This window comes from Hypanus sabinus, chromosome 7 (assembly GCF_030144855.1).
Source record: "Hypanus sabinus isolate sHypSab1 chromosome 7, sHypSab1.hap1, whole genome shotgun sequence".
NCBI lineage: Eukaryota > Metazoa > Chordata > Chondrichthyes > Myliobatiformes > Dasyatidae > Hypanus > Hypanus sabinus.
In genome coordinates this window covers 61,565,479-61,687,415 of record NC_082712.1, presented here as the reverse complement: position 1 = coordinate 61,687,415, position 121,937 = coordinate 61,565,479, and the positions used below count along the sequence as shown (strand labels likewise).

Below are 121,937 nucleotides of genomic sequence, written 5' to 3'. Positions count from 1 at the left end.
ATAAAACTGTGACTGGGTATTATTACATTAACATTTCATAGTTCAGAAAACCTGCTAGTCCAGCACTACCAAAATCCCAAGGATTATCAGAGACTTACCATACATGCAGCAGCTATGCGTTGTTGGTAAGTGCCAAGATCTGCAAAAGAAAGATGATGAGAAAAAATATAAAAAATTACTTCTGTGATATAAAAATCAAAACAGTTGATTACATAAGACATATGCAATCATGAAGAAGGCACACCAGCAATTCTACTTCTGTTTTGAACTTGAAGAGGTTTGGTATATCATCAAAGACGCTTACAAAATTCTACAGAAGCACGAGTGGATAGTATTCTGATTAGTTACATCACAGCTTGATATGGAAGTTCCAATGCACAAGATTGCAACAGTCTGCAGAGACTTGTGGACTCAGCAGCTCCATCATGAGCACAAAGGTCCCAACCATTGAATCCATCTTCAAGAGGCAATGCCACAAAAAGGGAGCATCCATCATTATGGAACGTCGCCATCCGGGACATGCCCTCTTCTCATTACTACCACTGAAGAGAAGGTAAAGGAACCTAAAGGCACACACTCAATGATTCAGGAACTTCTTCAAGTTCAAGTTTATTGTCATCTGACGTAATAGGCTATATAAGCCTTCCAGTTTGCTCCATCATCAAATGAGGTCATGGTTCAGACAACCCTTACCTGCCTGATCACCATAACCCTTAATTCCTTTATAATCCAAACATGGAGTCATGGAGTCATAAACCACTACAGCACAGAAATTGACCCACCTAGTCCATGCATAACTTTTATCCTCCCTGGTCCCATAGACCTGCACCATCTATACCCCTCCCATCCATGTACTTATCCAAATTTCTCTTAAATGTTGAAATCAAACCCACATCCACCACTTGTGTCGGCATTTATTTCTTTAAGCTCTAAATTATTTAGTCTCGATAGATATCTAGGGTAGAGGAACCAAAGATTTCATTACTCTCTGAGAGAAGAAATTCCTTCTCATCTGCCTCTTTAATAGCATCACTTTTACAAAGAGCATGCCTGCTTTTCCTTTTTCTAAGCCCACCAAGCAAAACAAACTTATCTTCCTTATTAAGTCTTTTATTAGAGATCTACAGAGAGTCCCGACCCAATATACTAAGTCTTCTCTCATGAGTCAAGTCCTTCATCAACTTAATAACTGACCTGTTAAGTACTTACTACACCACCACTATGGACACCAAAGTAGTCGACAGCTTTCCAAACAGGTACTTGTAAAAGCCCTATGTCTAACTACAGTATATACTTACTTTTAATAACATTTAGCATTCTTTTTGTTTCCAGAATTATTTGCTATGCTGCTGGCTAATTTTCTGTACTTCCCGTAAAAAGATACTCCTTCATGCTAATATTTAGTAATCTCGCAGATGCTGGAATCTGGAGCAAATTCAACACAAACTGCTGGAGGAACTCAGTGGGTCAGGTAGTATTTGTGAAGGCAAATAGTGAGTTGATGCTTCAGGTCATAAACCTGCATCAGGACTGAGTGTTGAGAGGTGAAATGGCCAGCATAAAGAGGAGAGGAGAGACAGGGACAGGTAGGCAGCCTTTACGAAGGGTCTCGGCATGAAGCATTGACTTTTTATTTCCCTCCATAGGTTCTGCCTGTCTGGCCACCTGCCCATCACTTCTCTCTGGTGCCCCTCCTCTTTCCCCTTTTCCCAAGGTCCACTCTCTTCTATCAGATTCCCTCTTCTTCAGCCTTTTTACCTCTTCCACCTATCAATTGTGCCTGTTGATAGATGGAACCGGGTGGGGGAAGGGTTGATGGACAACTGGATTCTACTGGGCCAGGGAAAGTGGAGATAGCAGGTGATAAGTAGTGATAACAGATAGCTGTAGATGCAGGAATGTGATAAGTAAGGAAGGTGACGAGCAGAACTAGATAAGGGGGTGGGAAATGATGAGCAGATGGAGCCAGTTGAGGAAGCGAAAGGGAAATGGGTAATGGGGGGGGGGTGTTGGTGTATGAAAAGCAAATGGGGGGGAGTGGTGGGCTGCCTAAACCAATGAGTTCCTCAAACAGGATGTTTTTGCTTTAGTAATCACACACTATTTAACTAATAGTTCACTTTTCCATTCTTTCCTTTTCTTTCTAAATCTTTTTATTAATATTAGTAATATGGACAGAATACAGATGATATATTGATAAAGAAATTACCAACATACACATTCCATTACATATGAAAAAAAACATACATAATAGTTACAATATAAATGAGTTTACCAAGACATAAGCCATAAGATATATGTATGGACATAGTAAATCTAAATATTTCATAATGTATAATATAAAAAAAACAGAAAAAAGAAAGAAAAAAAAAACAAAAAAAAATTTATATAATGCAAAACTAACTAATCTAATCTAATAACTATAACTAATAAGTAATATAAAAGAAAGAAAAACAAACAAAAGAGAAGGAGAAAAAAAAAGTGGGCTGTTTATAATATCTCACAAAAATAAGTATTCATCAATGCCGTCACTTCCGGTCCTCTCAAAATACATAAGCTAAAAGCTAGGAAATCAAATGTACTTGGCACAGGGTCATATTACTGTATTTAATTGGTTCTCTCAAACTATGTTATGTTTAAATTTAGAAAAAATTAGAAGTGGTACTTTTGAGACTTCTATTAAATTTGAAAAGTTATGGAGACCATTTATTCAACATTTTCATATGATGTAATATGACCCTGTTCCATTCTTTCCATTAATTTGAAATCCTAGCTTTACCCCAATTTATGCTCCATCTGACATCTTTCTGCCCACTCACTTAACCTGTCCATATCACTTTGCAGATTGCTTGAGTCCACCTCACAACTAACTTTTCTCTGTCTTTGTACCATAAGAAAAGTTAGCAACACCACACTTGGAAATTGTAGATGAATTTGGGGGGTGGAGTGGTTGGAGTTGTAGAATTGCTTTTCCATTCAGAGGCTAATGAAGGTTTGTGGCTCACTACCTTAAAGGGTGATGTGGACAGAAACCCTTAATACACTTAAAAACAACTTAGAGATATGAAAATCTTGACCTATAGGAAAGTGGAATTAGGGGAATAGTGTTTTTTTAAGCCAAGTGGTCTACATGTGCATCATGCAGATTTCTATGGTATCCCCCACCTTGACAAGCCTGGTTCTGACCTCTAAATCCCTTCACTTGTGCTATAAAATCATGATGGGTCATTGATAAAGTGGATGGTCAGTCTTTTTCCCAGGGCAGGAGAGTCTAAAATGAGAATGCACAGGTTTATGGTAAGAGGGGAAAGACTTAAAAGGGATCTCAGGGGAAACATCTTCACACAGGTGGTGGTGGATACAAGGTATGAGCTGCTAGAGGAAGTGGTAGAGGCAGGAACAGATAGGAATAATTTAGAGCGGTATGGACCAAATGTGGCAAAATGGGACTTGCTCAAGTAGACATCTTGGTCAGCACGGACGAGTTGGGCCTGTTTCTGTACTGTATTACTCTATGACACTAAAATATTCCTTTAAAAAAAGCCCATTGACCAAAATGCCACCAGGAATAGCTCACTTGATATGTGATTGGAGTCCTGAGGCAATTGCCATTTGGTCAGTCAAGTCAAGATTGTTTAATGTCATTTCCAGGTACGCAAGTGTAAAGGAGAATGAAATAATTGTTACTCCAGATCTGATGCAGCACAAACAAAATTACACTAAGATAAAGGACACAATAATAAAAAAACAATAAATATTAATACATGAAATAGCTTATATACATTGATTAATTGGATGTTAATAAAGTGGCACGAGGCACTGGGGTGTCTGCATATAAGGTGACTGACAGGAATTGATAAAGTACTGGTGGTGGGGGTGCGTGGTGTGGTAGGATGGTGGGGGGGGGGTGGTGTGGTGAGGTAAGGTGGTAATCAGCCTTACTGCTTGGGGAAAGTAACTATTTTTGAGTCTGGTGGACCTGGTGTGGATGCTCCCTGACTACCTAGAGAGCACGACAGAATAGTGGTAAAGTTGCTTAAGTATTTGAAACCTCAGTACCACAACAACCTGCCCACGAAGCTGTGGCAGAGACAGAGTTACCAACCTCCTCTCTTTCAGATTAGTTGCCATCTGCCCCTGATCATTTTAACAGCCTGATAGTCCAGGATTCAGTCCTCATGCTTTTTTTCTGGGATGTATACCAAAATAGGTATCAGTTAGAATTAGTCAAAGAAGCCCTAGTTAGGGTCCACCTGAAAAGAGTTTTTTTAAGCTGGAAGAGATGTCCTTGCAAATTTAAAGCAAGAATCCCAGAATATTGAATCTTGAATACAGTATGTGCCGTGAAACACTGAGGCGAGATATACAAAAGACTTATTGGAATGTCCTACCATCTAAGACCAATATCTAATTCTTTGTAATATACAATATTAAAAAGTCTAGAATACGTTTTGTGTAATTTACCAAAAGTTTTACTGTTTTTGAAATGGTGCCGGCTGAAATTTGTGTGAATGATTATTGTGTATGGTTGTATATACTTCTATGAAATTAAGTATTTTGATCGTAATTCACAATAGAGAATTGTATAACTACAGTTTTTGGAACACGATAAACTTTAAAGAAAGAAGATCGCGCGGAAATACGATTCGCAGCAGCTTCTCCCTATTACGTTTGAACACTTCATCCAATATCCCAGAGTTCAACGGCAGGCACTTACTCCGAGTGAGAATCATTGACAGAGCTGGACCGGCTGGACTCTGGAGTAAGGAAGATGAATGCTGGAGCACAGAAAGCGATTGCGGTAATCCGCAAGTTGGAGAACAAGGTTGGTGAATGCTTATGCCACGTTCGATTTTGCCGGTTCCGTGAGTTAAAATGTGGTAGTGAGTTTTCAGCGATTACATCGCAGTTCGTGTAGAATTGGCAGAGTACAGAAGGGAAACGCGTCTGTGACTGGTGCAGTTACCGGTATTGGATGTAATGCAGACCCCGGGGATGGTGTGTGGCCCGCATTCGACCCCAGTGACTGCAACACGTGGACCGGCTGTGCCGCAGCCCCGCATGTACTGTAATACCCCCCAGCCCCTCTCACAGGTACCGGGCTGGTGTAGAGCTGAGAAGGAGTGCAACTCGCATCCCTTCCCATGGCCAGATTTCACCCCCTCCCGTGGGTCAGGGTGCCCGCACTCCCCGGCTCAACTTGCTGCATCACCCGGGCTGCAGGCCGCAGGAGACCGAGGTGCCTGTGCTGGCCAGTCCGCCCCCCGCCTCCGGAACCTCACACAAAAACGCTAGAGAAACTCGACAAATCAGGCACGATGGGCAATAAAGAGTCAGCTTTTCGGGCCGAGTGATTTCCCTCCGTAGAGGCTTCCTGAGTTCCTCCGGTACTCGTGTGTGAGAAGCTGAAGGTTTCCAGCACCTGCAAGACCTGTCTGTGGTTTGCTAGATCCGCGCCTCGGGCGCCTGTCTCCACCATTCCGCGCTCGCCGAGAAGTGTGTGTGCAGAGAGAGAAAAAAATTCAAAATCTCCACCTGGGCCATGAGTTAAAGTGTATTTTTATTCCTTGGTGCGGGTGAGTTGAGCGCAGTGATTAGCGCGGAGTGAACAAAATGTCTCCTCTGTATTGGGCGGATCCGCTAACTGGGCCGACTAACTAAATGGCCGCCCGGCCGCCTCTGGCTGGCAGCCACTTCCCCCCGACCCGCCGCTGCCTCACACTCGTTGCCGAGGCAAGTAAATATCATCTGCAACCACGGCTTGCGGAGTGTCCCGGAGCGGTTTACAATTAAAATCCATTTTATTTTGAAGCGAAGTTATTATGGGGACAATTGGAACAGTCATGAAACAGCACCCCCACGTCAATCTTTACCACCTACACCAATCCCATTTGCCTTTATTAGGATATTATCCTAAGCCTTGTTTGTCTAAATACCTCATGAACATCTCACACAAATATACCACGGTGACCAGCTTTTCCTTTTTATTGTTGATTAGAGTTTTCCCCAGACACTCCCAATCTAGTGCCTATTACATCTTTTTTGTGTACTGGAGAGCAAATGGTGCGAGAAGGCAGCTCTGGTACTGCAGATGTTGGCCCTTGATTGATACTAAAGCCTTGAATAAAAAATAAACCCACGGTTTTCCGAAAAATATACAAAATGCTGGAGTCAGATTTAATACCATTGGCATATATTGTGAAATTTGTAACGCTGCAACAGAACATTGCAATACATAATAAAATAATTGCTATAAATATATATCTTTTTTAAAGTTAAATTAAATAATAGTCCAAAATAAGGGGGAAAATGTGAAAGAGTGTTCATGGGTTTAGTGTCTATTCAGTAATCTGATGGCAGAGGGGAAGTAGCTATTCTTGAAGTGTGCCTTCAGAATCTAATACTTCCTCCCTGAAGATGAAGAGTTGAGAGAATGAGAAGAGGTCATGTCCTGGGAGATCGGGGTCCTTAATGATGGATGTGGCCTTTTTGAGACCATCACTTTTTGAAGGTGTCCTGGTTGCTGGGGAGGCTAGTGTCCATGATGGAGCTGTGAGTTTACAACTTTATGCAGTTTATTTTGATCCTGTGCAGTGCCCCCACCTCATACCAAACAGTGATGCAGCCAGTTAGAATCCTCTCCATGGCACATCTGTAGAAATTTGTCAGTGACTTTGGATACATTTCCTCAAACTCCTAAAGGCACGGTTCTGCTTTTTTTTTATAATTGCATCAATATGTTGGGCCCAGGATAGATCCTCAACCCAGGAACATGAGAGTACTCACCTTTTCCACTTCTGATCTCGATGAAGACTGGTGTTTTTTCCTTTGTCTTACCTTTTCTGAAGTCCATAACCAATTCTTTGGTCTTACTGATGCTGCTATGCAAGCTTGTTGCTGCTACACCCTCAACCAGCTGATCTATCTCATTCCTATACGCCTTCTCGTCACCACCTGAAATTCTGTCAACAATAGTTGTGTCGTCAGCAAATTTAGGACAGTTTTTGAGTTGTGCTTAACCACAGCCATGGGTGTTGAGAGAATAGAGCACACATCCTTGAGGTGCGCCAATGTTGATTGTCAGCGAGGTGGTAATGTTATTTCCAATCTGCACAGAATGTGGTCTTCTGGTGAGGAAGTCAAGGATCCAGTGGCAGAGGGTGGTACAGAGGCCCATGTTTTGGAGCTTTTTGATCAAGATTCAAGATTCAAAAACTTTATTGTCATTCTAACCATACATCAGCTCTGCAGGGCAGAATGAGACAGCGTTTCCCAGGAGCAGTGCAATCATTACATAACAAACACAACAGGAAATAATAAACATAACAATAAATAGTAAAACACAACAGCCACATGTCAGTTAAAAACAAATTATAAGTGTCCAGTGCAAGTTAAAAGTGTCCAAAGCAGAGTCAGGTAGAGTAGCTGTTTAGCAGTCTGACCACCTGTGGGAGGAAGCTGTTTAGTAGCCTTGTGGTTTTAGTTTTGATGCTCCTGTAATGTTTACCTGATGGCAGAAGAACAAACAGTTCATGGAGAGGGTGTGAGGGGTCTTTAATGATGTCCCGTGTCTTCTGGAGGCATCGACTCTGAAAGAGGTCTTGGACAGAAGGTAGGGAGACCCCAATAACCACCTCTGCTCCCCTAACCACCCTCTGCAAGGCTTTTTTGTCGGCAGCAATGCAGCTGGAGTACCAGGTTGTGATGCAAAAGGTCAGCACACTCTCAACCATGCCTCTGTAGAATGTAGTTAAGATGTTAGTGGGGAGTGATGCTGGTTTAAGCTTCCTCAAAAAGTGCAATCTCTGCTGGGCTCGTTTCACAATCCCAGTGGTGTTCCTGGACCAGGTGAGATTGTCCAAGATCTGCACCCCAAGGAACTTGATGTTTTCCACTCTCTCCACTGTGGAGCCGCTGATGCTGAGGGGTATGTGCTCAGGCTGAGACCATCTGAAATTGACGATCATCTCCTTGGTTTTGGTGACATTAAGCATCAAGTTGTTGTCACTGCACCAGCTCTCTAGGTGTTTAACCTCCTCCCTGTACATTGTTTCATCATTTTTGCTGATGAGCCCCACCACTGTGGTATCATCAGCAAATTTAATGATCAGGTTCTCCTTGAACCTGGCTGCACAGTCATGTGTTAACAGTGTAAACAGCAATGGACTAAGCACACAGCCTTGTGGGGATCCAGTGCTCAGTGTGATGGAGTCAGAGATGTTCCTGCCAACCCAGACCGACTGTGGTCTCTCTGTCAAGAAATCCAGAATCCAGCGACACATGGCAGTGTTAAGGCCAAGCAGCGACAGTTTCTCCACGAGTCTCTGCGGGATGATGGTATTGAACGCTGAACAGAAATCAATGTACAGGATTCTGGCATAAGTGTCTTTGTTGTCCAAGTGAGAGAGAACTGTGTGTAGTGTGGTGGATATTGTGTCCTCTGTAGAGCGTTTTGGACGATAAGCAAACTGTAGAGGATCCAGCGATGAGGGGAGGCTGGCTGTGATATGAGGCTTGACAAGCCGTTCAAAACATTACATCACGATGGGGGTCAGGGCGACGGGACGGTAATCATTCAGACAGGCTACAACTGATTTCTTTACTACAGGGATGATTGTGGAGGTTTTGAAGCATCTGGGGACAATAGCTTGACTAAGGGAGATGTTGAAAATGTCCGTCAGGACATCTGCTAATACATTGGCACATTCCTTGAGCACACGTCCAGGGATGTTGTCGGGACCTCCCGCTTTTCGTGGGTTAACCTTGGCAAGGGTCCTCGGTGTTTGCTCTGAATCAATGATTGGAGCCGGCTGGTCAGATGGTAAGAGGGGACTGGCTCTCCCCCTTGCTGTAGTGCTTGATGCTTCGAAGCGTGCAAAGAATTTGTTAAGCCTGTTAGGAAGAGAGGCGTCGCTGTCATCAGTTTTCAGCCTGATCTTGTAGTCAGTCAGAGCTTTAATTCCCTGCCACATCTGTCTGGTGTCACCTGTGTCCAGAAGTGTCCATGTATTTTGCCCGCGTAGGCCCTTTTCGCTTTCCTGATCCCGAGTGAAAGCGCAGTCCTGGCTGAGCGAAGCGCACTCCTGTCCCCCGACCTGTAGGCTGTGTCACGGGCCTTCAGTAGTGAACACACCTCTGTTGTCATCCATGGCTTTTGATTACCAAGTGTGGTGAGGGTTTTCATCACAGTGACATCCTCCGTGCATTTGGCTATGTAGCTGATTACTGCCTCCGCATACTCTTCAATGTCTATATGGTCATCGTAGGAGGCTGCTGTTTTGAATATGTCCCAGTCTGTGTGCAAAAAACAGTCCTGTGGTGCTGAGGCTGCTCCTTTTGGCCAGACCCTTATCTGTCTTTTCTCTGCTCTCACAATTTTAAGCAATGGTTTATATGCTGGTGTTAACATGACAGATATGTGGTCAGAGTGGCCAAGATGGGGGAGGGGTGCTGCTTTGTATGCCTGTGGTGTGTTTGTATAAACCAAGTCCAGTGTGTTGTCTCCCCTGTTCTCAGAACAGTCAGAATGGTTCTGTTGAACACTGAGCTGCAGTCAATAAACAGCAGCCTGATGTAGGGATTAGCATTGTCCAGATGAACCAAGGCCGTTTGAGAGCCGATGACAAAGCACCCACTGTGGATCTATTGTGGCAAACTGCAGTGGGTCCAGGTCTTCGCTCAAGCAGGAGTTGATTCTAGCCGTAACCAACCTCTCAAAACACTTCAGCACCTCAGCAGGCAATGCATTTATGAAAAGGGATAAATAGTTGACATTTCACACCAAGACCCTTCATCAGGATTGGAAAGGAAGGAGGACAAAGCCGGAATAAGAAGATGGGGGAGAGGAAGGAATACAAGCTAGAAGTTGATAGGTGATGCCTGGTGAGGGGGAAGGTAGGTGGATGGAGGGGTAAATGAAGTGAGAAACTAAGGTGGAGAGCTGAAGAAGAAGGAACCCTATAGGAGAGGAGAGTGGACCGAGGGGGTGTGTGAAAGGCAGTGGAAGAGAAGCTGTAAGAAGGGAAGCGGAATGGGGAATTTATTGGAAGTTGGAGAAATCAGTGTTCATGCCATAAGGTTGGAGCCTAGCCAGACGTAATATGAGGTGTTACTCCTCTAACCTGAGTGTGTCTTCCTCGTGGCAGTAGAGGAGGCCACAGACCGACATGTCAGAGTTAGGAAAATCATTTATAAAATGGATTAAAACCTTAAGTATTAATCCTCAAGCTATAGTAGTTACAAATGGTCAGATTTCAACACCATTCCGCTTAACAAGGTCAACTAGACAAGGTTGCCCATTATCACCTGCCCTATTTGTATTGGCGATAGAACCATTAGCTGAAATAATTAGAACAGATTCAGATATTATGGGCTTTAGAGTTAACCAAGAAGAATATAAGATTAATTTATTTGCTGATGATGTTCTGATTTATTTAACAAACCCATTGCAATCGCTGCAAAAACTATCTTTTAGATTGGAAGAATATGGGAAAATATCGGGGTATAAAGTAAACTGGGATAAAAGTGAAATTTTACCCCTTACCAAAGGAGATTATAGTCAATGTTGATTAGTAACTCAATTTCGATGGACAATAAATGGAATAAAATATTTAGGTATAAGAGTCAATAATGATGTAAAGAATTTATTTAAACAAAACTATTTGCCATTATTAAAAAAATAAAAAGATTGTGGGAGTTTGTGCATTCTTTCCACTTGATATATTAATTCCATAAAAGGAGGGATTAATAAATCTTTAAATTTTTATAAAATTCAGGCGGAAAACCGTCTTCTCCTGGGGATTTATTACTCTGAAGTGATCCTAAAGCTTCTTCAACCTCTTTTAATGTAAAGGGCATATCTAATCCTTTCTGTTCTTCCAAATTTAATTTTGGAAGAGTTATTTGTGATAAAAATTTATCTATCTCAGCAATCTTATTTTGTGATTCTGATTGATATAATTCAGTATAATATTTTTTTAAAGTTTCATTAATTTCTAAAGGTTTATAAGTAATCTTATTTGCACTTGTTCTAATTGCATTTATTGTTTTAGAAGCCTGTTCTGTTTTCAACTGCCAAACAGGAATTTTGTGTGATCTTTCACCTAATTCATAATATCTCTGTTTAGTTCTCATAATTACCTTTTCTGTTCGATCTGTCTGGAGTGTATTGTAATTTTTTATTAACAAGTTGTCTTCGTTTTTCTTCTGTCATTTATCTTTGGGATTCTTTTTCTAATTTTGTAATATCTTTTTCTAATTGGTCTATTTCTGCCATATATTGAGTGAGTTGAGGAGATGAATGGGCAGAGGTAGCCATTCTTACACTGGTAGGATAAGTGCCAGGAGGGTGATTAGTGGGGAGGGGCAAATGGACAAGGAAATCACAAAGAGAGCGATCCCTGTGGAAAGTGGAGAATGGGCGGGGAAGACAGTGGTGTGTTTGGTGGTAGGATCCCTTTGAAGATGACAGCAATAGCAGAGCAGACGTGATGGGTGCAGAGGCTGTCAGGGCAGGAGCTAACCAACAAAGCTACATTGGTAATTCAAATCAAATCAAAGTACATGTATGTATGTCATCATACACTGACCTGTGATTCACTTTCACATGGGCATTCACTGTAGAGCAAAGAAATGCAATAGAATCAATGAAAAACTACACACAATGACTGAAAAGCAACCAACATGCAAACGAGGACATTGTACAAGTACAAAGTAAAATCAGATAAATAATGAATAGTCTAATCATACTGAGAAGGTGAGTTGTAAGGTCCTTGAAAGTGAGTCCGTAGGTTCTGGAATCAGTTCAGTGTTGAGGTGAGTGAAGTTATTCACACTGGTTCAGGAGCCTGTTGGTTCTAGAGTAAACACTGTTATTGAATCTGGTGGTGAAGCACCTGCGGCACCTGTACTTCCTGATGGCAGCAGTGAGAAGGGAACATGGCCTGGATGGTATGGGTCTTGATGATGAATGCTGCTTTATTGTGGCAGTGCTCCTCGTTGATTCAGTGCTTTTCCTCGCAGTTGGACTATTGACTATAGAGAGAAACAAAAAAAAATCAACATTTCAGAAGGCCATAAAGGTGTCTGACCAATTGCACAATAGCATATTGGAATAAACACAAGAGATTCTGCAGATGCTGGAAATCCAGAGCAAAATGCTAGTGGAAATCAGGTCAGGAGGTATCTATGGAGGTGAAATAACGGGTTAATGTTTCAGGCCTGGGAAGGAAGGAGGAGGAAGTCTGAATAAGAAGGTTGGGGGGAGGACAAGGAGGACCTGCAGGCAGCTGATAGATGTGACCAGATAAGGGAGAAGATGGGTGGGTGGGATGAAGTGAGAAGCTGGGAAGTGATGGGTGGAAGAGGTAAAGGGCTGAAGAATGAATCTAGTAGAGGGCAGTGGATCATAAAAGAAAGGGAAGGAGGGTGGGCACCAAAGGGAGGTGATAGGCAAGTGAGGAGAAGAAAAAGGGTAAAAGGGGAGCCAGAATGGGGAATGATGAAAGAGAGAAGGGGGAGTGGGTGGAAATTACTGGACGTTAGAGAAATAGATGTTCAGCACATCGATTGCGGGATGCCAGGGGAGAAATTATCAAGTCCCCAGCACTGGTAATTTGGTAATAGTGCCATCATTACCCATTATATGGATATTGGAATACTGGAGGGTGTACCATTATTTAAGAAGGGCTGCAAGGACAAATTGGGGAACTATAGGCTTGTAAGCCGGACATCAATGGTAATGGAAAGGATTCTGAGGGGCCAGATCTAGATGCATTGGAAAGACGAGGACTAATCAGGGATAGTTAGCATAGCATTGGGTATGGGAAATCGTGCCCACAAATTTGATTTGAGTTTTATGAAGAGGTGATCAAGAGGGCTGGTAAGTGCAAGACAATAGATATTGTCTACATGGACTTTAGCAAAGTTTTTGACAATGTCCAATGTAGGGGACTTGACCAGAAGGCAAAACACAAGGGATCTAGAGAAAGGTTGGTGGTAGTGGAGGGTTGCTATTTTTTAAGAGACTGGGTTTCGACCCTTCATAAGTACTCTTAAGAGGGCAGAAGCCCAAATGGATGATGGTTCCCAGTCTTGTGTTTTATGATTTGTTACTATTACATTTAAAGTCTTTGGATTAGATTGCACCATCTCCCTATCAAATTTATCGTGAGCTGCAACAGCACAAAGATATTAGCAATTCACGAGAATATCATTCCCTGGGACAGCTCAGTAGACCTAGATGGTTGAAAATCAAAAGAAAATTGCAGGTGCTGTAAATATAAAATAAAAACAATGCTGAAAATACACAGAAGTCAATGTTTTGGAGACTTTATCATTAGTGAAAAGAAGATAAAAGCCTAAAGCTGCAGGGAAGTTCAGGCGAGAAGGATGTCTGATACAATGATCACAGTGATGAGATATAAACGCATCATCTGGTCAATGAGTCAAATCTTGGGCAAAGAACGTAGAAGTTACAAAATGCAGGAGAATATTTCAAGCAGGGGATGTCCTTTCCAAGGGGCAGGGGGAATTAGCCAAGGTGATATGACAGATAGGTGACTGATGAAGTCTGAGAATTGACTATATCTGAGGTTACAGATTTCAACATTGAGTCTAGAAGCTGCAACACAACCAGAGTTATGTTCCTCCGGATTGTATTTGGCCTTTACTAGTCTTGGGATCAAAGATGACTTGATTCCTCTTCATTTCTGAGGTGTCTGTTGAAACCACTGGGGAAAACTGAAGATTTTGCTATAAGCAGCCAGGGGCCACTGAGGGAGCTTGTGAGATGATGCACTATTTCTGCCATGTAGGCCAAGCTTCATTATACTTCTGTTGTAATCAACAGCCAAGAATTCCCTAAAGGTAGTGATGACACTTCTATTCCAAGTAGATTTAGAAGTCCCCTTTAAGGGTCCTGTAGTTCTGTTTTATTGTCAGGGGCAATATTTTATATAAGGTAGAGGACTTTTTTATTTTGCTGATGTGGAGTATACCATCCACCCTCTTGCATGCTGCAGTTATTAAGCCACTGATGAATTCTGTAAGCCGCTACATACAAAGTTGTTAACTGCTTATTGTAGCTTATCTGCGGTGCTTCTGAGTGGAGTTCGTTTAGGTTAAATAGCTTCCTGTTAGTTTCACTTTGGCAGGAAGCTTACTGTAGGTGGGATAGATTAGGTTACTATTTTTTTAAAGAGTTGGATTGGCCTTGGCTCAATCTTGTTCACACTGAGATCATGGCTGGTGTTAAGCTAAACAGACTTCTTTTATGGACAGCCAAACTTGAGCAGGATTCTGCCCAGCAATTCCACTTTGACTAAGTTAGAGGCTTTAGAGACCAAAAATACATGTACTTATAGCTTTAGTGCTACACTCCACGTTCCTCTTGGAGTCGTCATGTGACATTCATGTTCGCACTGTGTTTTAGGAAGCACTTTTTCCATTGAGAAGAGATGTTTGTGGAGGTCTGGTGATGAATTTCCTTGAAACAGGCAGCAGTTGGATTAATCTTGTCTTGAATTAGGTGATGATTAACAACATTCCTGTGCTCCCCTGGCATTCCCAAATGTGGGTGCTAGGACTAGTTTTGTGACAGAAGTTCCTCTCCACCAAAGTTTAGAAACTCAGCAGGGTGCCATCAGCCCCTGAAGAACTTCTTTAGTTGACCATTGAATTTGTATCAAAAGTACACTGAGTAGTTTGTTGTGGGATTGTATCGAGAATGCTCTGAACAATCAGATCTTTATACCATTCCTTCCTGTAAATGCTGGCTGCCTTCAGTTTAAGTTCACTTGTTCTTGGCTATCAATTGGGCGAAGCCTGTATCTAAGCCATAGATGGTCTTGATAGCTCCCGAAAAACCCTTGTATGTCATGAATCTTCAGACCTTCTTTATTTCTACTTGCCATTTCTTCTTTAGATCATGGATTTTTTTTGTTAGCCTTTGGCTTTTTGAAGATGGAGCTGCTTCTGCTACACTGAGCCATGGTGGAATTTCCAGCACTTTGTAATTAATTAGTTCCCGGGGTGTGTCAATGTTCCATATGCTTTTTTTTTGCTGAACTCCATCCTATCACCACATAAATTTCTGGTTAATTAAATGTCGTTGAAATTGGTCATCAACATATTTAGTTAGTTGGTCACGGTTCATTGCACTGAATGGTAAAGTTAACTTGCCAACTTTTGAATTACTTAATAAATATTGCAATAAAGCAATGAGAAGCCTCAGTGTACAGTGAGACACAGATCAGTGTTTGGCAAGAACATAATGATAAAAGTAGGCTATTCAGTTGTTCAAAGGAAATGTATTATCAAAGTAAATGTATGCCACCATATACAAACTTGAGATTCATTTTCTTGCACGCATACTCAATAAATCTATAATAACTATAGTATTGCTGCCTTAATCTGTCATTCAGTTTCATGATTAATTAGCTTTCCTCACGAATCTTGTGGGTTCCTTTTCAGAGCTGGAAAAATCATTTGACCTGCTGTGGTTTTGTTCAACAATTGAACATTTCTTGTGTTAAAAGATAGATATTTATAAGCTACTGAACCAAGAAATGTCTGTTTTCCCTAAATAACCAACAAGAGTTTCCTCTGCATTCTGCAGCTTCCCAAAATGATACAGGTTTGTTAGTTAATTAGCAGTTGTAAGTTGCCCTTGAGTGAAGGTGACTGTTAGAATCTTCAGGTGGAGGAGTGGAAATGTGGAAAGAAACTTGGTTGGAGTAGGATCAGTTTTTTTTAGTTTGGTTGATGGTAAGACAAACTTGGTGACCAGAGGAGTCTGTATTATATCTCTCGCTGACTCCCACAATTTCCAAAGAAACCCTCTTTTAAAACTGTGTTAAAGATGAGTGGATGTTGGATACATTTTCTGAGAATTGCTTTTTTGTGAATTTTATTTAAACGACTTAGATCTTTTTTCATGCAGCATTGATAGGAGTTTCTGTATGTATGCAAAACAGCAACTACACTCAAAGCATTAGTTAAATATTGATGGGTGGTTTGAGCTTTTTAATGAAATCATCTGACCTAGCAACTGCCAGTGAGTTGTTTGATAATAAATCCCTTTGAGTTCTAATCATGTGCTTTGTATTAAAATGCCAATTATTCTACAGTTCATCAGGTGATAGCTTTACCTTTCTTTTTCTATAACCTTGGGAATTTTGATAGGATGTGTGGAAGCAATAATTTTCCTTTACAGGTTACTTTCATTCTTGATAGGCTGAAATAATTAAGTTATTTGCTCTTCCCCGCCCCCCCCCCCCCCCCCCGATAGATGCTGCCTGAACCTACCGAGTACTTCTTGCTTTACCCATATTTATTTTAGATTTCCAATACTTGCGGTTTTATGATTTATTTTGTATGATCTGTTGTAAATGTATTAGAATCAGGTTTAATATCACTGACATATGTCATAAGATTGTCCATGGTGTCCATGTAGCAGCAGTACAATGCAATACATAATAGAAATAAAAGGAATTACAGTAAGTATATAACAAATAGTTAAATAAGTAGTGCAAAAATAGAGATTAAAAATAGTGAGGTAGTGTTCATGGGTTCAATGTCCATTCAGAAATTGGATGTCAGAGGGGGAGGAACTGTTCGTGAATCCTTGAGTGTGTGCCTTCAGAATTCTGTACCTCCTTCCTGAAGGTAGCACTGAGAAACAGGGCAAGTCCTGAGCAATGTGTGTGGATGCTGCCTTTCAGGCATCACTTTTTGAAGGTGGATATTTTATATACCGGTAAACTAGAAACTTGCTATTAGCTTTCAGTGTACACTGTACTTCCATCTTCTGCGAGTTACAAATGTTAACCCTTTGATTAAATGCATTCAGAAATTTTGTTTAGTGAAGCTGCCGTACACTTAGACATAAATTATCATTTTCAGGATTTTGCATTTACACCTCCCTGCAGACTGATGTTTATGCCGCGTATTCCTTGATCACCTTTTTGTCATTTAATCTCTCTTGCCTTCCCCTGCATGGGATCATTTGGTCTTTTCAGCCTTTCTCTTCTTTCTATGCCAATTTAATGCTTGTTTTATGTCAGTTTTAACCATTTATAGTTATGGTAAAAGATTGTCAACCTTAAAAATTTGCCTTATCTACCATCATGTCCCTGACCAGCTTAGGATTCCTTTTTTCTTATTTTAGCATTCCAACATCCAGAGGTTTTTGTGCTTAAGTGTATTTCAGAATATGTTTGTGCATGTTATAAAGCACTGTTGTCATTTGATTTATCAAAGTTATCTTTTTATTGTTTAAAGCAAGAATTCCTAACCTTTTTTTATGCCATGGACCAATACCATTAAGCAAGGGGTCCTTGGACCCAGGATTGGAACCCCTGATTTAAAGCAAGTCAAGTTTATTGTCATTTGATTGGTTGTGTTGGAAGAGCCTGCTTGGAGCAGCACTGCTGGCATGCAATATCAAATAAGCAGGGTTCACAAGAAAAAACATAAATTATACAATGTTTTTTTTTCAAAAATATCGAAGCCCAATTTAGTGCAAAGCAATCATAGCGTTGCCCAACTGTATTGGTTATGGTGGTGCTGGCTGGTTCAAGGTCCAACTAGTTAAAGGAAAGCAGATGTTCTTGAACCTAGTGGTGTGGACTTAAGACCAGTATTTCTTGTCCAGTAGTATCTGTGATAGTATGGTCACAATGGTGAGGATCTTTGTTGATCGAGGTCTTCTTGAGGCAATCTTCCAGTGCATACGGCCAGTGGAGGCGAGTCCACTACTCTGCAGCTGCTTGTGTTGCTATACATTGCTATTTCCATCCACACCATACTATATACCATGGATTCCAGTTCATTAAGCCATCGATTCATTGAGTAAGCCCTTATTCTGCCATCATATTTGACCTACAATAATGAACCACTTCATGCTTATCTGGGTTGAAGTCCATCTGCCACTTCTCAGCCCAGTTTTGCATCCTATCAATGTCCTGCTGTAACCTCTGACAGCCCTCCACACTGTCCACAACACCCCCAACCTTTATGTCATCAGAAAACTTTCTAACCCATCTCTCCACTTCTTCATCCAGGTCATTAATTAAAAAATTACTAGAGAAGGGGTCCCAGAACAGATCCCTGAGGCACACTACTGGTTACTGACCTCCATGCAGTATATGACCCGTCTACAACTACTCTTTGCCTTCTGTGGGCAAGCCAGTTCTGGATCCACAAAGCAATGTCACCTTGGATCCCATGCCTTCTTACTTTCTCAATAAGCCTTGCATGAGGTACCTTATCAAATGCCTTGCTGAAATCTATATACACTACATCTACTGCTCTTACTTCATCAATGTGTTTAGTCACCTCCTCAAAAAATTCAGTCAGGTTCGTAACGCACGAACTGCCCTTGACAAAGCCACGCTGGCTCTTCCTAATCATATTATACCACTCCAAATGTTTGTAAATCCTGCCTCTCAGGATCTTCTCCATCAGCTTACCAACCACTGAAGTAAGATTCACTGGTCTATAATTTGCTGGGCTATCTCTACTCCCCTTCTTGAATAAGGGAACAACATCCGCAATCCTCCAATCCTCCAGAACCTCTCCTGTCCCCATTGATGATGGAAAGATCATCACCAGAGGCTCAGCAATCTCCTCCCTCACCTCCCACTGTAGCCTGGGGTACATTTCATCCGGTCCCGGCGACTTATCCAACTTGATGCTTTCCAAAAGCCCCAGCACAACCTCTTAATATCTACATGCTCAAGTTTTTTCAGTCTGCTGCAAGTCAACGCTACAATCACCAAGATCCTTTTCCATAGTGAATACTGAAGTAAAGTATTCATTAAGTACTTCTGCTATTTCCTCCGGTTCCATACACACTTTCCCACTGTCACACTTGATAGGTCCTATTCTTTCACATCTTATCCTCTTGCTCTCCTCATACTTGTAGAATGCCTTGGGGTTTTCCTTAATCCTGTCTGCCAAGGCCTTCTCATGGCACCTTCTGGCTTTCCTAATTTCCTTTTTAAGCTCCTTCCTAGTAGCCTTATAATCTTCTAGATCTCTAACATTACCTAGCTCTCTGAACCTTTCATAAACTTTTCTTTTCTTCTTGACTAGATTTACTATATCCTTTGTACACCACAGTTCCTGTGCCCTACCGTAACTTCCCTGTCTCATTGGAACGTACCTATGCAGAACTCCACACAAATATCCCCTGGACATTTGCCACATTCCTTCTGTACCTTTCCCTGAGAACATCTGTTCCGAATTTAAGTTTCCGTTCCTGCCTGATAGCCTCATAATTCCCCTTACTCCAATTAAACACTTTTCTAACTTGTTTGTTCCTATCTCTCTTCAATGCTATTGTAAAGGAAATAGAATTATAATCACTATCTCCAGGTTCATTTTGCAATACCAAATTAAGTACAGTCTATCCTCTTGTAGGCTTATCTGCATATTGTGTCAAGAATCCTTCCTGATCACACCTAACAAACTCCACCCCAACTAAACCACTCGCTCTAGGGAGATGCCCGTCGATATTTGAGAAATTAAAATCTCCCATCACGACAACTCTTATTATTACACCTTTCCAGGATTCATTTCCCTGTCTGCTCCTCGATATCCCGGTTACTATTGAGCAGCCTACAAAAACACCCAGTAGAGTTATTGACCCCTTCCTGTTCCTAACCTCCACCCAGAGATACTCCATAGACAATCCCTCCATGATGTCCACCTTTTCTGCAGCTGTGACACTATCTCTGATCACACCCACCTCTTTTTGCCTCCCTCCCTGTCCATTCTGAAACATCTAAAACCTGGCATTTGAAGTAACCATTCCTGTCCCTGAGCCATTCAAGTCTCTGTAACGGCCACCACATCATTGCTCCAACAACTGACCCATGCTCTAAGCTGATCCGTTTTGTTCACAACACTCCTTGCATTAAAATAGACACATCTCAAACGGTCCATCTCAGCGGGTCCCTTCTCCATCACCTGCCTATCCTCCCTCTCACACTGTCTCCAAGCTTTCTCTATCTGTGAGCCAACCGCCTCTTCCCCAGTCTGTCCCCCAACAATTGTAATTTAAACTCTCCCCGGTCGCCTTAGCAAACCTCCCCGCCAGGATTTTGGTCCCCCTGTGATTCAAGTGCAACCCACCCTTTTTGTACAGGTCACACCTGCTCCAGGAGGTCCCAATGATCCAGAAATCTGAATCCCTGCCCCCTGCTCCAATCCCTCAGCCATGCATATATCTTCTACCTCATTCTATTCCTATACTCAGTGTCACGTGGCACAGGCAGTAATCCCGAGATTACTAACTTTGTGGTCCTGTGTCTCAACTTCCTTCCTAACTCCCTGTAGTCTTTTTTTTTCAGGATCTCTTCCATTTTCCTACCTATTTTATTGGTACCAATATGTACCATGACCTCTGGCTGTTCTCCTTCCCACTTCAGGATATCGTGGACATGATCTGAAACATCCCAGACCCTGGCACCTGGGAGGCAAACTACCATCCGAGTTTCTTTCCTGCATGCACAGAATCGCCGGTCTGACCCCCTAACTACAGAGTCCCCTATCACTACTGCCTTTCTCTTTCTTTCCCCATCCTTCTGAGCCACAGGGCCGGACCCTGTGCCAGAGGCACGGCCACTACTGCTTCCCCCAGGTAGGCTGTGTTCCCCCCCACCATCCCCCAACAGTACTCAAACAGGAGTACTTACTGTCAAGGGGTACAGCCACAGGGGTACTCTCTAATACCTGACTCTTCCCCTTCCCCCTCCTAACTGTGACCCACTTGTCTGTCTCCCGTGGCCCCAGAGTGACCACCTGTCTGTAACTCCTTTCTATCATCTGCTCACTCTCCCTGACCAAATGAAGGTCATCGAGCTGCAACTCCAGTTCCTTAATGTGGTCCCTTAGGAGCTGCAGCTCAACACACCGGGTGCAGATATGGCCGTCTGGGATGCTGGAAGATTCCAGGACTTCCCGCATCTGACACTGAGCAAAGAAAACCGGCCTCACACAAATACTACTTTCGTTTCGCAATTAACACAGGTAAACCTACCTTGCCTCGTCCCGTTACCGCCTAAGCCCGTTGAGCCAAAGCCCTCTCACTCTGCAGCCCGCTGGACATGGCAGTCTTCTTTTTAAACTTTTCCCGCTCTACTGGCTGTTGTCACGTGCCTGCGCAGTCTTGCCTCTCTTTACCCCAAGTAGTAAAATGCCTTCACTCCAGAAATCCTTAGCCGTTCCTTTCACAGCCACCTTGCTTTGAATCTTGTTCAGTTACAGTTACAGGATAATTCCTTTGTCAATAACTATTTGTGACTAATACAGTTTTATTGTACTGTTGTAGTATTGATGGTGTTCTAATTTATTCTGTATTTCATTTCAGTACTTCACCTTTTTTAAACTATTTCCATGAAAATTCGTTTGCTGCACTGTCCTATGTTCTTTTCTGTTATAACTTGATAGGTTCCTATATGTAATGGCCCAGTAAATATTTAAAATCAGTCCTAAAGTAGTACAATGTGTTATGGGTTGAATGTTACTAAATTAGTAATGTTGTGCTTTTCAGAAAGATTTTGAAATGATACTGAAGGAGTCGGGAAGCAAGCTGGTCGTTATTGACTTCTCTGCAACATGGTGTGGGCCTTGTAAAATGATTAAGTCGTGCTTCCAAGTAAGTATTAATAGAATTATACTGTTCCCAGAAAGCCTTATGGATGCTACACAGAGAGCTCTTTTTCACAGTTGGCAGCTGGTCTGGAATCAGTAGACTTTTGGATAGCCATTCATGAGAAGGACATGGGGTGGTTAGCGCAGGCCATGATCTCACTGAATGATAGTACAGGCTTGATTATTTGAATGACTTACTTGTGATGCTATTTCTTGTTTTCCCTCTCTCAGTCCAATACATTTGAAGTTGTAGCCAAGTTTGCATGCATTTAAAGTAATTCAAGGTAAATAGGTTATAACGTCCGCTTGAAATAGTTTCGGCCCAGCCTATCTTCAGAATCAGGTTTATTATCACTGTCTCATGATGTAAAATTTGTTGTTCTGCAGCAACAGTACAATGCAGAAACTCTTTATAAAATTATGAAGTAAAAAGGAATACTGAGGTCATGTTTACGCATTGATCAGAAATCTGATGATGAAGTTGTTCCTGAATCATTGAGCATGGACTGTCAGAGTCCTGCATCCGCATCCTGATGGTAGTAATGAGAAGAGGGCATATCCCAGACAATGAAGGTTCTTAACGATGGATGTTCCCTTCTTGAGGCACCCCCTCTTGAAGATGTCCTTGATAGTGGAGTTGTTTCTGTGGTGGGCCTAACTGAGTCTACAAACTTCTGTAGTGTCTTGTGATCCTATGCATTGAAACCACCATACCAGTGTTATGAGGGATGAACAGCTCTGATGGGCAGAAGGGTGCAGAATTGCCTATGTTCCCCCCCCCCCCCCCCCGGGAGAATCACGAACCGTTACTGTTGCTATGCTGCTAATGAGATGGAGAGATGTAAGGGAAAACATGCTGGAACTGGAATTTCTGCTAGAGATAAAGCAAGGGGAGAGAGACTTGTTCATTCACCATATTATGACTTCTGAAAGACTGATGGCTTCTGAGAGGGTTGTTTATCTTGTACCATTCTGTTCATTAAAATTCATCAATGGACAGCCAGAGTGGGCTGGATTGATGGACAAAGCCATTCAAAATTGATTGACAACTGAGACCCCATGAGTAGGGATAAAAGTGAGGTCTGGGGAGACACCCCTCAGACACACCAGGAGACACACTAGTGAGCACTGCTTGAGTGTTGGAACCCACGAGAAGGTGTGGGGCATCGGGGACCGAACAAAGGATCAGTCAGTTTAACTCTCAGTGTTACAGCAGGGCCGGTGGGGGCTTGTGTGTGTGTCCACTCATGCCAGAGTGACGAGTCCACCACAGAAAAACAGTCTAGCTGAAGGACAGAGGGGTCATACCTGAATGGCCACAACAGAATGACGGATCAAGAACATAAAGGAAGGTTTGCCTGCCTGTAGCTGTTACTGCTTGCTCGCGTGCTCTCTCTCTCTCTCTCTCTCTCCAACGATTACAACACAACAACCAACATCTACCTCAGCACGTATGAACTAAACTGAACTTTATACTTACATATGACAATTCATTATCCCCTAGACAGTGATAGAGCTTGTTTATTATTGATTATTATATTACCCACATTTTTAGGTTTATTATTACTAATGTGTATTATCTATAAATTTGCATTATTGATATTGATTTGTATATTTTTACTAATAAACACTTTTGAAAATAGTACCACCAGACTCTAACGGATTCTTCTTTCTCTGCTGGTTAGACACCCAGTTACGGGGTACGTAACACCAGGCTGTGATGCATCCAGTCAGAGTGCTCTCCATTGTACATCTATAGATAGTTGTAAGAGTCTTTGGTAACATACCAAATCTCCTCAAATTTCCAGAGATGTAGAGCCGCTGGTGCGCTTTCTTCTTGATTTCATCAGTGTGTTGAGTCCCAGGATGGATCCTCAGAGATGTTTTCAACCTAGGAACTTAAGCTGCTCACCCTTTCCACTGCTGACCCCCTTAATGAAGATTGGTGGATGTTCTCCAAAGTCCTGTTCCTGAAGTGCACAATCAGTTCTTTGGTCTCACTGACATTGAGTGCAAGGTTTATGACACCACTCAACCAACCAATCTGCCTTGTTTTGTCTCCATCTGAAATTTTACCAATAACCATGCAAATTTATAAATGGCATTTGAGCTATGCTCAGCCATACAGTCATGATTGTAGAGAGAGCAAAGGAGTGGGCTAAACACACAATGTTCAGGAGTATCTGTGTTAATTATTAGGATATTGTTGCTGATCTATACTGACTGTGGACTCCCAATAAAGGAATTTGAGAATCCAGTTGTAGGTTTAGAAGCTTGTTGATTAATACCGATGGTATTAAACAAAAAGCAGTAATTAATGTGTTTTTTGCTGCTGATTAGATACTGCAAAGTCAGTGAAATTGAATCTGCTGTAGACCTGTTGCTGTGGTAGGCTAATTTGGTCCTTGCTGAGGCAGGAGATAATTATAGCCACAACCAAACTTTTGAAACACTTCGTTATGGTAGATATGAATGCAGCCAGTTAATGGTCATTGAGGCACCAGTATGATTCCTAACCTCTTGAAGCAGATGGGAACCTCAGACTGATTGCTTTGGGAAATATTTTTTAAAATGTACGTACATTCGGAAGAAATATTTAGAGTGGTAGGTGCTTGGAACAGGCAGCAAGTAATAGTGGAAACTTACAATATTGGGGTAAGAGACTGAGATAGACAATAAATATGAAGGGATATAAATTGTATACGGGCCAAAGAGTTTAGCTCGACGTGTGTCAGAGGTCAGCTCCTGTGTTGTAATGTTCCATGACATTCTTCAAACATTTTAAGTGTGCAGTAAGTGGATAATACAGACTAAAAATTAAGTGTCAAGAATGAAATAATGGGGAAATTATTAGGGAAAAGAACATATTGTGATTTACTTCCATTCAGTGGTAATAAGGTTCATCTGCATATAAACACTTTGAAAGCTTGAATCACGTAACTTCTAAAGATCTTGCGCAACAAAAATCCATCCTGAGCAGACCCGTTCTTCCCATTCAGCATTAATTTCACTTCCACTGATTATTGTTTCTGTGTACCTTTTTGCAAAATGCCTAATAGTTATGGGAGTTAGGAGGCAGGGGGTGGTGTTGGAGGGAAGGTTAGAGATTATTTTATCTTCACATTCATATACACCTCCTCTACACATTTGCAGCTAACTAAAAATATTTTATTTCTCCAGAAACTGGCAGAAGACAATACAGACGTAATTTTCTGTGAAGTAGACGTGGATGATGCAGCTGTAAGTCAGAATACTTCAGACTGAATATTTCAGTAATGTTAAATATATGAATAGTACATTGAGAAAGTTCACTGGCGTTGTGGTACAGAAGTCTACATAACATCGTCTGATATCCTATACCAAAGGAGGTGTAAAGGTTCCTCAAATCTGCCTTGATTCCAGTCATTAGCAGAACAGTTGCAGGTTCAATGACCAACATTACCAACACCTGAAACATCGAATTGTGCTCTGCACCAAAACCCTTGTGCTCATATCATTCATAGTAAATTAACCTTGCAGTCCCTGCATTAGAGTGCCATTGATGTTCTACAATGTGGGATCTGATGCATTCACGTAATCACAGAACCATTCACTGTAAACTTTACACTGATTGGATTGCATTGAGCTCTGTGAAATTTAACTTGTGGTTTGTTATTTCCAGGATATTGCTGAACAATGTAGCATAAACTGTATGCCAACATTCCACTTCTACAAGAATGGAGAAAAGGTAATTCAGGTTTTGTTGGGGACAGGGTAGATAAAGTTACTATAATTGTTACCCTGGTTCTGCTCATAACTTGAGCACCAAAATGTAAATGGATGTTTGTGTAACTGAGATGGGGAGTAACTAACTGGCAAACCAGGCCTTCTGTTCATCCTGAACTAATTTACATAGAAACATAGAAAACCTACTGCACAATACAGGCCCTTTGGCCCACAAAATTGTGCCAAACATGTCCCTATCTTAGAAATTACTAGACTTCCCTATAGCCCTCTATTTTTCTAAGCTCCATGTACCTATCCAAAAGTCTCATAAAAGCCCCTAGCGTATCCACATCCACCACCGTTGCTGGCAGCCCATTCCACACACTCACCACTCTCTGAGTAAAACACTTACTCCGACATCTCCTCTGTGCCTACTCCCACGCACCTTAAACATGTCCTCTTGTAGCAACCATTTCAGCCCTGGGAAAAAGCCTCTGACTATCCACACAATCAATGCCTCTCATCATCTTATACACTTCTATCAGGTCACCTCTCATCCTCCGTCGCTCCAAGGAGAAAAGGCCGAGTTCACTCAACCTGTCTTCATAAGGCATGCTCCCCAATCCAGGCAACATCCTTGTAAATCTCCTCTGCACCCTTTCTATGGCTTCCACATCCTTCCTGTAGTGAGGCAATCAGAACTGAGCACAGTACTCCAAGTGGGGTCTGACCAGGGTCCTATAGAGCTGCAACATTACCCCTCTGCTCCTAAATTCAATTCCACAATTGATGAAGGCCAATACACCATATGCCTTCTTAGCCACAGAGTCAACCTACGCAGCTGCTTTGAGCATCCTATGGACTCAGACCCCAAGATCCCTCTGATCCTCCACACTGCCAAGAGACTTACCATTAATACTATATTCTGCCATCATATTTGACCTACCAAAATGAACCACTTCACATTTATCTGGGTTCAACTCCATCTGCCACTTCTCAGCCCAGTTTTGCATCCAATCAATGTCCCACTGTAACATCTGACAGCCTTCCACACTATCCACAACACCTCCAACCTTAGTGTCATCTGCAAACTTACTAACCCATCCCTCCACTTCCTCATCCAGGTCATTTATAAAAATCACAGAGTAAGGTTCCCAGAACAGATCCCTGAGGCATACCACTGGTCACCAACCTCCATGCAGAATATGAACCACCTGCAACCACTCTTTGCCTTCTGTGGGCAAGCCAGTTCTGGATCCACAGGGCAATGTCCCCTTGGATCCCATGCCTCCTTACTTTCTCAATAAGCCTTTATGGGGTAGCTTATCAAATGCCTTGCTGAAATCCATATACACTACATCTACTGCTCTTCCTTCATCAATGTGTTTAGTCACATCCTTAAAAAATTCAATCAGGCTCGTAAGGCATGACCTGCCCTTGACAAAGCCATGCTGACTAATCATATTATACCTCTCCAAATGTTCATAAATCCTTCATCTCTGGATCTTCTCCATCAACTTACCAACCACTGAAGTAAGACTCACTGATCTATAATTTCCTGGGCTATCTCTACTCCCTTTCTTGAATAAGGAAAGTGCAACATCTGCAACCCTCCAATCCTCCAGAACCTTTCCCATCCCCATTGATGATGCAAAGGTAATCGCCAGAGGCTCAGCAATCTCTTCCCTTGCCTCCCACAGTAGCCTGGGTTACATCTCATCCAGTCCCAGAGACTTATCCAACTTGATGCTTTCCAAAATCTCCAGCACATCCTCTTTCTTAATATCTACATGCTCAAGCTTTTCAATTTCCTGCAAGTCTGCACTACAATCACCAAGATCCTTTTCCATAGTGAATACTAAAGCAAAGTATTCATTAAGGACCGCTGCTATTTCCTCTGGTTCCATACACACTTTCCCACTGTCTTACTTGATAGGTCCTATTCTTGCTGTTCACATACTTGTAGAATGCCTTGGGGTTTTCCTTAATCTTGCCCGCTAGGGCCTTCTCATGGCCCCTTCTGACTCTCCTAATTTCCTTTTTAAGCTCCTTCCTGTTCGCCTTATAATCTTCTAGATCCCTAACATTGCCTAACTCTCTAAACCTTTTAAAAGCTTTTCTTCTTGACTAGATATATTACAGCCTTTGTACACCATGGTTCCTGTACCCTACCATAACTTTCCTGTCTCATTGGAACGTACATATGCAGAACTTCACGCAAATATCCCCTGAACATTTGCCACATTTCTTCTGTACTTTTCCCTGAGAACATCTTTTCCAAATTTAAGCTTCCGTTCCTGCCTGATAGCCTCATAATTCCCCTTACTCCAATTAAACACTTTCATAAAGAAGATAGAATTGCGATCGCTATCTCCAAAATGCTCTCCCACTGAGAGATCTGACACCTGACCAGGTTCATTTCCCAATACCAAATCAAGTATAGTCTCTCCTCTGTAGGCTTATCTACATATTGTGTCAAGAAATCTTCCTGACCACACCTAACAAACTCAACCCCCATCTAAACCTCTTGTTCTAGGGAGATGCCCATTGATATTTGGGAAAATAAAATTTCCCATCACGACAAATCTGTTATTATACACCTTTCCAAAATCTGTTTCCCTATCCACTCCTCAATATCCCTGTTACTATTGGGCGGCTTACAAAAAACACCCAACAGAGTTATTGACCCCTTCTTGTTCCTAACCTCCACCCACAGAGACTCCATAGACAATCCCTCCATGACGTCCACGTTTTCTGCAGCCATGACACTATCTCTGATCGATAGTGCCACACCCCAACCTCTTTTGCGCCCCCCCCCCCCCCCCCCCAGCCCCAGGTCCTTTCTGAAACATCTTAAACCCAGCACTTGAAGTAACCATTCCTGTCCCAGAGCCATCCAAGTCTCTGTAATGGCCACCACATCATATCTTCAAGTACTGATCCACACTCTATAAGTTCATCACTTTGTTCACAACACTCCTTGCGTTAAAATAGACATATCTCAAACGGTCCATCTCAGCGGGTCCCTTCTCCATCACCTGCCTATCCTCCCTCTCACACTGTCTCCAAGCTTTCTCTATCTGTGAGCCAACTGCCTCTTCCCCAGTCTGTTCAGTTTGGTTCCCACCCCCCAACAATTGTAGTTTAAACTCTCCCTAGTAGCCTTAGCAAACCTCCTCGTCAGGATATTGGTCCCCTTGGAATTCAAGTGCAACCTGTCCTTTTTGTACAGGTCACACCTGCCCCAAAAGAGGTCCCAATGAATCAGAAATCTGTATCCCTGCCCCCTGTTCCAATCCCTCAGTCACGCATTTATTCTGCACCTCATTCTATTCCTATACTCACTGTCACGTGGCACAGGCAGTAATCCCAAGATTACTACCCTTGCAGTCCTGCTTCTCAGCTTCCTTCCTAACTCCCTGTAGTCTGTTTTCAGGACCTCTTCCCTTTTCCTACCTATGTCATTGGTACCAATATGTACCACGACCTGTTCTCCCAACCACTGCAGGATATCTTGGACGTGATCTGAAACATCCTGGAGCCAGGCACCTGGGAGGCAAACTACCATCTGAGTTTCTCTGACGCCCTGACCATAGAGTTCCCTATCACTACTGCTTTCTTCTTCCTTTCCCTACCTTTCTGAGCCACAGGGCCAGACTCTGTGCCAGAGGCATGGCCACTGTTACTTCCCCCAGGTAGACTGTCTCCCCCTCCTGCCCCCAATAGTACTCAAACAGGAGTACTTATTATCAAGGGGTACAGCCACAGGGGTACCCTCTAGTATCTGACTCTTCCCCTTCTCTCTCCTGACTGTGATCCACTTGTCTGTCTCCCGTGGCCCCTGTGTGACCACCTGCCTATAACTCATTTCTATCATCTCCTCGCTCTCCCTGACCAGGCAAAGGTCATCAAGCTGCATCTTCAGTTCCCTAACTCGGTCCCTTAGGAGTTGCAGCTCGACACACTGAGTGCAAGTAATGCTATCTGGGAGGCTGGGAGACTCCAGGTTCTTCCACATCTGACACCGAGCACAGAAAATGGGCCTCACACACATACTACTTCCTCTCTGCAATTAACACAGTCAGCCTATCTCACCTTGTTTCTACCTAAGCCCATTGGGCCAAAGCCCTACCACTCTGCTACCCACTCACATCGCTGCCGGCCGGATATGGCGGTCTTCTTTTTAAGCTTTTCCCACACTACTGGCCGACATCACATGCCTACAAGGTCTTGCCTTTCTTTTATCCCGAGTAGTAAAACTGCCTTTGCTCCGGAAATCCTTAGCCGTTCATCTGCAGCCTTCTTGCTCCGAATCAAAATCATTTGTTCCCCTTTTCTTAGCTGTCCCGTAACTTCCCACTGCACGGAAATGCTGATGGAGTAGCTGGAAACAAGCCCTCCAAGTCATTGTCCTCCTCCATTTATGACAGCCCTTGCCTACATTGGGTATATCTGGTGGAAAGGTGTTGGGTAAATTTCCGAAGTTTCCTCAGTAGGCTCCACTCCGTCTAACAGGGTTTCCATAAGCTTTAGCAAGGTGACTTTGTCTCTGTAAACTGAGCCAGAAACTTTAAGTGTCTTTCACTGACCCTATTCATACTGTTGATTAACAACTATTTAAATTACATTTCTGCAGCAAACTTAACACAAAATTTAGAGGCAGCAGACCCTTGAATGCAAATTAGTTCTGACAAATGTCTCTGAATGTCTACAGTAAAGTATATAAATGCATATTTAATGTTTGTTTTTAACTTTTGTTTCTTTAGTTGTTCGATTTTTCTGGAGCAAATGAATCAACTTTGGAAGAAAAAGTTAAAGAGCTGCAGTAGTGGTCATTAATCCAGTAAATAAAAGTCAATAATCTGTTTAACGTGCCTGCAATGTCAAGATGTTTCAATTAAGTTTCTAAGTATAAAAATCCACTTCTGCTTTCCAAAATCTGGTTACAGGCTTTGCTTTAACATATATGGTCATCTAATCTGATACAAAAAGTTCCGAATGTACAGTATATTATCAACATCAATTGTTAGCCCTACTATTTGAGTGCTGAAGGAATGATGTGACAGCCTAGCACTGGTATTTACTCATGGTTTTAAATTGAAACCGTGTAACTTGTTTTTGAGCAGAAGTATAGCATGTTGTACTTTAAATATGCTTAGATTTCCAATTGGGATAAACTTGATTAGCACTCTGGAAGAAACCAGGCTCTTGTAAACAGATCAATTAAGTGTAGACTTGAGGAAAGATTTTGAAGCATGAATTAGTCCAGAGATATATGGCAAACATATAATAGTGGTGATATGTTATACTGTGCATCTGAAGTTCTGTTTTATTGACTTACATGGAGCCAGGTTTAGAATGTGGAACAGCAGACCCTATGATATTTAAGTGCCTTGTATATTCAATGCAAGGCAAATTCCTTTTCAACTTGCTCACATATTTTAGGAATTCCTTTTTTGTTCTACAATTTGACAAGTCGTGGGTCCACATTCTTGCAAATTACAACTGGTCTTTGTGCATTTTCTCCCGCAGCTCTTATTTCAGCTAATTTCTATTTAATGTAGAAGTCACCTGAAGGATAGTTCACTGCAAGAGTAAATTTATTTGGAAGTTGGATTGCATAGCTGCAGCTTTTATCAACGTTTTAACAAAAAATAAATTTATTGCTAGTTATTGTTTCTACATTAAACCATTTCTCTGTGCAACAATTGGTATTTCGTTTTATCACTACAAATAATTTACCCACTCTTGAGTTCTTGCATAAACTAGTGTTTGATGTACCTCTTCATGTGCAAAATCTACATATCTGTTCAAATTGACTTCTGAATATTGAAGATTGGAATAAACAATGACTGTAACAAATGGATAAAATAAGCAGATTTGTAATTTGCTTTCTGCTTCATTCTGCTGTGGGTAGCTTTGTGTTTGTAGACAATCTATTTAAGGATGCAAGCCTCATCTGAGAATAAATGTTGAATAAATATTTTTAATAATTGAGTGAGACTTTTGGCCATTTGAGGTCCCATTATGTCATTACCATTTTCACTTAAGCCTGTGCCTTCTAACTGTAGCCTGCCTATTGGTAAGTATTTTAAGCTTTTGTTAAATTTGCCCACCACACCTAATGTGTTTTATTAAACAGAAGCTAGTTTTTTTTTCTCTTGAGCTTAGATTATTGTTGCAGCTGTAAGTGTCTCATGGTGTTGTTATTTCTTCAGTTTTTTAGTTTCCTCCCATGATTTGATTGTTGGTAATCTCTCAAATTCCACCCAAACATTCTTGTGACATGGAAAAGTAAGCAGTCAACGTTTCAGCCTGAGACCCTTCCATCAGTCCAGAAGAAGGGTCTTGGCCCAAAACATTGACTGTTCACTCTTTTCCATAGATGCTACCTGGCCTGATGAGTTCCTCCAGCATTTTGTGTGTGGTTGTAGTGACTGTCTGGTTTTGTCAAAGCTCCTTGGGTGTTTGTACCATGTTAAAGATATAACATTAATGCAAGCTAGATGTGAGAGTCAGATGAAACCATTTTAGCCACTGCAGAGCAGAATTGGACTCATTGGATAATTGTGGATGAAGGGGAGATGCTTGCTACTGAGATCAGATTTGTTCATTTCCCAACCACATCCTATATTTAAATGTGACCGATTCTGACCAAGTGGATATTTGACATTCAGAAACAGTGAAGTTACTAAACAGTTTGTTTTGGCTGATCAGACTAACTAATTCCCACAGGTAATAAGTAGAAAGTAAGAATGTATTTCACTGCTTGATCAATTTACAGGAAGCAAAGATCTACCTTGTACTATGGTAGAAGCAAATATTAAACTTTTGGAGGAGATTGAATTTTCACCTGTCATGGAAAAATACATCACTGATTATAAAATTAGCCCTTTTGGGTCAGTGAGTATTTAACAGTTGATTTTGCAAGGCGGCCTTGATAATGGGTCACATGGACCATTGGCCACCAATCCTTGGACCATGCAGTGGTTGCCATGACACCTGAAATCCCAGCATTTCAGTGTGGCTAAATGCATTATAGGGGCTGCCCCACCATAAAGAGACTGCCGCGGTGACATAGTGTCTTTGATTCATGTGGTGTTTATCATTTTTGTACTGTGCACGCCATATTTCATAGCTGGAAGACTACAGGATCAAGCTGCCTCCATGCAGCACAAAAAAAGCTAAAGAAACGCAGCAAAGCAGGCAGCATCGATGGAAGGGAATAAATAGTTGATGTTTCAAGCCAAAACTTTTCACTAGGACTTACAAAGGATTGGGGGCAAAAGCCAGAATTAAGATTGGGGGGGGTGCAGAAGGTGTACAAACTGGAAAGTGCTGCTGAGGCCAGGAGAGGGAGGGAGGGTGGTTGGCTGTGAAGGAGGGGGGAGAAGAAACAAAAAGCTAGAAGAGGAACAGGGCTGAAGTTAAGCCTAATAAAGGGGACAGTGGACCATGGAAGAAAGGCAAGGAGGAGAGGAACCAGGAGGAGGTGATGGTAGGCAAGGAGAAGTTAAAGGGTAACTAGAATGGAGACTGGAAAAAGAGTGGAGGAAGTAATTACCAGAATTTGGAGATATTGTAATCTCTAGAATGCCAATGAGATGCCTTTTGGAGCTGCTTATGAGCCCATGAGAGGATCTGCTATTCTGGACTGGGTGTTTCCCAATGAATCAGAATTGATTAGAGACCTTAAGGTAAAGGAACCCTTGGGGGGAAGCAGTAATCATCTGATGGCCATCACCCTGCAATTTGAGAAGGAGCCGACATCAAATGTATCTATTAGAGTGGAGCAAAAGGTATTACAGAGGCATGAGAGGAGCTAGCCAAAATTGATGGAAGGGAACACTAGCAGTGATGATGGCAGAGCAGCAATGGCTGTGATTACTGGAAGCAGTTTGGATGGCGCAGGATACATTCTTCCCAAAGTGGAATAAGTATTCCAAAGGCAAAATGACAGCCATGGCTAACAAAAGGAGTCAAAACCAACATAAAAGCCAAAGAGGGCATATAATGGAACAAAAATTAATGAGAAATTAGAGGATTGGGAAGCTTTTAAAATGCAACAGAAGGCAACCAAAAAAGTCATTAAGAAGGAAAAGATGGAATTCAAAGGTAAGCTAGCTAACAATATTAAAGAGGATATCAAAAGTTTCTTCAGATACATAAAGTATAAAAGTGAGGCAAGAGTGGATATCGGACCTACGGAAAATAATACTGCAAAGGTAGAAGTGGGGAACAAGGAGATGATGGATGAGCTGTTTGCAAGTCTAGTGTAAGACACTGGCAGTATGCCAGAATGTTGGGATGGGGGCAGAAGGGTGTAAAGTTGCCATTACTAGGCAGAATGTTCTTGGGAAATTGAAGGGTCTGAAGGTAGATAAGTCGCCTGGAGCAGATGGTGTACACCCCAGGGTTCTGAAGGAGGTTGATGAGGAGATTGTGAAGACATTAGTAAAGATCTTTCAAGAATCAATTGATTCTGGCATGGTTGTGAATGGAAAATTGTAAAAGTCATTCCACCCTTCAAGAAGGGAGAGAGGCGGAAGAAAGTAAACTTATGGGCCAGTTAGTCTGACCTCAGTGTTGGAGTTGATTGTTAAGGATGTGGTTTCAGGGCACTTGGAAGCTCGTGATAAAATAGGCTTTAGTCAGAATGGTTTCTTCAAGGGAAAATCTTGCCTGGCAAATCTGTTGGAATTCTTTGAGGAAATAACAAGCAGGACAGACAAAGGAGAATCACTGGAAGTTGTGTACTTGGATTTTCAAAAGCCTATTGACAAGGTGCCACACATGAGGCTGCTTAACAAGCCGAGCACTCATGGTATTGCAGTAAAGATACTAGCATGGATAAAGCAGCGGCTGATTGGCAGGATCAAAGGGGAATAAAAAGAGCCTTTTCTGATTGGCTGCTGGTGACCAATGGTTTTCCACAGTTCTTTGTTGAGACTGTTTCTTTTTACATTATATGTCAATGATTTAGATGACAACTTTGTGGCCAGGTTTGAGGATGATATGAAGACAGGCGGAGGTGCATGTAGTTTTGAGGAAGTAGAGATTGGAGAATTTCTATCTGCCACTTCTTTGCCCATTTTCCTTAAATATGTGTCAGGATGTGTATGGTCATGCACTTGGGTAGAAGAAATTAAAGGGTAGACTATTTTCTAAATGGACAGAAAATTCAAAATCAGAAGTGCAAATAGACTTTGGAGTCCTTGTACAGGATTCTCTAAAGGTTGCTTTGCAGGTAGAGTCGGTGGTGACAGAGGCAAATGTGATGTAGCGCTCATATTGAGATGTCTAGAATATAATTGCAAGGATGTAATGTTGAGGTTTAATAAGGCACTAGTAAGACCTCACTTGGCATATTGAGAGCATTTTGGGCCTCTTATCTAAAAGGATATGCTGATGTTGAAGATGGCTCAAAGGAGGTTCACAAAATTGATTCTGGGATTGAAAAGCTTGTCATATGAAGTGTTTGGCTCTGGACCTATACTCACTAGAATATAGAAGAATGAGGGGTGATCTCATTGAAACCTATAGAATGTTGAAAGGCAAACGAGAGAATTTGCAGATGCCATACACAAAATGCTGGAGGAACTCAGCAGGCTAGGCAGCATCTATGGAAAAAATTACAGTTGATGTTTTGGGCTGAGACCCTTTGGCAGGACCACTATACTATCCTACCACGAAACACAATGTTGAAAGGCTGCGATAGAGAAGACGTTTTCTTTGGGGGAGTTACCAGAGGGCACATCCTCAAAATAGAGGAGTGTCCTAGCAGAACAATGTGTTGCTACTCCAATCTGCGTTTGGCCTCATGGCAGTGGAGGCCATGGACAGGCATGTTTGACTAAGGCAGTCCAGTTGAAATGGTTAGCCACTGTGAGTTCCTGCCTTTTGTGGTGGGTAGACTGAAGGAGCTTGACAAAGCGGTCCCCAGTCTGTATCAGCTCTCACTAATGTAGAGAAGGCTGCACTAGGGGTTCGAGATATAACAGATGACTATGATAGACTCAACAGTAAAGCTTCTGGTTTGGATGGTTTGAGGCCTTGAATGGTAAGGGGCAGGTGTCACACTTGCAGGGTTAAATGCCAGGAAGGAATCTATGGGGAAGGTTGAGTGGACAAGGGAGTTTTGTACAGAGTGACCCCTCTGGAAAGAATATGATCATGGTGGGGAGAGGAGTGGAGAGATGTGTTTAGTGGTAGGAACCCACTGGACATGGCATAAGTTATAGAGAATGATATAGGATATAAAGGTTTGTGGGGAGGTAAGTAAGGACAGGGAGAACCCTTCCCTGTTATGGCAGCAGGAGAATAGGGTGTAGGCTGAAGTGCAAGAATTTAGGGAGATGCGGATGAGGGCTGCATTGATGATGGTGGAAGAGAACTGTTCTTTGAAAAAGAACACTTCAAATGTTCCAGAATGCAAGGTCAACTTCAGAACAGATGTGTAGATGGAAGAACTGAGAGAAGGAAACTAATGTTGCAAGTGGCAGGGTGGAAAGACGTGTAGTAGTTCCTTCACTTACATTTCCTACTTATCAGGGCCCCAAACAATATTTCCAGATGGGGAAACACTTTACCTGCAAGTTCGTTGCAGTTCGCGTAGTCTGCTTTATGCTGGTACGAACCAAGGTAGAATGAGGGCCACTTTGTTTAACACCTTTGCACGGTCTGGAATGCTGATCCATTTCAATTCTACAAGTTTGTAATTCCCATTCTGACATAGACCGTAAGATATTTGAACACAATTAGGCACACTTGAGCCATCAAGTCTACTCCACAGTTTCATCATGACTGATCTAATTATCCTCTCAGTCCCAGTCTCCTGCCTTCTCCCTGTATCCCTTCATGTCCTGACCAGTCAAGAATCTGTCTACATCTGTCTTAAGTGCATATAAAGACTTGGCCTCCACAGTTGCATGTGGCAATGAATTCCACAGATTCACCTACAGTATGTCCTTGCATTTATATTCTAGTCCTCTTGAAATGAGTGCTAACATTGCATTTCCCTTCCTTGCCACAGACTCAACCTGCAAATCAACTTTTAGGAAACACTGCACATGGACTCATTAGTCCCTTTATGCCTATGTTTTGTTGTATTTTCTCTCCATTTAGAAAATAGACAGCCTTTTCATTTCTTCTACCAAAGTGCATGGCCGTACACTTACCGACACTGTAATCCATCTGCCATTTCTTTGCCCAATCTCCTAATGTGTATAAATCCTTCTGTAGCCTTTCTACTTCCTCAAAACTTCCTGCTCTTCCACCTATCTTCATATCGTCTTTAAATTTTGCAACAAAGCCATTAATTCCATCACCCAAATCATTGACATCAAAAAGAATCAGTCCCAACACAGACTGTTGTGGAACACCATTAGTCACCAGCAGCCAGCCAGAAAAGGCTCCCTTTATTCCCACTCTTTGCATCCAGCCAATCAGCCACTGCTTTATCCATGATAGAATATTTCCGGTAATTCCATGGGTTTGTAGCTTATTAAGCAGCCTCAGGTGTGGTACTTTTGTCAATGAGCTTCTGAAAATCCAAGTATATGACAACAACCAATTCTCCTGCTTGTTATTTCTTCAAAGAAGTCCAACAGATTTGTCTTCCCCTGGAGGAAACCATGCTGACTATGGCCTATTTTATCATGTACCTCCAAGTACCCTGAAACCACATCCTTAACAATCGATTCCAACACTGAGGTCAGACTAACTGGCACATAGGTTCCTTTCTTCTGCCTCTCTCCCTGAAGGATGGTGTGACATTACAATTTTCCATTCTTCCACAACCATGCCAGAATTAACTGATTCTTAAAAGATCAATACTAATGCCTCAACGATCTCTTCACCCACCTCTTTCAGAACTCTGGGGTGTATACTATCTGTTCCAGGTGACTATCTACCTTGAGGCCAAACTGGGCTTTTAGGAGCAACACCCCATATTCTATCTAGGTATGGATGAAGATTTCCGTGGCAAATGGCAATTTCTCCTTCCTTTTTCCATTCTGGTTGCCCTGTTTCCCCTTTCTCTTCTCACCTGTCCATCAACTCCCTCTGGATCCCCTTCTCCATGGTCCAATCTCCTCTCCTGTCAGATCCCTTTTCCTTCAGCCCTTTACCTCTTCCACCTATCCCTTCCAAGCTTCTCACTTCATCCCCCATCCTCCCACCTACATTCCCCCTCACATCATCTGCCAGCTTGTACTCCTACCTCTCCTGCCTCCTTATTTGGGTTTCTGTCCCCATCCTTTGCAGTGCAGCTGAAGGACCCTCAGCTTGAAATATCTATTGTTTATCTCACCACCCCCACTTCACCCCACATAGGTTCTGCATGACTTGCTGAGTTCCTCCAACAGTTTATGTGTGTTGTTTAAGATGCCCAGTATTTGCAGAATCCTTAGTGTTTATGAGATAGCTCTGAGGAGTTGTTGGAATAGCCCAAACTAACGCCAGAACAGATCTTGTGTAGGGACTTAATCTAGGTGTCCCTGTATAAACAGTTGGATTATATGTCCCTTTTTAATGCTGGGAATAGTGCCTCAAATGTTCAATTTGTAGCATTAACCGGGTGTGGATTGGATCTCAAGATGGGTACTCATGATAGTAACTTGTGCTTTTAACAGCATTTATACACAACAGAAGTTGCTGTTTTTACATGGACACAATTGGTGGATTTCCTGTTACTGTGAAATTTTGAGACATTCTTTGTGTAATCCATGGTGTCGTCATCTTATATGTAAATTAGAAAGATGGCTGTTGGAATTATTACCAGAGATAGCCCAACTCGACCAAGTTACTCTGCAGCAGACTCGCACCTGAGTGCTGAGCTTTTTCTTGTTTGAAGCTTGAACTGACACTCTGCTTTGGGCCTGTTCCAACAGTAAAATGCGAATTGAGATTTAGGAATTTAGAAGCAAAATAAAATTACATATTAATTCTTCCCCCGCTTCACCTAGGCTCCCTGCTCCCTGAGTTACTGAATAACTTCTGTCAAGTAAGTGACAGATTTTGGTTTGAAATGGTCATTCTCTATCTACACAATGATATTCATTATTAACCCTCTCATGTTCTACATCATGAGCATCTTTGGAGGTCACTATTGACCAAAAAAAAAAGAACCAGCCACACACTTGCTGTGGTTATAAGCAAATCAGTAGGTATGAATCCTGGAGTGAATGACTGGTCTCCTGCTAGTCATCTGCAGTACGTTTTATAAAGTGCACTGTAGTTCCACACTTCAGCTTTTCCAACTATTCCTTCCAAGTCAGTGACAAGTGTGACAACGATGCAATTAAGGAATGCCAGCATTAATGAGTGTGTCCCCTTCCATCTGGCCTTCATTATTGGAGATCACAAAACTCCTTACTCAACAACCTGTTCAAGGGAGATCTAACATAATGTGGTTGACTGCAGATCAACCCCTTGCTCTGCAACTCTTGTCCATAACTTCCAGTCTCCAGTCAATTAGACTGCCCATTGTACCCCCACACTTGCCTTCCTGTTTGGGGGTGCTAATTTGTTCCAAAAGGCATCTGTCTTCATCTAGTTGATGCCAACTTTCACCTTGTATTCCTTTTTACCACTTTGCCACTCCCACCTTTCAAGCTACCTCAGGCCTTGCCAAACAGGGAAAAGCCCGAGGGCTCTTTGGTTTCTACTGAACAGAGGATCAAACAGTCCCCCCTCTACCACCACCCTCCTTTCTCTGACTGAATTTCTTCTCACGTTAAACAGCTTTTCTCACTTGCTTCCTCTGAAACCACAGCTGAGGTAACCAACATGAAATTAAGTTCTTCCTGTCTTTCAGTGGGAGCTTTTGAACAGTCCTTGTTTCAGTTCAACTTGGCCATTTCCTGGTTGCTCATACATATTTCTGAAGTTTTAATGCTATATTTGCCACTGTTTTCATCTGTTCACATGGTCTGCCTCTGACCTTTGTCTCTCTTGACCTTTCTAACAATATATCCCCTGAATATAACTCGCTGAAGGTGGCAACATATGTAGATATGGTGGTAAAGAGGTATATGCCATGCTTCCCTTCATATTGCAGTTGCATAAAACTTTGTTAGGCCACTTTTGGAGTGTCATGAGAAATTCCGGTCACCATATCGCAGGAAGGATGTTGGAGACTTTGGAGAGAGTACAGAAGAGGTTCACCCGGATGTTGCCTGGATAAAGGAGTATTAGTAAAATGAGAGGTTGTGTAGAGTTGGACTGTTTTCTCTAGATAACTAGAGACAGAGAGGAAACCTGAAAAATGTATGTAAAATTATGAGAGGCATAAATGGCTTAGATAGACATTTTCCCAGGTTGAAAATGCTAGAGTGAATAGTTTTAACGTGAGGTGGAGGGGGGTGGATTTTTCAGGCAAGTTTTTTTTTAAAGAGAAGATAGGTGCCTGAAACATGCTGGCAGCCAAGTGGTGTAAGCAAATATGAGTCCTGGGCACAGGCAGGAATGGAAAGGTACTGACCAAGTACAGACAGGTGGGAGTAGTTTGGATTGTCATCATGGTCAACATAAATATTGTGGACTGAAAAGCCTATTCCTGTGCTGTATCATGTTCCAAAAAATGCTCGGGCTTTCTCTACCACAATGTGTGACCTCCCATTTTGCTGCTTTACAGTATATTCCTCCTGCCAAGCTCTAGCTTGTTCATTTAACTGTCTACATTCACTTGATGCCTCTCTGCATCCTTCTCATAGGCTGTAGTTCCACTTATCTTAGAATTAGGAGTAAGTGTGCATGTACTTCAATATATTTCCTAGTCCAAATTATTTGAAATTGCTGGGACACCATATGTTGCATGCTCCCAACTTAAAAATGACCTGCCTGTGCATAACTCTCCAAATGCACGTAGTCTGGTTTTGTTCATTAAATATCATGCAACAGTGTATCAAAGGCCCTTATGGAAGTCCAAATACACATCAACTGGCTCACTCTCTTCTATGGTGTTGCTTACAGTCTCAAAATATGCAAAACATTATTTCCCCTTCCATAATTTCATCCTGACTTTAGTCATCTTGTTATTGTTCCAACATTTATAGAGTCATGACATGGAAATAGGTCTATCAGCCCATCTGGTCCACACTGACCACAATATCCTCCCAGCTAGTCCCCGTTGCCTGTATTCAGCCCAAGCCTCTCTCCTCCATGTACCCATCCAAATGCCTCTTAAACACTGTACCTTCCTCAAATACTTCATCTGCCAGCACATTGCAAGTACTCACCGCTCTATGTGAAGAAGTTATCTTTTGGCTCTCTTTTCAATTTTCTGATTCTTATCTTTATTTTAGACCCTACAATCCTTGGGAAAAGACTTTAACAGTCTACCTAATCCATAACCCGCAAAGATTTTATAAACTTTAATGAGGCCACCCCCTTATTCTCCTCCAAGGAATAAAGGTTCAGCACGGCCAGTCCCTCAGACTCGTTAGTCCAGGCAATGTCCTCGTATCCCATTTGCACTCTCACCAGCATGACAAAGTCTTTTCTTAACAGGGTAACCAAGACTTCACTCCCACCAGTGTTCATAACTACTCCTGGACTTCTCCCACCACTGTTAACAGGTTCTCCACTATTAAGTTTGCTGCTCTCTCCCTGTACTGTGATCCAGATCAATATAGATGGCTGATGGTGTCATATTGCAGGACAGCTGGTCAGTATAGGATATAGAGGTGCTGGCTTGTTCTTGCCCATGTTTACCTGCTCCTGCCCCACAAGTATTCTGACAACAAACTACATACTGAATGAGGTAACCTGTTTCCATCCAAGGGGTCAGTGTGGACATGGTGGAGGATTAGAAATACCTGGGGATACAAATTGACAATAAACTGGGCTGGTCAAAGTACACTGAGGCTGTCTACAAGAAGGGTCAGAGCCATCTCTATTTCCTGAGGAGACTGAGGTCCCTTAACATCTGCCGGATGATGCTGAGGATGTTCTACGAGTCTGTGGTGGCCAGTGCTATCATGTTTGCTGTTGTGTGCTGGGGCAGCAGGCTGAAGGTAGCAGACACCAACAGAATCAACAAACTCATTCGTAAGGCCAGTGATGTTGTGGGGGTGGAACCGGACTCTCTGACAGTGGTGTCTGAAAAGAGGATGCTGTCCAAGTTGCCTGCCATCTTGGACAATGTCTCCCATCCACTCCATAATGTACTGGTTAGGCACAGGAGTACATTCAGCCAGAGACTCATTCCACCGAGATGAAACACTGGATGTCATAGGAAATCATTCCTGCCTGTGGCCATCAAACTTTACAACTCCTCCCTCAGAGTGTCAGACACCCTGAGTCAATAGGCTGGTCCTGGGCTTATTTCCACTTAGCATGATCAACTTATTATTATTTAATTATTTATGGTTTTATATTGCTATATTTCTACACTATCCTTGGTTGGTGTGACTGTTTCCCTCGGGATCAATAAAGTATGTCTGTCTGTCTGTAAACCTGGAGATCATCAGCAAAGATGTGGAGGCATTAGCCAATGTCATGGGATGGTGAAACAAATTCGCAAGTAAAAGGCAGTAAAAGTAGAAGGTTAAGTAATTCTGGAAAGCAAGAAGCACACTCTATAGACCTGAACAGAGGGCATGCTTAAAACCAAGTGTATGCTGACCCATCAAACACAACAGAGGAAATTAGTTTGGTTGTATGCAATTCCATGCAGTGAATCCAACAAGAACCAAGCTCCATATTCACTAAAACAATTCATTGTTGACTTGGGTTTCAGCCATTTCAGTGTGCATCAGAGGTCAGACTGGAAGAACTTCATGGAGTTACAGAGCAAATTTGGGAGATGCCAACAGTGTGACTTCTATATTTCAATAGCAATATGCATTTATGGATGGCTTGAAAGGTGCTACATGAATGCACATAATCATGTACACACAAAACAATAACATAAGAGCAGAGTTAGGCCATTTTGTCCATTGAGTCTACTCTGCCATTTCATCATAGCTGATACAATTTGCCTCTCAGCCCAAATCTCCAGCCTTCTCCCCATATCCCTTTTTCCCTGACCAATCAATCATCTATCAACCTCTGCATTAAATATACACAAAGACTTGACCTCCACAGCTGCCTGTGGCAAAGAATTCCACAGATTCACCACTCTCTGGACAAAGAAATTTCTCCTCATGTCCGTTCTAAAAGGGCACCTCTCTATTTTGAGGCTGAAGCCTCTGATCTTAGACTCTCCCACTAAGAATCAGTCAGTGGAACACTATACACTTCCTGACTCTGTATTCCATATGATATTTCTTTGCCCATTCTCCTAATCTGTCTAAGTCTTTCTGTAGCTTCTCTACTTCCTCAAAGCTACCTGACCCTCCACCTATCTTCATACCTTCTGCAAACTTTGCAACAAAGCCATCAGTTAGATCATCCAAAGAACTGGTCCCAACACAAACCCCTGTGGAACACCATTAGTAACTGGTAGCCAGTCAAGTAAGTCTTCCTTTATTCGCACTCTTTGGCTCCTGCCAATCAGCTGGTTTACCAGATTATCATCTAGATCATTAATAGAGATGACAAACATCAACAGATCCAGCGCCAATCCCTGTGGCACACTACTAATCACAGGCCTCCAGTCAGACAGGTAACCATAAACTACTACTCTCTGGCTTCTCCTGCAAAACCAATGTCTAATCCAATTTACTACCTCACCTTGAATGCCAAGTCACTGAACCTTCTTGACCAACCTCACTACAACCCAGATGTAGTGGTCCATGTAGGGACCAACGATGTAGGTAAGGTGAGTGAGGGGGTCCTGCTTAGAGAGTTCAGGGAGTTAGGAGTGAAGCTGAAAGGCAGGACCTCCAGGGTGACAATCTCGGGATTGCTATCTGTGCCATGTGTGAGTGAGGCGAAGAATAGAATGATTATGCACATTAATACGAGGCTGAGAGCATGGTGCAGGAAGGAAGGGTTCAGGTTTTTGGATAATTGGTCTTTGTTCCAGGGACATTGGGATCTGTTTCGAAGGGACGGTCTACATCTGAACCGGAGGGGTACTAACATTCTTGCAGGAGTGTTTGCCAGTGCTGCTCGGGGGGGGGGGGGGTTTAAACTAGATGTGCAGGGGGCAGGGATCCAGATCCAGAGGGTTGGTCAGAAGGAGCATGGGGTTAAATGTGTAGAAGGGTGATCTTGAGAAGGTCATCAAAATTCAGGGTGCAATTAGCCCGATGGAAGTTCAAGGAGCTGGGTTAGGTACAGTAGACAGTGTTTTAAGCAAAGAGAGGAGGAATGGGCTCAGAATTCTATACTTGAATGCGCGTGTCAGAAATAAGACAGATGAGCTTGAAGCTCAGATGAAAATGGGGAACTACGATATTGTTGGGATAACGGAGACATGGCTGCAAGGGGATCAGGCCTGGGAATTGAGTGTACCAGGGTATACGTGCTATCATAGAGACAGAAATATGGGAAGAGGGGGTGGGGTGACCCTGTTGGTGAGGAATGAGATTCAGTCCTTAGCAAGAGGTGACTTGGGAACAGGGGAAGTAGAGTCTGTGTGGATTGAGCTGAGGAACAGTAAGGGTAAAAAGACCCTAATGGGTGTTGTGTACAGGCCCCCAAACAGTAGCGTGGATATTGGGTACAAGTCGATTAGGGACTTAACATTGGCATGTGCTAAAGGTAATGCAGTCGTTATGGGAGATTTCAACATGCAGGTGAACTGGGAGAATCAGGTAGGTGCTGGACCCCAGGATAGGGAGTTTGTGGAGTGTCTAAGGGATGTATTTTTGGAACAGCTTGTGCTTGAGCCAACCAGGAACGAGGCTATTTTGGACTTGGTGATGTGTAATGAACAGGAATTGATAAGTGATCTTGAAGTAAAGGAGCCATTAGGAAGTAGTGATCATAACATGATAAGTTTTTAACTATAATTTGAGAGGGATAAGGTCAGATCAGAGGTGTCAGTGTTGCAATTAAATAAAGGAGACTAAGGAGCCATGAGGGAAGAGCTGGCCAAAGTTAAATGGGCGGATGCCCTGGCAGGAAAGACACTGGATCAGCAGTGGCAGATATTCTTCGGCATAATACAAAAGATGCAAAAGCAGTTCATTCCAATGAGAAGGAAGGATTCAAAGAGGGGGAAGGGGCCACAGTGGTTGACAAAGGAAGTCAGAGATTGTATAGCATTAAAGAAAAAGAAGTATGACAGCGCTAAGATGAGTGGGAATACAGATGATTGGGAAAGTTTTAAGGAACAGCAGATCTTAACTAAAAAAGCAATACGGAGAGAAAAAATCAGGTATGAACTCAGTCTAGCCAGGAATATAAAAGGGGATAACAAAAGCTTTTTTAGCTATGTGAAGAGAAAGAAGATAGTTAAGAACAATATTGGCCCCTTGAAGAATGAATTGGGAGAAATTGTTATGGGAAACAGGGAAATGGCAACAGAATTTAATGCGTACTTTAGATCTGTCTTCACCAGGGAGGACACAAGCAATCTCCCAGATGTATGGATGGGCCAGGGTCATAAGATATCAGAGGAATTGAGACAGATTGACATTAGGAAAGAAACTGTGATGAGTAGACTGGTAGGACTGAAGGCTGATAAATCCCCGGGTCCAGATGGTCTGCATCCAAGGGTTCTAAAAGAGGTGGCTCAGGAAATTGCGGATGCATTGGTAATCATTTTCCAATGTTCCTTAGATTCAGGATCAGTTCCTGAAGATTGGAGAGTGGCTAATGTTATCCCACTTTTCAAGAAGGGAGGGAAGGAGAAAACGGAGAACTATCGCCCTGTTAGCCTAACGTCAGTCGTGGGGAAGATGCTTGAGTCCATTATTAAGGACGAAATAGTGGCACATCTTGATGGCAGAAATAGGATTAGGCCGAGCCAGCATGGATTTACCAAGGGCAAATCATGCTTGACTAACCTGTTGGAGTTTTTTGAGGGTGTAACAAGGATGTTGGACGAGGGTAAGCCAGTAGATGTTGTGAACCTAGATTTTCAGAAGGCATTCGATAAGGTGCCACATAGGAGATTGGTGAGTAAAATCAGAGGTCATGGCATTGGGGGCAGGGTTTCAACATGGATAGAAAACTGGTTGGCAGATAGAAAGCAAAGGGTAGCAGTGAATGGGTGTTTCTCGGACTGGCTGGAGGTGACTAGTGGGGTACCACAGGGCTCTGTATTGGGACCACAGCTCTTTACGACTTATGTCAATGATTTAGATGAGGGCATTGAAAACTATATCAGCAAGTTTGCTGATGATACTAAACTGGGTGGCAGTGTGACATGCGAAGAGGACGTTAGGAGAATACAGGAAGACTTGGATAGGCTGGGTGAGTGGGCAGATACTTGGCAGATGTCATTCAATGTGAATAAATGTGAAGTTATCCACTTTGGAAGCTGGAACAAGAGGGCAGAGTATTGTCTGAACGGTGTCGAGTTAGGTAAGGGAGAAATGCAAAGAGACCTAGGAGTCCTAGTTCACCAGTCAATGAAGGTGAATGAGCAAGTGCAACAGGCAGTGAAGAGGGCAAATGGAATGTTGGCCTTTGTTACAAGGGGAATTGAGTACAAGAGCAAGGATGTCCTTTTGCATTTGTACAGGGCCCTGGTGAGACCACACCTGGAATATTGTGTACAGTTTTGGTCTCCAGGTTTAAGGAAGGACATTCTGGCAATTGAGGAAGTGCAGCGTAGATTCACTACGTTGATTCCTGGGATGGCAGGGCTGTCTTACGCAGAGAGATTGGAGAGATTGGGCTTGTACATGCTGGAATTGAGGAGATTGAGAGAGGATCTGATTGAAACGTTTAAGGTAATTAAAGGATTTGATAGGATTGAGGCAGGAAATATGTTCCAGATGTTGGGAGAGTCCAGTACCAGAGGGCATGGATTGAGAATAAGAGGTCAGTTATTTAAAACAGAGTTGAGGAAGAGCTTCTTCTCCCAGAGAGTTGTGGAGGTGTGGAATGCACTGCCTCGGAAGACGGTGGAGGCCAATTCTCTGGATGCTTTCAAGAAGGAGCTAGATAGATATCTGATGGATAGGGGAATCAAGGGATATGGGGACAAGCCAGGGACTGGGTATTGATAGTGAATGATCAGCCATGATCTCAGAATGGCGGTGCAGACTCGAGGGGCCGAATGGTCTACTTCTGCACCTATTCTCTATTGTCTACTACCTCACCTTGAATGCCAAGTCACTGAACCTTCTTGACCAACCTCTCACTTGGAACTATGTCAAAGGCCATGTAGAGAATATCAACTGCCTTGCCTTCATCAACCTTCCTGGTAACTTGTTTGAAAACTCTATAAGATTGGTTAGACATGACCTAGCATACACAGAGCCATGTTGACTATACCTAATCAGTCCATGCTTATCCAAATATTCATCTATCCAGTCATCAGATTACCTTCCAATACTTTTTCACTACTGATGCCAGGCATTTTCAGTCTTATCCTTAGAGCCTTTCTTAAACAATGGAAAAACATTAGCTACCCTCATCTGTGGCTGAGGATGTTTTAAATATCTCTGGTAGGGCCCGTATAATTTCTGCACTTGCCTCCCACAGGGCCTTGGGAATTTTCCAACCTTCATTTGCCTCCACAGCAAACACCTCCTCCTCTGTAATCAGTGTACGGTCCTCTGTGATCTGAACTGGGTCCATGACCTCACTACTGCTTTGCCTCACTTCTGTACACGCTGTGTCCATCTCCTGAGTAAATACAAATGCAATGTATCTTTTTTAGATCTCCCCCATCTCCTTTGGCTCCTTGCATAGATTACTATTCTGATTTTCCAGAGGACCAATTTTGTTCCTTGCTGTTTTTTTGTTCTTAATATATCTGTAGAAATCCTTGGGGTTCTCCTTCACCTTGTCTGCTATAGCAACCTCATGACTACTTTTAGACCTCCTGATTTCCTTCTTCAATGTTTTGCATACTCCTGAAGTACTTCACTTGTTCCTACCTGCTATGGGCCACCTTTTTCTTAACTAGGGCCTCAATATTTCTCAAAAACTAAGGTTCCCTAATACTGCTATCTTTGCCTTTTATTCTGACAGGAACATGAAAACATTGTACTCTCAAAATTTCGCTTTTGGAGCCTCCTACTTAGCAAGTACACCTTTGCCAGAATGCAACCTGTCCCAATCCACTCTTCCCTGATCCTTTCAGACACCTTCAGAATAGGTGTTCCTCTAAAATTGAATCTCAACCCGAGGACCAGACCTATCCTTTTCTGCAATTACCTTGAAAGTAAAGGCAGTATCATCATTAGAAGCAAAATGTTCCCCTACACAAATGTCTGTCACCTGCCCAGTCTCATTCCCTAATAGCACATTCAGTATCACACTCACTCTATTCAGGACTTCTATGTACTGATTAAGGATGCTTTCCTGAACACATGTGACAAACTCCTTCCTATCCAGCCCTTTTACAGTATGGGAGTCCCAGTCAATATGTGGAAAGTTGAAATCGCCTACTATGACAGACTTGTGCTTCTTGCAACAGTCTGCGATCTCTCTACACGTTTGCTCCTCTACATCCTGTGGACTATTGAGGTGATCTATAATAACAATGTCACACCTTCCTTTTTCTGCAGTTTTTCCCATTAAGCTTCACTAGAGGAACTTTCCAGTCGTCTTCAATCGGCAAAATGGAGTCAAACATCGGCTCACATCCTTCTCACCACGAGATTCGCACGTGCTGCCTCTGCCTCGCGGAATCCTCTCAGTGTATGCAAAGCACTGCAACACCCAAACGGCAGATCACAGGTCCCAATAGTTCCAGAATCACAATCAAGATGAAAAGCAAATGTAAAAGACATAATAATAATAATAATATTGTTATTACTAGTACTACTGTTTTTGTACTGTTCCTGAACCTGGTGTTGTGAGTCCTGAGGCTCCTGTACCTTCTTCCTGATGGCAGCAGTGAGAAGAGAGCATGACCTGGATGGATGCTGCTTTCTGGTAACAACACTTCATGTAGACCTGCTTAATTATGGGAAGAGTTTTATCTGTGATGGACAGGACCATATCCACTACTTTTCGTAGGATTTTTCGTTCAAAGACATTGGTGTTTCCATGCCAGGCTGTGATGCAGCCAGTCAATACACTCTCTAATAGATATTTATAGAAGTTTGTCAAAGTTTTGGAAGTCATGCCAAATCTTCACAAACTCCTAAGACATTAGAGGCACTGCCGTGTTTTCTTCACAATTGCACTTACTTACCGGGTCTAGGACAAGTCTTCGGAAATGATAACACTGAGGAATTTAAAGTTGCCTGTCCTCTCCAACTCTGATCCCAAAATGAGGACTAGCTCATGGACCTCTGGTTTCCTCTTCTTGAAGCCAAAAGCAGCTCCTTGGTCTTACTGACATTGAGTAAGCGGTTGTCGTTATGGCACCACTCGGCCAGATTTGCAATTTCCCTCCTATATGCTGATTCATCACCATCTTTGATTTGGCCTATGACAGTGGTGTCATCAGCAAGCTTAAATGTTGTACTAGAGCTGTGCTTAGCCACACAGTCATAAATGTAAAGCGAGTAGAGCAGGGGTCTAAACACAGCCTTGTGGTGCACGTGTGCTGATGGAACTGCCAATACAAACTGACTGATGTCTTTGCAATGTCTTTTGCAATGCAAAACATTTCACGTCATATGAGATAGTGAAATAAACCCGATCCTGTAGTACAATCCCTCTCCTGCCTTACATTTAATATTTATTTCGCATATGGCCTTGCACCTATTCTGTAACTGTAATTTTATTCCGTTTTCCATTTACCGGTACTGATATGATGACTGAACGGTGTGGATAGCATTCAAAACAGTCTCCCACTGTTCCTGGGTACACATGACAATAATTTACCAGCAATGAAACATCGCTAACTGCTTTTCTAGCGAAGACTGCTATCATCATCGGCGGTGTGTAGATTTGGGCAGGGCACCTGTAAAGTTACATAGCTCACAAATGTCTTCAAATATTGTGTGCCTGCGTCGTCAGCGATGTTTCCGGTTTTCCGTGCAGATCTCAAAGTAACCACACGGCAGCGAAGGGAACAGCGACTTCACTCTTTTCAGATGCTGCCTGGCCTGCTGAGTTCCTCCAGCATTTTGTGTGTTGCTCGGATTTCCAGCATCTGCAGATTTCCTCGTGTTTGAAATAAGTAAATAGAAAATCCGGGCTCTCTGTTTTCACCCACGGATATTACTGAGCCTTGTTGTGTTGCCGCCACCTAGGGTGTGTGGTAAGAGGGCACGGGAGGGTTCAAATTCAAGAGTACGAGAGTGATACAACATATGACAGGATTGGAATATTAATTCAGAAAGGTATTTCACGCAGCGCCCCAGTGGCTTTCAACATTTGAACGTTGTTTATTTGACTATTCTTTAAAATACCGCAGTTTTGAAGATTACCAAGATACAGTGAGAATTGAGACTGCATGATATTAAAATTAAATCTGATGATTAAAACAATTGATACGGCATTATGTGAACGCCAACTTCCTGCCATGCATAGATTAAAATGTAATTAAGGATAATATTTTTAAAAATCTGAAAATATTTGAGGTTAACAGTAAATCGTGACTGGGTAACTCGATTAGTTCACTTTTACGACATTCACAGAGCAAAACACAAAGGTTGGCGGAGCTTGTTCTAACTCTCAATAAATTCTCCTTTGGTTCTTCCCATTTTCTCCAGATCAAGGGCGTAGCCATGGGCACTCGCATGGGCCCCAGCTATGCCTGCCTCTTTGTGGGTTATGTGGAACAGTCTATGCTCCAAATCTATACTGGCAGCACTCCCCAACTTTTCCTCCGCTACATCGATGACTACATAGGTGCTGCTTCCTGCACCCATGCTGAGCTCGTCAATTTCATCAACTTTGCCTCTAACTTTCACCCAGCCCTTAAATTCACTTGGTCCATCTCGGACACTTCTCTCCCCGTGATCTCTCGGTCTCCATCTCTGGAGACAGACTATCCACTGACATCTTCTACAAACCCACTGACTCCCAGAACAATCTTGACTATACCTCTTCCCACCCTGCCCAATGCAAAAATGCCATTTCCTATTCCCAGTTCCTCCGTCTCCGCCGCATCTGCTCCCAGAATGAGGCTTTCCGTTCCAGGACGTCTCAAATGTCCTCTTTCTTTCAGGATTGGGGTTTTCCTTCTGGCATCATCAAAGATGCCCTCAGCCGCATCTCCTCTACTTCCCGCACTTCAGCCCTTAACCCATCCTCCCGTCACCACAACAGGGACAGGGTTCTCCTTGTCTTCACCTACCACCCCACCAGCTTCCGGATCCAGCATATTATCCTCCGCAACTTCCGCCACCTTCAACAGAACCCCACCACCAAGCACATCTTTCCCTCCCTACCCCTCTCAGCTTTTCGCAGGGATCGTTCCCTCCGCGACTACCTGGTCCACACGTCCCTCCCCACAGAACTCCCACCTGGCACTTATCCCTGCAAGCGCAAATGCTACACCTGTCCCCACACCTCCCCCCTTACCACCATTCCGGGCCCCAGACAGTCCTTCCAGGTGGGGCAACACTTCACCTGTGAGTCTGCTGGAGCATCTATTGCATCTGGTGCTCCCGGTGCGGCCTCCTCTACATCGGTGAGACCCGATGCAGATTGGGGGACCGCTCCATCCGTCACAATAGACAGGACCTCCCGGTTGCCACCCACTTCAACTCTGCTTCACATTCCCATTCAGATATGTCCATACATGGCCTCCTCTACTGCCATGACGAGGCCAAACTCAGGTTGGAAGAGCAACACCTCATATACCGACTGGGTAGCCTCCAGCCTGGTGGCATGAACATTGAATTCTCCAACTTCCGGCAATTTCTTCCCCCTCCCCCTCCCCCTCCCCCCATCCTAGGTCCCTCTCTGCCTCTCTCCCCTTTCAACTTTCTGCTTCATTTCTACAGTTCTTTCATGCTTATCCCCTCCCCCTCCCCCCTTTATCTTCCCTCTGATTGGTTTTCCACCTGGCGCCTTTAGCCCTTCCCCCTCCCCTATCTCTATTACTGGGCTTCGGCCCTCTCTCCCACCCCACCCCCCATTCGTGATGAAGGGTCTCGGCCCGAAACGTTGGCTACTCTTTTCTCACGGATGCTGCCTGACCTGCTGAGTTCTTCCAGCGTTGTGTACGTGTTCACAGAGCAAGTTAGGCACATTGAAGCACAAGCGATTAAACTCCTAATTTTGAAGAAAAAGACAAACATTTCCTGGAACTATACCAGTTTTTACAATAAACTTTGAGATTGAATCGGGTATTCTAGTTTAATTAGTTTATTGAACCTTTAAGGATGAGTAGTTTTAAACATACCTGGGGAGGGATGGTTGCATGGAAGGGAAAAGCACACAAAATACTGGAGAACTCTGTAATCCAGGCAGCATCTATGGAAGGGAAGAAACAATCGACATCAGGGCCTTCATCATATCGGCCCGAAACGTTAACTGTTTCTTCCCCCCAAAGGTGTCTGACAATTTAGTTTTAATTGACCCCCAATTAGTGCTTCCGAAGTGAATTCAACGGGGGATGTAGAAAATACAACGGTTCTTTTGCGGAAAGTCTGGGGTAACGTAACCGGGAAAGTTGTACACAATTCTCAATCACTGACGTTGTGTGGGCGTTTCGCTTTAAGAGGCTGGTCTGGCGTGATGACGTTTTACATAAAGAGTTTTAGCGCGGTTTTGTGTTTAGAATCTGAATCAGGTTTATTATCACCGGCATGTGTCGTGAAAGTTGTTAACTTAGCGGCAGCAGTTCAATGCAATATATAATAATATAGAAAATATGAAATAAGTATTTCAATTACAGTAAGTATATTAGATAGTTAAATTAAAAATAGTGCAAAAACAGAAAAAATAGAAGTGAGATAGTCTCATGGGTCCAATGTCCATTTAGGACTTGGGTGGCAGAGGGAAAGAAACTATCCTGAATCGCTGAGTGTGCGCCTTTAGGCTTCTGTACCTTCTTCCTGACAGTAACCCTGGCTGATGGGATCCTTAATGATGGACGCCGCTTTTCTGAGGCACCGCTCCTTGAAGATGTCTTGGATAACACGGAGGTTAGTGCCCAAGATGGAGCTGAGTAATTTTACAACTTCCAGTAGTTTCTTTTGATCCTGTGCGGTAACACCCCCTCCCAGACCAGACAACGATGCAGAATGCTCTCCCTTGAAGTTTTCGAGTGTCTCAGGTGACAAGCCAATTCCCCACAAATTCCTAATGAAATATAACTTGCCTTCTTTATAGGTACATCGATATGTTTGGACCAGGATGGATCCTCAGAGATTTTGATACCCAGGAACTTGAAATTGCGCACTCTCTCCATTTCTGACCCCTCTAAAAAGATTGGTTTGTGTTCCACAATCAACTCTTTGGTCTTACTGACATTGAGTACACGGTTGTTACTGCGACACCACTCAACTAGCTAGTATATCTCGCTCCTGTACACCCACACGTCTCCATCTGAGATTTTGGAGTTCAATAAAACATGTTCTGGTAGTGGTTCCCAACGGGGGCGGTTACGTGTCCCAAGGAAATAGAAATCGTCGGCGGTGGTCATTCAAGATTCTTGGTGGGGGGGGGGGGGTGGTAAGCGGCACCCTAACTTGAGGAATGAGATCTAACCAACCGTTTCTAGAGCAGGCATTTCCAAAATAGACGAATGAGGCATTGGAACACAGCAAGAACCATCGCCCTGCAGGTGGTGAGCACGGTGTCTGAAACTCGGCAATCTTACCCGGCCTTACCAACCAAGCGGATGTTATAGGGGATGCAGAAATTAGCAACCAGGGTGCCCAACAGTTCCCCTTGGCTCGCGGCACGGAACGAGTTCGTGCAATTTAGCATTTGGTCAGTCAAATACACACTCTCAACTTTCTCTACAGATCTAGGGGAAACTGGTTACGCAATGAAACAGCGCTGGGCGAACCCAAACGGTGAAATAGAGCCAATCGGTGAACCTGCCGACCCTGAGGATTCCTTTCCAGGTGTTGGAAGCGACCTCGGCTTCATCTCTGCGGTCAAGAGCCATCTTTGGGGCTGTTGATACTTTACGTGGTTTGTCAATGGCGCTAACTGGCATCGTATAAAGGTAGCTTGCCGAACACCAGCTCAATCCCGACTAACAGTATCTAAGTCCGTGTCAAAGTACTTTGCATTGTTGTGATCGTCTTCATCTTCGCCTCGCCAATCCCTTGCGTGCCATTACCATCGTTCCATCCGTGTCAACTCGCTGCCGTCGGCAACATCCGATAGGCATTCCCACTTAGTGATTTTGTTTTAATTTTAATTTAGCCCTGTTGATGACGGATAAATACATATGGTGCGATCTCTCCGAGTCTAAAGGCGGCAAAACCTTGAATTGTAATCTTGCTAAGAAACAGAAACTACAGGAAGTGTGTCAATACAATGTTACATACACGGAGTATGGTTTAATTCCATTTCCATCAGGTCAGTGACGCTCCACGTGTCTGATTTGTAATACAGTACTGTACTGTCTAAGGAAGCGGGAACACTTCGGTAAAAGACACGCTGAAAAGACTACATATTGTGTTACTCAGTTCCAGAAGATGAAAGAAGCATTTGAAAAGTGTTGTACACTCAAGCCACTCGCCAAGAAAGCTAAAAATGACCTGGGTAGTGGTCTCATTGCTTCTTAAAACATTTCCGAAATGATAGCAAAATGCGGAAAATCTCATATAATTGGTGAAAGTTTAATAATTCCTGCTATATCAGAAGTACTCACCACTGTTCTCAAAATAGAAACCAGTATTTCAAAATCAATTATTTTGAGTAATAACTCTGTAATTTGTCGTATTGATGGAATGAGTGAAGAACTAGAGTACAAAGCTACAAAAACAAAATTTAGGATACAACTGAGTCAACTGTGTGAGATAATGAGGCATTGTAATGACATATGTATGGTTTACCAAAAATGGAAACGATTATAAAGAGATTATTTTTTGTAAAAAAAAAATTAAAATATCAACAGAGAATGAATCTACAATAATTTTAAAATATATATTGAGGATAAAGGTATTCCGATTAGGAACATGATTTCTTGTGCAACAGATGGAGCACCATATATGATAGGTCGCCATGCTGGCTTAGTGCATTTGTGAAGAAAGGAGTTCCAAGTCTGTTTGCAATCCATTGTGTTATTCATCGTCAACCAACAACTTCAACTGGCGACTTTTTTTTCAAGCATGAATCTTGTAATATCTGCTATCCACAAAATAAAGCTCATCCATTAAATAGCAGAATATTTAATCAGTTCTGCCAAGATAACATGAAAAGTTTGAATGCTTGCTTCTTCACAATGAAGTATGTGGCTGCAAAAGGGTACTGTTTTTTGACATCTTTTTTGATCTTTTTGACACGAGTTAAATTTTTCCTCGAAGTCAACAAGAGCTTGGGAAAGAAGATTGAACTTCTATGCGGAGCTGTGGCATACCTAACCGATCTGTATGATTTGCAAGATTACTGCTTTTACGTGCAGTCACTGGAAAAGGATTTTCAGATCGATTCAAGGATTTGAACGATCAGGAAATTCTGTACTGAGTAAATAGCTCATTTCTTTGCAAGGAGGACGAGCAGGAAGAGAGCTTGCAAGAAGAAATTGTCGAAATTCAGAATGGCGGAGCAGCAAAATTTCTTTTCAAAAACATCGGCTTTTGTGCTATGTAGCTACACACGCCACACAAGTTTCCTTGTCTTTGAAGAAGAGCCAGACAGCTCTTTATTGCAATTCCATCATCTTTCCGTCTTGAAAGAGGCTTCAGTGGAGTGAACCACATAGTCACATACAAAAGAAACCGCATGGACATTGTTACAAATGGGGACTTGGGGCTTTTGCTGTCACAACTCGAACCAGGTATTTCAACATTTGCTAAAAACCACCAAACTCAAAGATCACATTGATATCGAAGCTGCTGCGCACTGCACAGGTACTGTTTAAGATAAGTTTAAAGACAAAATCTTAAAATAGAATCATTCTTCTCATGCTATCATATGGTAGACGTGTTTTTACACAATGGGGGTGACGGAAAGCATATTGTGCCTAAGACGAGTATGAAGGTGTTTTAGGGGAGTGTTGGCAGGTATGAAAGTGCTTTCGGGGGGTCGTTGGGCTAATAAAAGGTTGGGAAACACCGTGCTATGGGTTTCATTAAACAAAAAACGCCTCAGATTCTTCATTTGCAAATTCTTTATTTGCGAAAACCTAATTTGGTAATCCCAATGCTCTAGATTCTACAGTTATTGAATATGTCGGCCAACGCAGACACTTTGAAACTATCGGAGTTTAGGGAGCAAAATACACGTTTTTTCCGCCATGACGCAAACAATATCCCCTTAGACCCCGTTCTGCGTTTTGGAACAGAAAGGAAAGACTTTTAATCATAGATGAGAGTGGTAGCCCTGAACGTATTTCGATAGATCGCCTTAACCTGGCCAACCAAGACGAAGTATTCCAGGGCCATGCCCCTGGCGTCACAACATGACCATGAGTGTGTCAACGCACCCTGGATGAGCCAGAGGCACCTGCGGTTCGCCACCCACGGACGCATGACCCGAGTGTGCGCATGTCCGAGCTCCAGGCAGGCTCACCATGCTGGCTTTAGTGAATTCTGGGGTGGCGTGGCGTGTAGGGTAACGTGACATAATTCACAACCACCTACGTTTGAGTTGGGGTTTCACTTTAAGAGGCTGGTACGTAAGGATTTTTAAGCTCGTTTTTATATTTAGGTTTTGGAGTTGAATAAAATATGTTGCGAGTTTCATTAAACATAAGACACCTTGCTTGATTTTATTTGCGAAAACCTACAAAAGCGAGTTCCAACAAATACATCACATCACCAAATACTTAGCAAAGGCGGGGGGGGGGGGGGGGAGAGGGGTAAAGGCTAATTGTTGGCTCCGGCACATGGTAAATCCCCCCTACTTGTCTTTAAAACTGGTGCTGGATCCTTGGGAAAGAGGAAACTTGCATCAGAAGTATCTTCTAAAGAGACAAAATTTAAAAGCAAAATAAAGTCGACGCTCAACAAAGTACCGGCGGAACTCGTGCAATGAGCCGGCCGGATTCGAACGCATTATCTCGACATCACGGGGGCGCTTAAGACGTTTGCACAGTGCTGTATTTGTGAACATGGAGCTGAAAAGGAGTTTTTATTTCTTGCGGGAACATAGGATGTTGGGAATGGCGAAGGTGGAGCTTCACGGGAGGGGTGTGGTGGGACAGGTGTGGATCAGGAGTGCTGATGGAGGGGAGTGGTGCGGGTGCAGACACACCCAGCCTTGCGACACTAAGGTAATTTGATTCCAAGCAATTTGTTTATTCGTCATTACAGAATGTCTCTCTGGTGCTTCTAAACCTTCCCCCCTCCTCCCTCCTTTGCACCTTTTCCGACCTCGATTCCCCTCTCCCTACCCCTTCCTACTCTGTCCATAATAGGAATCAGGTTTATCATCACTCACATATGTTATAAAATTAGGTTTTTTTGTGTGTAGCAGGAGCAGCACTGTGTAATACATAAAATTACTACAGTTGTGTGCAAAAGTCTCAGGCACCCTGGCTATGTATATGTGTCTAAGACTTTTGCACAGTACTGTACATCGCTGAAACGTTTTACATTTGGGGACAATGCATTTAGTAGTGTCAATTTACTTTAAAAGAACGATAGCACTCTTGCCACTAATACAGTCATTACGGGGCTTCCTCACCCGGCCCATCGCTTCCCTCTCTGGCCAGTACCGAAAAATGGGGTCGTTCCCCACCACACACTCTTGCAGCCTGCTATGTCCCACTCGGCAGCTACCGCAGGGTATTCATCGCATCCATTTGCTGCAGTATCTGCAGTACATTTCGAGCTGATCAAGACCTGATGAACTTGTGGTCAAAGGCGTTGACTTTTCCATGGAGGATCGGGAGTGCTGACTGGGACGTTGCTACAAAGGGGAGACGCCCCATTCTTCACAACACCCGGGATTAATAGAACCATCGTTTATAGCGCTCATGTACTTTGCTCCTACAAATAGCCAAAAGCAGTTATACACGAAGGTGGTTATCAGTATGAAGGTGACATTCGGTTCACTTTTGCCCTTGATGACCAGGGACTTGTGCATTATCACCACCTGATTCAACCCATCTCAGAGTAAGTACCCGAAACAGGTTTATTCTCCCCTCCCCCGTGAAGCAGAAGAAGGTGCGGGTGATTTCCAAGCCATAAAGCAGCGAACGAGCCACAACTGTGCCCCCAACCAACTATAACAACCTGGGAGCACCTTAATCCTGCAACAAATGTGATATGGCAGCACGTGACTGTAACTGTACTTAAAGTGCCAAGCGAGATATCTGGAATGTTCCTCCCCTTTCGCTTTCTTCCATGGTCTTCTACCCTCCCCTATCCGATTCCGCCTCTCCTGTCCTTCATCTCTTTCACCAATTGACGTCCCAGCTCTTTACTTCACCTCTCCCTCCCTCCCAGTTTCACCTCTCACTTACCACCTTGTACCGCCTTTTTGCTCATCTTTTCTTTCGGTCCTGATGAAGGGTCTCGGCCCAAAACGTCAACTGTTTACTCTCTTGCATAGATGCTGCCTGGCCTGCTGAGTTCTTCCAACACTTGTGTGTATTGCTCAGATTTCCAGCATCTGCAGATTTTCTCGTGTTTGTGGTATCTGGAGTGAAACTTGACCCATGCCACAATCAGAGGCAAAGGCACCTACTGATTAATCCAAAGTTGACACGTTGATAAAACACTTTTATTTTTAAATAAGAACTTTAACTTTTTCCTTAAACTGCATTTCTCAGTTTTAAAATTGTTGACACCTTCCTCAGTTTACAATTGTAACGTTCAAAAAGCACTTGGCATAATGGCGTACAGTACTTCAACAAACTTGTGTTGCTCTGTCTCTTCTCCAGCAGATGGCAGTACAAACTATGATCCCAATCACAGAGCCAGAGGAGGCGGGTCCAGGATATGTTTGGATTCAGAGCTGCTTTAATTTAGCTGGCTTACTTGTAGATCGAGTTCCCAAACTTTTTATGCCTTAGGCCAATACCATTAAGCAAGGGGTCCTGGAACCACTGCAGCTTAGACCATCCAGAATAACTTTACAACTTGGTGTTTAAGCTGTGTAAGTTCATAAGTTCATAATGACACTTCTGTTGTGTTTGCAGATATGAGGATATTTGCTCCATTATCTGATCCTGAAGTAGTTGTGTTTATTGGCGGTTCATGACCCCAGTGCTGAGACAATGCTATAGAACTTTAACAGGACATTGTCCTAGTCCTACCGTCTTCAACTACTTCATCACTGACCTTCCTTTTATCACAAGAACTAAAGTAGAGGACATTTGCTGATAATTGCCCATTATTCTGTTCCACTTGTGACTCTCCAAAAATTGAAGCAGCCCATGCCCGCATATAGTTAGACCTGAAACATTCAGGCACAGTTAATAAATCTGTACTAATCGTGATAAGGTGGAGATAGTCGAGAACTTCAAGCTTCTAGTTGTAGATATTGCTAATTCATCTTAGTCCAGCCTTGTGGAAGATGTGGTTCAAAACGCACAATGGCTCCTCCACATTACTCAAAGCTAAGGAGATTCAACAAGTCCACAAATACTCTTACCAATTTTTATAGATGCATCTTAGAGCACCTTATCAAGATACTCACAGCTTGGTATGGTAAATACTCTGCCCAAGACGGTGAGAAATGGCAGAGAGTTGTGAACACAGCCCAACTCATCACACAAACCAACCTTCTCTCCATTGACTCTGCCTGCACTTCCTGCTGCCTTGGGACAACAGCTAAACAATTTAATCAAAGACCACCTCCCACTCCCACCATTATTTTTTCTCCCCTCTCCCATCAAGCAGAACACACAAAAGCCTGAAAGCAAGGATAGCTTTTAACCCACATTTATCAGACTTTTGAATAGACCTTTGATACACTAAAAGGTAAACTCTAACTCTGGATCTCCCTATCTACCTTCTTATAGACATTGCTCATTATTTACCTACCTGACCCTTCATTCTTGACAACTGTAATGCTATATTCTGCACAGGGAAGAAGGCAGAAAACTGGGTTTTAGAGAGAAAATAGATCTGCCATGATCAAATGGCAGAGAAGGCTCAATTAGCTAAATGGCCCAATTCTGCTCCTATATCTTATGATCCGTCAGGATGGCACACAAATGTTTTCACTGTATCTCCGTACAGATGACAATAATAAACCAATACCACCCCACACATATGGCCAGCAATCATCAACTGAATCATCCTTAGCCTTGGGATTCAGTTGCTTTGCTATTTCCAGATCTCCCATCCTCTACAGATTACAGGTTACTATTAAACCAGCTACGTAAATTGTTTATTCATTATGTGCTGTGCATATGATGTAGACATTGGCAAATCTTTTGAAAGAACTGGTTTGCCATTGGCTTCTTCTGGGCAGAGTCCTTACAAGCCATGACACCAGCCCTTACCCATATATACTCCTCAAAGTTGTCTACCTGCCATCAGTGGTTACATAACCAGGACTTGTGATATGCACCAATTGTTCATATGACCATCCACCACCTGCTCCCATGGCTTCAAGTGACCCTGATAGTGGGGCTAAGCAGGTGTTGCACCTTGCCCAAGGGTGACTTGCAGGCTAGCAGAAGGAAGGAGTGCCCACACCTCCTTTGGTAAAAACATATCTCCATCTGCCACCCTAAGAAATTTAGATCAGAGGATAGGTATCCTGTGGTGAGTAACCCACTTCCTGACTCCACAAAGTTTTATTGAGGAAGAAAAAGAAAATCAAAGTATGGAAAGTTGGAAGTGAAAGGTGTGCAGCAGAAAGAAAATCTAGAGTGGGGGAGGGGAGCAGATTGAAAGCAGCACAAATAATAATGTGTGATTATATAGCTATGAATAAATTTATGCTTTTATAACATATGGTTATATGGATTATAGTACAAACTGGGAACTCAATATTGCAAGTCACTCAAGATCAGCTAAACTGGAAAGGAGGTGGGGCAGCTTTGTTCATTAGGAAGGTGTCAGAGCCATTCTCTGGAATCAGTAATGACATAGATTGATTTATTTGGAAACAATAACTAGGAGAGAAAGAAGATATGGGTGGGAGTAGTCCATGCCTTGAACGCACCTCTACTTTTGTTGTATCAGGAAGCAGTTACATAGGGGGTCCTACAGACTGCTGAGGAAATATCAACAGCAAGCAAGGATGGAGCTACAAAGATCATGAAGCATTTAATCAGTAAGGTGATGGAATATTCAGGTTTGTGGAGATATCCTGGGAGAGCAATTTGTGGACTGCATCGGGGATTGTTATATAACCCACCAGGAGCATGCTGTTTTAGATTTGATGCTGTGTAATGAGGTGGGATTGATAAAAGACATTGTGGTTAAGAATCCTCAAGGGATTAGTGATTAGAAGATGGTAAAACTCCAGAGTTGAGGTTGAACACTTGGGTCTATCACCCATGTTCTCAGTTTACATAAGGGCCTTACAATGGTGCTGAAGACTGAGTGGACTGGGTAAAAGGGCTAAAGGGTAAGTCAGTAGGATAAGAAATAACAGATATTTAAAAGCTCAGTAGAAATGTATCCCAAATAGAAAGCGGAATCCCTGAAGGAAAATGAATCACCCATGAAGAACAAAGGGAGCCAAGGAAGATATTTAATCAAAGACTAGAGCAAAAAGAAGTGGCACGGGTTGTAGTAGACCAGAGACTGGTGAGGGAGAGAATTGGCTCTGAGAGTATACAGTACTGACAAATAGTATCAAAACAAATATCAAAGTTCACTGTGATTCATAAAAAAACGAAGAGGAAGCTAGAGTAAGTGTGGGACCCGGATAGTCAGATTGGAGAATTAATAATGGGGAAAATGAAATGGCAGATAAACCAGTGTTCTGGATTGATCGTCACAGTGGGGGACTCTGTGGCCAGACAAGTATCCAGGTCATGATCTCAAGGTTTTAAACAAGGTGGCCGCAGAGATGTTTAGATTGAGATACACGGCACGGTAACCGGCCCTCCTGGCCCAACGAGCCTGTACCGCTCAGTTACACCCAAGCGATCGGCCAAGTTCTTTGGAATGTGGGAGGAAACCAGAGTACCCGGAGGAAATCCACGCAGTTGTGGGGGAAACGTCCAAATTCCTTCCAGACAGTGGCGGGAATTGAACACAGGGCGCTGGCACTGTAATAGTGTCACGCTAACCACTACGCTACCCTACGGAGACAACAGAACTCGTTGTAGCAACAGTTTCAGGAAGCTGGAGAACTGTCACTCCATTGTTCAAAGAAGTAGAAAGACGTAGAGTAGCTAACTCCAGTGGTGTTAAACATTTGTCGTTGGCAAGTCTGTAATCAAAGAAGAAATAGCTAATCAAGTAACATCGCTTTTGGAAAGGGAATTCAGGAAACACGGGCGCTCCCCGAGGCAAGGCAGTCCATTTAATTGGTTCCTTTCCAACCAGTGGCGCTCACTCCCTTCACCGCTCCACAGATACTTGGACGGGATGTCCAGGGAGGGGTAGCACCCCTGGTGAAAGAGCCTGTCATGTCCATTCCAGGGCATCTCACTCGCCTTTCATCCCCACCGGACACTCAATTCTGTCCTGTGGCTCCAAGTAACTGTTTACATGCCACGACGGCCCTGCCCGGGAGATACCCTGCTTCGACAGGCGGGCTGAACCAGGAGCGGGTAGCCGGCGGCCCCATACCCCAGTGAGATAGGGACGTACCTGTCCTCGCGTGTAGTCAGCGCCCGGCGGACCTGGCGGGTATGGCCGATGGTGAGATCCAACAGCTAGGTAGGCAGTATTGGAGCGGCCTGTGGAGAGCGAAGGCTATGGCAAGGCACGGTGGTCATCCACTGAAACCAAGGAAACCCCATTTTGCGACGCTTGTGCGACACTGAACCCGGACTCCTGAGGTCAATAGAGTAGAACTACCCCAATGCGACGGCTTTCCACTTCCGCAAAGGTTTCCTGTCCTCGCCGGACATGATGGACAACCAGCACCACAGTAACTTGCCCACGATACTCCAACCGCACCAGGATGAAGCTCAAGGGCACTGGGTGTGTATGGACGGACAAGTTCACTCCACATCACAGAACTCCCTGGCCACATTATCTCCTTGTTCCTTCATTATTGCTGGGTCCAAATCCGGGAACTCACTGTCCAGCAGCACTCGTGGAAATATTTCCATTTGAAGGACTGCAGTGAATAACGGAGCAGGCTCGCTGTCATTTTCTCCAGGGCAGTTGCGAATGGACAACGAACACTGGTAATGTGTCCATCCCTAAATAGAGGTAAAAAAGTTTATATTAGATTCTACTCTCCTGTTTCTAATAGGAGATGTGATTTGGGATGTTACCACGGTAACGGTAGAACAGGGTTTCGATGTCCACAATTATTCTTTCTTTTTGCCCCACGTCCTGCTAGCGGGAGATGTGTTATTGAACAGAGAATGCCTATCTGACAATGAACCACAGATACTAGATACTTTGTAGAACTTTAATCAAACTCTACATCTGATGGACCATCCACATCAAGACTTTCTATTTTAAAAAGACATTTGGGTGAAATGGCTGGATCTTGTGTTCCAACGGTCGGGATACAGAGGAATATCTTGAGAAACTGAACAGGATGAGGTAATTTCATCCATCGTCTCTCTCTCTCTCTCTCTCTCTCTCTCTCTCTCATACACACAGTCCCACTCTCGCTCACTCTCGCCCCCTTCCCCACCGATCCGAAGAGGTTCCAGACTTTGACGCATGCTCATCCGAGAGCACTCTGCGCGGCAGCCCACTGTCAAAGAAATAGCAGGTTTATTTGTTACTGTTTTTTTAAATATAAATTGTCCATCCCTACCGACTGGATTCATGAGGCTTTGCACAACGTTGTGGAGGGTTACGTCAACACTGAAGTCGGATAGATTGTCTTATTTCGTTATTTCCTATCTGCTGGTAGGTTTCACTTAGCTAAAAACAATATTCAACGCTGCTTCTCCTCCAGAACCTGATCTGTACAATCTTCAGACTCTGCACCTAAAAATTATTTTAATATGTAAACGAATCCAGAATTGACGTGAAATAGATTTATTTATAAATAAGACTTGTTGTTAAAAAGTTAGGAAGTCACAAAATGCACGGATTTCGTTTGTGGAGACCAATTTGTACAATTTGAAATAGCCTGCCATTATAAAACTTCCGACTACACAACAACCAGAATAGATTTCGGCCACTCATAGCAAATAGAATGTTGAGTGTAACAGTCTCGTGCACTGAGGAGCTGGCTAATGCAAGAAGAGACTTTAATCTCTCTCACCCTCTCCCCTCCCTCTCTCCCTCTCCGTCTCCATCTCACTTTTCTTCTCCCTCTTCCCTCCATCTCCAAATCTCTTTTCCTCTTTATCTCCCCTTCTGGTCTCTCTTCATTTCTTTCTTCCTCTCTCTCTTCTTCTCTCTCTCCCCCACCCCCACCCCCACTACCTCCCTCTCTCCCTCCCGGCAAGGCCTTCCTAACTAGAAGTACACAAGGGTGGCATGATTTGGACAACACCGAATACGACTGCTGGCCATTGGAAAACCCACATGAGTACAACATGATAGACTGCCAGGGTGAGTTCCTTTTCTTTATTTTGCCAGTGCATGGAATTCAACACAATGGTGACAGAATTGAAAGAGGCCGTTCATCCCTTGTTTCTTTGCTGTTTAGTTTGTTAGAGCCAGCCCATTATTCTCACTTCCATCTCCCTAAAACCTTTCAAAATTGCCCCACTGAATTCTACTACTGAAACAGTCCTTAAAAACAAGGGCTCTGAAATTACCCACGCAGTGAAATTTCTCTCAATGTTACTCTCATCATTTTGAAAAACAAGGACCAAACCTAAAACTAGATAGCGTATTAGACTCTAGAGTATGTACAGAGGGAAGCCTGTCAGCCCATCAATTCCGTGCTGGCAATGCCAGCAGTTTCCTCTGGCTGCTGTTTCTCCACAAAATATTGCCTGTTCTCTTAGACTGCAACCTGTTGATTTGTCATTTTCTATTGAGCTATGAATGAAAAAGTTAAGGATAGTTTGGAGCAGAATTGCCGCTACCTGATAATTTGTCAAGTGGGATGGGCTTTTATTTGCCCTCTATATTCCTAGTATTCTGTTTTTGACATTCTTTACATGGAATGACTGTACTGACAAGGAACTTCAATGCAAAACTGAGTTTTTCACGTCAAGGTAAATGAAATATTTTGCCAGAAATAAAAATCATTCTCAGGTATTAACAACAATAATGCAGAACTGCTCAGAAATGAAAGCACCCAGACTGGTGCTCTAACTTAAAGTGTTTAAGTTTATGAGTTATCCTTATACACTGTTAATGCCTGTAAATGACATACCAGTCTGTGGGCAGTGTAGCACATTCAGAGACAATCAGTCATTCATGAAAGCTGATTCATGCCTGCTGGTTTCCTTCCAGGCTGGAGGCTGCTTGTTGTTAACAGTCTGGATTCAGATTGGTGTCCAAATGTGGAGAGCTAGAGAGAGGGTGAATAAATTCTACCTCTCTTTCCTGGTAATATTAGAACTTTTTTTTTGAAGTGTGAAATCCTCCCTGTCCCCACTGGTGGACAATCTCACTCCAAGTGCCTCTTGTCTCTGCTCCTTCCATTTGTTTTCAGAGTAACATCTATTTTTGTTGATAATATAAGAGGCATTTCCTGTGATGGGTACTAATATATTACTATCCACAGGGTCAAAGCCACAGGTAACATTCAACAAAACTTCGAATAAAACTCAGGAGTATTTATGGGGACCTGAGGGGGAATTTCTTCACTCAAAGGGTGGTGGGATATGGATTGGATTTTGCATTTAACAGAAGTTCAGGTACATATATTGATAGAAGGAATATGGAGAGATATGGTCCATGTGTAGGTCAACAGGACCAGGTGGAATTACAATTTGGCACAGACTTGATGGGCTGAAGGGCCTATTTCTGTGCTGTAGTGTTCTATATCTCCATGAGTGGCAACCCAAGGATTGAAGCCATCATTTAGCAGGGTTAAGGTTTACTGATTTCAATCTATGGGTTATAAACCATAGGAATTAAAAGTGATAATGTTAATCAGCTACTGAGAAAATGCAAAAGACAAATTATGTCAGAATAAGACACTAGAGCTATTGGAAATTACAATGAGAAACCAATTATTCTGGTGGAAAAATAAATTGAGGGGAGAGGAAGCATTATGCTAAAATTAACACCATGGGTACAAGCCCTCTCCTCCTTCACAAATGGTTGTATAAAATTTCATCAAGTGCACCAAATTCCTTCCAATTAATGTGTTTTCTTTGAGTCTAATCAGCTGGCTGTGATCAGGCTGAATTTGACACCAATTTAGAAAATTCCAAGAACAAATGTGCGGCTGTCAAAAGTGAAAATGATCTGGCAAAATTCGGCTCAACTTTCTCATGATCTACAGTTTCTTCTTCCAACACAATCCACCCACTCCACATGGTCTGCAAGTGATCAGTTACGCTTTGTTTGGAAAGAAGCCAGGGGTTTAGATGAACTGAATTCTTAATAGAGGACATTGAACAGGCAAATACACAACTGTTAAGCATTCAGGTTGACCGCGTCACCAAGTGTGACGCCAAGCCACTGTTCATTCCTCACTCAATATGGCTAAAACAGAGTATATGGTCACGATTATCATACATAAAGTGCTTCAGGACCTCAACAGGCTAAGCAGCAGTCATGGTCAGAATTGAACAGTTGATGTTTTGGGTCAAGACCCTTCCTGATCCCACGTTACTGACGATTTCCAGTATCTGCAGAACCTCTTGTGCTTATGTTGCCGTTTGTGGGAGTTTATTGTGCAGAGCTGACTGCCGTCTGCATTATAATGTTGAGGCACAAATTGATTGGCTGTAAAAGGGACTGCAAAATCCCAAGGCTGTGAAAGGTGCTGTGGAAAAGAACACAGGCTATGACCAAGATGTCAGGTACCATCCAAGTCTGCCCATGGTCAGAGAGATTACAGGAAAACATCTGAGTTCTCTAAGGAGGTAAACAAGTTTGGGCAACATGCTTAAATAAACCTGATAATTACAAATTATGCCAGACCCACAAGCAACGGTGAGATCTAGAAAGTGCAATGAGGGTACTAATATTTGGAACTGTTACAAAAACGCCCCTTTAAATACTGATCAGTGAGGCACAGAGAATCTGTATTTACTGACAAATTACCTCAACTAAGACACACGTGGGTCCACAAACTAACTACCTGTGTGCACCTCACTAGAATCCCTGACCCTCCATGAACCATCAATGAAATAAAAAAGTATTAACTGGGAAAGCAGTCAACGCTGACCAGACGTTCCTCATGGTTCTGATCTCCTTGTGTCCGTAGGGTCTTCCTTATCCATGATAGTTAGTCTCTGGTTGCTGGAGCGCCATCACCCCTGCATATTTGGAACTCCTGACTCTTAGAGTGTTCCTCATCAGTTGAACTGATGGATCTCCATCCCACTGGTTCAAGGGCACCTGACCTACCTGTGTCACCATCTTACTGGTTCTAGTCCAGGGCATTGTTTCATGGTTCTGCCCACCCCAGTCTTGTGCATTTGTGTCTTTCAACTCTCACTGATTCAAACCAGTTGAATAAGGTGACCCAGACATAGTCTGATGAGATAACAGATTTCTTCTCTGGTAGGTCTAGCATGTTCCATAATAAATAGCTACTCATCTGAGAATTATCTCAAGTTCATCAGATGATTACTTGAAGCTCCTTGTGTCCACATTCATTTGCTCTGATTAGATTATCCCAGAGCAAGAATCAGTTCAGAGTCAACAAAATGGGGGAAACATGTTTTGTCTGCTTCCCCTGTCCTTGATTCATCAAATCCACTAATTGTAGGCTATAGTTACTTCTGGCGCATCTCCCTTCTCTTGATCCAAATATATTTATCTTAGGATCGTTATCCACCCCTCATTCAGTTGACTGCCCATAGGACTGCCATGGAACCCCAGTATCAATGTGTTAGATCTTGAAGTTCTCCTTCATTACTGTGTCTCCTGCTGGCTGAGGCAAGGTTCGTCTTCCAATGGTCAGATCTAAATCACACTCCCTATGGCGACATCATGACTTTCCAGAGGGCATTGTTTGAATCCTTCGATATAACTTGTGGCCCATGGTGCTATATAATATGTCTGTCCCACTAATGCATATTGTAAAAAGGACTGATTATTCACAGGCAAAATAGACAATGAACAATTTTACTAAGTACTGAAACCACAATTTGTAAGTTTCTGCTGTGTCATTTCTTCTGGACAAGACCAGTGGTCTCCCCTTTAATGGCATCTTGATAAATCTATCCCTTTCCTAGTAACATTCATAACAGTAGCATGGGTTGTTGGGTTACATAAGGATACCCATGTATTTTCATGATATTTACCAACATTGTGAACCCTTTACAAAGGGTAGTTTGAATTATTTCTATATCAGTGAATAAAACCTTCCTTTACCATCATCACAGGTACCCGGTTCTCTGTTGGTTATTATAAGGTTTTTAATATGACATGATGGCACCTTTTCTCCAATGCTTTATTTTAAATATTTATCCAAGACCCAATTTGGTACTTGATTTGCATCGTTGTAATCAATTACTGCCAATCATGGTAAACAACCAACTGGCATATGTAGCATAGATCTCAGTTTTATGTATTTCCTTAGACATGAGGTCTATGTGGTCAGTGTTCAGATTTGTTGTATCTTGAAGGGGCTTCAGAAATTTAACCACATCCAGAGTTACCTGGGATGCATCTGATCATTTTGTTTGTGATTGGATCTTTACTTCATCCCTCCTCCATCAGGATTCACCTATCACCTGGTGTTTCTCTCTTCCTTCCATCCATCATTTAAATCTACGCTTCATCTTTTTTTCTCCAGTTCTGCCGAAGGGTCTCGGCCTGAAAGATCGGCTGTTTGCTCTTTTCCATAGATGCTGCCTGGCCTGCTGAGTTCCTCCAGCATTTTGTGTGTGTTGCTCAGATTTCCAGCATCTGCAGATTTTCTTGTGTCTCTGATTAGTTTGTTCCTGAGCTTGGTAATCTCCCCCCATTTTCTGCTGGAGGGACTCTATCTGGTTTTCTAATTCGGTGATATCTAGGGTGTTGAGCCTGATGCATGGCCTGCTCCCACTAATTCCAATAGTCCTCTTTTCCTTCTATTTTTGACTGGCTTAAACTCACTCCTGCTTTGATGTCTCCCAGGAAGGTGAGTACATAGTTCTTTTGTTGTAGCGCCATTCAGACACCATTTTTTTCAGTTTGATTAAAGATTACTTGCACATGCTGGTACCCTGGTACCAAAGTGACAATTTCCCCTGTATCTTCTAACACTAATCCCACCCCATTTTATGCTGGGTCTCACTATATTTAGGCTCTGGTGTAGTTTTCATCACTTGGTGTGAAGTAGTGATTTTTCTAATAGTTTTGAAAACCTGGACAGGGCCTGAGCCTTGACAAAAACTCTTCTCCGTGTCCTTTCGTGCCTTCCCCATTCTACTCTCCCTGGGTACTACATTGCCCCGAGAGCAGTTTATAACAATGGAAGAAACCTTTGAGGAACATTTGGGGTGATGACCCCAGTCGATATACCTCTTGAGTAGATCACTGCCCCACCCAATATTCACATGAGTGTGATCCCACAGAACTGTAATCTTACCATGGTCATCATTACCTGTAGGCTGCTCAATAACTGAACCTAAAGACCGACTTTTGATGATCCCTTCTGGGATACTGAATAATGTCACCTCGAGAATTTTGTTGCATAGGGACTATACCTTTGTACCTTCTGGAATACATATTGTTTTGTCCACACTTGTCGTGCCATCTACCCCAGTAAAATACCATTTTGAGTCCTCCATTTCTCCTTTGTTAGCCCACATTACCTGTGTCAAAGGAGAAGATTTGTTTCTGTTTACTGAGTGTTTTCCAAGCAGTGACATCACCGTTGACAATTTCTCCACTGTAATGGCTCTGGAGCAAGACAGACCATGCCTGCAGTCATGGTTAATTCCATCGCTACAATAATATACATTATTTTCTTCATGTTGAAGTAAACCTGTAACACACAAGGTAATTTCTGCTCTTATTTCCTGTTTAAATCTTAAATTACTTTAAATCCATATTTTTTATTGTTTTTCTAGTCTAGGCTCCCAATTGTTTTTAGACTCAAAGTGTCCATTTTTCTTCACCCAATTTTGTTTCAGGGTGGGAGAGACAAGCACAGGCATATTTTCCTTTTCCTTTGATTTTTTTGACAAACCTCCTCCAGTTCTCAGGATGAGGTAACTTTTATAGGGCCTGTCCCATTCTTCTTGGAATAGTTGTTCCATCCTCATGTCTCCCAAACCAGGGGTAGCAATGGTTATGTGCTGATAGTGATAACGTTACTGTTTCTTCCCCACCAATTTCGGCTGCTTGATATGGTACCACCCACCTTTATCTGGGGAAGTCAGTACTTTGTACACTGAAGGATTTGTTTTGTCTATAATTTCATAGGCCCCTGAAAACATTGATTTTAAAATGAGGTGATTTGGTGTATTCTAATCATCATTCTTTGTCCTGGGCTTAATTCTATGGGACTGACTTTTGAATCAAGGTAGGCTTTACTCTGTTGCTTCTTCCTTCCTATTTGGTGGGCTGCCATGTAATTGGCCTCTTTCCCTGTCTCTACCAATTGTTGTTGTCACTTTTCTGATGCAATCCCATCAATTTTGGGTTCTGATAAATCCAATCCTAACAACTCCTCTAATACTCTCATGTCCCTTCCGGTTATGAGTTTATAAGGGGTGTAACCTGTTGAAGATGCTACTGTATTCCTTATTATCATCAAGGTATAATGCAATACTGCCTGCCATGTTGTTCCATGTTGTTGCACCATTTTTGAAATAATATTTTTTTGTGTTTTCCTTTCTGCAATTCCTCTAGTCTGTGGTCTGTAGAGTAATGAAATCTCTGCTTGAACCCTAAAATTGCCATGACATCTTGCATTACCTGGGCTATAAAATGTGTGCCTTGATCCAATTTGATACTCCGGGGTAGCCCCCAGAGAGTGAATATCCTTTCAATTAAGATTTCTGCAGTGGGCTTTGCTGTTTTTGTCTTAGTTGGGAAAGCTTCTACCCACTTTGTGAAGATAGCTACTACTACCAGAATATATTTGTACCCTCCTGGGGTGGGCAGTATGGGACCAACATAATCTATCTTTAAATTAGTCCAAGTCCCTTTCACTGGTGTGGCATATCAAAGGGCTCCTTTCTTTACATTTTTGTCGGGAGTATATTGTGCACAGATCAAACAATTTTTGACATAATGCTCTACACCATCCTTCATTTTAGGTCACCAGCCCACTTCCTTGATCATTCCCAGGGTGCTTTCACACCCCTGGTGCCCCTATAGATCCTGGTACCAATAGGTCATCTGGTTTCTTCTACCCTCTGGAACCACAAGCTTTTCTTCATGAAGGACAACTCCACCTTTGACAAACACTCCTTTGTACTCTTTGTATATTTCAGACCCTGCTCTTTCTATCAATTTTTAAATTCTTTATCTTTCTTCTTCTCCTCTGTTAAATCCATAACCTTAATATGTTATTCCTTCTGCCTCCCAGTCTCCCCATTCTGTGGCTGCCATTCCTGCCCAATTGAAGCACCTTGCTTTGTCAATTCATCAGCCTTTCTATTTCCCTTAGGAGATTGTTTAGAGTGGGCTTTCACCTTTATGTCTCCATATTCTTTTCCATTTGCCTAATCAGATATAGATTGTAATAAAGTAGCAGATGGGAGGGGCTTCCCATCAGCTGAAACAAACGCTCCGGCTTTCCACAGAGGCAAATGTTCTGTATGGCTGTATACATACTATCAGAGTGTATGACTGACCCTGGCGGAAAACATTCTAGGTGGCTAACCTCATATACTATAGCTGCCAATTCTGCTGCCTGTGCACTCATGGTTTTGGGTAACTTTAAAGCTATACTTTACCTTTCCCGGCCATGTTCATCCTCTACGTATGCGCCACACCCATTTCTCCTCTCAACATCTAATAGTGATCAGGAGCTATCTACAAAAATGTTAAAATAGAGTTTTTCATTTTCCTTTGTGTCTTTGTTCTCAGGCGTTACTTTATCTGATCTGCTTCCACCCTCTCCTTTTTGCTTTTATACAAATGGACCCTTGGTGTCATTTGCTATCATAACTTGTCACTCATGTTCACTTCCTTGGTACACCAGACTATCAGCTAACATTGAGGTACTGTTTACTTGCTTTACACTAAGATTTTTCCCTTGCAACAGCGTTGTCCATCTAGTAATTCTGTTCCAGTTTACTGAACCATCTTTAAAATTCCATCTAGCAGTAATTGTAAGTGGATTAAGTCCCACTATGTAGGCAAAATGTTGTACCGCCCAGAAAACTGCTAAGAAGTGTTTTTCACGTGGAGTCACTCATGCCTGATGCATATGCTGCTGGTCTTAACTTTCCATGTGTCTCCTGTAACAGCACTGCTGAGAGGGTGGTATCAATTGTAGCCAACTCCAATAAGAATGGCTCATTCGGATTTGGGGTTTTTAAAGCAGGCGCAGTGGCCAGTGCTTGCTTCAGAGCTGTGATAGCCTGGGTGTGGTCTGATTTCCATTCCCACACCACATTCTTTTTCAGTAACTCCATTAGAGGAGCTGCCTTAGAAGAAAATCCATCAATGTGATCTCTACAGTATCCTACCAGCCCCAGAAAGGACCTCAGCCCTTTCAGGTTACGGGGAATTGGCAGTTTCATAACCAATTCTACTCTTCAGTTATCAATTTCTCTTCTTCCTGGTGTCAAGGTAATTCCCAGATAATTAACTTCTTGTTTCATCACCTGTGCTTTTTTAGAGTTTACCTTTCGACCCAATGCAAGTACTAATTGCAGTATTCCTGTCAATACCTGATAATGTTCCTGCTTGGTTTCAGTCTGCAGAAATAAATCATCTACATATTGTACCAAGCATTCAGGCATCGAAAACCATTTTAACCCTTCCCCTAAGCATTGCTGAAATATAGATGGGGAACTATGGAACCTTTGTGGTATGGCAGTCCATGTATATTGCTGTCCCTGAAACATAAATGCAAACCTGTATTGACACTCTCATTCTAGTGGGATAGACCAAAATCCATTATTTATGTCTATTACTGTGAACCATTGCACACTTTCATTCTGTTTGACTCTGTCTCCGGGTTAGTTGCTACAGTTGGAGTTGTTAACAGAGTTGCTTTATTCAGCTCTCTTTAGTCTATTGTCACCCTCCAGCTACCATCTGGTTCAATCACTGCCCATATGGGTGAGTTATTAGTGGAGGCTACTGGCCTCAGTACACCTTGTTGTACTAAACTCTGTATTACCTTACACACATTTTCCTCTGCTTTTTTGGGAAACCCGTATTGCTTCTGTGGTTTGGGCTCTGGACTTTGTATGCACACACTGCCAGCCATCTTCCCACAGTCATGCTTTGCAAATACCTCTGAATTCTGTGTAATAATTTGCTGCACCTTCTGATCTTTTCTCTTCTCCTCCATTTTTATCTACATTTCACCCATTGTACATATTCTATCCTGATATTCTCCTGCCAGGATCTGCATGTGGTGTATGTTATTCATGCCAGCTGGCATCTGCCAAATCACAATCAAAACAAAGCACTGCTTTGGCCATGTATTCACTCCCCAGTATATGTTCCTGCTCCCTGGGTAATTCCACCATCACTTCTGAATGTTCCAATGCTTTGTTTCCTATTCTTACTTCCAATGGTATGCTCACTTGTGAATGTCCTGTGAATCCATTTAGGATAACTTTACCTTGTATCTCCCAATTTGTGTTATTTACATTAGTGGTGTTGACAATGCTTTGGGATCCTCCAGTGTCCCATAAAAAGGTAATATGATTTGGGTGATAACATGATTAACTGGAACAGCACATTTTGCAGATTACACCAAGATTGGGGATGTAGTGGACAGCAGGGAAGACTGTCAAAGCTTGCAGTGGGATCTGGACCATCTGGAAAAGTGAGCTGAAAAATGGCAGATGGAATTTAATGCAGACAAGTGTGAGGTTTTTTCACTTCGGTAGGACCAGCTAGATTGGGTCTTACACAGTGAAAGGCAGGGCACTGAGGACTGGTAGATCAAAGGCATTTGGGAATATAGCTCCATAATTCATCGAAGGTGGCATCACAGATAGATAGGGTCATAAAGAAAACTTTTGACACATTGGCCTTCAAGAATCAAAGTATTGAGTACAGGAGATGGGATATTATGATGGAGTTGTATCAGACATTGGTGAGGCCTAATTTGGAGTATTGTGTGCATTTTGGCCATTTACACAAGGAAAGATGTAAATGAGGCTGAAATAGTACACAGAAAATTTACAAGGATGTTGCCAGGTCTGGAGGATCTGAGTTATAAGGAAAGTTTGAGTAGATTAGGACCTTATTCCTTGGAATGTAGAAGATTGAGGAGAGATTTGATAGAGGTATACAAAATTATGAGGGGTATAAATAGGGTAAATGCAATTTTCCACTGTGGTTGGATGGTCTACAAACAGAGGTCATGGGTTAAGGGTGAAAGGTGAAAAGTTTAAGGAGAACATGAGGGGAAACAACTTCAGTCAGAGGCTCGTGAGAGTGTGGAATGAGCTGCTAGCACAAGTGGTGGATGGGGGGGGGGGTTCAATTTCAACACTTAAGAGAAGTTTGGATAGGTACATGGATGACAGGGTAGGGAGGACTATGTGCAGGTCAACATGCAGGTTCAGCATGGACTGGCTGGAGCAAACAGCCTGTTGCTGTGCTGTAATTTTCTATGGGTCCATGACTGTGTTTTCTAAAGCACTGTTACAGACAGTCAATGCTACTCAGTATTCTGGATTGGTCAACATCTTCAAGTAGTATTGCTGATTTAATTATTTCATTCAGTAACTTGCTCATTGCAATACTGAATCAAAACTTCAGGATTTCTTTTCAAAGCAGTAGTGGCAAAACGTCTTGACAGCCATCTTATTTTGCTTAGCAGTCTAAATGACACAGCATCACATCCTGTGACATTAGCTAATTCTTCTAGTTTTCCATTTTAACCGACCAGTTGCTGAACGTTGTATGCACTGCTTGCAGTGGTGTTTCTGTATCCTGCATAATTGATACTGATTTCTACGTGTGGTCGGATCCCAGGTCTTTTCTGTGTCCAACACAATGTTGCTCAGACAGAAGATTATTTTTCAGTAAAGAATTGCTGCCACACCATTATTCTTTCTAAGCATAGCATTTGACTGTCTGACATAAACACCATCTATCTACGTGACTCCCCTGTCCACTCGTCCCTTCCCACTGATCTCCATCCTGGTACTTATTCTTGCAAGCAGTATAAATGCCACACCTTCCCCTCCACCTCCTCCCTCACTACCATTCAGGGCCCCAAATAGTCCTTCCAGGTGAGGCAACACCTCCCCTGCAAGTCTTTTGGGGTCATGTACTGTATATTGGTGAGATCTGTCACAAATTGGGTGACTGTTTCACTGAACACCTTCGCTCCATCTGCCACAGGAAGTGGGATCACCTGGTGGCCACCCATTTCAATTCTACTTCCCATTCCCATTCCAACAAGTCTGCCCATGGCCTCCATGACTGCGAGGATGCGGCCACACTCAGGCTGGAAAAGCAGCACCTTATATTCTGTCTGGGTAGCAGCCTCCAACCTTACGGCAAGCACATCTATTTCTTGAGCTTCTAGTAATGACCACCCCCCCCCCCTTCATTATTTCCCATTCCTGTTTTGCTCTCTCCCCCTTATCTCCTTACTACCCATCACCTCCCTCTGGTGCTCCTCCCCTTCCCTTTCTTCCATGTCTTCTGTCCTCTCCTATCAGATTTCCCCTTCTCCAGCTCTTTAATCTTTCAGCAATCAACTTCGTGGCTCTTTATTTCACCTACTGCCCCCCACCCTCAGTTTCACCTATCACTACCATCTTGTACTTCTCCCTCCCCTCTGCCCACCTTCTTCCTCTGACTTCTCCCCTTCCTTTCCAGTCTGAGTCTGAAATGTCGACTGTTTACTCTGCTCCATTGATGCTGCCTGACCGACTGAGTTCCTCCAGCATTTTGAGTGTGTGTTGCTTTGGATTTCCTGATTCTGCAGACTTCCTCTTGTTTGTGATACCACCTTTTGAATATTGAGATTATTGCTGAAGCATAAAATTATTTTCTACTGCTTCAACAATTGCAATACTCTCACATTAAATTAGTTTTTGAATACCCATAAACAGTCTTATTGGAAATTTCATTTACTGGTGGAAACATAAAATAGAAAATGAAAATTTTCTGTACAGAAATGTCTGTTCTTTTGTCTGCAATTAGTGTAGGAAAGCAGATTTCCAAGTTCTTCCATTATCTGTTTCTGAAGCACAAAGCTGGTGCACTTCACAAATTCAAACACATAGTGTTTGCTGCACCAACTCTCTGGTGTATCTACATATTCGGCCACGTGTGCATGAAATTCTTGTATGGAATTCATAGAAGCATAAATTTTAATTGCTAAGAAATTGTTAACAATTACCACTTTGACCATATCAGTGTTAGACATCTTTAGCGCACTCTTGCTTCACACTGTTCTGGAGTTTCTGTTAACACACTAAATTGCACATGTCTTCCGGTTGCCTAATTTGGTAACTGTATCTATATGAATTCTCTGGTTAAGATGTCATTTTAAGTAACCTAACTTCCACTCTACCCATTTTTTCCACTACTGAACTCACCCCTGACTTTTTGCTTCTGAGCAAGTGGTGCATACAACATTGCCAGTATCCTGGTAAGTAAAAATGTCACCTGTATCTATGAGTTACAAAAGTCATTACACCTTACATTTTGTACAAGCTCTTTTTCTTCATGAAACCAAGAAACGAAAGATAGCACAATCATCAACCCCCAAATCCCACCTCCCTGAAAAAAAAGAACAAAGAAGGAACAGGCACATTAACCCCTCAAGTACCTCCTCCCACACAAAAACTGAGCAAAGCAGATCAGGCACATCGACCCCCAAATCCCTGCTCTTGTACAAAAAGGCAAAAAAAACAGATCAGGCACATTGACCCCCAAATCCCTCCTCTTGTACAACAAGGTAAAGAAAAGATGACACGAAGATTGGAGGAGTTGTGGATGGAGCTGTAGGTTGTCGAATGTTACAAGAGGATATAGACAGGCTGCAGAATTGGGCAGAGAAATGGCAGATGGATTTCAATCCAGACAAGTGTGAGGTGATGCACTTTGGAAGGACAAACCAGAAGACTGAGTACAGGATTAATGGTCAGTTACTTAAGAGGGTGAATGGACAAAGGGACCTTGGGGTTCAAATCCATACATCCCTCAAGGTTGCTGCACAAGTTGATAGGATAGTTAAGAAGGCCTATGGGATGCTAGGCTTCATTAACAGGGGGGATTGAGTTCAAGAGTAGGGAGGTCATGTTGCAACTCTACAAACCTCTGGTGAGACCGCATTATAGGAAGGATGTGGAAGCTATGGAGAGGGTGCAGAGGAGATTTACCAGGATGTTGCCTGGTTTGGAGAACAAGTCATATGAAGCAGATTTAGCAGAGCTGGGACTTTACTCTTTGAGGCATAGAAGAATGAGAGGAGAATTGATAGAGGTCTACAAGATTATGAGAGGCATAGATCGGGTGGATAGTCAGTACCCGTTTTCCAGGGCACCAATAGCAAACACCAGAAGGCATATGTACAAAATTAAGGGAGGGAAGTTTAGGGGAGACATCGGGGTAAGGTTTTTACACAGAGGGTTGTGAGTGCCTGGAATGACTTGCCAGGGATGGTGGTGGAGGCTAAAACATTAGGGGTATTTAAGAGCCTCATGGACAGGCACATAGATGAAAGAAAATGGAGGATTATGGGGTAGTGTGGGTTTAGTACTTTTTATTAAGGATTATATGGGTCGGCACAACATGGAGGGCTGAAGGGCCTGTGCTGTGCTGTAGTGTTCTATGGTTCTAAAACAGCTCAGGCACATCGACCCCCAAATCCCCCACCCTGCCCTAAAAATAACTGAGAAGATTAGGTGAAAAAGCACTTGTAACATGTGGTAAGGTTTCACTGATAATGTAATGGTTTCTCTGTAGCAGCAATGTTTGGGTTGTGACTGGAGATAACGGGGTTTGGAATGCTGCTGTTCTTTCTTACGAGTCTGGAAGAGAGATTTTCGTGGGCTTTTGCCGGGGAGAGATGAGGAGAGAAGACATGAATGGAGGGAGTTGGTAGACCGCCAGACAAGTGGACCTGGAGCGAGGGTCCGCAGGGCAGTGACAATCAGAGGAGGTCAATGGTGGATGACCGGCTTATCAGTGAGCTCCAACATTGCACGATAGTTTCATAAGAATGTGCCCTTTTTCTTTTTTTTCATTGTCTTTACTAACCAAATAGTCAAAGTAAGGATTATAAAGCTCAATCGTTTAATCGCATATTGTGTGCTGTTTTTTTATTTAGGGGTACTGATTTGTAACAGGGAACACATCGCATAGCATCCACACAAACGAGATTTTTTTAAAGTTTGCCTGGGCCGGGGGCTATGATCTCCTATATTAAGCTGCTAGCCGAAGTGAGAGTTACACACAGAATATAAAAACTATAAGACTGAAAAACGTTGTCCAAGTCCACATCCAAAACACAGAAAAAGCCTGGGCAACACTCTCCAGGCTCAGTGGCAGGCTCTCCCCTCTCTGGTACTGAGCAACCGATCAAACAGCAAGTGGCCAGCATTCACCCTCTGCATTCGCTTTGATTCTTCAATCTCCCTCGTCACTTTCATCAGCGAACACCAGAAGCTTTAAACAGTGGAATGGGGGCAAACGTCAGCTTGCACCCCATCCTGCAGCCCGCCCGCTACGAGGTTCGTTCACGCTGCCTCTGCCTCCCGGAATCCTCTCAGAGACCGTAAAGCACTAAGCGGCAAAACACAGGCTCCAGTAGTTCCAGAGTCACATTCAAGATGAGAAACAAAGAGATAAAAAAAGTAAAAAAGATGGTTCATGATCTATCCAGAAGTGTTGTATGCAGGTCCTGTCTTGACTGACATCTTGATCAGAGTGGGTATTTTAATTTAAGGGTATTTCACAGTTATACTAACATGTATCAAAATTACATTCACATGTATCAAAATTATATTAATATTATATAAAAGAAAAATCCAGCTGTGTGTCTGCACGGCTGTGTATCCACACAGCTTAGAGGGCTCAGTGCCAGGGAGGTTACTCCTGGTGTCTGTGTAAGCTTGCCGTCTGCAAATTGGCTGTATGGCAACAGTGTCCATATTTAAAAACAAAACCATTACTTGTAACATACTTGACCTGCAATCATTGGAAGGAAGCACAGAAATTTAAATTGAGCTTCTTTCTGTGTGCATTGATTTGGTGTGTTTGCTGCAGTTTCTACATAGGAACGCCATAGGAACTGGGAGCTGGAGTTGACCAACCTGCTCTTGGAGCCTGTTCTGGCTTTCAGCAGGACTGGGGAGAACACCCAGCTCAGCCCAGTTATCCTGCAGTAACCGCAATCCCCGGCTCCCTTCATATCAGAATTCAAAGCTTCACTAACCACTGCTTGAAGAAGTGGCTTCTCGGTTACATGCTGAATGGCTGCCCCCTTATTCAGATCAGCTGCTCCCCTCCTGTGCTGTTACATTCTCAATGAGAGTGGTGCAGGGCAGGAACTCCCTGCCCTAAGTAAGACTGATCAGAAGAATGATACCTCGCTGAAAAGGGTTAAATTATAATGATCCTCGTTCTTGACTCCTCAGGCAGTTGGAACATCCTCCCTACATCCAACCTGTTAAGCTGTTAACTTTGTAAGCTGTCAAACTTTTTAAGATTTTCCTCTCATTCTTCTAAATTTCAAATCCGCTTTATCGGCAGTGAATTGATTTGTGACTTTCTGATAGAGAAATGTAGGATATTCTTTAGTAAAATTTGTAATCAATTTTATACCATTTATCAAATCCTTAAAAATGTAAGCTATTTCTTGTGTTTCATCTGTAGGTTTAGAGATGGCTTGGGTACAGAGACCTTCGGAGAGGGTTCTGAGTGGTGAAGAATTCAATGTGACCTACGCAGTGACAGTGAACAACCACTTCTATCATTGGGCGGTGGAGAATGGCATTCTCTCACATGGGTGGGTGCAACATTCTTGCCACTTGCTTGTGCTGGTATTGATGGATGTGTTCATGGAGTCCCATTGTGAGCAGGATGGGAAAGGGAGAGTGGATCAGCGAGACGTTCAAGCCGACTGTCTTTCATCCTCCAGCCCCTGGGATTGTGCTTGGAGCAGACCGATCCTTTCTGTCAAACTGGTTGTGACACGCTAATCAAATGCTCAAGACTGTGGGTTTGTGGTGATTCAGGTATTGAATACATAAGCTCCATGTTTGTAAGCTGGGAGCTGGACCTAGAACATCCCAGCAGGAGAGGGCTTTGTTGAAAAAAGTGCTTAGCTGAAGTTGCATTACTGGGAGAGTGCGAGGAGAGCTGGCTGTAGGTTTTATCTTGAGATACCATATCCACATGGCTGGTGGAGTGAAGATATATCTCTACCAATGGAGGCGTAAGGTGTTCCTTCCTTCTGCTAGGTCACCCATGGGCAAAGAGTAGCATCTGTTTAGCCACACCCCCCCCCCCCCCCCCACACACACCGATCAGGGTCAAGTGAAGCCATCGGAGCCAGTGGTGGATGGTTGTATGAGCAGCTGGTGCATATTATAAGTTCTGCCAGACAGTCTCTGAAGAGTGTTGATAATGGCTGGGGTCACCTGTCTTGAAAAGGCTCTGCCCAGAAGAAGGTAATGGCAAATCACTTCTGTAGAAAAACATGCCAAGTACAATGATTGTCCACATCATACAACATGGCACCTAACGATGATGATGACCACATCCACAAGTGCTGAGTGTTTAGGACAAAGACTTCCATGACATAACACTAACAACTCTCACAAGAAATGATTAAAAAGCATGTTTGTGGAGGATAATAGAATTAATCTTAAATTCAACGGTTAACTTTTCCATATTGCAAGCTTAATCAGGTATTTTCTTTCTAAGACTGAAATCTGTTTGGGGAAAATATCTTCCTGTCTTCTGCAGTTAACCCATACAATTTATTTTGCTTTCGACAGCAACGTTGAAGAAGCAAAGTCATTCTGTGAAGAGAAGGAGTGTCCCTCGAACTGGAAGGATGCAAATGAAGACAACTGCTGTGTTCATCATGCCAACATTCACTCCTGCCCATTGGCATTCATGGTTAGTGCCTGGTTTCCCACCAACTGTGAGATACTTTGAGATCCTTACCATACACTGACAAGGGAAGCAGAGCATCAGCAGGAACATAGAAGACACTAGGGAACTCAGTGGCTCAGGCAGCATCAGTGTGAGTTGAGATCCTTCACCTGGTCTGGAGAGAAAGAGAGTGATAGCCAGCATAAAACGGAGGAGGGAAGGGGTGGAGTAAGAGCTGACAAGTGATAGATGGATCCAGGTGAAAAGGGATGATAGGCAGATGAGTGCTGCAATAATGTCAAAAGTGGGGAGATGATGGGTGGAAGTAACAAAGGGCTCAAGTGAAGTCACTGCAGTGGAGAAGTACACCAACCAGTATGTAGATAGCGAGGTTTTGCTGCCTTTGTCACTTCCACCTATCCGCTTCCTTCTGTTATCTTTTGGTCACTTCTTTTTCGATCCTCCCCAAGAAGTACCTTTCTCATTCAATCACCTCCACTCATGTCACTATCTTCCCTTGTCCACTTCTCACAGATTTACCCTTGCCCTCATTGTCTCTCTGTCTCTCCCTCCTAAAACTTATTTGCATTCTAACATTTCTCACTTCCAATGAAAGATTGATTCAATTTCTCCACTCCCAGTTGCTGTTTGATCCACCAAGTATTTCCTGTATTTCCAGCTTCTATTTCAGATTTCATCTGTAGTTCTCTAAATGGCTTTCCTACAAATTAAATTGTATGGTCACTAACATATTTTTGCTTATGAAACCCTGCTTTCGACAAACTGGCTGATGAATTTCCTATGTGATGGGACTGATTTAATTGACTGTTAAGATGCTTGGAGATACCTGAACGTGATGTGAAGGATGTTGCAGAAGTGCCTATCTTTCTCTTTCAGGTTTGAGAGTACAGGTTTGTCTATGACCTCTGGGCTCCTCCATCTTCTACAACCCCAATAACGTCACTCCACCATCAGTAGCAATGCCTTCAAGAACCTGTGGCCCAGGATCTTGAAATTCCTTCCTCCTTACAATTCCCCTTTTTGACCTGTGTCATTGACCACAGACCCCAGCACTAAATGTCAGTGGCACCTAGGCCAGTTCCAAAATGTGGTTCCTTTAAGTAACAGCATTTGGAAATTAAAAGTCTATTTTTTAAAATATTTTAAAAGCCTTTGGCAGAATGAGCTTTTATTATTGAAATATTTAAATAAGTATTTAATGTTTAAATAAGTATAAGTAATATTTAAATAAGTAACTTGTTTCAATTTTAATTATTTTAGCCAGAGAGTAGTACATCTATGGAATGCTGTGCTGCAGATTGCAGTTGAGGTCAAGTCCATGACAATACTTAAGGTGGAAGTTGATCATTCCCTGATTGGTCAGTGCATCAAAGGATACGGCAGGTGTATGGCGTTGAGTGGGATCCAGGATCAGCCATGCTGGAATGGCAGAGCAGACTCAATGGGCTGAATGGTCTAATTCTGTTCCTATGTCTTATGGTCTTATGGAAATGGGTTATTATTCATTCTGTTTTCTTCTCTAAAAGGTGAAAGAGGGGATTTGTGGTCCTTGGATCCCAGATGATGGTCAGATAGTAACTCACACTGTGTCAACAGCAGGAAAGATGAGTCAAATGAATTGGACTGCCAAGGTAAGTTGAACAATTCAGAAAAGATCCCTCCAATTATTGCACTGTTTGCACGGGTTTGTCAGTGTGATGTCATGGCTGTAGGCTGTCAGTCATGTAGAGAGACTGAGTTTAAGTAGACGTGGGCAAGCGTATTGGGAGTTAGACACTTACAGAATGAGATGTAGAGCTAGTTACGTCATGGACTGGTACAGCAATCTGAATGGGAAGGAAGATAAGAAGCTGCAGAGAGCTGTGGACTCAACGGTTCAACGGTTCCAATTAATGTCACAGTATACTACCTGTAATTCTTACTCTTTGCAGACATCCAAGAAACAGAGAAAAATACCCAAAGAATGAATGACAGAAAAATTAGAACCCCCAAGCCCCCCTCCACCCCACACAAACAGCAGCAAAGCATCAATCCTCCCCTCAAATGTTCCAGCAGAAGGCAGCAGCTCCCCACCATTCACCAAGCGATAGCAAGCTAGCAGCGACCATCAAAACCCGCTGTCCATCCTAACCGACATCTCATCAGGCCCTCGCTCGCACTAACAAGGGACAGAGGGATATCCCTCCAGCCACAACAAGAAGGGAGGCCAACAGCTCATTATTTCAATGTTACAGTCTGTAGTGTGGCTTATTTCAATCTCCCTTAACACTTCAGTCAGTGACATTGGCGAGGAATTGGGCCAGTCCAAATCTTCACAGGTATGTTCCTCCCTCCCATCGAGATTACTTAGTAAGTCGCTGCCTCAAGAAGGCAGCATGCATGACCAAAGATCCCCTCCATCTAGGCCATGCCATCTTTGCGCAGCTACCATTCAGTTGCATGTACAGAAGCCTATATTCCCACACAACCAGGTTCAAGGGCAGTAGCTTCCCTTCAACCATCCAGCCATCCAGAACCCTGATCACTAAACCGGTGTAACAACACGCTGACCACTTTGCATTACAGTGGACTTTGTTACATTTGTTCTAATTGTGTTTTTCTTGTATAATTGATTTCATGTCTTTCTTGCAAACACTGCCTGTCTGATGCCGTACCAAGTAAGGTTTTCACTGCACCTGTACATCCATGTATTTGTGCATATGACAATAAACTTGATGTTGACTTTTACTAATGACATGTCACGCCCTATAGGTCAGGGTAAAAGATCTTTGGATATCATTTAGAAGAAGAGCCAAGAACTATTCCCAACATCCTGAGCCCAATATCTATTAATTTATTAACATTACTAAATCTGATTACTTGGTCATTATTATGTGACTGTTTGTGGGAGTTTGCTATGGAATTTCCTTCATCTCAAGATTGAGATGACTATGAAAAGCAGACTTCCAGCTAGGAAATATCTGGGGCAATATGTGCTTGTCTGGAGTAAAGGACAGAATGATAGTCAGTTAAACTTAGTCAATCAAAATCAGCACCATGGAGATCACAAGTCATTAATAATAATTTCTCAGTCTCTATAGTAAGTTTAAACACATATTTATTGAAAGGAATCCGTTTAATTCATCATTTTCTTACTAACTCTGGAGGAATATAGTTACTTTGTGAGAAGTGCACAGTTTGTCATGACTTTGAAAGATGTGTGGGTGTAAGAATGTGCTGATCTTAGTTTCTTGTGTCCTCTGTACGTAGGTGGTCCTGGTCCATCTCGGCGTGACGTCCCTAATAGCTCACATAAAAGTTGGACGAATGCAAGCTGCACTGGAGGCAAAAACCTTGGTGCTACCTGCAAAAGGTACTTTAGAAGAAGTTGGACTGTGCATTACCTGAAGCAGAATGAGAATTGAGTTCACTAATGCTGGCCTATGTCATGAAGTTTGTTGTTTTGTGGCAGCAGTACATTGCAAGACAAAAAGTTATTCTGTAGGTTACAATAAAAATAAGTAAGTTGATGTAGCAAAAGAGCAATAGTGAGCTGGTGTCCATGGGTTCATGGACTGTTCAGAAATCTGATGGCAGAGGGAGGAAGCTGTTCCTAAAACTTTGAGTGTGGGTCTTCAGGCTCCTGTACCTCCTCCTTATTGGTGGTAATGAGAGTAGCTTTTACAAACTAAAATCAGAGCCCAGTAAAACCAGAATAATTTTACAACATCATCTCACAGTAAGATCCCACTTACATACACAATGTGGCTGAATTTTAGCTGCCAACCCTGATTTGTTTTACACTGCTCTCAAAGCCCGATGTTACTGCACAGTCAAAGGTGTGATCTTTCCACTGCTGCTTTGAACACAAGGGCCTTAATACTTTCTGAGCTGCCGATGCTTTTGCTTGAAAGGACTGAGTTCTGATTAATATTTAATCCTTAGACAAATATCACCGAAGCAAATAATCTAGTCATTAGCACTTCACTACTGTGAGAGCTTGCTGTGCATATATCGGCCTCCTCCTGGTATATTTTGCAACTTCAAACGCTGAGATGGTGAAATATGTTGTACCCTTGTGATAGGCTCATAAGTCTAGGAACTCACAATTAAAACAATACACTTGCCACTAACAAGATGCTTTCCCTAATACATCTACGGGCAATTTCCATTCTTAGTGACCTTGGTCGCTATTTAAAGAGCATTGCTTATTTCAATAGGATCATAAAAGAACTGTAACTAAATCCAGTGTGAATTCAGAATCACCCCAAGGTGCTGGGAATGCAAGTCTCATTCCTAGAAGGACTGGTCAAAGCACAAAGCAGAGTCGGGTTTAAATGAGAAGTTGGAGGAACATTTGGAAGAAAAGAAAGGAAGCATCTGTTGATAGGATGGGAGGAAATTCATTTGGAGGGTGGACTGGATAGTCCGAATAGTACGTAGAAACACGAAAGACTGCTGGAAATCCGGAACAACACACAAAGTACTTGAGGAACTCAGCAGGTCAATCAGCATCAATGGAGGCAAATGACCAGATGTTAGTTTGGGCTGAGATCCTTCATCATGACTGGAAAGAAAGAGAGCAGAAGCTAGCCACACCTTTCTCCTTCCCTTTATTCCATGCTCTACTCTCCTCTCCTATCAGAACACATCCTGTTCAGCCCTTTGCTTCTTTCTCATATTTTTGTGTGTTTAGAATTTGTTGATTAAGCATTCTTTGTGTGTTTAAATAATTCCTTAAGAATTGTGTACATCATCATACTACCATGCGATACGTATGTGCCTCACTTAAAGTGAACACAAAGTTAGACTCACATTTCGGACTTCCGTGTCTTCCTTTGAGTTAGTTTGATGTTTTGAAGTTATGCAACGTAACACTTATCACCGCCCAGCTTTTCACAACATTCCCCCCCACACCCCCACAGCTTTCCTAGCTTCCTCCTCTCACCTGGGGTCACCTATTGCACACAAGGTGGTGCTTCTCTCCTTCCACCCATTGTTTTATTCTGGCTTCTGTCTTCCTTCCTTCCAGTCCCGATGAAGGATCTTGGCCCAAAACATCAACTGTCCATTTCCCTCCGTCGAAGCTGCCTGACCTAGTGATGTCCTTCAGCATTTAGTTTATGTTGTTCTGTTACTGCACTGTAGCTTCCGTGTAGCACCTGAAACTCTTGTTCAGTGTGAGCGATGTTGCAATGTATGATTAAGTGTCTCTTTCTGTGCTGAGTCTGTGGAGATGAAAACTGCGATGAAGATGAAACATGCTCCACGTGCCCAGCAGATTGCGGCGATTGCACTGCCACCATCAAAATTGCCATAAGCTTCCCCATCTCGTTGGTCTGCACCGGGCTGATCCTCACCATTGCGGTAGGTGTTCCTCTGATACTCCTCACAACCCAAAATCTAACAGTGAGTGCCGACCTGGTGTTCGTACGTAGGTCATTGGGGTTGGTTGTCTAATGGTCACAAGGCTGGGAGTCTAGAAATGAGGGAGTGGGGGGATGGGGTCAGTCTCAAGGTGAGACGTCAACCACTGAGGACAGATGTCTTCCACCTGCGTGTTGTGACCCCTTGTAGGCTGAAGATACTCAGTCACTGACTGTATTGGAGGCTGAGATCAAAAGGTTTTTGGGTACAAAGGAAATCAAAAGACATGCAGACTGGGCAGGAATGTGAATCGGTCATGATTTTATTGAATAAGAAAGCAGGTTCAAGGGACCAAATGGCCTACTCCAGCTTGTAATTTTTTTTGATCATTCACAGTGGTTCCAGTACCAAAAGCAAAAGATGTTGTGGGATGAAAGCTGGATAATCGACTTCAATCAAATTAAACAAGGTCTGTGCCACGTCACAAAGCTATTTGGGTATTTGCTGACACTGAGAGTCCATGTTTGAAACTGTCCATGCAAACTGCACAGAATGCATAGTTGGCTGAATACAAAAGATGTAGAAACTGTGGACCCTGTGTGAATCCTTGATAGGTTCATAGAAAAACTGTGATTTCGCCTTGGCAAGGATGTTCCAGGACAAGGGCTGGTCTTTGATCATGGTGCTACCTATAAAACGGTGTTGGCCACAAGCTGTATTTGTTTGCAAATGCTTTGTCACACTGAAGACTTGAACATGCAGAGATGAGTACGACTGCTGGTCATTGATACCAATGATAAAGGAAAAGTCACCCCCTTGAATCATTTAGTTACCTTACATGTCCACTTCACCAGGATGTTTTGAGCACTCATGTGAAATCAATCAAACATACACCATGTACATTCCCACAGGGGTCTGCAATGGAATTGTATTTCCTCACCAAAGTTCTGCCTGCTGCAATTATTGTTGACCTTTTTTAAAATATATATTTTTAGAACATGAGTATCTGGTGAGGGCTGGCATTTGATGACTCCTTAATTCCAGGACAAGGAGAAGGAGAGCTTTCTTGAACCACTACAGTTGAAGTTCTATTATAATTTACAATGAAAGAGTAGTTTCCCATTTCAAAGGCCAGTGAAGACTTGATCATGTCACTAGAGTGATGTAAAGGCCAGATAGATTGCCCTCCCGAATCAGACTCTTGATAAATGTCTGGGGTTGTTGGAACAGGACTGCTCTAGTACAAGTCAGCCTTCCATTATCTCATAAACTGTAGTAACTTTCTGAACTTCAGTTAACCTCCTCTCAGTCAAGTTCACCTGTAAGTACATCCTATTTAATAATAATTCACAGATCTGCCGTGTCATCATAAGTGCTTTGGACTAATTTGTTCCCTGCTCCACATAATAAATTTTCACAAATGAAAACTAAAAGTGAAGGTAATCTCAAATCAACAACAGGCTTTAAGTGGAAGTAGATTTTGTTGTGCCAGACTAACTATCTACAGAAAAAATTGCATGTAGTGGAGTGAATGACCCAGTGAGGAGATACAGAATTAGTAACAAAGGTAATGAAGGTGAATATCAACCATAAGTTTGAGGGAAGATCTTGACTGCCACTTCCATATTATTTCAATTTCTCTACGTCCCAGAGGAAAGAAAGGATCATTGTGGAACTGATCCTCACAAAATGCTGTTAACTATCTGGTCAGTGTTGAAGCAGACATAAGATGGAAATTATTTGGATTAAAGATACACAAGAGAAGGGGCATGATACTGAGCTCAGATTGAGTGAAAATCTGCTGGAGCGGGCTTGGCCAATGAGATCCTCATAAACATAAGTAGACCAGGTCTTCCTTCCTCTTTCTTTATTTCCTTCTTTTTTTATTCCGTTCTTTCAAATGCTGTCCAAGGTTTATGTAATTGATCAATATTTAGCACAAAAGTATAAAATAAACCTTGCAATGGTTTTGTGTCGAGACCAAACCACCCATCTTGATGCCATGAGCAACACACAAAAAAATACAGGGGACATTCAGCAAGTCAGCCAAACTCTATGGAGGGAATGTCTCATCCCAAAATGTCAACTGTTCATTTTCCTCCCTAGATGCCATCTGAACTGCTGAGTTCCCCCAGCATTTTGTGTGTGTTGATCAAGATTTCCAGCATTTCAGAATCTCTCCTGTTTCCTTCTTGATCCCATGTTTTTGAACACCTTTGCAGACCAGACCATGGCGGGCAGTGCCATCAGCATCCCTAACGGAGCCAGTGATTCCAATGCCAGCTGTGTCACCACCATCAGTTCCTGTACGGGAGCTCTCAATGCATCAAGGAAGCAGCACTTCACCCAGATAGGAATATTGTAAGTGAAGCACAGCCATGAATTTATCCATGACTCTAAGTGTAGGCATGAAAGTCTTTAGTTTCAACTGTGATGCTCAGTTTAATGACCGCTTGTTTTGTCCCTCATTTTGTGTAATGAAGTGTCACCTTAGGGTGTTGAAAGCCAGCAATACCATCTTGAAGGTGAAGTGCTAAACCAGGTCCTTACGTGACCTTCCAACCTTTGTTCCCAGTTCTGGGGGGGTATTCCCTTGCCAAACACTGTTAATTCGGATCATTCTGATAATTATCTTACTGCTGTTTTTGGAGCTCGCTATCTGCAGATTGGCTGCTGCATTTCCCACACCATAACCAAATCACACCTCAAAGAGTACTTCAGTTGCTTTAAGGTATTCTGGGAATCCTGGGACGATCAAAGGAAGAAAAAAGGAAAATTGCAAGTTTATTTTACTTCAAATAGTTCCACAGCATCATCACTATTTGTTGACTCCTTGTTACCCCTTTAGTTGATCCTGAGGAGAAACCATAGAAACGGTTTTTCAACCCAACTGAATTGTGCTGGTGTTCATGACCTTTCCACCACATGTAATTTTGTCCTTTCAACACATCAGCCCTGAAGTGATTGGTTTAATCACAGCCTTGTAACTGACTCTGTCGCCACAGATACTGCTGGATTGCAGCAAAGCATGTTTCCCAAGTCTGCAACTGAACGGCTGTAGACATCATCTCTGAGCTACCAAGGAGAAGTTACCTCATGTGTTTGTGAGGAAAGGTTGCTAAATGACCAGAATCAAAAGAATCTCATGTAAATTTGTTTCAAATATGATGGCAGAATATATTATTAATGGTAAGACTCTTGGCAGTGTGAAGGATCAGAGGGTTCTTGGGGTCTGAGTCCATAGGACACTCAAAGCAGCTGCGTAGGTTGACTCTGTGGTTAAGAAGGCATATGGTGTATTGGCCTTCATCAATCGTGAAATTGAATGCAGGAGCCGAGAGGTAATGTTGCAGAATATAGGACCCTGGTCAGACTCCACTTGGAGTACTGTGCTCAGTTCTGGTCGCCTCACTACAGGAATGATGTGGAAACCATAGAAAGGGTGCAGAGAAGATTTACAAGGATGTTGCCTGGATTGGGAAGCATGCCTTACAAAAACAGGTTGAGTGAACTTGGCCTTTTCTCCTTGGAGCAACAGAGGATGAGAGGTGACCTGATAGAGGTGTATAAGATGATGAGAGGCATTGATCGTGTGGATAGTCAGAGGCTTTTTCTCAGGGCTGAAATGGCTGCCACAAGAGGACACAGGTTTAAGGTGCTTGGGTGTAGGTACAGAGGAGATGTCAAGGGTAGGTTTTTTACGCAGAGGGGTTCCAGTGATGTCATCGTCGAATGGCAGCTTAAGTCACTAGCTCCTCCAGAAAAATGCGTATTAAGTCCTGTTATCCCATCAAATATAATATTTTTCGAAAAAGATTTGAACTGAAAAGAGGGGCAAGAATGGGGAAAAGGAATGGAAATTAAAAAAGCGACACTGTGGAGCCCGCGTCCAAGAGGAGTGCAGCAAGCGGCTCTCTGACCCAACTGCGCGCGAGCGAGGTGGCCGCTGGGCCTCATTCAGGCGAAGTGGCGAATATCTTCAAATTCCTGAAAGAAATAATGGAGGTCCTGAAAGATATAAAGCAGCAGCTCCGTGATATTAAGTCAGAGCTCACCGGCATCAATCAAAAAATAGTGGTGGCAGAGCCTCGAGTTGAGAAGATGGAAGATCGCATTGAAAATGTGGGATGGATACTGAGTAAGACAATAAAAATATTACATCACCAAGAAGGTAAACTGCTTGACCTGGAGGGAAGATCACGGCGGAAATGATCAGAATCTGCAACGTTTCCGAAGGAGCGGAGGGCTCGTCTATGACAGGGTTTGTCGGAAAGTTACTGCGGGACCTTCCCCTGGCTATGGAGCTGGAAGTCGAAAGAGCCCACCGCGCGTTAGGATAGAAAGCCACGCTCAATAATAATTAAATTCCTTCGGTACAGCACCAAGGTGGAGATTCTACAAAGGGCCTCAGGTAAGAAGAGAGTGTTTTTTGATGATAAATTAATATATTTTGACCAAGATTACCCCCACGCGATCCTCCAGAAACACAAAGAATACTCCGAAGTAAAGCGAGTACTAAAGCAAAAACAGATTAGATTTCAAACTCCGTACCCTGCTAAACTTCGAGTGTTTTATGACAACGGGACGCAGTTGTACCAGACAGTGGAAGAGGCGACTACAGACATGAAGGCCAGAGGGTTGTCCATCAGCATGACCAAAACAAGAGAAAGCCTGACTGAGGAATTATCCCGCTACGCTTGGGAAATAGTGCGAGAATCAAGAAGGCAGGAGACGGGAGGAGGCTGAGAGAAATATATCAGGAAGAGACCGGGAGTTTCCCAAAGACAGTCCTCACCCACTTCAGAAGAGCCATAAGATTTGGCTAACTTTAAAAACATTGAGAAGCTAAAGGGAAGCAAAAGTACACGGTGATATACCTATCTCGAGGAATACTTATTATAATGTGAATTTTATATTATTTAGTTGTTATTTATTCGCTCACTTATTCCTTTTTCCCCACCAAAATGAGAATATGTATATATGTGTGTGTGTGTGTGTATGTGTGTGTATATATATATATATATATATATATATATATATATATATATATATATTATATATTTCTGTGTGTGCATATATATAGGAGGAGTACACAGGGAAATCTTTTCTGTGTAATGGATTTGTTCACTGACTTTTATGAACACTGCAATGGGAGCCCTCAACTCACAAGTAGGAGGGGTTATCCTCCAGAGTTAGACATTTCCTCTAGCTCAACACAGGGTCATCTACTAGAGACCTCAGCCTCGGAATCACAAGTTTGTTGCCACTTTTGTTATATTTGCATTTCTTGGTTCTTCTTTGTTCTTTGGAGTAGATCGATTAAGTTTTATTCTCATTTCAATGATACATTGACAGATAAATACAGATGGCTAAGGACAAGGTAAAATTCATTTCTTTTTATGTCAATGGGCTATTAAATCCAATCAAACGTAAGAGAATTTTATCCAATTTGGAACAATTTGATTCATACTGGGAAAATGGTTTAACTACATAATGCCTCATAGGCCTGATTTTATTCTCACAAATCAATGAATCTGTTGTGAAAAAAAAAGATCACTCCCTACTTGTACATAGTTCTTTCCTTTTGCTTGTTTTTTCTTTCCACTCTTTTCTATAAGTGTATACTTCAGATAAATACTTTGTGGAGATTTGTGATATATATGATTATATGATATATAGGTACAATGTCTGAAATACATCTGATGGAACTGTTTGTTTGATGATGAACTTCAATAAAAAAAATAAATTACAAAAAAAAAGTTTTTTATGCAGAGAGTTGTGAGTGCATGGAATGGGCTGCTGGGAACGGCGATGGAGGTGGATATGATAGGGTCTTTTAAGAGACTTTTGGATAGGTACACGGAGTTTAGAAAAATAGAGTGTTATGGGTAACCCTAGTAATTTCTAAGGTAGGGACATGTTCAGCACAACTTTGTGGGCCGAAGGGCCTGTAGTGTGCTGTAGGTTTTCTATGTTTCTAAATTGAAAAGTGCACATTCCAGAAATTGTCAGGAGATTGGGTAACAGCTGTGAAGAGGGAGAGAGAAAATACACATGATCATACACACACACACACACACACACACACACACACACACACACACAATATTGATTGATTCCCCAATTTATGGACACCCTGCACCATTTGCACAGGCTCCCAATTTTACTAAATCCTCCAGGTGCTCCGGTTTCCTCCCACAGTTCAATGACGTACTGGTCGGTAGGTTAATTGGTCATTGTAAGTTGTCCTGAGATTGGGCTAAGATTAAATCAAAGGGTTGCTGGGTGTTGTGGCTCGAAGGGTCAGAAGGTGGCTGGTAATGGAAAAGTGTTACAACAACGAACAGATCTGTGGAGATGGAAATGGCAGAAGCAGAATCACCACTGGAAAAGACTCTCCGTTAGTAAAAGAAATATCTGAGAGCATGGTTTGCTGAATGTTTATTGAACACCTAGTCCAGAGGGCAGCAAAGACTTTAATCCATCACCTTTGCAGTCACTAGCATATCAGGGAGAAGTGAGGGAGGGCAACTTGTGTGGGGCCACATATTCCATAAGGAAACCAGACCATTACATCTCCCTACAGTGTCCAGTCAGAGAGGGTGAATGCATCCATGGGAGCAGTTGTTCACTGAGACAATTTTGGGCAGCTGGAGGTCAGTGGTGCTGGCTGTGGACTTCACTGGCCTTGATTCAGGGAAGGTGAGGCAGACCTTCAGGTCAAGTCAAATCATTAGGTTAGGTCTCTGGACTGAATTAACAAATGTTAATCCATGGATCATTTGTCTTATTCTGATCAGTAACCCTTAGTCTAAATACTTATCTAAGCCAGAACATCACCAATAGATACTAATCTTACCAATGATATCCACAAAAAGTGAATGAGTTAAACGTAATTATTCTCCCACCCCTTCTTACTGTGGGTTTGAAAATATTTTGCCTTTAATATATTTTTTTAACTTTGTGATAGGCCTCAATGTCTGAAATGATGACCTCAGAAACAGGACAGAAATTGTATGTGAAATAGCAATCCATCATTGTTACTCTTTCTGTCATTACAGCGATGGCCGAACAGTTGCCATCAAGAAGATAAAGAAGAGAACTTTCACCCTTTCAAAATCTATTCGCAAAGAAGTGAAGCATATCCGGTGGGTTGCAAACAATAGCATTTCTGTTTTTGTCGTATTGCAATTGGCAGAGTTCAATCGGCTTTCCAAATGTACATGAAATGATTTTCTTTTTGTGTAGTGTCAAGCTAACTTACACTGGATCTCATTTAACCAAATAATTCAATTCCTCCACCACAAAATGTTACATCAGCCTCAGCTGTCTCAAACTGAGACTCAAGTGGTTCAAATGGGTCAATTTAATATCGGAGAACGTATGTAGTATACAGCCTGAAATTCTTACTCTTCACAGACATCCACAAAACAGAAAATCCCAAAGAATAAATAACAGAAAACATTAGCTTCCCTCCCCCTCCCAAGCACAAGCAGCAGCAAAGCATCAACCCTTCCCCTTCCCTCCCCATTGCTCCAGCAAAAATCACCATCCCCACCACCCACCATGCAAGCAACAGCAACTCCCCCAACAGACCATGATCTGGAGTCGATCAGAAACTATTGTCCACCCCAACCGTTCGACATCTCAGACAGGCTCTCTGTCACTAGCAAAGGAGAGAGAGAGATATCACTACTGTAACCATAGAACACTAAAGCACAGTACAGGCCCTTCAGCCCTCCATGTTGTGCTGACCCTTATAATCCTTAAAAAAAAGTACTAAACCCACACTACCCCATAACCCTCCATTTTTCTTTCATCCATTTGCCTGTCCAAGAGGCTCTTAAATACCCCTAATGTTTTAGCCTTCACCACCATCCCAGCCAAGTCATTCCAGGCACTCACAACTCTCTGTGTAAAAAACTTACCCCTGATGTCTCCCTTAAACATCTCTCCCTTAATTTTGTACATATGCCTTCTGGTGTTTGCTATTGGTGCCCTGGGAAACAGGTACTGACTATCCACCCTATCTATACCTCTCATAATCTTGTAGATCTCTATCAAGTCCCCTCTCATTCTTCTACGCTCCAAAGAGAAAAGTCCCAGCTCTACTAACCTTGCTTCATATGACTTGTTCTCCAAACCAGGCAACATCCTGGTGAATCTCCTCTGCACCCTCTCCATAGCTTCCACATCCTTCCTATAATGAGGTTACCATTATAACGAACAAGAGTGGGAGATCAACAACTCACTGTTTCAATGTTACAGTCTGCCCTGTCACTTCTCTGAGCCCCCGGTCCCGACAATTGACAGCCTCGCATTCATCATCAAAACAGAGGGAGTTGAGGGCATTTGATTGTACTTGGGAAGTTGCCTCCCTTTTAACACACATATGGTTTACCTCACAGGGTGGTTGATGAATTGTAATATGAGTGTATTCTGGATCATCTGATGTGTTGTGGATGTGTGTGGGCCTTCGTCTTGAAGGAGTGTGGGGGTATGGTTGTGAAGTGTCCATATTTGTATTTGTGAATTGTTGTATTGTAAATACACTGGCTGCCATAGAATGTTCAGGGAGGGCGGGTGAGGGGAGGTTTGTTTAGGAGTAAGATATAAAAGCAAAATGGAGGAAAATGTAATGCATTATGTATTCTGTATTGTGTCATTCTTTTAATTAAAATATATTTTTTTAAAAAGAGAGAGGGAGGCTCTGGAACTTCAATTCAATATCTCCGTCCCTCTTTATACACTTATAAGGTTCCTTAGCTCCTGCTCACTGGACTGAGCCTTTGGTCAGCGTCCCAAGTGTTCCCACATTCGGTTTGGGTACACTCATACCCTCTGCTTTGGGATTCTTCTCCAAGTGAAAAGGGCTTTGTAACTTGGAGCAGAACAAGTTGCTGTGGAGTCTTGCACCTATGGGCTACGCTGTTAGTGGTGAAAGAAAGTCACATGGCTCTTCTGTGCCAAAGTGTTTGGAAGGAGAGCTTTGGAAAGTTAAACTATTGGGTGTCACTGCCCTGGGCTTTAAAGTGCAAGGTTTTAATGGTGCAGGTGCACTCCAAGACAAGCTCCTACCCATGGCAAAAGGAGGCAGGAGGCTGGGAGATCTTCCTCCAACATCATTAAAATTTGATAGGGGCTCTCCATCCACTCTAATAATGAAGACTCCCAGTGACTAAGAAAACTGATACAGGCAGAGCAGACATGGTCTTTAGTAAGGGTTTTGACAAAGTACCACGTAGTCGACTAAGTCAAGGCATAGGGGGTCAGAGGCTCAATAGTAAAATGGATTTAAAATTGGCTTTGTGCTGGAAGGTAGTGGTGGAACGGTGTTTTTCTGCCATGTGTGGTGCTCCACAGGGACTGCAGCTGGGACATTTGTTGTTTGTAATATCTATGTGACCTGGATGAAAACGTAAGGGGTATGATTATTAAGTTTGCAGATTACACAATAATTAGTGTAAGTGTAGATAGGAAAAGAGGTTATGTAAGGATGTAGTGGGATGCAGATCATCTGGGATGTTGGGCAGAGGAGTGACAAACGGAATCCAGTCGAAACTTATCTTTCCACCAGCCAGTTGAAACAGATGATATGGTTATTATAATTTTACAGGTTGTGGGATTTTGTCATGCACACATCAGCTCCAGTTCTTCCTGCTTTTTAGCAATGATGACACTTTGAGAGTTATTTTGTTATATGTACATGTTGCCAAGGCTTGAGGATGTGAAAGGGGCTATTGAAATACACTTTGTCATTTGCACAAATGTGCCTTCTACAAGAGCTGGAAGAAACTTCATGTTCCGTGCCTGTGTTTGGATTTGGCAGGGAACTTGACCACCCAAACCTCTGCAAGTTTATCGGTGGCTGCACTGAACTCCCAAACGTGGCGATAATAACGGAATACTGCCCCAAAGGCAGCCTGAACGACGTGTTGCTAAATGAAGACATCCCACTGAACTGGGGCTTCAGGTAGGGATTGAACTTCATTCTCCTCATTCCAGTTGTCCCCAGGCCCTTGAATTAATGCTGTGCCTGAATAAGGTTTCCAGCAACAAAGATGTCTCACTCAAGTGGCATGTGTGGACCTTGGCAGCCAGTGCAGCTTCATTGTTTGCCTTACGCATTTATCACAATGATGCCCATTTCTATCTTCATTCAGTGTCCAGTCACTCTCAGGTGCTGCTTGTTCTGCGGAGGTCTGAGCCCAGCTTCAGTGCAATAAAGAGCGAGGGGGTTGATCTATTGGAAGTGCTTCCTCAGAACCTCAGTCCCGGGGAATGATAGTCATTTCCATGTGCCTGCCTCTGAAATTGCCATTAATAAAATAAAATTTAGTGACAGGGCAGAACGTAGTTGCATGACTATGCCATTTATTTTGTGCTACCAAACAGAAATGAATTTTAAAGCAAGAGCACATCAGATAAGATAATATCTGCTCCATCATTGAAAAATTTAAATTCTTCAATTATTTCAAAACTCAGTGAGTTATTACAGGGTATGAGCTATTCTTTATCCTTCAATAAACATCATGTACAATAAGTTATATGGTACTTAACACAAAGCTTATCACAGAAGTTTGCTGCCTTCCTTACAAATGTGACCACACTTTAAGAAGAATCTTATCAATGTGCTTCATGGTAAGGTCAAATTATGTCTGTTCCCTGGTCATTGGACAATGTAGATTCTGCATTTGCCCCTAGCTTAGTGCAACTGTATTTATGCAAAATAAGCTTTGCACAACTAAATCTGTCCTGATGTGTACTTTATAAGCACAAGAGATTCTGCAAATGCCAGAAATCTTGAAGAACACGGGCAAGTGCTGAATAAATTCAGCAAGTCAAACAGCATCTACAGGTATGTTGCCTGACTTGCTGAGTTCCTCCAGCACTTTTTGATGGTTCCTTCATAAGCAAACACAGTGATGGTTTCATTGGATTGAGTTGGGTGAGTTTTCTCATTCCTTTGGGCAATGTTGTCCCACTGGCAAGGCTTCCATCTCTTACCCATTCTCAGTTGCCCTTACGCTATCTTCCCGTGCTTTTGCAGAGGGCATATAAGGAGGGCCACAATACAGTGAGTATTAAATAATACTTGGAACCAAAGGGGAATGCATCATCTAAAGGACCCTGAATTAGATGATTTTAGCTACCGTCTAGAAGTTTAATGATCACCTTTAATGCCATGAGCTACTTATAATTAAATTATCTGGGTTTCCATTCCTTGGCCACAATGATGAGACTTTAAATTATTTCCAGATCACTAGTCCAGTGCTCTGGATAATTGGCCCAGTACCTGATACCACCAGATCCCAGAGCTGAGACACTACTAATTGCATTGTGTTGGACCCTCTTTACTTTCAGGACAACTGTTGGGTAACCCTGTATGCTTTTGCCCCAGGTTCTCTTTTGCAACTGACATAGCCAGAGGGATGGCCTACCTTCACCAACGTAGGATTTACCACGGCAGGCTGAAATCCACCAATGCGGTGATCGACGACCGGTGGGTTTGTAAACTTGCAGGTGAGCAATGGTAATCCATTAAGTCAAGAAAAAAAAGGGGCAGCTGGCTTCCAATGACGTGTGAACTCTGAATGTGCTATCATCGACTTCCATGGCATTAATCACAACAGTGAAATTCCACTGCAGACATGATAAAAGTTTATTAGATTATGACAGACATAGATGGACCAGACATACGCTCTGTTCTTGTACTTTATTGATCTATGTCTTACGTTATAATATGCTTTAGTGCCTTTTCAGGTACATTCAAGATCATCACAATTCTTGCTTGAAGAAAATTCCTAATGTTTCCTACCTTAGATCTTTGTCATGAGTTATTGAAGTTTCATGTCTTTTCCACCAGATTTCTGCCTGCCAATATACAGGAAAGAGGACTTTTCTGATCCCCCTAGTACCTACCGACAGAGGCTGATTCAAGTATACTTACCTCCGGAGGCCCAGCTGGCATCGAACTTTGAACCCGCTCCTGCTGCAGATGTATACAGGTAACCAGCAGAATAACTCCCATGGACATTAAGTCATACATCAGAGAGTGACATTCTTTTGAGTTAAAGGCTGCAGGCTCAGATGTCTACAACTGGTCCTGGTCCAACCAAAGCGAAGCAACGACCAAGAAATTTTACCAGTGTCTTTACTTCCTCAGAAGGTTGAGGAAATGTGGCATATTTCTGATGACCCTCACCAGTTTTTACCGATGCGCCATAGCATCCGGTCTGGATACACTGCGGCAACTGCTCGGCCCAAGACTGTAAAACGATGCAGAGAATTGTGAAAAGCCCAGTCCATCGCTAAAACCAGCCTCCCCTCCATTTATTCCATGCTCACTGCCCACTGCCTCAGAAAAGGTGCTGACATAATCAAGGACTCCTCCCATCCTGCTTGTTCTCTCTCATCCCCCACACAACTAGGCAGAAGATAAAAAAAAACTTGAGAACACATACTAAGAGGCTCAAAGACATCTTCTATCCTGCTGTTATAAGACTCTTGAACGAACTTCTTACATGATAAATACAAACTTAAGAGCTCTTGATCTACCTCACCATCACCCCTGCACTTCGTCTGAAACCGCAACTTTATATCCTGTATTGTGTTTGATTTCTCATGCACTCCCTCAACGTTCTTACGTATGGAATAGTCTGAATGGATGACATACAAACAGAAGCTTTTCTCTATATCTTAGTACATGTGACACGAGTAAGCCAACTACCAACTCCAGCATGCAGAGAAATCCAGCTTTTCAATGCATGGACAAATTTGGAGCAGTGGCTTTCAAATGTGATGGTTCTGGTCAAGTGGATGCCATGGCTTCAAGCAAAGGAAAACTGATGAACTCTCCTAGGTATGGAGGGCAATAGAACTGAAGGTTCTGTGCCAAGAGTCTCAAGTGATGTACCATTTGGAAAGGTGCCAGATAGGCAGAGGCAATATATGCTTCCTTAATGCAAACAATATCCTTTCTCCTACAGCTTGCTGACTTACTGTGCATACTGGAATTAATAAGAATGGTGGGGGGGGGGGAATCTCATTTAAACCTATCGAATGTCGAAAGGCCTTGACAGAGTAGATTTGAAGATGATCTTTCCTATAATGGGGGAGTCTAAGACCAGAGAACACAGCCTCAGAATTGAGTAACATCCATTTAGAACAAAGATGATGAGGAATTTCTTTAGCCAGAGAGTAGTGAATCTGTGGAATTCGTTGCCACAGACAGCTATGCAGGCTAAGTCATCAGGTATATTTAAGGCAGAGGTTGATAGGTTCTTGATTAGTCAGGGTATGAAGAGATACAGAGAGAAGGCAGGAGATTGGGACTGAGAGGGAAAATGAATCAGCCATGATGAAATGGTGGAGCAGACTCTGCTCCTATATCTTATGATCTAATGGTCTTATGGCTCAATGTTCCAGTGGTGAGGCTTCGTACAGTCTAGCCATGGAGAGGCCAATCAGCGCGAGGCAACTTACTGCCCGATTTCTTCTACTTCTAACATCACATCTGGAAGTTCCACCCATTCTCAAGCTCAAGAGCGAGATGATGCATGTACTACCTGAGTAGAAGCCAACGTCCCAACTTTGTGCACTGGAAGAAGGATAGTTTGGGTCCCTTCTTAACTGTGATAGAGTCACAGCACAAACTAAGCAAACTGGAGCAGTGTGTGATTGCAGTGGAGTGGAACAGGAGTTATAACTTTGTGTGCAGAATCAAAGCTTTGCACCAGTTGGACATTATTCTTAAATTATTTTTTTCTAAAATTTTTACAGCTATGCCATCATTCTACTGCAAATTGCGACGAGAAGTGACCCTGTGCCGGTAAGATTAATTTAAAAAGCCAGGCAGATTCCAATGCTGATATTCTTTGATCTGAACCCTGTTTTATACTTACAGTTCTATAAGAAACAGGAAATTATCTCTGTTCCTACTGCTGCTTTTACAATTGTGAGCTCTTCAACTGGACACCTCACCAGAAGAAATAGATTCTTCCACTGATCTGGTCAAATTGTTTAACCACCTCATTTACAGTGCCTGTAAAAAGTATTCACCGCCTTGGAAGTTTTCATGTTTATCATTTTACGACTTTGAATCCCAGTGGATTTAATTTAGCTTTTTGACACTGATCAACAGAAAAAGACTCTTTCCTGTCAAAGCGAAAACAGATCTCTACAAAGTGATCTAAATTAATTATGAATGTAAAACACAAAGTAATTGATTGTATAAGTATTCGCCCCCTTTAATATGACACACCTAATCACCACTGGTGCAGTCAATTGGTTTTAGAAGTCACATAATTAGTTAAATGGAGATCACCTGTGTGCAGTCACGGTGTTTCAATTGATCGCAGGTAAAATATACCTGTGTCTGAAAAGTCCATCAGCTGGTGAGTCAGTATCCTGGCAAAAACCTCAACATGAAGACAAAGGAACCCTCCAAGCAACTCTGCAAAAAGGGTATTGAAAAACACAAGTCAGGAGATAGATACATGAAATTTCCAAGTCACTGAATATCCCTTGGAGTACAGTTAATTCAATCAAGAAGTGGAAAAAGTATGGCCCAGCTGTAAATCTGCCTAGAGCAGGTTATCCTCAAATACTGAGTGACTGTGCAAGAAGGGGCTAGTGAGGGAGGCTACCAAGAGACCTATGACAACTCTGGAGGAGTTACAAGCTTCAGTGGCTGAGATGGGAGAGACTGCGCATACAGCAAATGAAGACCAGGTGTTTCACCAGTCGCAGCTTTGAAGGAGAGTGACAAAGAGTCTGGTCTGATGAAACCAGAACTGAGCTTTTTGGCCACCAGACTAAACACCGCACGTCATCAAGAACACACCATCCCGACTGTGAAGCATGGTGATGGCTGCACCATGTTGTGGGGATGCTTCACTGCAGCAGGCCCTGGAAGACTTGTGAAGGTAAAGGGTAAAATGAAAAGAGAAAAATACAGGGAAATTCTGGAACAAAACCTGAGGCAGTCTGTAAGCGAACTGTGACTTGGGAGAAGATTTGTTTTCCAGAAAGACAATGATCCCAAGCATAAAGCCAAAGCTACACAGGAAAGGCTTAAAAACAACAAAGTTAATGTCCTGGAGCAGCCAAGTCAGAGTCCACACCTCAATCCAATTGAGAATTTGTGACTAGACTTGAAGAGGGCTGTTCACTCATGATCTCCATGCGAGCTGACAGAGCAGTTTTGTAAAGAAGAATGGGGAAAATATTGCAATGTCCAGATGTGCAAAGCTGATAGAGACCTATCCACTCTGACTCAAGGCTGTAATTGCTGCCAAAGGCACATCTAATAAATTCTGACTTGAATGGGCTGAATACTTAAGCAATTATTTTGTGTTTTTATATTTGTTATTAATTTATTTCACTTTGCAAAGATCTGTTTTCACGACACAAACGTCTTTTTCCATTGATCAGCATCAAAAAAGTCAAATTAAATCCACTGTGATTCAATGTTGTAAAACAATAAAACATGAAAACTTCCAAGGTGGGTGAATACTTTTTATAACCACTGTATAGTATCCTTACTCTTCTACACCTAATAGATACTTCCCTTATTTGCCCAACCTCTTCTCATTTCTTAGACACTTCAACTCCAATATCATTCATCTGTTACTGGTCATTGTTAAGTTTAACAACCTGTGGTTCTCTCCAACCTGTTCTTTAAATTTTTGGGGGAAAAATAAACTTTACCAGTGTTTTTTTTATCAATTTTAATCCATAAGGAAATAGCCAAAACTCATGAGTGAAATCATGGTTTGCGCAGAATGGTAACTAGAGCACCTGTTGTCAGGAAGTGCAGGGGAAGATCTTCCTATGTGGCCAAGGGACATGGAGGTCAGAGAGCTATAAAGCTTGGAAACAGGTCCTTTTGCTCAACCAAGTTGCCTTCCTGAGGTAGACCCATTTACTTGCATGGTCTATATCTTTCTGAACATTTGTTTCCTATCCATATATCTGCCCAAATGTCTTTTCAGCATTGTAATATATTTACCCTCTTTGGAGATGCTTCAATTAATGGGCAGAAAGTCCAGAAAATTCTCACATAACGAATCCGAGTAGGAGCAGACCATTTGGCCCCTTAAGCCTGTATCACCAATCTGTGAGAACATTGACTGATCTTCTAACTCAGCTCCAACTCCAATTCATATCCACTAATTTCCTCGGTATTTACGGTCCATCAGCTTCAACCCTGAATAGGTCCTGTGACTGAGATCTAAAACCTTGCAGAAAGCTGAACTCTAAGGAGATTACTCTGGGAATTAGGAATTTACTCTGTATAGAAATGCACAAGAGCTTTGTTGACAAACCATAACTCCTCAAACGTTTAACAAAGTAGAGCTGCCTTCTTTGTGATTTCATCAATGCTCCAGGCATAGGACTGATTCTCGGAGTTATTCTTACCTAGGAACTTAAAGCTGCTCACCCTTTCCACCGCTGACCCCTCAAGGAGGAATCCTGATTTCCTCTTTCAGAGGTCCACAATCAATCCCTCAGTCCTGCTGATATTAAGTGCAAAGTGGTTGTTGCAACACCATTCAAACAGCCAATCCAGCACACTCCCATATACCTTCTCGTCACTGTCTGAGATTTTACCAACAATCATAGTGTCATCTGCAAATTTATAAATGGCGCTTAAGTTGTCCTTCGCCACACAGTTGTGAATGTAGAGAGAGTAGAACAGTAGGCTCAGTATGCGCCTGTGTTGATCATCAGTGAGGAGCAGACGCTATGGCCAATCCATGCCAACTGTTGTCTCCCAGTGAGGATTTCCAAGATCCAGCTGCAGTCAGAGGCCCAGAGGCCCAGGCTTAATACTGATGGGATGATGGCATTGAATACCAAGCTGTAATCGTTAACAGCAGACAGACATTGTTTTATAACTTGTTCCTTGTTCTTTCCTGCTTCAGCAGCAAAAGGTATTTGCAAGTATAGGAGGTGCTATTAAAAAAATCAGTGGGATTATATAAAGACTACAGATTAGCCACTTCACTAAAACACCGAAGGAAAGAATACTTATCAACAATCAAATGATCTACTGTAATACAATACTAGAAGTAGCCTCAGGTGCCCAACAGCCTGTTCTATGGTTCGTTCTCTCTTTCTTGCCTTCTCCCTCAGGTTCCAATTTGCATAAAGTAGTCGCCCCCTTTTTTACACCCTTCAAAATCTGTACCCCGGTCATTTCCCGTTCAGCCATGGTTCCAGTCTGTATCTTATTCCCATAACCTTCAGTGTAGGTGTATAACTTAAAGATAGCAACACCATGTTTTGCAAAAGAACATGATTTTCTGACTTGTCTTTTAAACAAAAAATATTCTACTTAAATTAATGTTTAACTTGTGTCATTGTGTCATATTTCAGAGGGAAGATGGAAATTTGACTGAATTTGGGAGGTGCCCACCTTTACCAGAATTAATAAGTGGAAAGTCAGAAAATGCCTGTCCTTGTCCCTCCGAATATGTCATGGTAAGTGAGCTGCTGCAGGGAAAGCCATGTCTTGGGCAAACTCAGGAATTAGAATCCTCCTCCCCCTCCTGGTTCTGGTCCCATCAACCATTCACCTTTATCCTAATGGCTCCCATTATCAGCTCCTTTACTATCAGGGTCCAGCACTGGTAAACTCGTTCTTCCTGCCTATCTTCTTCCAGCAGCTGTCTCCAACCTTCACACACCACTCCCCCATACCTCAGTCCATCTGCCTCTTGATTTCTTTTCTCTTTCTCCTTGGATGCCTCTATCCATCATTCACCTGCCACTGTCTTCTAGCTCCATGCCTGCTGATGTAAGCCCAATATCCCCTAGCTGGAACAACCCACCTGCCAACTTGCACCCATCCTCTGTCCACCAGTCACCTCGGACCACAACCCCACCACTCCCCTGCTCTGTTTATACTGGCCATCTCACTGCCCAACTCTCACACCCAGAGCCTTTCTCCAACATGCTGCTCAACTGGCTGACCTCTTCCAGCAGATGGTTGCTCCAGGAGTTAGTAAATGACTTGGCAGGGAAATCAGAGACTTTTTACGAACTTTTCTCTTCCTTTTGTTCCGCAGCTGATTAGGAAGTGCCGTGCACAGAATCCAAATTACCGGCCCTCGTTCGAACAAGTCAAGAAGTACCTGCACAGGATTAATCCCAATAAAGTCAGCCCTGTGGACATGATGATGACTTTGGTATGGGAATTCATTGCAAACATCATTATCCTTCATAAAGAAGCTGCTAAGTCCAAAGTTGTACTTGATTTCTCTTGTAATTCAACTTCCATTATACAGAGAGACTATTCAGCCTAATAGTTCTCTGCTGGTCTTTGTTCTCCACACGGGCTAATTCACCTTCATCCTCTTCAATTTCATGTATCCATTCTGTAACTAGGGGAGACCTGTCCTTGCCTCTTGTTCTGATTAATTCTGCTGTTCAAACCCTCCTTGGGAATTCTCTGTTCCCAAGGGTGATGGAAGCCTGATCATTAGAAATAGTGGAGGTGGACACAGGTAAATATTTGAGGTATTAAGGATGATGAGGAAACAGCATAAACGAGGAATTGAGACCAGCATAGATCTGCCACGATCACATTGAATGGCAGGGCAGGATCTTGTGCCCTTGACCTACTCCTGCTCCTGTTCTTGTCTTCTTAATTGGGAATGTTAAAATTAAATTTGTCACTGATCAAACAGAGATTTCAAAGTGATGGCACTTCAGTTTATGGGGGTAGCAAGAACTGGAGTCCCAGGTTTAAAGGTGGTCCCTAATAAATCTAATAAGGAAATGGGGCAAACTTGCTGATAGAAGATCCAGTTAATTAGTGCAGTATTTCCTGCGTCCCTACTAAATGTTGAAGAAGATATCACAAGATCCTTTCATCTTGAGTATGTCCTTCTATTCCTTTCGCTTTTCTGGTGTTTAAAAATGACCTCTGTGAGCCTTCAAACCATATTATGGGGTAACCAACCTGGTGTGAGAAGAAGGGACTCAGGCCAAAATATTGACTGTTTATTCTTTTCCACAGAAGCTGCCTGACCTGCTGACATTGTGTGTGCGTGTGTGTGTTGCTTTGGATTTCCAGCATCTGCAGACTTTTACGTGTTTATAGTTGTGGGAGGAGTGTGATAATTAAACCGGCCGGACCATTTAAAAGCGCTAACTGGTGTAAAATTGCTGGGCCTCTGGTAGGAAGTGGCCAGTTTCTCATGTATCAGGGAGTGGGGTGATAGCGGACAGCAGTGAGGCAGGAAGTAGTTATGACCCATGTTTAGAATATGGATGTGAATTATGACCCCAACCCTAGACAGCAGAGCTCATCACTTCAAGCCTAAGGCACAGTACGGGAAATGAGTTCAGAACTCACTTCCAACTCCAAGGTTAAGACTTGCCTCCTTTATAGGATCACTTTTAACTGATTTCTCCATTTGTCCTTAAGATGGAGAAGTACAGCAAACACCTGGAGACTTTGGTGGCCGAGAGAACACAGGACTTGGTCCATGAGAAACAGAAAACTGACCGCTTGCTTTACAGTAAGTTCTTGAGACAGCCTTTTCACATGCTGACACGAATGGAATTGTGATTATTAAATCAGATTTTATAAGAAATCCTTCCCAGTGTGCATAATTCTGAATAAAACAGATTATGGACCAGATTATAACTAGAAGTTGTCAATAACAATTTTGAGCTCAAGTGATGTCCAGTGTTATCAACGCATTCTCTGTTTTAGAAGCAGGATTACTTTATAACATTAATATGACAAGAATGTTAGCCTCTGTCTTGTGTGAAATTCATATTTCACATTTCGTGCTTTGAATACAATATAGTCATCTTAAGTGCTCTATAATTTTCTCCTATGAATCTATGATTTTCATATATTTAACCTGTATGCAGAATGTAGTAATTCACCCGATTCTGCCTGATTGAGGAGACATAAGAGATTGCACACGCCAGAATCTGGAGCAACAAACAGTCTTCTGGAAGTCGTGAAGCATCTGCTGGGGGAAAGGAATTGCTAACATTTTGGGATGAAGTCCTACATTAAGGCAGTAATGAAGGGCTTTGATGGGAAATATCGACAGGTGCTTTCTGCCCATATACAGTATGCTGCTTGACCCACTAACATCTTACAGCAGATTGTTGGTGGCTCCGCTTGATTAAGATTTGAAGGAACAACTCTAAGCTGTTCAGAAGGCAGTCTTTGTCTTTTGGGTCACAGTGTCTAATCGTTAGAAGATATCAGAAGAAGAGGGCATTGCATTGTGCTTATGTGTCATTAACGAGTCTAATGTGTCTAAAATTTTGTCCACACCAGGTATGTTGCCAAAGCAGGTAGCTGACGATCTAAGGCAAGGAATCATGACTCAAGCCCAGAACTATGCCAGCGCCACAATATTCTTCAGGTAAATATCTGTGTGTTGAGTGTGGCAAACTCAGAAATTGAGGGAGATGGTCAGAAATGAACTTAATCTTCCTCATTATAAGCTACTTTACAGGGATACTTGCCATTCATTGATGTCACATATCAGGGCAAAGCATTGTAAAGTGAGAGGGATTCTATAAAAAGGACCAATATATCCCATGAGAACTTGAATAGCAAAGAGTCAGCAAGCTGTTCGAGGTACCATCTTCAGCCAGAGATGAGAGATGTTATTGTATAATTATATACTCATCATCAGCTCCTTTTCCTGCAAGGCAAGCAAGCAATCCTGACAATGTCACTGCTGCGTTCACGAATCATGCAGAGCAGATTGATTGGAGTAGTTCTGTCTCGTGATTAGATGGGAGAGACATGGAGGTAGAGCAGAGGGGTGGAAGAACTGGATGAGAAGGTAAGAAGATGTTCCAAATGCTAAAGCTGAGTGATTAGTAAAGGGGAAACAAGACAATAAGAGGAAAGCCATTCCAGATGCTGGAAATCTAAAATAATTCTTACAAATTCCAGCCTGAAATTTTAACAGATACAGCCTGAGCTGCATTTTCTTTTGGTGGTATAAAGGGAAAATGTTGCTGTGTTCTGAGTGATTAGGCTTCTGTTTAAAATGGCGCCACTGAGGGAGAGCAACAGCTTACTGATAGTTTGAAAGGCAAGAAATTCCACCCAGAACATTATTAATCACACCTTTTCTGGAGTAAGTTGTGGTAAACTATCACTGCAAACAATGAAGAGGCGAGAGAAAGCGAAGCCGATTGGAGGGATGAGCTGTGCTGGTGCGTTGCAAAGTCGAAGCACAACGTGTCTGAGACAGAGTCGCAGATGGAGATGGTGTCACTATCAGAGATGGAGCTGGAGTAAGTGATTCGGAGAAGAGGAGTCAAGGAAGAGGAGTTCCGATGCGCGTCCACCTAACCCGGGTGTGAGGTTGGATCATTCTAAGCACCAAGCTGACTTGGAGAGGTCGAGGACAGCTTTGTGCTGGGCAGTGAGGCCTAGGCCCAGAGTGTATTGCTGCTGTGGGGTCTGGGTCATAACGCGAGGCACGATCAGGTGATTGGACAATTTAAACACCACCCTAAATAGACTAGAAATGGAGGATCATGATCGAAGGCAAGGGTTGAGCCAATTTCACTCACTGTCCTGTGATGTTCACTCCTCTCTGCATGGTGCTGAGGCTGTGAGATTGTCCTGACTGCTGTGCTTCATGCCTGCAAGGTTCACGGCAGCTTGCCCCACTAATACGATGAACAAGATCAAGGCTTCAGGCCTACTCCAGCTGCTCTGGGGATTTGGATCTAAGGACTCAATTTGGTTCAGAATGCTGTTGTTCACTTCTATTGTTTGCATGATTTGTGTTTTTTTCTCTTTCTCTGCACATTGGGTGTTGGTCTTTCTTTTCTTTAGATTGTGTTCTTTTGGGTTTCTTACTTTGTGGCTGCCGGTAAGCAAACAAATCTCAAGGTCATATACGTACTTTGATAATAAATGTACTTTGAATCCTTAGAGGATTTGGACAGGCCTGTCTGATAGCAATTATTTAAATTTCCAGGACATAGATGTGAAAGGCCTGTATTCATTAACCAAAGCCTAATTGCCTCAACTAAGTATCTTGCAGGCCTTTGAAGAGCTGACCTCCTGGCTGTAGGTTTAAAATCACAGACCTGTCAAGAAGGTACTGTTCCAAAAAAGAAAATTAGTCTATCATATTGTATTTTAAAGTCTCTGGTAACTTCTTACAAAATTTCAGCCATCAAATTCATTGAAGTTAAATTCACCAGCTACCACACATTTCCTGTAAACCATTCAATTCTGCCGATCGGCTGTAATGTAACATTAACTCACGTGGGTATTTGTCACCAGTAATTGATGCATCTAATGAATTGATACCTCTGTATTCACCAGTGATGGTTCATGCCCAGCAGAGTAGAGAGGAAACTCCATCCTAAATGGATCCTAAATCCTAATCACTAAAATGGTATCACAGAGTGAGGATTATAAAACAGGGGTCTTCAGCCTTTTAGTTAAGACTTTTCTATTGTACGTATTGATTGTAAGCATGGTTGTCTGAAAACTTATTCCACATTCGTAATGTTAAATGTGCTCGTGATTGCATGACCAGGTTCTGCTCTAACCTCACCTACGTTTGCAGATGATGCCACTGTATCTCAGATAACAGTGAGTCAGAGTACAGGAAGGAGGCAGAGAGCCTAGTGACAGGGTTTCATAGCAACAACCTTGACCTCAATGTCAGCAAAACAAAAGAGCCGGTCATTGACTTTGGGAAAGTCGGTGGAACACTCTCCATGTCGCAACGCTGGGATGGAGAGGGTTCAGAATTTCATTTTCCTCAGGGTGAACATCAGCAAAGCCTGTGCTGGTCCAACCACACTTATGCCACAGCCAGGGACGCTCACTGACACCTCTACTTCCCTAAGCCTAATCACAGGGCAATTCACAATGACCATAACCTACCAACTGGAACGTCTTTGGACCGTGGGAAGAGACTGGAGCACCCAGAGGAAGCCCATACAGCTGGGGGGAGGGGGGAAGCTTACCTTGTTCCACTTCAACACTCTGTTATAATGAGTTGATCTGTATGGGCTGTGTGCAAGATAAGATGTCCTTCTCTACCCCAGAACACGTGACAATAAATAAAACAATTTCCAATGCATTGTAGTCTGTCAGTGGAAAAAATTTCAAAAACAGGGTGTAGTGAAATTCAATTGATTAGCAATTTGGATAGGTTAGGTAACTTTGAATGTGTTGCACTAGTAGATTTTCCAGACTATTAGATTTTACTCCTAGTAATACCACAACGTACACTGAATACACACTTTTTAAGATATTACACAGAATATTATTTTTCCAGAATAAACATTGTCCACCAATAAATGGCTGGGAGTTTTTTTAATTTTATTTTCAGATTTCTGGCAGCTGCCCGTTTTTTTTTAATTTTTCTGTTTCACTGCTCTGCTTTTGTGAAGGCCTTTGTCAGCCCTGTTGCAATTGTTAGTGATTGCTTACTCATACCTGCAGACCCCTTTAGTCCAGATATACTCTTCATTGTGTCTACATTGGAAGTCTTTTGCAAGGTGATGGACATCCTGCCCCAGTTTGGACACAGTCCTCCCCTATGCCACTGTCTGAAACGCGTTGCAAATCTTACAGTGTACCTCCAGTTCCTGAGTCCACATCATTCAGCCTTAGTGGCAGGGAATTCTGGACCATTAACTGCTGATTTTACTTAATTAACAAATAAAATACTTGAGTGGACAATTGATGCAATATGGATTTAATGGCACATTTTACCTCATTGCATTTTCATCTTCCATTATCAGAAGTGATAGAATCTGCTGACACTTAGTGTTTAACTGTACTTACTGGAGTTGCAATAAATAAATAAATAGTCTTGACATTAAAGCAGTTTTACTGAATATAGTCAAGGGAAAAGTCATTAGAGTGGTATGGATGGTTCTAATAGCAATCAAAAGAAAAATATTTGGAAGTATTACCATTTCTGAGGCACCACTTCACACATAGAAATTAAACAGCAGTGTTATAGCAAATATACAAGCTTTTCATTGATGTTGGCCGTAGAATAAGTATTGTCCTCAGGCTGTGGGGGAGCTCCCCGATCATCTTGTGCCACATAGGTCACAGGACAGATGTCCGTTTATTTGAAGGTTTGAAAATCTCCAGGCATTGGAAGAATTATAATTAAGTGTAGTCTTAAATTCTGTCTTAATGTATGAGATGTCAAGTAATCTGTGTGACAAGAATGGGCATGAGATGTAATGTAAGACCAGTGTAATTGTTTGCAATGTGATATATATATATGATCTCCCAGATATTACCGCAATGAAAATTGATACATTTGCATTAAATTTCTTCTTACTGTGTTTAAAATGGCCACACTAATTTTCTTTAAAGTAAATGGGTTAACACAATAGAAACTGGCAGCTTTAACACTGAGAAATATCCTATCAGGATGTTATCAAATAGAATTTGAAACTGAACCAGATACAGAGATCTTACAGCAAGTGATCAGAGTCTAAGAGACAGGGCTTAAGGGGTGAATTGAGGGAGGAAAGAGGAGTAGTGAGGAGGTGGAGTAGAATTCCTGCCCCTCGAACCTTATGTGCTGAATAACGCCAATCATCTCAATGACTCCATTTTGTAGTGTCTCTCGTGTTTTAATATATTCTTTCATTTTCTTGCAGTGATATAGAAGGCTTCACACAGCTGTCAAGCATGAGTACACCATATCAAGTTGTAGAATTGTTAAACAAATTATACACAACCTTTGATGAAATCATAGACAATTATGATGTCTACAAAGTGGAAACTATAGGAGATGCGTGTGAGTATAGCAAAAACCAGGTTCTTAATCGAAGAAGTTGAGCGCTTAATCTAAAGCAGTTCTTGAGATGAAATCAGGACATTTCTGTACGAGGTACATTGTGGAATTTGGTTGGATGTGCACCTTGCAGAGAAGTCTCCAAAATCAAGTTCCACTGAGCCAATGGATGTGAGTTTTGGAGGTGGATCACAACTTGCAGCTGCCACTTGGTTTTGGTGTCTTGTGGATACCAACAGGCATGAAACAGGATCTTTAACATGATGCTTCATGGGAGGGTCCTGAAGTTCCATGCGACAATTAACCACATAATGACAACATGGGTCAGATATTACTGTTGACCATAGAGAGACCTTAGTGAATTACAGTACGCTGGTCAGTGTGTTGCAGCCTTCCAATTCAGCCTAACCTCTCTCAGCCACCAAGACTAAAATCTGCTCCTGACGGTTCTGATCTAAGGGATTAGATTTTCGAGACTTACAGAGCTAACAGGCTGGAGGTAGGGGTGATGTTTCCTCTGTCTGTGGATTCTCCAGTTTCAGAACAAGACGTAGGACAGTGGTTCCCATCCACTGGGCTGCAAAGCATATGCTACCGGGCTACAAGGAAACAATATGATTTGGTGGTATGAAACAATATGGATCAGCTGCAGTCATAGGACATTTACAACTGAAACAAGGGGGAATTTCTTTACTCAGAGGGTGGTGAATCTTTGGAGTTCTCTACCCTAAAGAGTTGTGGAGATTGGTCACTGATTTCTTTAAACATGGAGGTTGATGGGTTTTGGACCATTGAAAACATCAAAAGATATGGGAACAGTGCAATCACATGGAGTTGTGTAGATGATGACCTTGATCTTGGTGGATGCTGGAACCCCAGGCTCAAAGGGTTATACCTAGATGCAACAGCCACTGAGAGCAGGCATGTTGATTCCGTCTGCAGTTCAAGGTTGGTTTGATCAAATAAGTACACGATTATTGAATGATTGTCTTGGAGTCTCTCCAGGAATTATAGGTTTATCTTCAGTGAGCTGCCAGAGAGAAAGATGATTGGAAATAATCTGTATATTCTTTGATTGTTTCTATATATAATTTACAAGTATGATAGAATTCTTTTTTTAAGTATTCTATAATTGAGAGGTACTGTAAAAGGCAGGAAATCGTATATCGACTCCTTCAGTAAGTTAGACCAAGCAGGCGACTCTGATGAAAATATTAATAGTCTGAGGTTTCAAAATTGAATTGATGCAACCCAGTAATTGGGCCAGAAACTGATGGTGAATTTGAAATTTGATACCATCCCAATGAACTTTTGTAGCTTGTACTGAAACACAGGCTCCAATGTAGGCCTATACCAAGCTGTGATATTGGATGTATGTAAGATGCTTGAGGTGGGGTAAGGGGGGTTGGAGAATGTCTTGATCTGCATTGACTGTGACTTCACTCCAAATAGGAGAGAGCTCCTATTTTCCTAAGTTCCTAAGTTAAGTAATTTTCCTAAGTTACTGTAGATTCCAATTAAAACCCAGGGGGTTCATAGGCATGCTTGCTGCTTGTTGTCTTTCCAGTGGAGCTCACGTGTGGCTAGAGTGGAACGTAGATATGTGGTAGGTCTCAAGGCACCTTTCAGGGTTTATTCCACCACCTCCCTCACTAACTTCCCTCAAACAGCCAAATGTAGGCAGAAGAGTGGGGCCAGCTGAAGAAGTGGAATAAAACTCTGAGAGCAAAAACCTCTTTCCCTGCCACTGCTCCTGTTGTCAAACTTGAGATTCCGGTGTGAAATGTGGCCTCAGTTGCTCATGTGAAGCATATAGTAGCAGATGCACAGTGTGTTCAGCTCCATTGGATGAGGTTGGAAAACTCCTCTGGTTTTAGCTCTGTATGATTCTCCCTTTATTTTTCATGTGGTAGATATGGTGGTTTCCGGAGTGCCAAAGGAAAATGGCATTGCTCATGCAAGTCAAATTGCAAGTATGGCCCTGGATTTGGTAGCTGTGTGCAATACTTTCAAAATCCCACACAAGCCTCAGACTAAGCTCAAGATCCGGGCTGGAATCCATTCAGGTAATGCATTGCAAGTACTTTGGAGCTGGGAAGGCACCGGGGTTTGCAAAGGGACGTTAAGACAGTGGGCAAAAAATTAATTAGCATGCAGCTACAACAGGAAGATGAATGAGATGTTGGCCTTCATTGAAAGGAGGTTGGAATACAAGCATAAGGACATCTTGCTTGTTTTACAGCTAGTGCTAGGTGTAGTTTTAGTGTACAGTACTAGGAAACCTTGGAAACATGATTGCTTCCTCGGATGAGAGGGATGTGAGTGCTCAGTATAATATGTCTGCTACCATTGGAGTTTATGTGATCTCACTGACATGCAAGATTTTGCAATGAATTGGAGAGGGATGCTGAGAGAACCATGAGTACAGAACCAAGCAGTGTAATCACAGGATAAGGAGATGACCTGTTAGAACTGAAGTGATTTCTCTTCAGAATTCTAGAAATTTAGGCCACACTTGAGTCCAGACATAGGTTTTAGGTTAATCCCATTTCCCAGCTCTTAATTGATGGGTCTTCAAGTGATTGTCTGGGCGTTTCTTCCTTTAATCACCCTATTGACCTAAGCAAGTTCCAAACCCCTACTCAATGAAAAAATTCTACATGAACTCTCCTCTGATTGTTCCATTAATTAACACATCTCTGGGTAAAGACATTTGTCCCAAATTCCATGCTAGATTGCCTTACCTTGATGAATAGAAGATCCCTGATTTTCTCAAGTAGTTGTAATTCTCTATCCCAGGGGTGATGGATCCTTGGTCACGGAGTATATTTAAAGCTGAGATGGAAGTTTCTTTGAACACTAAGGGACTCGACAAATATGGGGAATCAAAAATATCATTAGCACACTACCAAAAGGATTCATAATGATTTTCTTTTCATATTCACCCAGAGAGTATGGGAAGATAGAATTCAGTCAGATCTAGTTGACCATCAGAGACATGTGGAGGGGTTGTAATTGCTTCTTCTCTTCACATAGTCCTGGGTGTTTGAAAGAAGGCCATTATGAAGCCCTTTGATATTGTTTTCTATGACCCATTGTCTTATTCGATTGCACTGTAGTGTCTGTGGCTATCAAGATGTTGGAATGTGTTTCTTGTTTTGGTAACTGTAGGACCCGTGGTTGCTGGTGTGGTTGGGACAAAGATGCCCCGTTATTGCCTGTTTGGTGACACGGTGAACACTGCTTCAAGGATGGAATCAACAAGTGAAGGTAGGCTGCATTCTGTGGATGTTCATTTTTCCACTTTGTTTCCAGTTAATCTCTCTGCTATGGATTTTCTCCTCTGTAACATCGGCTGCAGCTTCATGGAGATGTGTCAACTGACCTAGTGTTATTAGTATCTTCCAGTTACCATTGGCACAGACGCAACACAGAAACAGAAAATTGTAATTATGTTGTAACCTGGGCAATAGAATTTGTAGCAACATAACAGGCCACTTGGCCCATTTAGTTTGTGTGAGCCTCTCCACACATTTTTATCCTTTTACTCCTTTATGTGTTTACCCGCTTGCCCTTAACTCCATCTTTGCTATTTGCCTCAAGCACACCTTGAGGGAGTGAGTTGCATGCTCTGCACGTTGTAGACAAAGACATTTGTCCCAAATTCAATGCTAGATTGCCTTACCTTGATGGTAGAAGATTGGCTGACTGGCAGGAGGCAAAGAATAGGAATAAAGGATGGCTCGTGGTGACTGGTGGTATTCTGTAGGGTCTGGTGTTGGGCTTGCTGCTTTACATATTATGTGTCAATGATTTAGATGATGGGGTTGATGGCTTTGTGGCCAAGTTTATGGATGATATGAGGATAGGTGGGGGGGGGCAGGTAGCTTTCAAGGAAGCAGGGAGTCTACCAAAGGACTTAGACAGTTTAGGATAATGGACAAAGAAACAGCAGATAGATTATAGTTTAGGAAAGTGTATGGTCATGAACTTTGATGGAAGGAATAAAGATGTAGGCTACTTTCTAAACCGGGAGAAAATTCATAAATTAGAGGTGCAAAGAGACCTGGGAGTCTTCTTGCAGAATTCCCTAAAATTTAATTTTCAGATTGAATCAGTGGTAAGGAAGGCAAATGCAATATTAGCATGTGAAGGATGTAAGAAATAAAGTCAATTCAATTTAGCAGGACTATAAAAGCAAGGATAGAATGCTGAAGCTTTGTAAAACATGGAGTATTGTGAGCAGTTTGGGGTCCCATATCCAAGAAAGGATGTTTCTGCATTGGAGATTATCCAGAGGAGGTTCATGAGAAGGATCATGAGAATGACAGGGTTAACATAACATTTGGTGGCTCTGGGTCAGTACTTGCTGGAGTTTAGAAGAATGAGGGGGATCTCATTGAAACCTTTTGGATATACAAAGGCCTAGATAGAATGGATGTGGAGAGGGAGATTCCTATTGTTGGGGAGTATCTGGACCAGAGGCCACAACCTCAGAATACAAGGATATCCCTTTAGAATAGAAATGAGGAGGAATTTCTTTAGTCAGAGGGTGGGAGATCTGTGGAATTCATTGCCACAGATAGCCGTGAAGGTCAAGTCATTGTATACACTGTATTTAAAATGGTGGTTGCTAGTTTCCTCATTAGTAACGGTGTTAAAAGTTACAGGGAGAAGGCAGAAAATTAGGTTGAGAGGGAAACTAATTCAGCCATGATAGAATGACGGAGCAGACTCAATGAGTCAAATGGTCTAATCCTGCTCCTATGTTTTATTGATCCTTGTTTCAGATTTAGAACCCCATCCTCCTCCCACCCATCCCTTTCCAATCTAAATGCAATGTCCTGAATATGCTCCAGCATAATGTGTGTGGCCACTGTGATCACATTTCCAAGTGGTAACTGCAGGGGTATAACTTCATTCAGGTACCACCAAGCAAGGGCAAAAAGTGGACTAAAGAATGGTGGAATGAGAACAGGCTTGCAGTACTCAAGGAAGGTATTGATGAGATCTTGGAGGGATTGGGTGTTTGAGATTAATTGAGATCTTTCAAAGATTTGGCACCAACAATGGGTTAAATGAATTCCTTCTGTCCCATCTTAGATTAGGTCCTTAACTGCTTGGTTGCTTATATTTCAGCGCTGAAGATACAGTGCAGTTCCAGCACATATAGTCTCCTAGAACAGTTTGGAGGATATATTTTAATATGCCGTGGCTCATTTCAAATAAAGGTATGTTAATCTTGTGTTATATTATGAACAAATTAAATATTGGTTTATTATTGTCACATGTACCAAGATACAATGAAAAACTTTTGTTTCATGCACCATCCAGACAGATCATGCCAAACAAAAATCCATTAAGGTAGGAAAGAAAAAACAATATGCAGAGTAAAGTGTTACAATTATAGAGAAAGTGCAGTGCAGATAAATAAATAAAGTGCCAGTACTACGACGAGTTACTCTTTTAGCATATGAGAGGTCCATTCACAAGCCTGATTTCGGGTCCCTCCAGGTGACTGGAAGATCATGAGACCTGTAGTATATTTAAGAAAGCATTGCAATAATTCTTACCGATTTAAAACTGAGATTTGACAGTGGAAGGATTATAATGCAGTGATTGCATCTGCTGAAGTTATCTTGCAAAGACTTGCTATGCTCCACTGCCAGCTTGGTTCTGTATTCTAATCGGTTTAGAGCAATTTTATTTATAAGGAATAATGAACAGTAATGTGATAGCAACTTGGACAAGTGATTCATTGGTTGATGCAAATTATAAATTTTGTGCTTCAGTGTTGTTTTTAATCAAGCTGACTGAAAGATCTCAGAAACTGAATGTTACAGGAAACTTAATAACATTATCTCATAAAAAATCTCAAACAATCTGGCGTGCTGGGGATTGTGGTACCAATCAAATATTTTTTTCAGGACTATTAGATACTCGAACATGTTAATTCACTTTTTTTGTATGTTATATAGTACTATAATGCAATTCCCAGTGAACAGCTACCTATAAAGAGACTGTGGGGAATGGGATTCTGTCCAGTTTAAAGAAAGCATGGGAAATGAGATAAATCGGAACATAGGAACTAATCCCTGGTAGCTTGAAGGAGAATGGGAAACAAAACCACAGGAATTTGGAAGGGCATGTGGGAACCAGAGTCCCAGTGAGGGGAAGGGAGCAGGCGAAAAGTTATGTGGTGAAGCAGATGCTGAGCCAACAGGACTTCCAAGTTATTGAACAGTGGATTAGCAGAATTCTACTGTATTTCAATGAGAAAGCCTAGGTAGTTATGGAGGGGTGTCCAACAATACAATATAGTCACTAATAAATCCAACAGGATATTCAGATGCAAGTTCTCTACTCAAAGGGTGATTAGAATGTGGAAGTCCCTCCCACTGGGAGTGATTGAAGAAAACATCAAAGATGCTTTTACAGAAAGCTGGAAAAACACATGAGGGGAGAAATGGAAGAGTATAATGATGGGGTAAGACAAAGAAGATGTGGATAAGGCTCATGTGAAGCAAAATACTAGTATAGACCATTTGGGTGGAATGGCCTCTGTGCCGCTCATTTGATGTGATTTTATGTGATCTGACTTTTGCAGGGAAAGGGCAACATGATAACCTACTGGCTTGAAGGGAAGCAAAGTTCGTCATCAAACATAACAGCAAGTGCACCAACAAAGCCCCCGATGAGCAAAGCACAGCCAGAAAGTATCGATGCCATCCCTGAGTCAGAACAAGAGATGTACTGTGCTATTCCTGGGTTACTGGACACTGATCTCCAACCCACTTCCTGGTAGCCCACACATCTAGAGTTTGAGACCACCAAGTAGACATTGTTTAACGTTTTCAGCAATTCAGGCTCCGCGTAGACTCTTGAGGAGCAGACTCGTAAGTTCAAATCTCACACCATGTCTCTGGGCAGTGAGCAATTACAACGTAGTTAATTAAAGGACAGGACAACGAAACACACTTGTAATGTTAGGGACCACATTGCAAAACAAAGATTCGTATTTACATTGTTGTTTTCATAGCTTCAGAGCATCCAATGTGTTTTATAGCTGATTGAGTACTTTTATAATATGTGTATTGTTGTAAAGTAGAAAATGTACATTGGTTTGTGAAGAGCAGGCTCCCTGATCACAGTAGGTTGCTGGTACCAGATAATCTCTTTTAGTAGTGTTGAGTGAGAGATAAATATTGGCCAAGGTACCAGGGAGAGAATTGCTCTGTTCTTTGGGAGCACACAGGAAAGCAGAGAGGACCTCTGTTTAACATCTCATCCAAGAGCTGATCTCACTGTCAGTGCAGCATACCCCCAGTGCATCTGATGCTCTACTCCCATCTCTGGAATAGGATGTGAACTTCACAACCCTCTGACAACTCAAAACTACCCCTCACAACTGCCTTGGTGGGGTATGTTTCCCAATATCACAATCCCAATGCAACACTTATGGTCATTTGAATCTTGTTGCCATGTCATTGTCTTGCTGTGTATAAATTTCGCTCATGTGCGGAAGAACCATTTAGTAGTTGAAAAGCTCAAAGTAAATTTAATATCAAAGTACATACTGTATATTTCACTATATACTACTCTGAGATTTAATTTCTTGCAGGCATTCACAGTAAATACAAAGAAACACAATGGAATCAATAAAAATCTGCACATTAAATAAGACGGACAAAAAAACAGTGCAAAAGACAACAGTCTGTTCAAATACAAAAAAGTAATAATAATAAATAAATAAGCAACAAATATCAAGAAGGTGAGATTTTAGAGCCCTTGAAAGTGAGTCCCTAGACGTGGAGTGAGTGAAGTTGAGTGAAGTTATCCCCTCTGGTTCAAGAGCCTGAACCTGGTGGTGTGGAACCTGAGGCCCCTGTTCCTCCTTTCTGATGGCAGCAGTGAGAAGAGAGCATGGCCTGGATAGTGGGGGTCCTTGATGATGTATAGTGCTTTCCTCTGATGCTCTAGTGCTCCTTGTCGATGTGCTCAGTGGTGGAAAGGACTTTAACTGTGATAGACTTGGTTGTATCCACTACTTTTTGTAGGCTTTTCTATTCAAAGGGCATTGGTGTTTCACCATACCAGGCTGTGATACAACCAGTCAGTATACTCTCCACCACACCTCTACAGAAATTTGTCAAAGAGTTAAATGACATGCCAAATCTTTGCATACTTCTCAGAAAGTAAAGGCTGCTGTGCTTTCTTTGTAATGGCACTTTCCTGCTGGTTCCAGGATAGGTCCTATGAACTGATAACACCAAGGAGTTTAAAGTTTTTGACCCTCTCCTCCTCTGGCCCCCTAACGAGGACTGGCTCATGGACCTCTGGTTTCCTGCTCCTGTGGTCAATAATCAGCTCTTCAGTTTTGCTGACATTGAGTAAGAAGTTGTTGTTGAGGCACCAGTCAACCAGATTTTCAGTCTCACTTCTTTAGCCTGATTCATCACCATCTTTGATTTGACCAACAACAGTGGTGTCATCAGCAAACTTAAACACGGTATTGGATTTGTACTTAGCCTCACAGTTGTAAGTATAAAAGCAAGTAGAGCAGGGTGGAAGTAGTATGTTCTGTGTACTTACAAACATGAGTCGGCCACAGCAGGAATAGGTTATTCAGCCCTTTGAGTTTGCTGCACTCCTGTAACAACAATAATATTGTGGCTAATCTTCAGCTCTCTTGCCCAGTCTGCAGACGCATTGTGATTCCCACATTGTGCATGAATGTATTACTCACTCTTGAAAGCATTCCACAATCCAATGGGCTTGAGAATGTTCTTGGTTTAAATGCCAAGTGCAAAGAAAATGCTACATCTTTCAATTCCAAGTAGTCATACTTTCAAACAAGACCACTAAACCCTGATCACTGAATATGCAGCCAGTGGAAAGTACTTACTGTCCTCTAAACCAGTAGGAATTTTACTCCCTTTAAAGTCATTGCCGTTCTCTCTTCAAAACTCTAGTTACCCAGTCTCTTTGGATTTTACTTCAGCCCAGGACTAAGTCTTGTGTGAGAACCCACCCGAGAAATGTCACGCCCTACTGTCACGATGAAGCCGTACTCAAGTTGGAGAAGCAACGCCTTATATTCCGTCTAGGTGGCCTCCAACCTGATTGCATGAACTGCCAGAAATCCCCCCCTTCATCGTTCCCCATTCCCATTTCCCTCTCTCATTGTAGGTCCTTACCTGCCCATCACCTTCCTGTGGTGCTTTTCCTCCTTTTCTTTCTTCCATGGCCTTCTGTCCTCTCCTATCAGATTCCCCCTTCTCCAGCCCTGTATCTCTTTCACCAGTTAACTTCCCAGCTCATTACTTCACCTCTCCCAGTTTCACCTCTCACCTGTGGTTCTTCCTCCCCACCCCCCCACCCCCCACCTTCTTACTCTGATTTCTCGTCTTTTTTTTCTCGAGCCCTAATGAAGGGTCTTGACCCAAAACGTTGACTGTAATCTTATCCATAAATGCTGCCCGGCCTGCTGAGTTCCTCCAGCCTTTTGTGTGTGTCGCTTGGATTTACAGCCTCTGCAGATTTCCTCGTTTGTGAAAGAAATCCATTTAGATGCAGATTTAGGTGCTCTGCCATTCTCTGGAGAAATGAACGGAGCCTGATATATTTAAAAACTGACTAATATCATCAACACAGGTTAGGTTCTGAAGACATGTTTTGTGAGTGTTAGGTTGTGCCTTTGCTGCAACTATTTGGAGCCATGTTCAGTCACACAGAGAAGGATTTTAAGAATCACCTACATTAGAAAGCTAGGTTGCCATTTATTTAGTCTTTTTCAGAACAACACTTCCTGGCAATGAGTGTCAACATAAAGAAATGCAGCTACCAATTTGTGCATCAGCAAGATCTTACAAGGAACAACTAGATCACCTTAACCAATTCTTGATTAGTTAGTCTTTCTACGATGCTGATTGTGAAATATTGGCTAGGCCATTATTTGTCATTCAAAAGATTACAATAAAATTTCTTCATTGAATTATTGTCAATATTGTTTCATACTTTGCCTCTCCTGTAAATCAAAGCCTAACATGACCCTATCTGGTGGAGCCACTCTGGAAAGCAAGATATAGGTCCAGCATCTTGTAGCCAGTCTTCTGAATGCTAGTCAGCATTCAGTAGCTAGTCTTAATTATACTTTCCCAAGGACTAAAAGAAACACGGAAAATCTAGAAGGAGCAGGCCACTTGCGTCTGCTCCTCGATTCAATTGCATCATGCTTGAGCTCCAATTCCACTTTCTACCCAAGCCCTGGATTCCTCTTAAATCCAAGCATTTTTAAGCATATTTCAGACTAAAGTAGAGAGGTTTGAAACTTTCACCTTTTATTCATGGTTCTTTTGGGAGGTATTTGGTTCTTATGAGTTTTATAGATAGAACTGGGTTATTTTGGATATTAAAAATCTTCATACAATGAGCTGCATGAACTACTGGTCTCTTCTCTACATGGGTTGACGTGATGTGTCTGTAAACTGATTCTGCAAGCAATGGTGAAGCTATTTTGTGATTTGAGATCTACTCAGCACGATGGCAGAAGCTGCCTGCAAGGAGTTTGTGTGGTCTCCCCATGACTGCAAGTGTTTCCTGTGGTGCTCCAGTTTCCTCCCAGAGTCCAAAGATGTGCCAGTTGGTAGGTTAATTGTAAATTGTCCCCTGATTAGGCTATGATTAAATCAGGGGATTGTTGGGCTGCGTGGCTCAAAAGGCCAGAAGGGCCCATTCCGCACAGTATCTCAACAAGAAGAAAAATAAATAAATAATCGACATTAGATTTCTTGATAAAGGTTGTCCTGAAATCTGCTTCTCAGCTCGACACTGGTGCTGCATCAGCATCGGACTTCGAGGCAAATCGTCCCAAGTTCGAATCTGGCCGGTAGCTTGCACGCTTTCCATCCGTGCTGGGTTGAGCGTTGAGAGAGCAACTCGGCCTCATAAAACTCAGTCAAGTGCTACAGAAATGGCAAAAATGCCACCCAATGTGCCTCAAAGTGTGAAAAAAATCTGCTTCTGTTAAGGAGAT

General features: G+C 42.5%; 2 protein-coding genes across 2 annotated transcripts; both read left to right on the top strand.

The window, feature by feature from the left end:
• The first annotated feature begins 4,671 nt into the window (after positions 1-4,671).
• LOC132396834 (thioredoxin-like) lies at positions 4,672-31,365 on the top strand. Its single transcript, XM_059974814.1, has 5 exons — positions 4,672-4,825; positions 21,557-21,661; positions 24,838-24,897; positions 25,319-25,384; positions 30,129-31,365. Exons 1-5 carry the CDS (start codon positions 4,772-4,774, stop codon positions 30,189-30,191), a joined length of 348 nt encoding a protein of 115 aa, XP_059830797.1. The 5' UTR covers positions 4,672-4,771; the 3' UTR covers positions 30,192-31,365.
• A 24,483-nt stretch (positions 31,366-55,848) lies between these two features.
• LOC132397473 (atrial natriuretic peptide receptor 1-like) lies at positions 55,849-118,604 on the top strand. The gene is made up of 23 exons (XM_059976303.1): positions 55,849-56,019; positions 63,911-64,016; positions 79,515-79,647; positions 80,642-80,765; positions 82,289-82,393; positions 84,012-84,114; positions 85,969-86,108; positions 86,505-86,577; positions 88,331-88,469; positions 93,170-93,256; positions 95,938-96,081; positions 97,510-97,631; positions 97,975-98,116; positions 99,891-99,939; positions 103,491-103,595; positions 104,183-104,302; positions 105,547-105,640; positions 106,423-106,510; positions 110,766-110,905; positions 112,816-112,968; positions 114,074-114,172; positions 116,042-116,133; positions 117,510-118,604. Exons 1-23 carry the CDS (start codon positions 55,849-55,851, stop codon positions 117,705-117,707), a joined length of 2,727 nt encoding a protein of 908 aa, XP_059832286.1. The 3' UTR covers positions 117,708-118,604.
• The last annotated feature ends 3,333 nt before the right edge of the window (positions 118,605-121,937 follow it).

Coding starts and splice junctions, on each gene's coding strand:
- LOC132396834 (XM_059974814.1), top strand. CDS start 4,772: ATGAATGCTGGAGCACAGAAAGCGATTGCGGTAATCCGCAAGTTGGAG. Junction 24,898..25,318: donor TAGACGTGGATGATGCAGCT/GTAAGTCAGAAT, acceptor TGTTATTTCCAG/GATATTGCTGAACAATGTAG. Junction 25,385..30,128: donor TCTACAAGAATGGAGAAAAG/GTAATTCAGGTT, acceptor TTGTTTCTTTAG/TTGTTCGATTTTTCTGGAGC.
- LOC132397473 (XM_059976303.1), top strand. CDS start 55,849: ATGCCCCTGGCGTCACAACATGACCATGAGTGTGTCAACGCACCCTGG. Junction 56,020..63,910: donor GGGGTGGCGTGGCGTGTAGG/GTAACGTGACAT, acceptor CCTCCCGGCAAG/GCCTTCCTAACTAGAAGTAC. Junction 110,906..112,815: donor GGAAACTATAGGAGATGCGT/GTGAGTATAGCA, acceptor TTCATGTGGTAG/ATATGGTGGTTTCCGGAGTG.